We start from the raw sequence: 140,855 nt of genomic DNA on the forward strand, positions 1-140,855 counted from the left end.
GTCGGCGCCCCTTCTTCCTGGTTGGCTTTGCTTCTGGCCCCCAAGTTGCCAGCTCTCAGCTGACCGAGTGTCGGGGCGGTGAAGGGGGTCCGGGAAGCGCCCCCTCTTGGGGACAGGAGCGCGGCGGGCGCGGGGCCCGCCTCCCCCCAACCTCAGCACACCCCCCCCCCGCGAGGGCGTCGCGCCCGGGGACCGCACCCGCGCCGGGACGTGGCGCCCGCAGAGGCGTGCCCGGAGCTGGGGGACGCCGGGTCCCCGCGGCTGCTCGGCTGGTCCTTCCCGGACGTGACCGGCTCGGCGCCCCGGGCCACACGCCAGGCAGCGGGGGGGCGGGGGGAGGGGGAACGCCCGGCGGGCGCCCGGGCCGAATGGGGCCGTGCGAGCCGCGCGCCGAGCCGAGCGCCGGGAGGAACGGCGGCCGCGGCCACCCGTGGGGACCCGGAGTGCGTGCGACACGCGCCTTCTCCGCCCGGGCCCCCGCCCCCGCCGTCCGCAAAGCTGCTCTGTGTCCGCGGATCCCGGCGTCGGGGCTGCCGATTGTTTCCCTCCCAGACTGGCTGGCTCGGTGCAATTTCCAGACGCCTCTTTGGGACCGGCCCTGGGGGGCGGGGAGGGACCTGTTTCCGGGCAGCCAGACACAGAACCTGGCCTCTGCCCTCCTCTCCTTTGATCTTCGTAGGCCATCCTGGCCGACGCAGTGTGGCAGGGACAGCGACCCCATTTCGCTGGTGGCAAAACTGAGGGGAGAAGGGACTTGGCCAGCACATCACCAGAACTTAAAGGAACTGAACTAACAGGAACTAGAGAACTCCTGTCCCTCAGTGTTGTTCCCTCGGGTGAGGCTCTGGGCTCAGAAGAGGACAGGCCAATCTCCCTCTTTCTCTGTCTTCGTGGTCTGGGGAGGAAAGGACAATCTTAAGGATCACCAAGCATGAGGGAGGGAGGACCGAGGTCCTGGATCCTGTTTTGGGCTCCCAGCCCTCCTTTTGTAGGAGGACACCACCACCCCCATCTGTCCCCCAGACTCCACCTTTCCCTGCTTCACTCAATTAGGATTGGAGGCTAAGAACAAACACTTCTATTTTCTCCTTAATAAATCTTATTAAAGATGGCCTGAGCCTTGTGGACCTTAGTTTCCCATCTATGTAAGAGAGAAGCCTTCCAGCCCTGATACTCCTGAATACTTTCTCTGCAAGCAACAGCCTCCCATAGAAGTTGTGTTCTTCCTTTTCTCTGCATCACAATTATACTTGCCTGCCCAGCTCCTGTGCCCATAGGAGTACACAATAAAAAGGTTATTAAATAAGCTTAAAGGTATATCTTTGCCCGTCCCTCTCCTAACAAATTCCTAATAATGACCAAAGCAACAGGAGAAAATAACTGGGGTTATCAACCCTTTCCAAGTCTCTCCGCATCTGCTTGTGTGATAAAGAGCAGCTGGCCACCTCCCCAGGCTGGTGGGGTGGCAGAAGACCAAGATGATCCTAAAGGCGCCCCCATAAGGGGATCCGGAGCCCAGCTGGAATGGAAAAGGCCGAGTCTAAGCTGTGAGGTATTGGTGGCCAGGTGCTATGGCTGTGGCAGCACCCCTCTGCCTGGCGGGGGGCAGCGGGGAGTCTTCTCAAGCGGGTGCATCTGGGGCGCACGGGCGGAGACACACTGGAGAAGCAAAAAGCAAGACCGGGATTTTGCCTTGGAGGGATTGACATCGGAGGGTGGGACAGCCCAGCCCGAAGATTAGCACCAAGCCTGGAGGCACTTGCTATAAAGTGTCTGTCTCCAGAGCTGGGCGGGGCGGGGCGGGGCCGCCCATGCAGGTGTACTTGTTCGTGGGCTTGTGTGTTCTGCTGCTTTGACACCTCTGCCATCGTTGGCAGCTCCTTGCAGGGAAACATGCGCCACCCCTCTCACCCACCTTTTGCTTTGCCTGAGGGAGAGGTTGGTTGGGTGACTCCCCCGCCCCTTCTCTTAAGATCCCTGGGTCACTCTGTCCTCCCAGAGGCCTCGGGAACAAGTTTGCTGGCTTTCCCGGTGGTTCAGCTCCACTCTGCAGTGGTGTCGATTTCTTAACTTGTACTTGAACCACGCTTTCAGTGTTTTAAACTTGTTTTTCAAATACGCTCAGATTTTTTGGAAAGATTTTATTTATTTACTTATTTGACAGGTAGAGATCACAAGTAGGCAGAGAGGCAGGCAGAGAGAGAGAGAGAGGGAAGCAGGCTCCCCACTGAGCAGAGAGCCCGATGCGGGACTCGATCCCAGGACCCTGAGATCATGACCTGAGCCGAAGGCAGCAGCTTAACCCACTGAGCCACCCAGGTGCCCCCACTCACATTTATTTATCCATGTATGTGGTGCAACTACACAGGCACATGGTACAAAATTTGAGAATACAGTGGGAGTAACTCTTCCTGCCTGCCCCGACGTTAAGCCTCCCAGCTCCCTGCCCCAGAGCTGACCGGCCTTACTGGTTCCTTACATATCCTTCCAGAAATCATTCCCTGGTAGGAGTTTTTCTAAAAAGTAGTGTTTGTCAAGACCTGGTGTGTAGAGTCAGAATCACCAAAGTAGCTGCTCCCCAGTCACAAACATTATAGTCAGAAAATACTGCTTTGAGGGACGGGACAGCTACCGTCCTGTGGTTGGAGAAATATTTCCATATGTGCCTCCTATTTCTAGATGAGGAGGCTGAGGCCAGTCCTGGTCAGATAATGCCAGCTCTGGAGCCAAGGTTTCTTTTTTTCTTTTTTTTTAAAGATCATGTTTATTTATTGTGAGAGAGAGCACAAGTCGGGGGAGCTGCAGGCAGAGGGAGAAGCAGTGGTGTGGGGCTCCCAGGACCCTGGGATCATGACCTGAGCGAAAGGCAGACGCTTTACCCACTGAGCCACACAGGTACCCCTAGAAACAAGGTTTCTTTTTCTTTTTCTTTTTCTTTTTTTTAAGATTTTATTCATTTATTTGACAGAGAGAGAGAGAGATCACAAGTAGACAGAGAGGCAGGCAGAGATAGAGGGAGAAGCAGGCTCCCTGCTGAGCAGAGAGCCCGATACGGGGCTCCATCCCAGGACCCTGAGACCATGACCTGAGCCAAAGGCAGAGGCTTAACCCACTGAGCCACCCAGGCACCCCATAAACAAGGTTTCTATCGCTTTCAGCTATATCGATGTTTTGCAGAGTGTGTGCGCACACGTGTTGTGTGTGTGTGTGTATGTGTGCGTGTGTGTCCTTAGAAGGAAATCCTCTTTTAAAATGAAACCATCCCTGGAAACACACATGTAAAATAAATAAAAGCAAGTTCCTCCCCCTGTCGGAATGGGAGTGGGGCAGAGGGAACTCACTGAGCCTCCCCTGCCTTAAGCAGCTCCTGGGACACCTCCTTGGGACCCAGGGGTTGAAAGACCACAGTCTCATCTTGTGGGACGTCCTAGAGGTGACAGGATTTTAGCATGCAGATGGTCAAGTCCAGAGTGGGGGAAAGGGATCAGAAATTCCAGCTCAACTCTCCTAATGTGAGCCCCAGATTGCTTTCCCTCCGCCCCATGCTTGATCACCTCCAGCCCTCCTCATATCCCTCAAGCCCATGGGAGGGCTGGTGTACACAGAAGGCTGCTTGGAGCCCATGCGTCCCCAGGAAGAGAGCTGGCCCATTTTGAGCATCCACATTTGAATCAATTCAAGCGTATTTACAGAGACCTGTGTGGTGCCCAGGGCAATAAACTCTAAGCAGTTGAAAATGAGTCGAGTCCCGCCCACTGGGGCTCTCAGTCTAGCTAGAGAGAGAAGACACAGAAGAAGGTGATAAGGACGTTCAGCAGGGCTGTGCTTGGGGAGGGGTAAAGGCAGGTGCGCAGGCAAGCGAGTCTTCTTTGATGAGGGGGAGTGAGAAAGGACAGCGTGGTGTGGAGAGGCAGAGGGTAGGCTGGGGCTGCGCAGGAGCTCAGGAAACACTGCCTTCCAAGGGAAGCTCAGCCACTCTCCCTGGAGATGTGAGGTGAAGTCAGAGTCAAAGAAACAGCAAATCGGGACCTGAACCCTTAATCCAGCTTAATTAAACTAACTGGCTTGAGGGACTTGAGTTAGAATTTAGGAAAATCTGGGCACCTGGGTGGCTCCGTCAGTTGAGCATCTGCCTTTGACTCAGGTCATGATCTCCAAGTCCTGGAATAGAGCCCCATGTTGGGCTCCCTGCTCAGCGGGGAGCCTGCTTCTCCCTCTCCCTCTGCTTGCCACTCCCCGCTGCTTGTACTCTCTCTCTCTCTGTGTCAAATAAATAAATAAAATCTTTTTTTTTTTAAGATTTTTTTTATTCATCCATTTGACAGAGAAGATCACAAGTAGGCAGAGAGGCAGGTAGAGGGAGAGGAGGAAGCAGGCTCCCTACTGAGCAGAGAGCCTGATGCGGGGCTCAATCCCAGGACCCTGAGATCATGACCCGAGCCGAAGGCAGAGGCTTTAACCCACTGAACCACCCAGGAGCCGCAAATAAACAAAATCTTAAAAAAAAAAAAAAAAAAAGAATTTAGGAAAATCTTCACAGCACTCAACTTCCATCCTTCAAACCTGCTTCTCTCTGGAGAACACCTCTCTCCTTCCAGCCACTGCCCCCATTCAACCCCTGCTGCTTGTTTCCTCTGCTGGAAGGCTCTTCCCCAGCTGTCTGCACCGCTGGATCCCTCCTGGTTCCCACAGCTCATCAGTGAGGCTTCCAACTGCCCTTGATTAAGGATCACCCCTCTCTCCCTCTCAGTACCCTTCCCGCTCTATTCCCTGTAACACACATCGCCTTCTGGAACTCGGTATATTTACTTGTTGGTTGCATTAGATGTGAGCTCCATGAGGGCAAAACTGTGGCCCTGGAGCATAGAATACGCCCAGATACACGGTAGGTATGCAATAAACATTCACACAGGAACGAGTAAGTGCAGGAGGGATTCCGTCTTGGTTATTCTCCATGGAATGCTCCCTAGGATAGACCCGGTGCGCATGCTGGCCAGGAACTGTGATTTTGTGGACAGCAGTAGGAGCCAGCCACATCTGGTGCATTTCACTGAGCCATGAGCAGTCCTAACAGCTTGATCATAACCCTCACCAGTACAGCGGCCAAGTAGATGTTGAAGCTCCCAGGCCCCCGGAGGCGGGGGAGGGGAAGACCTGACCTTGGAAAGGGACTGCCCAGGGCTGGGGATGAGCTATCTGAAGGTGGAAGGTGTGGTTCTGCACTCCCTGCATGGTACTTGGGAGAAAGAGGAGGCAGTCAGGCCTGAGAGGAGCGTTGGTGAGGATGCCAGACAGGTGTCACCTCCTTTTCAGGGACTCAGTCCCCTTAACCTGCCCTTGGCTCCGCAGATGATTCAGCAAGTTCTAGTCTCTGAGGTTCCTTGTGGCACTTCCCCTGGGGCAGACCAGAGGATCTTGCACGACATTAAGTAACCCACGGGGCAGGGCAGGAGGCTCAGAAAGCCAGCAGTAGTAGCCTGGGGACAAGCGACATCCACAAACCTATGTCTCTGTATGGAGACCCCTAGCTCAGGAAACAGCTGGGAACTTGGGGGTTTGGGGGGAAGGGGATCGTCCTCAGCGTCAGCACCTTGGGTATAGCAGTAGAGGAATACAGTTTCAAGGCACCAAACCTTCACCAGTAAATACATAAATAAATAATAATACATTTTTTTAAATGCAGGTGTGCCTTGCTTTAAGCCACAACCTATAGGAAAACTGACTATCTACCAAGGATAAACAAAGGGGCGATTTCCCATTTTACTTTAATTTTTTTTAAGTTTTTATCTGTATGATCTCTGCACCCAAGGTAGGGCTTGAACTAATGACCTTGAGACCAAAAGTCACATGCTCTACCAACTGAGCTAACCAGGCAGGCATCCCTGAATCCTCATTTTAAAAGAGGATATTCCAGGGGGCACTGGGGTGGCTCAGTGCATTAAGCATCCAATTCTTGATTTCAGCTCAGGGCATAATCTCAGGGTCATGAGATCAAGCCCTGCATTGGGCTCCACGCTCAGTGTGGTGTCTGCTTGAGATTTTCTCTTCCTCTCCTTCTGCCCCTCCCTCCCAATAAATAAATAAAATCCTTTTAAAAATTAAGTAAAGGGGGGGGTGCCTGGGTGGCTCAGTGGGTTAAAGACTCTGCCTTCAGCTCAGGTCATAATCCCAGGGTCCTGGGCCCCACATAGGGTTCTCTACTCCGCGGGGAGCCTGCTTCTCCCCCACCCTGCCGACTGTGATCTCTGTCTTTCAAATAAATAATAAAATAAAATCTTTTAAAAAATTAAAAATTAAGTAAAGGGGGAGCACCTGGGTGGCTCAGTAGTTTAGCATCTGCCTTTGGCTCAGGTCACGATCCCGGGATCCTGGGACCGAGTCCCCCATCAGGCTACCTGCTCAGTGGGAAGCCTTCTTCTCCCTCTCCTACTCCCCCTGTTTGTGTTCCCCTCTCTTGCCATCTGCCTCTGTGTCAATTAAATAAAAGCTTTTAAAAAATAAAATAAAAAATTAAGCTGTTGTGAGCTCCCCTAGTGAATTGGAAATCATTGCCTTTGTAAGTACTGGGCTTTCACATCCTAATCACTTGAAATGTGGCACCTTCCAGTTTACAATCTGCCTTCAAAAATACAAATACTTTCACATGTAGATATTCTCATTAGCTTCACTGAGGACCCTCTGAGTTACCTACAATGATCCCCATTTTACAGATAAAGAAACGGAGGCGGTGGGTAGGTCACACTTCAGCCAGGCCTTCCAACCTGCAGCTCTCCCAACAATACTGTGCTGTCCCCGTGTGATCCCTACAGCTCTGGAGGCTGGTCCAGAGTAAGCCGTGATCCGTGAGAAAGAGGAGAAAACTGAGTCCAGGAGATGAAGGTTTCCAACAGCCTCCCTGACTCAGCCCAAGCTTTGAAATCAGACAAACCTGGACTTGCATCTTAAGTTTATCACTCACTAGCCCCAATTGGCCCATACTTGACCTCAATGGGCCTCAGTGTCCTCATCTATAAAGTGGGTCTCATAATACCTACGTCACGGGGAGCCATGAGGGAGACCTGATGTACACTGCTGCTCAGAGCACTGCCTAACCTAGCTGCTGTGATGATGCCTGCCATTCTTGTTATTTTTTTAAAGATTTTATTTATTTATTTGTCAGAGAGAGAGACAGAGAGACAGAGCTCAAGCAGAGGAGAAGCAGGCTCTCCACAGAGCAAGGAGCCCGAGGTGGGGCTTGATCCCAGCACCCTGAGATCATGCATGACCTGAACTGAAGGCAGATGCTTAACAGACTGAGCCACCCAGGTGTCCCCATCCTAGTTCTTTTTACAGCGTCTCTCACTCACTTGTGAAATATCCTTTCTTCCAGGGGCAGGCAAGACCCCCTCCCTTAGCCCAGCCCTGCCCTTCACTCATGGCCCTCACCCCTCCTGGAAGGTCACCCCAGGTGGGTTCTCTCTCAAACCCCAGGAGCCTCCCTGCCACCAGCCCTGGGGCCACCCCACCTCTGCCTGCGGCGGGGCCCGGAGCCCGGTCAGGCCTGGCCGGCCGCCAGTGCTTCCCTGGTACGATGCCCCGCCACTCCCTCTGGGCCCTTCTATTCCGGGAGCTGTAATTTACACAGCCTTCCCCGCCCCAGTTGCTATCTGTGGCAGCAGTCCCCGTCCCCGTGGGCTCTGCCCACCCCCTCCTAGACCGCCTTTTCATAAACAGCTCCCAGGCTGCCCTGTTATCTTGGGTTCCATGGCTCTGGGGAGGAGGCCCCACCACCCAGAAGATACAAATAACCCCTCAATCCGGGGGGCAGCCAGCCCAGTGTGGACAGCGGTGGAATGGAACCCTCACCCACAACAGCCCAATATAGCAGCCCTCAGAACCTGACCCTGAAGTCTGCTGAGGTGCGGTAGGGATGCCGAAGAGAGAAGAGCCTGCCATTATCCCCCCAGCACTCTGAGAACTGGGTTGGCCTGGCCAGCGCTCTCCCCCAAAGCCCCTGCTTGGCCACAGGGCCACGAGAAGGAGGAGGAGCAGTCAGTAACAGCAACGAGAGTGATCTCTCTAAAACACAGATGTGACTGTGTCTGTCCCAAGCTCCAAACCTTCCGCGATTTCCCCATGGCTCTTAGGGATGAAGCTCACAAGACCCTCTACCTTCTGCTCTTTCTACCACCTCTCTCGCCTCAGGACCTGTGCATAAACTCTCTCTCTCTGCCTGGATATAGTTTTCTTCTTCCTCTAACTCCTACTCATGCTGCAGGTCTTGGCTTAGAAGTCACTTCTTGGGGCACCTGGGTGGCTCCCTTGGCTAAGCGTTTGCCTTTGACTCAGGTCATGATCCCGGGGTCCTGGGATGGAGCGCTGGGTAGGGCTCCCTGCTCAGTGGGGAGCCTGCCTCTCTCTCCCTCTGCCTCTGCCCCTACCCCCACCTGTGCTCTCTGTTTCTTTCTGTCTCTTATAAATACATAAAATCTTAAAAAAAGAAGTCATTGTCACTTTTCTGGAACCTTCCCCTGACGTCAATACACCTATATACTCCTCTCTCGTCCTCCCCTTGAACTGTGATGGGTGTCCCTCCCATGTTTACCAGAATCACCAGGCCCCCGCTGATGCACCTGTCTGTCTCCCCAGGAGACTAGAAGCATCCCAGGGCAGGAACTCTGTCTTGCTTACATTGTATCTCCAGCACCAAGCCCAGTCCTGACATATGATAGGTTTAAGAAAAATTTGTTGAAAGAATGCATGAATGAATAAATGAACAGTTTCTCTGCCCCTCGGGGGATGAGTGGGTCTCTTGAAGAGCTCACTGCTACTTGTGCCCTTCATTCTCCCAGAAATCCCCATCTTCGGCTCCTGTGTTTGTGTCCTCTACCTATCACTTCAGGCTCACTGCCCTGATCTCTGGAAAATACGGTTGCTATGGCCATGGGCCTGCTTGGGAAGCCCTGAGAGGCTCTGAGGACGTACTGTAGGACAAGGCAGGCATCCCTGGGTTGAGCAGGAGGAGGGCACAGAAAGAGGCAGCCCTCGGGTCTTACCAAGCAATACATCTGTTACCAAGAGGCAAGGTGGGTGTGCGTATCAAATTGGCAGCTTTGGGCACTTCTGCTAGGACACAGAGACACCCTTCGTATCTTGCTTGCTCCAAACAGGTAAATGGCAAAGAATAACCTACAATTACAGCAACAGGATGGAGCTAGATGATTCTACCAGTTAGCCCCATATATTATTGGAGGACTTCTGAAATTGGAGTATTTCTGTGTCCCAATTGCATTTCCTCCATCACTTCTCTAGTCCTGCAGTCTCACTTGGATTTGCCCCAGATCACCTGCCCTGACTGAGGCTGGGAAGATCTGTCGCTGCAGTTACTTCCACCTCCTGAGAACATGAGACCCAGTCCTAGGAATACAGCCACAGAGCCAAGGTCGAGGGCCCAAGCCTTTTAGGGAGAGAACCAGAGAGAAGTGGGGTCCCAGCATGCCACTTCCCCACTCCTGGAGGCCATGGGATGAGATGGTCAAAGACAGGCCTGGTGAAGACAATCAATCTAGTAGCCAAACAGACAAAGTCTATGCACTGGGTAGGTGACATGATCTAAATGTGCTTCCACCCCAGGGCCTTTGCACGTGCTGTTTGTGCTGCCTGAAGTTCTTTCCCCAATCTTGAAGATTTCTACAAGGCTCACTCCCTCAGGTCTTTGCTTAACTGGCCCCTTATCAGTCAGACTTTCCCTAGCCACCCTTTTTAAAGCAAAGCAAAGCTCCCTCCCCTGCTCCCCCTACCATTTCCCTACTTTATTTGTCTCCATAGCACTTCCTGCTATCTGACATACTGGGTTCTTTCCCTCTCCCCCCACTCCCTTCCTTCCTTCCTTCCACTGGCTGCCTCCTTTAATAGAATGTGAGAACCATGGCAATTGTGTTTACAGATGTATCTCTGGTTCTCTCTTGCTGTGTAACAGATGACCCTAAAAATTCAGCAGCTTCAAACTAGTGTGTATTATCTCCACAGTGTCTGGGAGCCAAGAGTCCTGTCAAGATTATTGTCATCTCAGAGCCTGACCCGGGCTCGGGGGCTGCACCCAGACTCACTCATGTGGTTGTTGATGGGCCTCGGGTCTGCCTTGGCTGCTGGCTCGAGGTTTGAGCTCCTTGCCTTGTGAGCTTCCTCTGCAGGGCCAGGGCTGTCCACAGCAAGGCAGCTGAGGGGGAACAAGAGAGTGAGAGAATGTTCCTGGGTCTTAAACCAAGCGCAGTCTGTCATAACCCACACTGGAAGAGACCTGCCCCACGCCATGGGCCAAGCACACTCACCCTGGCACAGTATTTGGAGATGGGGGCTGCCGGAGGGTGTGGACACTAGGATGGAGGCCCCATCAGAGCCATTTTGGAGGCCGGCTACTAAGCCCCCACACATCCCCAGCATATAGAAGATGCTCAAGAAATTGTAGGAAGAGAAAGAAAGAAAGAAAGGACTCTTGCAGGATGCGTCTAGGCTTCGTTCCCAAAAGGGGCTAGTAGGAGCCCCATCCCAAAGGATCTTAAACACACTGAGCTCTCCTCGACCCCCATCCCACGTCCATGTCTGCCTCTTCCAGGCCTTGGGCAAGTTCCTCCACTCAGAGGCCTGTTGTGGGGATTTAAAAAGACTAGGAGGATGTTAACCAGCTAGAATTTAAGTACAAATTTTTTAGGGGCGCCTGGATGGCTCAGTGGGTTAAGCCACTGCCTTCGGCTCAGGTCATGATCTCAGGGTCCTGGGATCGAGTCCCGCATTGGGCTCTCTGCTCAGCAGGGAGCCTGCTTCCTCCTCTCTCTCTCTCTGCCTGCCTCTCTTCCTACTTGTGATCTCTGTCAAATAAATAAATAAAATCTTTAAAAAAAAAAAACAAATTTTTTAAAGGAGGGGGCGAGGAGGGAGGCATCACAGAGTCTGACACACTCAAGCCCTCAGCAAATGTCACCTCTGTGGGCGGTGTTGTGTGTTACTCATATTGGAGGGAAAGAACCAAAACCAAAGTAGCTTCCTGGAGTCAGGAGTTGTAGAGCTGGGGATGTTGGGTACGTGTGTGCGCACATGCGTGTGTGTTTCCGTGGGGTTCTCTCCCCAGAGCCATGGCTGAGAGCCTCTGTCCCAAGTCAGCGGGGCCAGTGGATGACTCATGTGGTCCAGACACCAGGTTCATCTCTTGGGAGCCAGAGATGGTCACGTGCTGGGGCCTCAGTCACCCGAACGGGCAGGACAGGCTGATGAGCCCGCGGACTGCTGTCCATTTATACTGAGTTAGCCTGTATGACACCAGTGGTTCTTAAACATTTCGCAGAGCGGGGAGGGAAGGTTAAGTGGTGTCAGAGAACCTTTTGAAAGTTGACATGAAAAATGCACATTTATATGTAAACACAAAAAAGTATCTCCAGCAAGCTCAGGCCTGTCACAGGGGGACCACTGTTCCAGAACGCTTGACTGGGGCCCCCGCGGAGGCACGACCAGAGCCTGCATCTCCTGAAGAAATGAGTGCATGTGTGCCTACATGGATGGACAAATAAAAAGGAACAAAAGCCCCAGGCTCTTGGCAGCTTTGCTGGTGGTCAATGCATCTTCTCCCCCCTGGTACAACACAATGGCCTCAGAAAAACTGGCTGGTTTTGAAAGACCTGCATTCAAGCGTTGCCTTAGCCACCTTGCATTTGTCCCCTGACCTCTCTCTGCTTCACCTTCCTCATCAGGAAAATAATGTGAATTACGGACAGTGTTTTGTAAATTACAAAGCCTACTGAACATACCAGGGACTCTCCCTTTGGTTGGACTCTTATTCTAAGGGTGCATTTTCTCCAGCTCCCAACAGCACAGACCTGCCTGGGGGATGGGAAGGTTCCTCCTTGGGGCGGGTTGCTCAGGAGAAGCTGAGCTGCCAGCCCTTCCTTCGTTTAGCATATCTCCAGTCAGATGGCCCAGGTTAAGGGAGGTAGCTTGTATGGAGTCATTCCCACCCTAAGGCCACCCCCCACCTAAGTAGCTGAGACTGGGTCTTATAATCATTCAGGCAATAAATGTTTTTGAGCAGCTGCTCCAGACGAGGGCCCGCGCCAGGTGCCGGGGACATCATGGGAGCAAACCTGCTCTGGTCCCCATCATCGTGGAGCTGATAGTCTGAGGGGAAAAGATTTTAATCAATCATCCAGGAAGAGCCCGGGGTGCTGTGGAGGTGTGTAGTAAGAGAGGGAGGGTGCCTGGGCAGGACAAGTTTCCTTTTAGAAGTGACAGATGAGTTGAGCCCTGAATTCAGTGGGATGGATGCAGTGGGAAGTGCTCTGGAAAGAGCCCATGGCAAGTGCAAAGGGCCGGTGGTAGCACATTTGAAAGTCTGAAAGACGTCTATTACACGGTGAGTCAGAGAGGGATGCAAGAAGTAACCAGGGACAGTCACAAGGCAGGCAGAGACCAAATTCACCTCGTCCTCTTTAATGGGACATTTGCAAAAAAGAAACGGAGAAAATGGCATGACGGATTTCAAGTTTCGGGAAGCCGTTACATAGAAGGAGGGTGCCTTAGAAGCCAAAGGAGAGGAGCTATCCCAGCAAGTGGGATCAGAGTCAGACTATAACAGGGCCCTCCTGGTGGCTCTGGTGCTGAGCCCACCTGCCCAGGTCGCCAGGTCACTGAAGGCCCTCAGCCTCTTCCAGACAGAGAAGTGCAGGCCTCCACAGTGGAGCTGATGACCGCCACTTGCTAAACAGCGGCCTTGGGCAAGGCACTTTGGTAATGTCCCCAAGCTTCTGCTTTTTTATATGTAAAAATGAGAATACTAAAATCCACTGGCCTGGACTGCTATAGGGATGATGTCCCGGCACTGAAGTCCTCCCTCCCTCCCCAAGATGCCGAGTTAGGAGGAACCAGAACATGTGCCCCTCCCCTTCCGCCACTGCCTCTCCCTCCACCAGGCCTGTTGGAGAGCCAGAGTCCCCCATCCTGATTCCAAGGCTCTATTGCCAAAACCTTAGGAGAGAGTCACACCCTCTTGTCAAGGCCAAGTAGAGAGCCCCATCCCTGGCCACCTGAATCAGGCTTTCCCTGACACTCCTGTCTCTGTCGCCTCAGATGACCCCCGTCCCCGCAAGCTCTGGGCCAGACTGACTGACGGGCGTTCTCAGGTGAACCCTGCAGGAAAGGGAGGAAGCTCTACAGCTGATGCTGGGCAGAGCCTCACCCTGCTGGGCAAGGCGAGGGGGTGAGATGGGAGGTAGGATTCCCCTTCCCTTTCTGTCCACCTCTTTAGACACACAGCTGATCATTCCAACTGTCCCACTGCCCAGCTGTGCTCATTGGCACAATGAGAGGCGCAGGTTTAAGAGATAGGACTGTGTCCAGAAACCTTGAGCGCAGAGGGAACTGGGAGTTTCCAGATTTATTCCACAGATGCACCTTGCGGAGAGCTCCTGGAGCTCTAATACCCCCAGGGCTGGGAGGCAGACGTGGCCAGTAAGGACTGGCTTTGGCCACAACAGAAAGTTACCCGCCTGCCGCACCCTCAGCCCCCGTGGTGATTTTGGAATCCGCTGAAAGGATGTTAATCTAATCATCAGGATCAGAATCTGAATCTGGTGCTGCCTTGGGGGCATGGGACTCGGGGCAAGTCACTTGATCTCTCTGAACCTGTTTCCCTACTGGAAAAGGGGGATAATCCTGGAGCGACCAGTTAGTGAGAAGATGAAATGAGGAGACACAAAGGGAGTGATAAGTCCAGCCCAACACAGCAGAAGACGTGTTTCATTCAATAACAAATATCCAAAGCCCACTGTGTGCGGCAGGACACTAATGCATAAGGCAAGCGTGGTCTCTGCCCTCCTGTTGGTGACAGGAGAGAAGGGGTGGCAGATGCTGAAGAAGGGGACCCATGTGGGGTAAAGGTTAAGGTGAGCAGGCTGGGGGACACCTGGGTGTCATGATCATGTCTCAGGTTAAGACCCCAAGGTGCTGGGATCGAGTCCCTCATCGGGCTCCCTGCTCAGTGGGGAGCCTGCTTGTCCCTCTGCCTATCACCCCCCCTGCTTGTGCAGGTGCTTTATCTCTGACAAATTTAAAAAAATAAATAAATAAAAATAAAAAGGCAACCAGGCTGGAAGCCCAGCTCTACCATTCACCGGCTGGATGACCCTGGCCAAGCTCCCCTCTTCGTGCCTTGATTTCCCATCAGCAAAAGGAGCCATGCACCATCTCACAGAGTGGTGAGGATTCCGTGAGGGGACCCACGGAAATACACCAACAACATTTCCCACGTGCTCTGGTGGCACACGGGGGATCGGTATAATCAAAGGAGCTTCAAGACCTCAACAGAGGCCAAACTCTCCCAGCAAGTGGGGCAGGTGTGTTCCTGAGGAGGGAAGTCCCTGAAAAACATCAGGGGTGCTGCAGAGCCAGAAGAGAGGGTGGGCAGTATTGACAGGGACATAAGCAGCAAGCCAGTGAAGGAGCTGGGGCGCTGGAAGTTAAGGTCAAAGGTTTTTAAGCAGCTCCAAGGCCTTCGTTCTCCTTTGTACATGCAGAAACGCAGCACACCCTTGTTCTGTCCACACTAGTGCCCCGCACAGGGTAATTCCTTATGGACCCTTGTTCCATCGCTGGTTTCCAGCGCCACCGGTGCCAGATCACACAGGGTCTTCCCACCCTCCGGCCCTCCTGGAGGAGTGGAGCAGGGGGAGATTCAGACCCAGGCCTGGGGGAGCCTGCGCTCTGCACCCACACAGCTCCTTTGTGACCCCGAGGGCCAGGCGCGCCTATGTTTGAACTCAGGCAAATAATTTCTCCGATTGTGAATATTCAACGGCAAGTGTAGCAACCTCGTACAGTGCCCTGTTCATAGTACGTTCCCAGTATATATAAGTTTCGGGTCTCTGCTGTAGAAACAGAAACTTCTCCTCAACCATCCCGCTGCAGGGCGGACGGAGCTGGGTGGGGGCGGGGACTGGGTTGGGGGAAAGGGGGACGCAGGGGAGTGTGGCTAGGCACGGGCTCTTATGAAGCAGAAGAGAAAGTGGGTTTATTTAAAACACCACTTACAAAGGGCAAACAGTTGGGTCCTTAAATCAGTGTTTACGGGGTGGGGTGTGGAAGGGCCCCTTCCCCGGCGATCCCCTGTAACCCGTAAGCGAGGAAGGGTCCCAAGAGGTGAGGTGCCGCGACTCCGCGCGGAGGGCCGAGCCAGGCGTACGTGGGGGGAGGCACTGCTTTCCCTGGTCCGGGTCCAACGGTGCCTACCGCTTGGCTTAGGAGCGAAGAAGGGAATGGGGGCTGGCGGTAGGAGTGCATTTCTGCAAATTTCAGGGCTCGGCGCCCTGAAGGCACAGCCTTGACACTTCTGGGTGTGTGGGCGGGGACTCACGCAGAGCCCCGCAGCCGCTTCAGCAAGGGTGCCCCCCACCCACGCTCCTCCGGAGGGATGCGCTCCATCTCCCCTCTCCTCCCCTCTCTCCCTGCGCGCAACCCCACCTTCGCTAGCTCTCGGGTTGCCTGCGGGGCGGCCTGGAGGCGTGTCCCGCAGGCAGCCCGCCCCTTTGATGTGAGCCGGCGCCGCTGTGATTGGACAGCCGCTTGTGACGTGAGGGGACTGCGGTGGGCCGGGGTGCTGCGGCAGCCGCAGCGCCGGCCGCGGCTCGGGCTCCGGCTCCCGGGCATTTAAAGGGGACGCGGCGGCGGCCCGGGGGGATGGGGGGCAGGTGGAGGGGACGGCCCAGACGCACATCATCCACGGCCCCTCGGAACTGGAGGGACTCGTGAGCCGGAGCCCAGAAATCCGGGGGTGGATAAGACACCGCGTCCCCTCCAATTCCCGTAAGCACCCCTTGCCCCATCCTGCGCCCAAATACCTCAGCTAGCCCCTCTCCTCACTTTACACTCCAAACTAAGCCGGGACAGACCTCTGCCGCCGCTGCTCCCCACGTGAGTCCTGGGCTCCCCGAGGTAGGGGAGGGCTGGGGTCCCAGTGTGGGGTGGGGGCTGTATGGAGTTTGAGGGCGCTCCTTCACGTGTGTCAATGGGGGAGTCCCTGGAGCGGAGAAATGAGCCTTCCTCCTTTCTCCTACCCCAGGAACGAGGTACCGGGATATCCCTCTGTCCCTGACTCAGGCAAAGCGAAGGATCTGTGCCCCCTTGGTCCCCGCCACCCACCAGTCCCCTGGGCTCCCCGAGCTGCGCACCCCCCCCCCACTGCCCCGCATTGGAGCGAAGCACCCGCCAGCTGGGGGTGTGCCAGGATGCCTGCTTTCCAGCCACCTCTAAAAATATCTCTCCCCCCAATCCACCGGCAGCTGCCACCTCCCTGTCCACGGAGGATCCCCTTCCAGCTTGTCCACCCAGGCAGGGCGGGCCCAGAGGGGACTCCTGGTGCCAGCTTCTTCACTGACACCAGGGCTTCAGGTCCTCAGGGCCAGCTTACTCACAGCCCAAGGGGGTCTCCAGGACAAGAGGGGGAGCTCTGGCTGCAACTCCACCAAGAGGCACCAGGGACTCCTAAGTTCTAATTCTGCAACTGATGTTCTGTGACCTCCGGGGATGTTAGCTTGACCTCTCTGGGCCTCCACTTTTCCTATTTGCTGCTGGTGGTGGTTAGAAGGAAGAGACCATGGTGAAGCTGGGAATACAGTCTTGGAGATGGAGAAAACTTCAGTTTAGTTGTGAGATCCAGTTCCTAGTGATTGATAGAGAAGATCTGGTCTTGGGCAGGGGCTTGTAACTATGGTATCTGCGGGGCCCTCCCTCCCCACCTCAATCCTTACCCTCCACGTTTTGTTTCCTGGGGAAAACTGTCCCCGAACTGTCCTGTGGGCTCCCCATCCCCTCATGGAGGCAGGGGAGGGGAGGAGGACTTTCAAACCGTTTTTTCCCTCCCCCAACCGCATTCCCACAAATCATCTAAAGCATTTTTGTCAAAGGCAGGAGGAAACAAGGAGGAATCCAGTGATCTGACGTGGCATCAGGGAGGCAAGCACCGCTTTTAAGTGGGACTAGAATATGGACTCCCTGCCGCCCCAGAGAAACTCCTCTCTCCTCTCTATGCTCTAGCCATCTAGAGAAGCTCAGATATCCTGTCCCCCTTTTCTCTGAGGGACTCTTTTTGGTGACCACAAAAGAATTTGGTCACTTAGGACAAAGCTGCCAGAGGTGAGTAAACTTACTGAATGTCATGAGTCCCAGATGCCGGTGGGGCCTGGGGAGCCACTAATTACTCTGGGGTGAGGGCAGGGTGGTAGCACAGCCTTCTCTTTCTGGGGGAAGAAACTCAGAATGCCAGGCTTTCTGCTCTGGGGCCTAAAAGAAACAAAGGCAACTCACTAAACAACAAATGTTGAACCGATTTCCCTCAATAGTATTATTAGATGAAAAAAAAAACCATAACTATGTCTTTTGCTCTGATGATTGAGAAATTTGGGATATGATTGAAAGTCAGTAGACAATTCCACCAAATTTTCAGAAAAGAAAAGAAAAAAAGAAACAAGGGCAAAACCAGGAGGCCCTTTTCTGTGGGATGAAAGTTGGTCTCTGGGTGGCTGCTTGAAGAGCCTGTGTATCTTTCTATCTACCACTCCCTTTCCCCGGAGCCCTGCTCTAGTCTGTGTGTGCGAGGGGCTGCTTGCTTTTATCACAGAAGTGGTGTCCGCTGGCCTTTCCCCTCAAATTCGCTGGGCCTAGGAGCAGACAGGGGCTATCAGGCAGGATCCTGGGAGTTTGGAACTCCCTCCAGATAGGGCCTGGGAAGAGCCTTCCCATCCTCCAAAACATGCCATTCCAGTGTCCCCATGCTTTCTCATCCATCGTCTCCTTGACCTCTCCCTAGCCCCCACCTTTTTCTGTCCCCTCTCCCCATTCAGCTTTGGCTGCCTTTCCCAGTTCCTGGATGAAAAGTGCTTGCTGGAAGGGCCTGAGATCCACTTCCATCCATATCAAAAGGGCACAACACACCTCCAGTTAGGGCGTGGTAGCTCCAAGGTGACAGAGGCCCGCCCGCTCACCTGTGCGGGGTTCCTGGGAGGTCCCTGAGGGTCTGGGATGGTCTGGGAAGAGTGTCACCTTGACAGTCAGGGGTTTCCAGTGTCACCTGCTATGACCACCAGAGGGCAGCAACCAGCCAGGACTTTGCTCGATTCCCCATCTAGTCTCCGATTCTCAGTGTATTTCCAGATCTGGGGAAGATCTGTCCCAGATGCTTCTAGTCTCTCATTCAACCCCAGGGTGAGGGGTAGAGATGGGGCATAGGGAGGCCCTGGGAGCTGTAGGTGGTGTCCTCTGTAGCTGAGTGGGTGAAACCCCCACAAAGGCAATCCCTGTCCCTGAAACCACATAGCAAAGCCCCGCAGAAATTTCAAACTGACTTCTGGCCGATTGCTGCTCTCTGAAATCACCAGGGGGAGGCCAGTCCCAGATCGTCTGGGATGCTCAGGGGTCCCGGCCCCCAGCTGTGGTACAGTAAGCTCTCCATTTGCCCTTTTCCCTTTAAGGGCAGAGAGCATCCAAGGCTGTGGCCAGGTGCTCATGAACCAGGTCTCCCCGGGGGACACTGTACAGCTTCCTTAACCTCTCTGGGCCCTTCTTATCTGCTGAATTCATGCGACTGTGACTGAGCAGTGGGAGAACATGCATGCTGGTGACATGTAAACCCTGACACAGGAAAGGGGCCAGGATCATACTGGAGAGAAAAAGCACTGGTCTCAGACCCTAAGTTCCAGTTTTGAGATCTGACTTTGCCACTTACCTTTGAGTAAGTCGGCTGACCTCACTGGGTCTCCAGTTACTATAACCTCTCGAATGACACAGGGGATTGGTAGGGGGATACCTCACAAGGGTTTTGCCCTCTGTGAGCCCAGTGCTTATCTGAGGGGTTTTTACTGAGTCCCTGGGAGTGGCTCCAGGGGCTCAGCTGAGGAGACAGAATCAGGTGGGCGTTAGTGATGGACACAAGGCTAGCTGCTGGCACCCTCCAACAGACCTCGTGTGGTTGTCAGGAGCTCTGGACGACGGTTGGAGGCCAACGGAGTCTTCTGCAGTTGGTGCCCAGGGTGATGCAGTGACAATGAGCGGGTGTTTTCCAGTCACTGGTCTCCGATGCCTGTCTAGGGTAAGTGGGTACTTCCAGGGGTCTCTGAGGCTAAGGCCTCAACCGCCTTCCCATCACGGGGTGGAAGGAGCCCTCTCCAGCCCCTTTTAGGCCTACCCTCATCTCTACTGGGCCTCCACTAATCTCTGGAAGCTTCCATCCCAGGTGTGGGGGCCTGATGCTTTTACAACCTCAACTCCAGGGATCCTGAGCAGCCAAGACTCCCAGATGGATGTCCATGAGACCAGAGCGTGACTCTTAGGGATGAGCTTGAAGGGACAGTGCTATTAGGGAGGCAGAGAGCTAGGTCCACACGCCGGCTCTGACACTGGGAGCTTGGACTTCATTTCACAAGCTGGGCCAGGCCACAAACCTCACAGGAGTATCGGAGAGCGAGTTAGGAAGAAGCCAGGAGGAGGAATGGTTCCGTCTGGACTGACTGAGGTGGGAGGCCGGGAGGGTGAAAGGCAGTGTGGTGGGTATTCTGGAACTGTCCGTGATTGGCTCTCTGCCTCTCTGCAAGCAAAAGGGGCCTCCACTCGCTTGCCTTTGTGCCTCGCACTTGCACTCTTGGCCTCCATCCTCTCCCATGTCCCCTATAGGTGGGACTGTGGCCCGAGGTCTCTGCTTCCTGGAGCCCTGCATCCCCACTGTGCTGTCTCCAGGCTCCCCTGGCATGGCCTTCTCCTAGCCTTCTCTTTCCCTGCCCTGAGCCCACTCTTTGCTCCCTCCTGCTCTGCCTTTTCAGCCACGCTGCTCTCTCTCCTCTCCCTCACCTGTCTCCCAGGTATGTCGCGGCTTGGCACGGGAAGCTTCTATCTCCCCAAGTCCCGCTGCTTCTGCTGCCCGCTTCCTTCGGACTCTGGCAGAAACCCCACCCGCTGATGTGTTCCTCCCAGGGAACTGGCAAGTGATTAGTGATGAGCTGTCCGCACAGGGCCCTAAAACTCCCTGGAGAAGCTGTGTCCCATCCTGGGACCCTTGCCCAGTGCCATCTGGCTGGAAGAAGCTCCCAGAGAGTCTTCCTGGGTCAACCCCGTGACCTGGTTATTCCAAGAGCTAAAACCCAGTTCTCTGGCCAGTGCAGAGGTCCAGACGCGTAACTCTCCAGGCCCAGCCCTTAGCCATGATCCAGGCCCAAGGACCTGGCTTCATGCCAACGAGTGTTCCCTGGAGCCTGGCTCCTTATTGTCCACAGTCCTATCAGCTGGGCATGGCCCAAAAAGGGAATGAGGAGGCTGCTTCATCTGGGTGAATGCCTGGTTTCCCTTGCCTACATATGTTAGGGAAGAAGGGGGTGGAGAGGGCTCCAAACCAGAATGGGGGTCACTGGAAGTCTCCAGAATGGCCTCGTCCAGAAACCTCCCTAAAGGGGTGACCCCTTGGAAGCTGCTCCTCCCCTCCATTAAGCTTACCCTGTTAAGCCCCAGTGGCCCCACAGGAGAGTTAGCAGAAATAGGTGCCAAGGAAGCCCTTCTCTTCTGGGTTCAGGAAGAGGGCGGTCTAAATCCCAGCACAGTTCACTGAGAGGTGCCAACATGGGGGTGGGCAGGGAAGGCTGGGGCTGGGGTGGCGGCGTGGGGTCCTCTGCCTACCTTAACCTGCCTTGGGTCCTCCTCAGGTCTTGGATGTGCCAGCGCCTATGGCCGTGGCCTGCTAACCAGCCTCTCCCTGGCCGGCTCGTGCCGCGCCCCCTCTCGCTTGCTCCCTCCTCCTCCTGCTCCTGCTCCTCTCCCCCCTGCTCCCAGGACGGCGGGATGGCCACGCAGGGCGCTCCGCGCTTCCTCCTGACCTTCGACTTCGATGAGACCATCGTGGACGAAAACAGCGACGACTCCATCGTGCGTGCCGCGCCGGGCCAGCGGCTCCCCGACAGCCTGCGGGCCACCTACCGCGAGGGCTTCTACAACGAGTACATGCAGCGCGTCTTCCAGTACCTGGGCGAGCAGGGCGTGCGACCGCGGGACCTGCGCGCCATCTACGAGGCCATCCCCCTGTCGCCGGGCATGAGCGACCTGCTGCAGTTTGTGGCCAAGCAAGGCTCCTGCTTCGAGGTGATCCTCATCTCGGATGCCAACACCTTCGGCGTGGAGAGCGCGCTGCGCGCCGCGGGCCACCATGGCCTGTTCCGCCGCATTCTCAGCAACCCGTCGGGGCCCGACGCGCGGGGGCTGCTGGCGCTGCGGCCCTTCCACTCGCACAGCTGCGCGCGCTGCCCCGCCAACATGTGCAAGCACAAGGTGCTCAGCGACTACCTGCGCGAGCGAGCCCAGGACGGCGTGCACTTCGAGCGCCTTTTCTACGTGGGCGACGGCGCCAACGACTTCTGCCCCATGGGGCTGCTGGCGGGCGGCGACGTGGCCTTCCCGCGCCGCGGCTACCCCATGCACCGCCTTATCCAGGAGGCGCAGAAGGCCGAACCCAGCTCCTTCCGCGCCAGCGTGGTGCCCTGGGAAACGGCCACCGACGTGCGCCTCCATCTGCAACAGGTGCTGAAGACGTGCTGAGGACGGCGGCCTGCAGGGGGCGCCCGGGCGGGGTGGGGGTGGGGGACAGCGGGAAAGACAAACCTAGTTTTATTACTCCCTTTCCCTCGCTCTCGGTTCGGTATGTCCCTCCGGAAATTCCGGGAATCCCGGGCTCGTCCACGTGGGGGCTGGGAGAGGGAGTTCGGAGCCGTCTCTGTCTATGCAGTTAACCCCAATCGGCTGCCTCTCTGCACCCCCCACCCCGTCCCCGTTTCACTACAACGTTAAATTCTGGAGTCCGGCCCCACCGAGGTGGTTGGTGCACATCCCTGGGAAGGCAGCGGTGTTTCCAAGATCCTTGTCCTCGGAACGGAGAGGAAGCGGTTCCCACGGCTTTCACTGCTCCCCTGAACTGCGGAACCTTCCCATCTCCCTTTCTTCTGTTAAGGGAACTCGCGACCCCAAAGCCTCCCCGACGCGCCGGAATCCCAGCGGAGAGAGATGAAGCTCTGCACCCACGACCTCAGGCCTAGATCTTGCTTCACCTAGCGCGTCTTCACACTACACCCTTTTTCTTCTGGCCTTCCTCCCCGCGCACAATCCCCTTCTCCCACCCCCACCAGCATCCCCAAAGGGGTGGGGGGAAGCCAGAGGGAACAGTCGCCTCCTGGTGGTGGAACGAGGTAGCACACTGTCCGGCTCGGGTCCTTCCAGCCTGGGACCTCACAGCGCGCGACGGTGTCTCCCCTCACCCCAGCCTCTTCTATGCAGCAAGAGACCAGGGACTTTACCAAAGTCGCCCCGCGGGCTGGGCCCTCTGCGCCTCCGTCCTCCCGTATGGAACAGAAAGCCATGATGTTTTAAAGCCGAGCCAGCGAAAGCCAAGCCCCTCCTCCCTCTTTGGTGTTCTAGAGCTATAAAGAAGGTGAAGGGGGAAGAGCTGACTGAGATCTCTCGCGCCTCCGATGTCTGAAGGGTGAGGGTGAGGCGATCCCTGGCCTGAGAGAGCCCCACATAAATGGGGGAGTTGGTCCCCCCGTCTGGGACACAAAAAGCAAGCAACAAGCAAAAGTACAGGTTGCAGTTGGTCGTTGCCCAGCGTCAGGGGTCTAGTGCAGGGGGCACTTAGGACCAAAATGATGGGGAGAGACAGCTGCTCTGGGCAGAGCAGAGGGGTCAATAATTAGCAGGAGCCTTTCACTCTCTCTCTGGTCCCCTAGCCCTGCAGGGCAATCACCAAGGAGGTCATCAGAGTTTTATTCAAAGTGGACATTTGCAGCTGGAGACCCGATCCTGCATGGACTGGAGAGGGGGGATCCTCTGTGGACAAGATCACCAAACTCTTTGGCTTCCAGTTCTTTCCCGTCCACAGCAGGCCTTTGGGTACATCCTCTCCCCAGAGCCCCCTTCCCACCAAAATGAGGGGAAGGGACAGACCCAGCTCCCAGGCCAAGAGGTGGGCACACCTAGTCCAGCCTTGACCATGGAACTGGCTTTGTACTGGAGCTCCAGAGGCTCGATGAGGGCCGTGCCTGGGTCGGGAGCTCAGAGAGCCGCAGGCTGTCAGCAGCTGGGCTGTACGTAGTTTCCTGGGAAGAATCCAGTCCCCTCCGAGCTGATGCCCTCACACCAGCCATCGGAGTAGCGGCGTGTGATGCAGATGATGGTCCCCTCAGTGAAGGAGAGCTCGTTGTCCTTCTGGCGGGTGTATGGGTACAGTGTCACCACTGCGGGGTGGGAGGAAGGGTTTCCATGAGATATGCCTCCCACCCTACCATGGGGATGCTGGGAAACATCTAAGGGGAATCCCGGCTGCAGGGAGTGGGGTTCCAAAGCTCTTAGGACCCCCTCTCCAGTTGGGTTTAGTAATACTCTGCCAGGTCAGCTGCCTGTCTTTCCAGCTTGATTCACCACTCCTGGATGAATATTTGGTCAGTTCATCAGAAAATAGGTGTGTGTGTAACAGGTTCATACCTTTGCAGGTTCTAGAGTAGAAGCGGGGGGGGGTATCCCTAGTCCCAGGAGTCAGCTACCTTTCTCCAGGTAGGAAGCAGGAACCCAGCTAGGCTCTTCAGGGCCGAAGTCTGGTGGGGGCAGAGGTGGCAGCCCCAATTCATCTAGATCCGGGGGCGGAGGAGGGGGCAGATCCAGGGGCGGAGGCAACTCTGGTGCTGGGAGGGAAAAGGGAGAGCCTGCAGATGTGGCACAGGGGACCCCCTCCAATGGCCCCCCCCCGAAACTTTGCTGTTCAGTCGGGGCTCCGGCATCTACCGATTTTCTGTAATCTTTCTCCAGCCCCCGCCCATCCTGACCTCCACCACGATGCTTCTAGAACTTCTCAGCAAACACACAAATGTTGAGCAATGTGGGCTAGTGAGGCACTGCCACTTAGCTGGGTGACCCTCTGGCAAGTCAATTGAACCTGCCAGCCTCTGCTTCCGGCTGTTAAATCAGTGTGTGAAGATCCTCTTAGGGTTGTTAAAGTTCAAGTGCGAAAATGGATGAGAAGCTTGAACACAGAACCTGGCAGAAAGCAGGCGCTAAGTTGTTAGCCCACTTTGGCCCCTTCCTCTCCGGTTAACCCCTACCTGGGACGAGGCGGACCGATGGGAGGGAGAGGGAGGTGAGAAGAGACCCCGCGATAGAGCCAGGAGAGGGCGGAGCTCCTTACCGGGCAAGGGCAGGGACACTTCCTCCAGCAGAGGGGGCGGCAGGAAGACCTCAGAGGCCGGTGGAGGGGGTGGGGCCGGGGGGCTGGGGAGAGGTGGGGGTGGGGGTGCTGCCTGCCCCTTGGTCGTGGAGACCCCACCGACGCCTTCGCCGCTGCTGAAGACCAGAGAAAGCGGGGCTCGGCTAGGTTGGGGACACCTTCCCTAACTCAGCATCCCCCCCACAGGCCCCGCCCCCTCAGTCGTGCGCCCCAGGCTTGTGATGAGAGTTCTCCCTACCCTAGCAGTCACCCTGACAACTGGCAGGAGGCCCCCTCATCACTTCCCCCCAACTTGGACTCTTAGGGCTCACCTTGCCGAGGCCAGGGAAGAGGCAGAGGAAGCGGCGGAGAGTTTGCCCTCGGGCACCACGGGGAGCAGCACCGGCTCGGGAATCCGGGGTGGCCTCCTGAGGAGGAAGGGGAGGAAAGGCGCGGGGGTGTCGTCATTTGGGGGAAAGAAGGCTTCGTAGAGCAGGGGTCAGGTGCGGGGAGGAGGAAGTTTGGCTTCTCTGCGTTGAGAGTGGGGGGAGGAAAGTTTCAGGATCTTGAGGTCTCACCCCAGGGTGGCGGAGGCCGGCGTGGCAGGCGCCTTGATGCTCTTTCGCGAGAGGGTCCCGGTCCGCGACAGCTGCGTGGTCAGATCCTGCAGCGGAGCAGGGGGCTAGGCTGACGTCTATGACTCCCCCCTACCCCGCTCCCCCGGGTAGCCCCCGTGGTCCCACAAAGGAAACAAGGGAGGGGCGGGAGGGGCGGCGGAGAACTGGGAGGAAGAGAGCAGGGACAGCAAGTTCCCACTTCCACTCCCCAGCCCCCTCTTCCACCCCACCCCACAGTCTCCCTCTCTGGCTGCCGCCAGGCCCCGGAGCCTCTGGTCCCCCAGCCGCAGGCGCTGCGGAAACCTGAAGCAGACACGGTCTGAGGGCCACTTCCTCTGCATGGCCTAGCAGCCGCACCTCGTCCCCAAAGCATCTCCATGGCCAGCCTGGTGATCTCTAATTCTAGGATAGACCCCAACCCCAACACGGGGCTGAGGAGGTGGGGGGATGGGGGGGATGGGGGAGAGGACCATCACACTTAGAAAGAGCCCACCTGCCATTTATTTTTTTTCCCCACCTGCCATTTTGATGGGCCTGCAGAACCGGCTCTGGACAGAGAGGGCCAGAGCTTTCCAAATGCGCAAATAGCCAGGCCAAGCCCACAGGCAAGGGAGCTCGTCTGTAACTGGTGGGGTGCCCCCAGCGTGGGGCACATGGGGAATGCTGTCCTACGCTAACCTCCACTGGGCACAAGACAAGAGGGACCCCAGCAGAGTCATAAAGAATAGAAGCTGGAGAATGAGAACTTAGTGGTGCCTGAAGGAGGGGATGGATGTTGCCGGACAGGAAGGGTTTCCAGGGATCAGTTAGACCCAGGGGAGCTTTAATCTAATCTGGAAAGTTGGCAAGGGGGAACTGAGGAAATGGGGTTGGGGGAGTGTCCTCTCCCACCTCTCAGGGAGAAGGAAATGGCAGTGTCTTGCTCCCCTGTCCTCACCAGGCCCCCTTTGAGTGGCTGCACCCCCATCTGTTCCCACACAACAGCAGGCAGCTGGGGGGGGGCGGGTGAGCGCTCAGTGCGGTGACCTCAAACCTCCAGACAGAGGAAGTTGCCCTTCTGCGGCTGGGGAGCCATTCTCATGCACACCCTGACATCGCTCCTCCCCCCTCTTCCCCTTCACATGCACCCAGCCCCCACGGAAGGGGCTGCTCAGATGCACCCTCAGCAGATCACCCGAGGACTATGGTCAAGGCCGGCTGTGGAGGGGGGAAGGGTCAGGAAGGAGCTTCAAGGAGGGAGGCTTGGAGAGAAGGGGTCCGCTTAGGGTGATGGCTTCAGGGGAGTCAGGAAAGATGAGGGCGGCAGGTTGGGACACACAGGGATATAGATGGGGAAGAGAACTGGGGACCTGGCATGAAAGGAGCCTTGAAAAGGAGACAAAGGTGGGTTGTGGGAAGGAGGAGGGCCCCTCTCCCTACCTTGATCCCATGACCAATATCATCCAGGCAGCCAAAGTTGAGGGGTCTCCTGTAGTAGGGCGTGAGGGGTGGGAGGCTGTCGGGGGCAATGACTTTCTGGCCAGGGGGCAGCCGCTGGACCGTGGCCAAAGTGCCGATCTCCCTTCGGGCCACCTTCTCCATGTGCATGTTCACCATCTGCCACGACAGGGTTTGAGGCAACAGTGGGCCAGGCTCTGTACCGCGCCCTTCCTCTGACCAGAGGAAGAGGATAGAGACTTTGGGATGGGAGATTAGGGGCCAGGGGAGGCTGTGAGGTCCAGAGAAAGAGTAAATGCTGTCCCCGGGGTCACTTGGCGTTTGGGAAAAGAATTGCCAGGGGAGGATGGGGCCACTCTGGAGCAACTTCCTCGTGGAAGAGAATGAGGGTTATTATTAGCTGAGCAGGAACCAGAGGAAAAGAGAAAACACAGCTCCCTGGGGCTGCCGGGGCTGCCGGGTTGGCTCTGAAGTGGAGGTGGATAACGTGGAGGGTGGCAGAGCCTGGTGGCCAGAGAGCCTGTCTCTCTGGCAGGGACAAAGCTGTGAATTCACCATCTCTTGGAATGTCACGTGGGGAGACTCGCAACACGGAGAGGGTGGGAACTCCCGGTCTGCTGGGGCAGAGGAAAAGGCCCCGCCCACAGTGAACACGCCAGGGATGTGTGGGCCAGGCCCCTGGGATGGGGACGTGTGCACGTGGTTGATGGGGCAAGTCCTCAGCCAAGGATCCAGGAAGGAAGGACAAGGGCGTGTGCGTGCGCTAGATGGGTGGGGAGCGAGCGGGGTGGGGGGCATGGCGCGGTGCCTTCAGGGCTGAAGATGACCTTTCCAGGCACACACACACACACGCTCTGGGACGAGGACACTGATTAAGTCACTGCCTGTGTTTAGCGGGGAACAAGATCCATTTGCCTCTTTCCTGTTCTAGCAGCCTCCGCGGTTGTTAAATTCTACTGTATCAGGCAGGATAGAATTCAGATGGAAGTCAGAAAGGAAAAGGACTGCCTTCAAGGAGTTCCTAGTCTGGTAGGGCAGCAGGGCTCAGCACAGGGACATACCACTGAGATAAGGAGGCTCAAAACCCTTGGGAAGTGCAAGCATTTGGAGGAAGGCAGGAAAGAACTTTTTGCCCGAGAACACGACCGAGAGGATCCGAAGGACGGGCGGCCAGGTCAAGAAGCCCTCTTCCAGCCCTCACCTGGCCCAGCGTGTTCACACGGGCTTCCACCTGCCGCAGCGAGGCCGCCTGCAGGTCCAGCATCCGCAGAGTGTGTCCCGCCAGACTGCCGACTTGGTAGGCCACACTGGCCAGTGCCTGGGTGGTAAAGGCCATGGTCTCCTCCAGCGCTTTCCGCTTGTCTGTGGCCTGAAATACACACAGCTCTGGTGGGAGGCCAGTCCGGCTCACTAGATCGCTGGCTGGGTGGGTAGGATGGGAGAGGGAGAGCGTGGGGGCTGAACTGGGAGAAAGCGCTAACTCCGGATGTTTGACGTGGTTTCCCTGAGAGGGACCTGGGAACATTAGGAGGGCAAATCTGTTACCCTGAGGAATGGGGGTGCCAGAGGGAAAGATCTCCCTCCTCCAAGACTCAAGCTGCAGATTGACCCCACTACCTCCAGCGGACCTTTGGGAATAAAGGGTGAATAATAGAAAGGAAAGAGGAACGCGTACTTTCAAACTTAAAAACCAACCAATCGATGGCAGCCCCCCTATCCTCCCTATCCCCCCTCTAACCAGAATCCCCTGGGGAGTGAGGTCGATGAATCTATGCCTTTAAAAGCCCCCCAGAGGACTCTTGTGCTCCTGTCTTTCTCCAGTCTGCAGAGCAGTGTTTAGGAACCAATGGTCTAGTCCATTTTACCAGATTAGGAAATTGAGGCCCAGAGAAGAGTGACTTCATTCATTCCTTCCAGTAGCTTCCCAATACGCTGAGAATATAATCCAGACTTCCAGCCATGACCTATATAGGGCTCCACAGGGCTGACTCTCCTCTACCACTCCCTCTCATTCCCCTCCAGGCACTGTGGCCATTAGATTCCTGTTGTCGGATCAAGCTAAGATTGTTTCTACCTCAGGACCTTGCACTTGCTGTACTTCTTTCTAGAAACCTTATTATTAAGTCTCAGCTCCTCAGAGACACATTTCATCACCACCCTAAGATTCTCCTAGTCTTCTTCTGTATTGACTCTCTACCATGTTTACCCTGTTCTCTTTTCCTCATAGAACTTAGCACTACCTATCGGAAATTATCTATTTACTTCATTATCTATTTCTCCCCACAGACTAACATGTAAGCACTGGGAGGGCAGAGAACCTATCTTACCCTGTATCCTACCCTGAAAGAGTGCCCAAAACACAGACAATATTTAATAAATATGCATTTGTGAGTTAATTAATTAATTGAATATGAACCCACACACTTGCTGGGCATCTCCTTACTGTACACCAGGCACTGTGCCAGATGCTGGCCAGAGTCACACTGGCAGTCAGTGGTGGAAGGGTGGGCAGGGAATGGCTGAAGACAGAAGAAGTTTTTTGTGTGTGTTTTGGTTTTTGTTTTTTCAGTTCCAGATGAAACCATGGGGCTAGAGCAAAGCTCCTCTGGTCATTTGGTTCCCCAGGCAGCTTCCTCATCTCAGGTCGGATCATGGAGGTGCTGCCTTTTAGCCTATAGCCTTCTCTAGGGGGTATAGGGGTGAGTCCAGAGCAAGTCTGGGCCAATCCCACACATGGACAGGCAGGGCTGCACCACATGTTCTCCTTGTGAAAGGCCCCTGAATTCTCCCCAAGAGCTATCCTACAGAGAGCAGACTTGGAACCTCTCAGGGCAGGGTGCCTCCGAAGGAGCCTGAGCCAGGCTGGAGTCAAAGGGCAGGCCCAGAACCTTCTGGGCAGCCCTTCCTTGCCTTTCTGCTCCAACACCTGGATGCTCATTTGCATGTGATTTACATCTCATCAGCATATGTAACCAAGAGCCTTGAAAAGGCAAAGAAATCAACCCAGGATGTTTAAACCAGAAAGGAGAGCATGTCTTGTTCTAGCTCAAGATCTTTCTTTAGTAGGCGAGGACACAAAGGCCCAGAACAGGCTAGTGACCACTCACTCCTCCTTTGGTCTGCACCCAGATTTCCCAGCTCACCTCACCATCACTGTCCCCTGTTTGGCCTGCCATGTGGAGCTGTCAGCCCAGACAGGAAAATATCTGCATGTCTGCTTGGGCCCAGCTATGGGAGGCTGGAGCTGGGTGGGTACCTACTGACCCCTGGTTTGGGGCTTGGCCCGGGGTTAGGTCCGGAGATACAAAGGTGTGAGATCCATTGTCATGGCTCCCTGCTTATTTGCCATGCAAATTACCTTGTCTGTAAACTCAATGGACTCTGACTGTGAACTCTGTGAACCCCAGCCTGCCCTCCCCCATTCCCCATGGGTTTCCTGACACCTGGTTGGGGTGGAAGGAGGGGGTAGGGGAGAGACGGAGGGCGTGGGAACCAGGCCTTGTTTAAGGGTGGTGCTGAGAAGTCATCCAAACCCTTTGTAGGCATTTGCTCTCCAGACGGGGATCCTCAGAGAGGCCGGGAAAGGTAACTAAGGTCAATTAGTTAGCGTTCCACATGAAGGAAGCAGGAGCCCGGGCACTCTGACCTGTGTGTTTTTGCAAGGGCTGCCTCGCCTCGCTAGAATTGACTTTCATTATCTCTATGTGCCTTTCATCCTTCCGACGGAAGATGATGATGGTGATGATGATGATGATGATGGCAGTAATGGTAATAGTTTCCATGCATCCCGCCCCTCCTAAGGGACAGGCACTGGGTTAAGTGCTTTAACACCTTCTTGAGTTTAACCCACGTGACGCCCCTGAGAAGGTGTAAGCATCAGAGGTGAGGTGACCCTCCTTGCCATGGGTCCTGTAGTTGCTAGGAGGCCGAGCTGGCAACCGGACTCAGGTCTTTGGGACCCCAAATCCTGCGTGCACAGAACCGCTTCTCTCCTTGTCCGTAGGAGAAGCCTGCTTTGCAGCGCCCTGAGAACCCGGCAGGCTTACAAGCCAGGTCCATCTCATCCACGAGCGGGTCACTCAACATCTACACCAACAGCAGTTATTTAACTAGAGGTTTGGGGCTGGGCTCCAGAGTCAGAGTTCTGGGTTCGAATTCCAATTCCACCACCAGCTCAGAGACGTTGGGAAAGGGAGGGGGTCTGGGTGAACTTCAGCACCCTGGCTGTGGAGTGGGAGTGGTTCTCCCCTCTCAGGACTCGGGGGAACACTACAAGAGGCCATCTGGGCAACATGCCTGCCCAAAGGAAGGGGGCAGAACATTCTCACTGGTATCATCACTGACTTTCTTTCATCTGTCATTTTCCCAGAAGCACTTGCTACTTTCATTATTTTTTTCAATGCTCTTACTGAGGCAGGAGGTCCCTGGGCATGCCGGTGCAAAGAAACTGTCCTTAAATCCTAAGGCATATCAGGGAAGGAGAAAGGTGGAGAGGAGAGAGCCTAGCTCCAGAAGTCAGCAGGCTGGGGCACCTGGGTGCCTCAGTGGGTTAAGCTCTGCCTTAGGCTCAGGTTATGATCTCAGGGTCCTGGGATCAAACCCTGTATGGGGCTCTCTGCTCAGCAGGGGGCCTGCTTCCCCCTATCTCTCTGCCTACTTGTGATCTCTCTCTCTGTGTCAAATACATAAATAAATAATCTTACCCAAAAAAATCTAGAATGGCTGACTTAGCCAGCATTTAAAAAAAAAAAAAAAGAAGAAGTCAGCAGCAGCTCTGCCAAGGCTAAGCCGTGTGACCTTGGACGAGTCATCTGGCCTCCCCGCGCTGCGGGTTCTTCATCTACAAACGAGGAATAATAATACTTGTCCTCATAAGGCGCTTATGAGGATTAATGAAAAAACAGAGGTGCTCAATCATTGCTATGTTTCCCTTTCCCCTCTTTCCTTGTTTCAGAAATCGTGTTCATGGTCCTAGAACAACTATACAACTTGGGAGACTGTTCTGGGCGCCTGGGTGGCTCGTTCAGTTGAGCATCTGCCTTCAGCCCGTATCACAATCCCAATCCCAGGCTCCCCAATCCCAGGTTCCTGGATGGAGTCCGCATGGGGCTCCCTGCTCAGCGGGGAGTCTGCTTCTCCCTCTCCCCCTGCCCCTCCTTCCCGCTTGCGCTCACTTACTTTCTCTCCCTCAAACAAATAAAACCTTAAAAAAAAAATTAGAAGACGGTTCTAAAATGCCATGGTTGCCATCGTTTGCTGGTGGACTGCTCTCAGCAGTCATGTAGTCCATCCCCCTGCCTCTGTGCCAGACCCAGCCTCGTCTGATGTCTCTCCACTGTCGCGCAAAGGTCAGGGAAACAATTCTCTCCCTGGTCCCTCTCCAGTTTGTGACATTGTTTGGGAAGTTCGCAAGTCTCACCTCGAGTCAGCCTGCAAATGGAAGGATGAGGCCAGCATTTGTGTAAGACAAATCAGGGGTCTCTGCACCCGAGCGGGACCCAGGAAGGAGATGCAGGTAGTATGAGGCCCGCTAACAGGATGGAACAGCGCTGCGTGCCTGGGTGTCTCTGAGGCTCTGGGAGAGGGAAGGGGCATGATGGGGCTCGGTAGCATGGGGTCGGGGCCGAAGTCTGTGGGGACCGGAATGAAGCCAAGTCCTGGCGTGAAGGATTTCCCAGACGGTCCCAGAATGAGCACCTGTCAGGATGGCTCCCATGGTCCTGCCTGGGAGGTGGGCTCCCAAGGGGCCAGGGTGTCACGGCGGGGGCCGCTTGGCCTACCTGCACATAGTTGTCCACGCAGTAGTCTGCGACCCGCAGCAGGGAGCTGTGGTTGCCCCGCAGGGCCTCCCGGCCCGTGGGGATCTCGAACTCCTGCAGCTGCTGCAGCTCCGCCATGGCCCCTCGCCTCTGGCTGCCTCCCCAGGGAGCCTGCCGGTTTTGTGCCTCACCCTGCTCTTGATTGGTCGCTTGGCCTCCCCCCACCCCACCCCACTGCTTTTGGTTTCCTCTCCGTGAGAGACCCAAACCTGCTTGCAAAGGGCAGGCAGGCTCATTCCGGGACAAGAGGAAGTCAGTCTCCGCTCCCTGGGCCCGGGCCTCTCTGCCCCCTGCCCAGAGGAAGGGGGAAGCCAGGGGCCCCTCTGGGGGCCCGGTCCCCCAATCCCTTCCCAGCAGAGGAAGCCAAGGTCGGGGCGCTGTGATTGCTCCCTGGGCCTGGAGAGGAAACTGTTTTGTGGGGCGGGGGCTGGGGGCGGGGGAAGGGTTGGGAGACAGGAGGAAGGGGGCTGGCCTGCTTGGGATGGGAGGGGGAGGTGGATTTTCCACTCATGGAAGGGGAGGAAAGGGCAGAGGGTGGGGGCTTCCTTGGGAAGCTCAGGGATGAGTCACCCAGGGCCAGGGGAGTGGAGGGTGGATAGGATATGGAGACCAGGGGCGCTGGGGACTGGAGGGTGGCCCAGCAACAATGGAAACCAGCCAATGCAGCAGCAAGAGGAATCGGCTCAGACACCAGGAAGACACACATCCAGAGGTCCCCTGAGAAGCGTTAGCAAACCTCCGAGGGGCTGTGCGTGGAGAAGCCCCGGTGCGCATGCTCTGTCCTGATGGAGGTAAGCCCAGCCAGAGCGTGGGGGTTTCGGATTAGACAACAGGAAGGAATTGGCTTTGAGAAGCACCAGGTTCAAGTTCCAGGTTAACTGGCCAGTCTTAGGAAACGGCGGACAGAGCACCAAACTGGCCTCTAGAGGTCTGAGCTCTCCCATCCTGCCTTTACAGGACAGCTGGACTAGGACCCTCCAGGCTCTTCAATTCTTAGCGCTTCCAGTTGTGAGTGGGACTTGGACCCTGGAGTGGGGGAGTCAGGGTGGGCTCCAGGCCTCCTCCCAGCCTCTTCCAGAGCCCCTCCTGTGAACCTAGAGACAGTACAAAAAGAGGTTCCCTTACCAACCGTATTGATCTTTTAGGCATCTGCTTCTCGGGAGGGTCCCCTTGCCATGGGGCAGCGGTCAGCCTGAGCAGGAGCTCAGTGTCTATTAGCCGGTCGGTGGTGCTGGAAGGAGACGGAGAGAGATATGAGGATATGGGCCCTGTGTTAGGTGGTTGGTGAGGGCAAGGCTTAGAAGGAGGCGTTGACGCCAAGAAGAATGGACACAGCCATTGGAGGTGGCCATGGCCCCAAGGGTTGACAGGCCCAGCATCCAAAGTGAGGAGTCCATTTTTATTGAATAAAGATTGAACTAGGAGAAGCTTGGAAGATGTAATCACGGGGTTCCAGTGGGAGACACCAGGGCTTCTTGGGTGAGGGAAGTTAGGAGCTGGTCTAGGACTTGCTTCACAGAGAACAGTCTTAGCGCAGGCTCAGAGGTAGCAGAGGGGAGGGCTTGGGAGACAAGGCACGGGTTGAGGGTGAGAACTGGCTAGAAGCCAGAGGGGTCTCAAAAGGAGCAAGCGGCAGGTATAGGGGGCAGGGTATCTGCTCCAGTGGCAGTGAGGACTTGGAGGCTCAGGCCAGCAGACGGGCTTAGAACCTTGAGCCCATGATCAGCTTAGGCATCAGAGATTTTGGCTTTTAAACCATCTGCTTTATCTGAAGACTTTCAGAAGCTGAGGAGCTGGGAAGCTCAGACATCATCTTGCCTGAGTCGGGGACCAGTGACTTGAAGTGCAAACTCTTTCTTGGCAGGTGAGAGGGGCTGAAGTTGCACTGGGTTGGGATTTAGTCTCAGAATTATTAAAATCGGGCAGCCGGCAGGCCTTCCTGATAACCTTGTCCTCATGATGATGATGATATCAGTAACTGTAACAATAAAAATAATATTATTCTTATTCATTATAAGAATACAGAAGGTTAAAATATTTTATATGCATTATTTTCTTAGGACTCACAAAAATCACACAAAGTAGGTACTGTTATTATACACATTTTACAGACAGAGACACTAAGACTCAAGGAGGCTGAGTGACTTGCCTAAGCCTCACAGCTTGGAAGGGGCCAGAACCAGGATCAGAAGTAGAATCTGATGGCTCCAGAGCCTTTCACTTAACCACTAGGGTACACTCTCCCTTGACAGGATCTGCTGTTTCCTGAAAACTTCTACCTGTGCCATTATGTGGAACAATAACCTGGCTTCCCGAATCTTATTCATTCAAAGAGACTTCTTTTCTCTTTCTTCTCCACACTGATTCCTGTTTCATCCCTAGACAGAGACTACTGTGAGGGCAGAGTCTGTGCCTCCCCCATCAGACTGGTCTCTCTGGAGCAGGATGGCCCAGGAGCTCAGCGAGAAGGAGCTCCTGAAGATGGAGGTAGAACAGCTGAGGAAGGAAGTCAAGAACCCAAGGAGCCCGGTGAGCCCCCTCTTCCCTTCCCTGACCCTGTTCTCCATCACATCCGGGTCCTCACAGAGCTGGGACCCCAAGGCGGAGGGAGGCCGCTGGAGAGAGCAGCACAAGCGGCAGGAGAGGGAAGTTTGCCTCTGGGCCAGGGGAGGCCGCAGAGGGAGGCTGGGGTTGAGCCCCGCGGGGGTGCCAGGAGCGAGCCCCACAGCGTGCCCAGCCCAGCGCCCCTCGGAGGTGAGACCTCACTCCCCACCCACCGCCTGCCTCTCTCCTCTCCAGCCTCCGTCCCCACCCAGTCCAGGACCTGTTTTCTTGCACCAAGCAAATCGTGGATGCCCACAGATGAACTGGGCTGGAACCTTTGTTTTCTCACAGATTTCCAAGACGGGAAAGGAAATCAAGGATTACGTGGAGGCTGAAGCAGGAAACGACCCTCTCCTCAAAGGCATCCCTGAGGACAAGAATCCCTTCAAGGAGAAAGGCGGCTGCACCTTAAGCTGAGGGCTCTGGAGGCCCCCCACCCCGACCGTCTGTCCCTCCTCAACCCCACTCTTCCCCAGGAACCCAGGGCTCCAGGGGCGGGGGGACACTCTTCACCCTCTCTCGGCCACATCAGGAGGAGACCCCCAGCCCGTGCACTGGGGAGCCGTTCCCCACTCCTGCCCTTAGCTCTTCACCACCACCCCTGGGTCACTGCGGGCTCCCCTTGGAGGCCCTTGACCGCTGCTCTGGCTCAGCAGCCGTGGCACATTCCATGGTGGGGTCCGAAGAGCCTGCCACGCCCTGGGACACCAGACAGCATCCTTGGAGACCTTGACCCCTCCCTACGGCCCTCCCGTCTTTCCCTCCACTCTCTTCCTAGGAAGCAGCATTCCTATTCATAGCCGTTTGCGTGGAGGGCCAGAGTAGGGGAGGCCCTTCTTCCCCATCTTATGTCTGACCCTGTGGTCCTCCTCCTAGTCACTTAGATCGCCCCAGTGGGCTGAGGACGAAAAGAGTTTGTGACGTCATGAGGTCACACTCTATTTAATGTTGTGGGGTGTCTGTTCCATGCTGGGCACTGGGCAGGGCAGAGTACCAGCGCTAACACAGCGGGAACAGAGCTGGCAGGGAGGTCAGTAAGCGCTTCTGCGCAGAAAGGACCATCAGTGGCGTGGGCCACACGGCAGACAGACACCCAGGGCCATGGGCAAGGTCCAAGGGAACTGTTGCAGGCCAGTGGGCCGTGGGGAGGAACGGGACACACGGAGGCCCAAGAGGGAGATGCGCAAAGCCTTAAAGGACCCCTGTGAACTCAGTTAAGAACTGTGTTCTCCACCCGCCGTGACAGGCATGAAGCAGCCAAGGGACAGGATTTGATGAGCAGGAGGGAGGCTGGCTCCTGGCTAAGGAGGACACGGATTCCTGGGCCTTGTCAGCAAGGAGATTATAGTCTTATGGAACCACAGAAGGCAAGCCGAGAACAGGGCATAAGCTGACACCCTGTAACCCCGGTCAGCCCTCCCCCAGGTGGGATCTGTGTGACAATCCCGCCGCTCTAAAGCAAAGGAAAGGAAAAACAAATAGTTACCTTCTTAGAGATCACAGCCGTGCAAGATAGGAGTCTCCCTTGGTTTACAAATGTCTTAACAATTTACCAAGGGGGGCAGCATTCTTACCAAAAACCTAACTTCCAGAAGGAAACTCCAACTGTCTTACTGTCAATACTTTCCTAGAGGGAAAAACAATATTCACCTGACAATGGCAAGGCCTCCCATATCTTGTAGGTCCTCTCTAGCACACAAAAATTCTTCTGAAAACCTTGTTTTTTCCTTACCCCCAGCTCCCAAGTATATAACCCGCCACCCCTCACAACCCTGGGCCAGCGGCTCTTTCTGCCCACGGGCCCTGTCCCCATGCTTTAATAAAACCACCATTTTGCACCAAAGACGTCTCAAGAGTTCTTTCTTGGTCGTTGGCTCTGGACCTCAGCCCACCAAACCTCACCTACATTCAAAAACCAAGTCAGAAGGACTTACATGATACAATGCTTTCAGGGCAAAGACGGGGCGGCGGCGGGGGTGGGGGGTGAAGAGGAAGGCGACCAACCAGATGGGTGAGTTGCATCCTGGGAGAGAGAACCAGTAAAGGCCTCTAGAAGGAGGTGATACCCAGAGCCGAATCCTAAACACTGAAGTTGTAAATGGATGGATGTGTGGTAAATCTGGTTGAAGTGGTCATATCAACAGAGGTATAGAGAGGAGAAGGGAAAGACATAGGAACCAGGGTTTGAATACAAACACCAACCAGGTTAGAGCGGACTGTCCAGGGAGAGACCTAGATCTTTGGAGGGCCAGATCTAGATCCTTGCTAGAGAAGGTGGAGTTGGAGATAAACACAAGGGTCTTCTGTCATCCCCCTTCATCTGCTGGGAGTCAGTTGGCAATGTTTGCATTCTAGAAGGAAACTGGCTTTTGAGGAGATTGAAAGGAGAAAGAATGGAGGCAGAGAGACAATTAAGGAGATGATCATTAGCTTGGGGGAGGCCATCTTAAGTCTGGATGGGGAGGTGGGGTGAGGAGTTCTTTGGGAAATGAAGTTTTCAGATGTTGACAACTCGCTGAGTGACGGGTAAGGGAGAGGGGAGTTGTCAGGGATGATGAGCGTCTGGCTTGGGAGATGACTAGATAGATGGCAAGTGTGTGAAACTAAACATAATACAGTGACCCCCCTAGAGCTGCAAACTCGCCCAGCTCAGCAGGCCCCCGCCCAAGGGCATGCCCTGAACCTGCTGGGGAGGTCATGGGCCACTAGTCAGAATCCAGGCTCTCCGGGGAAGTGTCTGCTCCTTTCCCAACTCCCTCCCAAAAATTCCATCCTGACCCCCAACTCAAATAGGTTCAGCAACCTCAAATAGGTTCAGCCAATCTTATTATACTTGAGAGGGGAAAAGAAGAGGAATGAGAAAGAGAAGATTTAAATACAGTAATTCTTATTTTTTTTTTTAAGACGGAAGGGTGGGGCACCTGGGTGACTCAGTCGCTTAAGTTTCTGCTTAGAGTTCAGGTCCTGATCTCAGGGTTTTGAAATCAAGCCCTCATCCGGCTCCCTGCTCAGCGCGGAGTCTGTCTCTCCCTCTCCGCCTGCAGCTCCCTCTGCTTGTGCTCTCTCTCTCTCTCTGTCAAATAAATAAATAAATAAAATCTTTGAAAAATAAAATAGGGAAGGGTAAACATTCCATATGGTGCTAGCTGTAAGAAAGGAAAACCAGGGAACGCCTGGGTGGCTCAGTGGGTTAAGCGTCTGCCTTATCGGCTCAGGTCATGATCCCAGGATCCTAGGATCAAGTCCTGCATGGGGCTTCTTGCCCAGCCAGGAACTGTCACTGCTGCTCCGCCTGCTTGTCCTCGTGCACTCTCTCTCTCTCTCACTCTCACAAATAAATAAAAATCTTTAAAAAAAAAAAAAAAAAAAAAGGAAAAGCAGGTGTGGGCTACAGGCCACGAGGCTATGGCTTTCTTCCTCCTCCCACTTACCCAGTCCTTGTTCTGCTCCCTCCAGGTCATATTGCGCTGTTGGGACCCCTTGGCCCTGCGGGGACTCTAACCATTATTCCTGAGGGGTCTGAACCCTGGATGGGGCTCTGCTTACAGGAACAGCTTCTGCTTGCCTTTTCTCAGTGCACGGCACCCAGAGATGCGCTGGGTGTTCTGTTGGCTCCTCTAATACCCTTTCCGTCCACCCCAAGGTGGGTAACAGTCACAGGACCCCTAAGCCTCAAAGTGAGTCATCAGCCCAACACCCTGAACTCCTCATCTGTTTCACTTGTGCCCGAAGGAGCCTCAAATGGCTGAAGGCAACCAGAGCTTCTGCCCCAAAGGAATTTCATGGCCTCAGGGGGCCGCATTCCCTCCCTGAGTGCCCAGCCCTGCGAGGGAGCCATTCAGCGGCCCCAGTGATGATGCTGAGAGCAGGTCCCAGGTGTCGTCTAAGCCACCCGGCCTCACCCCTATACCAGAGATCGGGGGTTCATATCCGACAAAGAGAAGCGCCATGTGTTGTTCCTGTTTCGCTATGAAGCACGGGCAGCAGCTTCACTTGGACAATAGCCCCTCATCTTTGCAAAGTGTTTCCTAGTCAGCACCCCACTGGGGCTTGGCCTGGCCAATCCTTCCTCCTGCAAAGCCAGCGGCTCCCAGATGATGGTCTCATGGTGAGGTCAGCAAATCCCATCAGCATTGACCCCTTGCCTTAGATTTACAGAGAAGTTGCAAAGCTAGGACAGGGGGTTCCCATATCCCCCTCACCCAGCTTCCCCCAACGTTAATGTTTCATAAAACCACATCCTTGTAGTAAGGCGAGGAAGTTAACATTGGGCTGATACCAGGAACTCAAGTCCAGACTGCAATTTGGATTTCCCTCATGTTTTCACTAGGCGTCATTGTTCTGTTCTAGGACCCACATTCCACTTAGTGTCTTACTTATTTTTCAGGGAAGGGCTTCTTTTTTATTTATTTTTTATTTATTTATTTTTTTTAAAGATTTTATTTATTTATTTGACAGACAGAGATCACAAGTAGGCAGAGAGGCAGGCAGAGAGAGAGGAGGAAGCAGGCTTCCCGCTGAGCAGAGAGCCCAATGCAGGGCTCTATCCCAGGGCACTGGGATCATGACCTGAGCCGAAGGCAGAGGCTTTAACCCACTGAGCCACCCAGGCTCCCCCAGGGCTTCTTTCTTAAAAAAAGATTTTGTTTGGGCATCTGGGTGGATCAGTCAGTTAAGCATCTGCCTTCAGCTCAGGTCATGATCTCAGGGTCCTGGGATCGAGACCCACACCAAGCTCCCTGCTCAGCAGGGAGCCTGCTTCTCCCTCTCCTTCTGCCTGCTGCTCCCCTTGCTTGTGTCTCTGTCTCTGTCAAACAAATAAATTAGATTGAAAAATAAATTTAAAAAAATAAATTTATTTTAAAAATAAATTTTTAAATTTAAAAATAATAAATACAAAATATTTAAAAATTTTAAATAATAAAAAATGCATAAAATCTTTTTAAAACATAAAATCTTTAAAAAAGATTTTATTTATTTGAGAGAGAATAAGAAGGGGGAGGGGCAGAGAGACCAGCTGAGTGGGGACTCCCGTGCTCAGAGGGGAGCCCCATGCTCAGCAGGGACCACCACACAGGGCCCAATCCCAGGACCCTGAGATCGTGACCCATGACCTGAGCCAAAGTAAGACGCTCAACTGACTGAGCCACCCAGGTGTCCCCAGGGAAGGGCTTCTACATGGAGTTAGTACGTCTAGGACACCATGGCCACCTAGAAGACATTTCATGAGTATAGACAGTAGCACTGACAGAAACATGACAAGGAATACAAATCTGATTCCTGAGTAAGTCCCTACTCCAGTGACTCTGTCCCCTCTATTGACCTGCCACCAGAGAACTGGCTGGTTGTCCTTAAGGTCTGGATTGCATGAGGGGCTCAGGGTTGTCACCATCACTGGCTCACTGACAGACCTGTCAAGAAAGACTTGACTGCTCCGCTCTTGCAGAACCTCTGTTTCTGCCTCTCTGTTGCTTTGTTTCATGACTGCCAGTCAGCCCAGGGCTCACCTTGTCCAGGTTTTATCAAGAACTTCTGCTGGGGCGGGGCACCTGGGTGGCTCAGTGGGTTAAGCCGCTGCCTTCGGCTCAGGTCATGATCTCAGGGTCCTGGGATCGAGTCCCGCGTCGGGCTCTCTGCTCAGAGGGGAGCCTGCTTCTCTCTCTCTCTGCCTACTTGTGATCTCTCTTTGTCAAATAAATAAATAAAATCTTTAAAAAAAAAAAAAAAAAGAACTTCTGCTGGGGCACCTGAGTGGCTCAGTGGGTTAAAGCCTCTGCCTTCGGCTCAGGTCACGATCCCAGGGTCCTGGGATGGAGCCCTGCATCGGGCTCTCTGCTCAGCAGGGAGCCTGCTTCCCACTCCCCCCCACTGCCTGCCTTTCTGCCTACTTGTGATCTCTGTCTGTCAAATAAATAAATAAAATCTTTAAGAAAAAAAAAAGAACTTCTTCTGCAGGGGCAGCCTTCTGGTAAACCTGTTCATGCCACTTGAATATTTTCAGTCTTTGAACTCACCCTAAGGGGACCAGTCACATAGCTCTCCCCAGATGTCCTTGTCTCTTCCAGTCCTTCGGTTGGCCTCTAAGACCTTGATCATCTGACCAGAAGCTGAATTGCTTCCCAGGATCAGAGAGGAAGGAATTCCCTTCCCTGCTGACTTTTAGGTCACCCGAGAAGGGCAGTTCCCAGAGAAAAGGGAATCACCGGGATGCAGACATTCAGACGTGATCAGGGCCTGAGTTGGGGAAGTGGAATCAGGATGGAGAGGAGGTGATGAGTTGGAGAGATAATTAAGAGGTAACATTTTCAGGGCTTAGAGATTGCTTGAACGTTGGCAGGATGGGAAGGAAATGTCACACATGACTTCAAGTTTCTGTCTGGGATGACTGAAGGAATGGTGGTGTCACTCATCAGAAGGCCTTTCTCAACAGATGATTCTAGGTGATTCCCCTTGGCTTCTCCTCCCTCCCCTTTGGCCCTGCTGAAAACCACTGGAGGTGACAGCTGGTAATATGGAAGGCGGTGAGTCCGAGGAGAATGACAGTGTGGGGCAGCACGGGAAGAGGTCAGCGATGGAGCTTGGAGAACATCAGCGACTCAGGATTAAGTGGAGAAGGATGGGCCATGGAAAGGACCAAGTAGGGAGGGTCATGGTGTGAGGAGGCTAAGCAGAGACCGGGCCATCAAAATTCTAATGATTCTGAGCAATAAAGCGATGCCAAGTCAGGAAAAGGAACTCTTGATTTCCCGGTCAACAAACAAACAGCTGAATCGTTTTTAAATTCTGTCACCTTCCTTCCATGCTCCATACTCACCAGAGTCCCTGGGTGGGATCCACAGGCCTTAAGAAGGAAAGAAGGGAAGAAGGGAACCGCTGTCTGGTTAATTCAGGGCTGAGCACCTAGGACTCGGGGCTGGCCACAGCTAGAAATCCTTCTTGGTGGATCAGGCAGCCCAGCACCCCCAACCCTCTATCCCCTCCACCCCCACCTCCCACCCCCCCAACCCCCACCACCACCCATCTTCCCGGTGTTATCCTTGCACTTGGAGGAGTTGGGGGTGGGGAGGGGAATAGGCTGCTTAGCATCTTGATGACATAGGCAGAGGATATTACCCAACCCTGATCTCAGTGCCTCTAGGAAAATCAGTCCAAGCCCCCCTGGCCTGCCCCTACTCCAATTCCCTACCTGAGCTTGGGGCCTGGAAACAAGACCAGTTTTATGGGTGCTTTCAACCTGTGCTGTCCCATAGGGCCTCCTACTGAGAAGGGCCCCGTGCTTGGTGTAACACTTTCCTTGAAAAATTTTTTTAAAGATTTTATTTATTCTTTTTTTTAAATAAGATTTTATTTTATTCTTAAATTTTTAAAAAGATTTTATTTATTCATTTGAGAGAGAGAGAAAGAGAATTGGGCACGAGCGGCGTGGGGAGAGGCAGAGAGAGAGGGAGAAGCCGACTCCCCGCTGAGCAGGGAGCCTGATGCTGGGCTTAATCCCAGGACCAGGAGATCATGACCTGAGCCGAAGGCAGAGGCTTAACCACTGAGCCACCCAGGTGCCCACTTTGCTTAAATTCTTGATTTTTGAACAGGAGCCCCACATTCTCACTTTGCTCGGGGCCCCCCATGTTCCATATCTGGTCCTGTGAAGGGAGGCAGAGGCTCCAGACTGATGGAGGAGGCAGGATGCTTACTGAGAAGCAGAGTTCAAGGAGAGGTTGAAAATAACACCCCGATCACCTACTCCCTGCCCTCCTCCCTGATCTCTGAGGGTTACAAGAGGAGGTGGGGAGGCAACTCTGAAGTGGTTTCTTAACATGCCCTTGGCCCCTCTGTCTTCCGAGTCCCTAATGTGTCCCCCGTACTCCCCGGCCTATTGATTTTCGTCTTACACCGTACTTTATTATTATTAATCCATTAACAGACAAGACCTACAAATTTATTTCTTCTTGGACACACCCACCATGCGCACCCTACTTTTTTTTTTTAAGATTTCATTCATTCATTTGACAGAGAGAGAGATCACAAGTAGGCAGGCAGAGAGAGTGGGGGAAGCAGGCCCCCCGCCGAGCAGAGAGCCCGATGTGGGGCTCCATCCCAGGACCCCGAGACCATGACCTGAGCGGAAGGCAGAGGCTTTAACCCACTGAGCCACCCAGGTGCCCCTACACCCTATTTTAGTCCTCATTTTATCAGCCCAGATTTCAAGCACCCTGAAGGCTGAAGTCGAGTCTGATTTTTGTATTTCTGGCACCTTGAGCACAGGTGCATGTTAAATGACTGTGTGTATCCCATTATTTATAGACTTTGTATGTGTCTGGCATTGTGATAAGTGTTGTATACACATTATCTCAAGCACCAACGAATACACAAAGAAGATAATAAACCGACAACTCTGCGAATCAAGCATGAGGGAGAGAGAGGCCAGGCAAGGCACAGACCTGGCTTCCCTGGTGGCTTGGCCCTCTGCCCTCTCCTGGTGACTCTGGTCAATGACAACGTAGGACAGACACTACCTTCTGGAAACTGCTGTCTTTGGGGGGACCTTCCTGGGAATAAAGGCCTTGGGAGGGGCCCCTCAGACTGTTGGAGGAGAGAGAGGTTCTTTCCTGAGCTAGCAGGGATAGAAAAAGATAGAAATGTGGAGAGGCTCTCAGAGAATCTGGACCTAGGAGGGGAAGGACGGAGTGGGCTGAGGTGGGAGTGGCAAGTTTGTAAATGTTTTCCTAACTGTGGGTTGAGACAAGAGTTATGAAATCAATGTAGTGATTTTACTGAAATTAGTGAGTTATGAAATCTATTTAGTAGATTGAGACCAAGCTTTAGAAATCGTCCCACACCTCTCAGTGACAATGACCTTCGAGCACCCCCAGAAGACTTCCACGTATGAGAAGGTCAGAATTCCTCAGCCTGTTCTGTGGATGGATAACAGGAATTGTTAGAAAGTTCTTCCTACTGCTGCTCTAACTTCCAGCCACAGGTTCTCATTCCCTGCCTCTGTTGCTACCCTTCAAGTTCTGTTTTCCTCCCCCACAAAAGCAGGTGTTTCTTTTCTCAGGAGCCTGAGCTTCTGTAGTCCTCACTATTCTGATTCTTTCTAGCAGTTACCATTATAGAGCCTGTCTTGGCTCAGGTGCAGAGAAGAAGACTTTTGCTTACGATTTTACTAGTTCCTGCTCCCACTGCTATGCAAAAGGCACAGCTGTTGTCCCTTTTCCTTTACAAATGAGGCTCCTAATATTTCTTCCCAGATTTTTTTTTAATAAACTTTTTTTTTAAATTTTACTTATTTATTTGTCAGAGACAGAGGGAGAGAGAGCGAGTGAGCACAGGCAGACAGAGAGGCAGGCAGAGGCAGAGGGAGAAACAGGCTCCCCGCCGAGCAAGGAGCCCGATGTGGGACTCGATCCCAGAACCCTGGGATCATGACCTGAGCCGAAGGCAGCGGCTTAAGCCACTGAGCCACCCAGGTGTCCCTATTTCTTCCCAGATTTATTGGGATGTAATTGACATGTACGATCATATAAGTTTATTTAAGGTGTACAACAAAGTGATGTATTTTACATGTGAATTGTGAAATGATTACCACAATAAGTTTAGTTAACCTTTCCATCACCACATAGTTACGATTTCAGAACATCCGAATTGCTTACCCAAATGCACCCAGACAGCTAGTGACAGGATGATATTCATCAGCGTTCTCCTGCAATGTCCAGGATTGAACCTGATCCTTAGAATGCCCTTGGGCTGGCTCAGGGTAGAGGATCTCTATCCTGACTCCCCAGTCTGTGGACAAACTTTTTTTTTTTTAAGATTTTATTTATTTATTTGACAGAGATCACAAGTAGGCAGAGAGGCAGGCAGAGAGAGACGGAGAAGCAGGCTCCCCGCCAAGCAGAGAGCCCGATGCGGGGCTCAATCCCAGGACCCTGGGATCATGACCCGAGCCGAAGGCAGAGGCTTTAACCCACTGAGTCACCCAGGCGCCCCACCATTATGTGCATTTTAACAAATTTTTGTCTTAAATAAGCTCCGTAACCTCCACCCAGGACAAGAAATAAAATAATACCAGTACGGGGTATCTGGCTGGCTCTGTCCATAGAGCTCATGACTCTTACTCTTGGGATCCTGAGTTCAAGCCCTGCACTGGGCATAGAGATTACTTTAAAAAATAATAATAATACCACTACCCCCAGAAGACTGTTGTTGACCCTTTTCCAGTCATGACCCTCTCTCTTCTCCAGAGATCCTGGATATTCTCACTCACATGGGTATTTTTGCTTTGCCTGATAGTTGTACCGTCTACGTTTACAGTTCTAAACAATATACAGTAGTTATTTTTGCCTGTTTAGCAATTTTATATAAATGGAGTCATATATTATTTACTCCTTTGTATCTGTCTTCTTTTGCTCAATACTTTTTAAAAAAGAAGACCCATCCATTTTGTTGCTGTATAAGATTCTTTCATATGGCCTTACAATAAATTATTTATCCATTCTACTGCTGGACATTTGAATTCTTTCCCATTTTTGGCTATCATGTTGCCAAAACCACTCTTATACATGTCCACCTTTCTGCGGATATAGGTACAAGACTGAAATTGCTAGATTATAGGATATGAGTATCTTCAGCTTCAATAGTTAACATCAAATTAGTTTCTCCAGTTTACATTCCCGTGAGAGTTCATGTTATTCTCTACTCTTAAAAGGAGTCAGCATTGTCATTCTGGTGAGTGTATAATGGTATTTCGTTGACATTTTAATTTGCATTTTGCTATGATTAATGATGCTTTACATATTTTCATATGTATATCAGGTTTTTTTTAAAGATTTTATTATTTATTTATTTATTTGACAGAGAGAGAGAGAGAGCACATGGTGGGGAAGGGCAGAGAGAAACTCAAGCAGGAACACCCCCCCCCACTCTCTGCTGAGCACAGAGCCCCTATAGGAGGTTCCATCTCAAAACCCTGAGATCCTTATGGACATTGGGGAGGGTATGTCCTATGATGAGTGCTGTGAAGTATGTAAACCTGGCGATTCACAGACCTGTACCCCTGGGGCTAATAATACATGTTTATAAAAAATTTTTTTAAATTATTTTTAAAAAAGGGGGCACCTGGGTGGCTCAGTGGGTTAAAGCTTCTGCCTTTGGCTCGGGTCACGATCCCAGGGTCCTGGGATCGAGCCCCGTGTTGGGCTCTCTGCTCAGTGGGGAGCCTGCTTCCCTTCTTCTCTCTCTGCCTGCCTCACTGCCTACTTATGATCTCTGTCTGTCAAATAAATAAATAAAATATTAAAAAAAAAAAAACCTGAGCCAAAACCAAGAGCCTGAGACTTAACCCACTAAGCCACCCAGGTGCTCCTTAAGACTTTACTTTTAAGTAATCTCTACACCCAACTTGGGACTTGAACTCACAACCTCAAGGTCAAGAGTTGCACGCTCTATCCACTGAGCCAAGTCAGGTGACCCTATGTCAGTTATTTGGGATTTCCTTTTTTTGTGCAGTGCCAGTTCAAGTATTTGCTATTTTTCTAGTAGGTTGTCTTTATTCTTACTGATTTTTTAAAAATTTTAATTTTATATTCTTACTGATTATTACAAGTTCTTTGCCGGTCATGCATTACAAATATCTTTTCTTATTCTGAGGCTTGCCTTTTCACTTTCTTACTGGGCTTTTTTTTTATATGAAGAACAGAATATCATATTAATATGTGATGTAGACTAAGCTTTTAGAACTTTTTGTGTCTTGTTTAAGAGGACTTTCCCTACCCTGAGGTCATAAAGATATTCTCTTGTGTTCTCTTCCAAAAGCTTTATTGCTTTTCCCTTCTCGTTAAGGTCTATGATTCACATGGAATGTATTTCTGTCTTTAGTGTAAGTTGGGAGGAATCTGATATCATACTTTTCCATTTGGACACTCAATTCTCCCAGAATAATTTTTTGAAAAGTAGATTCTTTCCTCTCCTGCTCTGCTGTGCTACTTTGTCCTGAATCATTTGTCCAAATACGTGTGGGGCTGTATCCGGCCCACTCCCTTATGTGCCATTGGCATGTTTGTCTCTCCTGCACCAGGACCACACTATCTTAATTGCTGTAGTTTATAGCTGATAATAACCTTTAATGTCTGGTAGGGCAAGCCCTCCCACCTCTCATGCCTACGTATTTTCGAGGCTGGGATCTTTCATACACACAAATCCATTCAAACGTATTTGTAGGGTATGGGGGCGGAGGAGGGGTGCTCAGGGGAAAGCGGAGCGAGGATCCTGTTTCCATGGCATCCTCCCAAGGGGCGGGCACGCAGAGCCACAGTGCCAATCACCCTGTGGGGAGATCACAAATGCGTCAATGGGCTCCCTCGTCACTCATCCCAGGGGGCCAGACAGCTCTCAAAAAACCCAGATACAACTCAAAAGAAGACAGCACTCCAAGCGCGCCTCTTTCCCTCCATCCCAGAGACACACCCTTGCCTGCAAATCAGGCGCGGCTGGCCAGCACCTAAAATACCAGTCCTGGACAGATTCTCCAGGAGACGTGCTCAGCCCTGTGATGAACCCCATAGAGATTCCTACCCTCTAAAGGATCAACACCCCATCCACGGGGTGAGAAACCGCGTGCGGAGATCCTCTGACCGGCTGGCACGGCCTTAAGAACCCACATGGACAACCTCACTGCCTACTGCCTGAAACAGACCCACTTCACCATCTAACCGCCTAGACTCACAGGCGGACTGGCCCCAAACACACTCTCCTCTCCCCAAACACACTGCCCTCTCCCCAGCCTCCTATGTTTCCCGCGCCCCTTGGCTCCGCCCAGCATTTCATTCCGGGTTGATAAAGGAATAACTGATCGCACTCTGCACCTCAGCCAATAGGAAGAAGGGACTCCCAGCAGCAGGAGGAGGGAGGTGTCGGAGTCCCGAAGGCCTTGGTCCCAAGCAGGCTCACCCGGTTGCTGGGCTTCCTCCGCCCTCCTTTTCAAGGTAAAGTCACTCTCCACCTACACTTTTCCGCCCGGACTCTCACGCATGCGCACTGAGACTCTCAGGCCGGACCTAAACAAGAGGAGGAGGGACCCTAAACCGCGATCCCTTAGGTCACGGGGGTAACGGCACAGCCCGAAGTGGCCGCCGCCGCCAGCAGTCCTCAAAACAGTAATTGTAGAACCAAAAGGCTTGAAGAGGTCCCACCGAGATTTGAACTCGGATCGCTGGATTCAAAGTCCAGAGTGCTAACCATTACACCATGGGACCCGCTGGCGGCTTGAGGCGGCCGAGAGGCTTCTCAAGCCACATGGCACGCTGAACAACCTTCCTAGAGAGGCGGCCGAGGAGGCCCGGTTTCCCCGGCCCGGGCTGGGCGCTGTGAGCCTGAGGCTGCTCAGGCGGGAGGAAACAGCAAGGGCTGCCGCGGCCCCGATGTGGCCAGTGCCGGGGTGTCACCTCTTGTCGCCGCTCTTCCTGCTCTTCTCCCGAGGTCCTGACCTGCGCCCGGGGAAGCCGGGAGGACGGCGGGCTGGGGGCGGAGACAGCCGGCGGCTGCCCCTGCCGGGAGCGGAAGGCGGGACGCACGCAGCCGGGCTCCGGACTCGTTTATTTATTTCCACAAAACGCTCTCTGCGTGGTCCCTGTGGCCAAGCGGGGAGGGAAGTGGGCTGGTACGTGCCAGGACAGCGGTTCAAAGCTCGGGTCTCTTTAGTGGGAGCGATTGGGTCGCGGACTTGAAACCACGGCTTTCTGCGGAAACCTAGAACATTCTGTAGAGGGACTCTTGGTGGACCTACGGTGGTGGGTGGTACATTTCAACCTTGTAGGTCTTGATGAGTGGGGGACAATCAGACCGTTTGGGGGTTTTTCCAGGTTAACTGCCTAGTTAACCTTTTATAAGATTTGACTCAGCAGTTTCACTTTTGTAACTTTATCCTAAAGGACAACGAGGACCAGTGCCAAGTGTTCAAGGATGTTCTCAGCGGGGATGTTCACAATGGTAAAGAAGAGAATATAAAAGCGAAAATCGATTTAGTAAATATTGGCAATATCTATATGATTAATACTGTGCAGGAATTTAGGGGATGAGTTTTTATTGTATTGACATTATTTTGATGTATAGGACTACATTGATTTATTGTATTGACATGAAAAGAGCGATAGGTCTACCCAGATGGAACCAACACCAAAAATCTACTTACCAGTTAGTATGCAGAATAAAGTCCCACTTTTCTACAAACAGAAAAACTTCATACATGTGTAATAGACATTTGTCATTTATTTGTCCCATCACATCTGACTGGCTGCCTTTCTTGAGGGATCCAACATGGTGTGGGTCTGGGTGACAGCATAGTGACTGTGTGTCCTTTAGCCTGGCCAGCTGGACTTGGAATCCAAAGCGACTGATGCCCAGAAATGGGGACATTTTAGAACTTGTTCTGCTCCTCGTGGTAGCTGTGATACCCAGTGTCTCAAGGGCAGTGACAGCAGCCGTGCCATCTCCACTGGCAGCAGAAGCTGGGTCCTAATCAGACTGCCCTGGATCCTGACCTTGGCTGGGTTCCTGGTTGCTTAGATCCCCTTAGTTCTTGTCCGTTTTCTTGAGTTGCTTTCCCTCATGCTATGAGCTATCCGACTTTCTTCCAAGGAGTACTGTTCCTGTTTAAATTACCCAAATCTGTTTCTTTTCTTCTGTCAAAAACCTGCTTGGGGGCGCCTGGGTGGCTCAGTGGGTTAAGCCTCAGACTTCAGCTTAGGTCATGATCTCAGGGTCTTGCGATCAAGCCCGGCATTGGGCTCTCTGCTCAGCAGGGAGCCTGCTCCTGCATGGGCACCCCCCACCCCCCGCCTACTTGTGATCTCTGTCAAACAAATAAATAAAATCTTAAAAAGAAAAAAAAAAAACCTGCTTAGCTCAAATCCAGAAAGTTCTGCTGTGGACAGATATCCTTGGGAAATACATTTATGAGGCCCCTTTCTCACAGTTTATGATTTAATGTATTGCTTGAGAAAGTATTTGATAACTCTTGTATATTGTCAGAAGAAACATTAAAGCTTTTCCATTTCGAGGAGTGAACCAAACTCCCATTGCGTTCTCATGGTGAGATAAGGATGTCTCTTCCTTAGGCTGGAGTAACAACACCGAATCGACTTGATATCAAATGGCTTTAGTCTCTCGTTTCCCATCTATATCCTTCTTACAAGCGCTCTGTACCCGTGAAGGTGTATTGAAATTAATTTTTCAGAAGCGACATAGAAATCCTAAAGAACTGTGATTATGTCCTTTGAAAGTGTACAGGAGGTGGTTCCTTCTGTCTAGTAGGAAGACTTCTCCCTCCTCCCATTCCCTAGTTCTTCTTTTCCAGTTCTCTCCATCTTCTCAGCTTGAAACATCTTACCAGCCCAAATGAGACCCTTCACTGAAATCCCCACTCGTGAATTCCTCAAGTTACGCAGAAGGATCCTCTGCCTGACAGCTCTTGTCATTACCTGCTGGAGTTATAGGTGTTTTTATTCTGTGGCTCAGTCTCTCCCCTCTCCGCTCCTTCCATGTCCCCTTTGGTTGGACTGTGAATTGCTCTGGGGTCAAGGCCCAGGACTGGCTGATTTATAAATGTGACTAGTGCCATACCAGAACTCAGGAGGGAGAAAGAACATTCTTTTTTTTTTTTTTTTTTTTTAAGATTTTATTTATTTATTTGACAGAGAGACACAGCGAGAGAAGGAACACAAGTGGGGGAGTGGAAGAGGGAGAAGCAGGCTTCCCGCTGAGCAGGGAGCCTGATGTGGGACTCGATCCCAGGACACGGGGATCACGACCTGGGCTGAAGGCAGGCGCCCAACGACTGAGTCATCCAGGTGCCCCAAGAACATTCTTTTTAACATCACATTGATTATTTTTGAGACAACAGAGAAAACAGAGACAATATGTAATCCCCCTGCCTGCCCATCACTCGTTTCTTTTAACATAAATCCATAATGCATGACACCCCAGAGATGGCATCCCATGAAGGCTCTGAGCACAGACCCTCAGCCTCCACAAGGGGGCTCCTCACGCGTGGAGAAGTCTGGGCTCTGTGGGAGGCGGGGTTCGCTGGGCTTCAGCGGTGCCACCTGGGATTGAGGGCTGAACAGAGGCAGAGAGTGGCCCAGAAAGTTTAATGAGGTCAGAGGTTAAGAAAAGACAGCTCAAGGGGCGCCTGGGTGGCTCAGTGGGTTAAAGCCTCTGCCTTCAGCTCAGGTCATGATCCCAGAGTCCTGGGATCCAGGCCCGCATCAGGCTCTCTGCTCAATGGGGAGCCCGCTTCCCCATTCCCCCCATCCCCCACCCCTCTCTGCCTGCTTGTAATCTCTGTCTGTCAAATAAATAAATAAAATCTTTAAAAAAAAAAAAAAAGACAGTTGAAGTCCGGGATTAAGGAGTTTCAAGGTATTCTCCCAAGTTTCCTGTGAGCCTGTAAATGGCTAGCGAATGGGACAATACGTACAGTAATGCTTTGCGTGAAGTGGAAAGAATTCAGGTTCACTGTCAAATCCAAGTCAGTTTCCTTTATCCATGCTGATGCTGCTCACAGCTAGCTGCAATAGAATCAAACTTGCTCTGTGTCCTTGCCACACAGGACAGATGGATGTGCCACAAATCCCCTACTTTGCCTTGGGAGCCCCAGCTATGCCAAACAAGCCATAAGCGCCACCTTGTGCCAGGTGACATGTGAGGCCTTGAGTCTCTGAGCGTCCCACCCTGCCCTTGCTCTGGAATTGGCATTACAGAGGCTCTGACAGGGCAATCTGGCTGCTTACTTTCTTTGAACAAAGCAGCATCTACATTTTATCCTATCCTTTTTTTTGAAAGTTTTCACTTTCTCCTCTTAAAATAATTATTTTATCTTTTCAGATTATAAAGGTGAAGCATTTATTATGGAAAATGTAGAAAATACAGCACAGCAGAAAGAATTTTAAATAACTACAATTCCAACAAACACTTTTTTTAAAAGTTTATTTTCTTTAGTAATCCCTCCACCCAATGTGGGGCTCGAACCCAAATACCTGAGATCAAGATTTCCATGCTCTTCTGGCTGAGCCAGCCAGGCCCTCCCCAACAAGCACCTTTGACACTTTTTTTTTTTTTCCCACTTTCTGTTTTAAAATCCATTTTTATGTAGTCTTCATTGTAAAATTTTATGTTCTGTTTTTGTGCTTAATATAACAATGATATGTTACTTAAAAACCTTGTTTCTTAAAAAAAAAACAAACACCTTGTTTCTTCTTTCCTTAAAAAGTTTAAAGTATTACAAGGGTAATACATGAGCACAATACAAAATTCAGAAGGTATAAAAGGAAATGCACAGACAAAACTTCTTGACTATAATTTTTTTTAAAGATTTTATTTATTTATTTGACAGACAGGGATCACAAGCAGGCAGAGAGGCAGGCAGAGAGAGAGGAGGAAGCAGGCTCCCCGCTGAGCAGAAAGCCCAACTGGGGCTAGATCCTAGGATCCTGGGATCATGACCTGAGCTGAGGGCAGACATCCAAAGGACAGAGCCACCCTTGACTATAATTTTCTGCTCTCAGAGGCAATTTCTGATGCTCTCCTTCTAGAGATATTTTATCCTTACACAAATATACATGAATATGCGTACTCCTTTCTTTTTCCCACCTTTTAAAAACTAAACCTTATGCCCAACGTAGGGATTGAACTCACAACCCTGAGATCAGGAGTCTTATGCTTTACTCACTGAGCCAGCCAGGCACCCCATCTTCCTTTTCTTTTAAAAAAAAAAGTAGAAACAGGGGCGCCTGGGTGGCTCAGTGGGTTAGAGCCTCTGCCTTCAGCTCAGGTCGTGGTCCCGGAGTCCTGGGATCGAGTCCTGGGATCGAGCCCTGCATCGGGCTCTCTGCTCAGCGGGGAGCCTGCTTTCCCCTCTCCCTCTCTGCCTACCTCTCTGCCTACTTGTGATCTCTGTCTGTCAAATAAATAAAAAAAAATCTTAAAAAAAAAAAAAAAGTAGAAACACTGGGGGCACCTGGGTTGGCTCAGTGGGTTAAAGCCTCTGCCTTCAGCTCAGGTCATGATCCCAGGGTCCTGGGATGGAGCCCCGCATTAGGCTCTCTGCTCAGCAGGGAGCCTGCTTCCCCCCCCCACCGCCTCCTCCTCCCCCTTACTTGTGATCTCTGTCTGTCAAATAAATAAATAAAATCTTAAAAAAAAAAAAAAGTAGAAACACTGTTCCGCACTTTGTTTTACTCACTTAGCACTGGATCTTGAAGATTGTTCCATAATAGAACAAAAATCTAATTAAATGTATTTTATTGAGATGTCATTTACATAAAGTAAGCACAAACCATTTCCCTGATAGCTAATGATGTTGAACCTCTTTTTTACATGCTCCCTAGCCATTTGGATGTCTTCTTTTCTAAGTGCTTCTTCAAGTATTTTGCCCATTTAGAACAACTGCCCTTATCTTATTGATTTATAGGAATTCTTTGTATATCTGGGATATGCATCCTTTTGCCAAATATTTGTATTACAGATCTTTTCTTTTCCCAGTCTGTAGCTTTTCTTTCTTTCTTTTTTTAACATTCTATTTATTTATTTGCCAGTGAGAACAGGATCACAAGCAGGGGGAGTGAGAGAGGGAAAGCAGGCTTCTTGCCCAGCGGGGAGTCTGATGCGGGGCTCGATCCCAGGACCATGGGAACATGACCCAAGCTGAAGGCAGATGCTTAACGACTGAACCACCCAGACGCCCCTTCTTTTCACTTTCTTAATAGTGTCCTTTGATTGGTAGAAGGCATTAGTTTAATTTCAACCAAATCAAATATATCCTTTTGTTTTCCTTTTATGAGTCATGCCTTCTGTGTCCTTGCATGCAGAGAGCTGGGATCCTTTGCCAAGCACACGGGATAGGAGAGGGACAGATTATTCAGTTACATAATTAAAACTTTGGTAATCTCTTGGTAAAATTTCAAGTGGGATAAGAGACATACATTTTGTATGGGAAACTTGTTTGAAGCCAGAGCAGGAAGGCTGAAGGGCATGAGGCCCGCTGGAGCATCTAGGCAAAGGATTAAGAAAAAGAAGAGCCGGGGCACTTGAGTGACCCAGAAAGTTAAGCCTCTCCCTTCATTCAGGTCATGATCTCAGAGTCCTGGGATCAAGCACTGCGTCTGGCTCCCAGCTTTGCGGAGAGCCTGCTTCTCCCTCTCCCTCTGTCTGCCACTCCCCCTGCTTGTGCCCTCTCTCTCTGTCAAATAAATAAATAAAATATTTAAAAATAAATTTTAGGGGCACCTGGGTGGCTCAGTGGGTTAAAGCCCCTGCCTTCGGCTCAGGTCATGATCCCAGGGTCCTGGGATGGAGCCCTGCGTCGGGCTCTCTGCTCAGCAGGGAGCTTGCTTCCCCCCTCCTCTCTGCGTGCCTCTCTGCCTACTTGTGATCTCTGTCTGTCAAATAAATAAATAAATAATCTTAAAAAAATAAATAAAAATAAATTTAAAAAAAAGAAAGAAAAAGAGTTGCATTCAGATATGACTCCTCTGTGAAAGTCATTCGATATGTGGTTGAGTGGGAGAGATGGGGTAGAGATAGCGACCAACTGGGAAACAGGTGATTCTGAAACTTGCTGGTATCCAGAACAACTATGTGCCTATCAAGACTCTAGAATATCAGGAATGAGAACTGGTAGGAAAAATCAGCGTGCTGGCATGTTAGTGATTTCCTGCAGTAGTCTTTAGGACGGTCCCATAAGGAAGACAAGCTTCAGGCTGAAGGTGCCCTGTTTGTTTTTTTGTGTTTTTTTTTTTTTTAAGATTTTATTTATTTATTTGACAGACAGAGATCACAAGTAGGCAGAGAGGCAGGCAGAGAGAGAGAGGGAAGCAGGCTCCCTGCTGAGCAGAGAGCCCAATGCGGGACTCGATCCCACGACTCTGAGATCATGACCTGAGCTGAAGGCAGCGGCTTAACCACTGAGCCACCCAGGCACCCCTGAAGGTGCCCTGTTTTAAAGCAGCTGTAATACATTTCTTTAAGAGTGGCTTGCAACCCTAACTTCCTGGAAGTCCTGTAATTTGGAGCCTTGCAGGTCCAGAAGAGCTTAATTGTCTACCCCAAGTGAAAGCACCAACAGAGACGGGAGACTTAGCAGGAGACCAGGTTAAGCAAAAGACCAGCCTATTTACATTGTGATGTTTTCATTATTTTCTGCACACAAAGTGGAAAAGCCTGGGAGCAAAGAGCCGATTACAGTCTCTTTGTCCTTCAGAGGAAGGTTTTGAACAGCCTCAAGGCAGAAGCCATTTAACTGAGTGCCAGAGGGTAAAGGAGACACCGAGGTGCATCCTGGGGTTACCAAAATGGGTTTCCCAGTCTCAAAGACTATGTCTAGGGAAGATTTCTGAAATTGGCTGGAAATGATGGAAAAACCTCTTAAGTTTTAAGGAATTGCTGACAAGATTTCATTAGCAATTCAATTCCCTTAAAAATCTCACTGATAACTTCCAGTGAGTTTTACCTCACGGCCATCCCTGGGCACGTGAAGGGCACTAACAGGAAGTGGGCAGATAAAGCTTTGACAGGCCACAGAAGGGTCACCCTTCCCCAGGACCACTCAGATGGGGATATGGACGATAATGGACAAGGTTACCCCTCCTTGAGAGAAGAACCTGGAACTGGGCTGAGCAAGGCACCCCTCCTCTTGCCAGGCTTGGAGTCCCTGATCTTCCTCATGATTTCAGCACACCTGTGGTCTGCCCCACGTCTTTACCCCACCTGACACTGTTCAACACAAGTTTAAACTTGGGTCAAGTCTCTGGTACTTGTAGGTAAAAGCATTCTAATAGATAACCTTTTCATAGCGGCTTATATATACTTTCTGTCTATGAAAAATCAAAAACAGGGGCACCTGGGTGGCACAGTTAAGCTTCTGACTCTTGGTTTCAGTTCAGGTCCTGATCTCAGGGTCGTGAGATCAAGCCCCACCTCCGGCTCTGCACTCAGCACGGAGTCTGCTTGAATTTCTTTGTCCATTTCCCTCTGCCCCTCTCCCACTCGTGTTCTCTGTCAAATAAATAAATAAATCCAGATAACTAACAGTTGGGGCAGGACCGTCCGGGGTGGAGGAGAGAATATCCAGAAGAAAGCTGATCCCGGTCCCATTTCCACTTTCGGCCACGTGAAACAGTCACACCCACACATGCCTGGTGGCCTGCAGGTCCCTCTTTGCTGAAAGTCACAGAAGCAGTTTTCCTTTCCTGAGCAGGGAATGTGGAATGAACCGGTGGAGGGGAGATAGTGAGAGCAGACTCGAGCTCCCCCTGGAGGCCTGTACAATGATTTACACCAACTTGTCCTGAAATTTGGGGTTTGGCCAAAGTCTCAGGAAGGATGACTTCACTGTCCTTTATTGTCACTTTCCTGTAAGGGATACTTCACTGTCCTGCAGTGTCCTGGAAGGAAACCTCTGTCGTCGGTCTGGTCCGGGCTGCTGGGTTTGTGTCTGAAATGCAAGACTGGAGGGAGGTCCGTGTGGCTCTTATCGTCTGTTTCCTGATTTTTGCTTCCCAAACCACCCAAGGAGAAAACTTTTTAGTTACGCTTTTCTGTTTTGAAAACAGGCAAACACACAGAATGGTCGTATTATTCGGAACACTGTGGTTATAAGTAACAGGAGCCAACTCAAATTAGGTTAAGCAAAAAGGAAGAATTATAAGGGTATAGTGTTTCACAAAATCCCAGGGCAGGACTGTAGCCAGACCTCAGGAAAGAACCAGAAGGCTGTTAGGAGGCTCTTGTTTCAGCTCCTCTTTGTGCATATGTTGCTTTTTTCTTTTCCTTTTTTTTTTTTTTTTTTTTCTTGGCTGAAGGCTGGCTGTCTCAGCTCCTGTCACATGGTGCAAGGGACACGTCGTCAGCTCCTGAGTGTGACGTCTGAAGTCCAGCCATCCACAGAGACTTGCTTTGCAGACCCAATTCAAAAAAATTTTTTCCAAGATTTTATTTATTTGTTTGACAGAGAGACACAGTGAGAGAGGAAACACAAGCAGGGGGAGTGGGAGAGGGAGAAGCAGGCTTCTAGCTGAGCAGGGAGCCCGATATGGGGCTCGATCCCAGGACCCTGGGATCATGACCTGAGCCGAAGGCAGAGGCTTTAACCCACTGAGCCACCCAGGTGCCCCAGAGAGGATATTTCTGAGTACAATTATCATTTCTCCCAAATAACCCTCAAAAACCCCAAAGCCATTCCTAAGGAATGACTACGGAAGCCAACCCATACTCTACTCTTTTGCAGGAGATCCAACGGGATGTGCAGGTGTTCCATAAACGGTACGGCATCATACAAATAACGATTGTTATTGATGGGCTTCTGTCGCCCTTCTCGGGGACTGGTCTGTTTCTTTTTTATTTTTTTTAATTTCTTTTTTAAAGATTTTATTTATTTGACAGAGAGAGAGAAATCACAAGTAGGCAGAGAGGCAGGCAGAGAGACAGAGGGGAGGAAGCAGGCTCCCTGCGGAGCAGAGAGCCCGAGGCACGAGGCAGGATCCCAGGATCCTGGGATCATGACCTGAGCCGAAAAGGCAGAGGCTTTAACCCACTGAGCCACCCAGGCACCCTGGAACTATTCCATTTCTAAAGAACCTCTGATGGGTATTTGTAGTAACTGAGCCCCACCCCCTGCCCCACCCACTAGCTTGTCCTCCTTTGTCTCTTCAGGTGGCCCACCCCCAGTTCCACTGTCTTAGGTACCCAACCCCGGTAAGCCTAGAGCTTTTCTGATGCCCAGGCGCCTTCATGAAGAGCACAGGAGATGGTTCTTGAAGTAGTGGAGTGCCAGCTTGAACTGGACCTGTTCCTTGGTGTTGGTCCGGAATGCGCTGTAGGTCTTCTCCAGTGCAGCCAGCTCTGGGTCGGTCACCGGAGACCGGGCCTGGTGACCTATGATCACTTCCGGACATGACCCCACGAGCAAGCTCCCGAGCCCGTCGATAAAGAACTCTGCCAAGAGAGGGAGAGCGTAAGCTTCAGCCAGAGACCCCGGGGCCATATTCCAGGTCTAGGGGAGAGGCAGGTGGGGAAGGGTGCGGTGTGTACCCATGGGGGAAGTTGAGCGTCAGGCAAAGCCCCCTGCCCAGGCTGATGAGTTGGAAGGAAGTAAGTAAGCACATTTCTCTAAGGTGTGGCCAGAGAGGCAGAGAGACCCAGAATAGCAAACTCTAGAACTGAAGGAATCAGAGGGGAGTGAGGGAGGGGACAGAGCTACAGGGGAAGCAAGCAGCAGATAGGAGATAAGAAATCACGGAAGATCTGTGCTTTTCTACATGTGAGCCCCAGCACAACAGGGGAACAGCACAGAGGAAGGAGGGAGGGAAGAAGAAAGACCCTGAGCTCCCTTGTTGAGGGAAAGGGAGACGAGTCCACTGTTGCCGGCAACGACCACGATCAGTGACTCGTGGTTCCTGGAAAGGACAAACTCCTGAGGTTAGTCCACGGGCCAGCACCTTCCCCACTCAGCTTGTCCCCACCTGAGTGAGCCACCCGCTGTAGGCGGGGGTCGAAGCCAACTCTCTGGAGTCGCTCCGTGTGGGCCAGGAAGAAGTTGACAACGCCACTGGTCACCACACAGCGGGGGAAACCATCCAGGGGTCTGAAAGAGCCTGGCCTCCGGTGAAGACAGTCCCCATTCTGACTCTTCTCCAGCAACAGCTTAAACTGGAACACATTTCCAAGTACACTGCCACCTACCTAACCGGTGGGCAGAGAAACGCATGTTAGAGCACATAGAATTGAGATCCACGTTGCCTCTGCCAGGAAGCCTTCCTGGACTGAACCTGAGTTACAACAAGAATCACACCTGTTCTGTATCTACTCTCCATACCAGTCCTTGGGTACTCTCTTGTTGCTGTTGCAGCCACCATCTTCCAAACACCATGGCTGGGTCTCTTGATCTTTTCATCCTGCTCACAGCAGAAAATCTCCTTGGTAGGAGCAGAAAGCGCCAAGTCCAAAGGGCACACGACTCTGCTCCACTCACCCAACAGCAAGTTCACTTTTTCCAGAAGGTAGGTCACTCCCTTCCATGAGGAGGAGCAGTGTTTGCGTGCAGACAAGCAGCAGCCTGCATGCACACGGGTCCTTTTGTGGAGTCCCCATGGCCGGGCTTCTTGCAACAAGCCATGTGCCGTGTGTCTCAAGCTTGCCTTCCTCCCACTCCTCTGCTCCTGGCTCTCCTCCCTGAGCTGTCTGTCCACGCACTCACGGAAGATCTGTGCATTTCTACATGTGAGCCCCAGCACAACAGGATGAGTCCTGAACCTTCATAATCCTCTAAGGTGGCTCTTAGTCCCCCCGTCACTAGTTCCTTCCTTCTTTCTTTAGCAAAGAGACCCTCCGAGTTGTTAAGTGGACTAAATGAAGAGAGCCAGCTATACCAGGAAAGACGGACTCTTTCCCATTTTCCATGTGAGGTCTGACCATGTGTCTAAGTCCTGGCTGAAGGGATGTGAATTAGAAGGGATGTCTGCAACTTCTCGCACATTCTACAAAGACAAATGCTTGTCCTTCATGTTCTCTCCCTCTTTCTTCTGGCCACGCAGCCGAGGACTATGAGGACGGCGTAGCACTAAGGGAAGGAGGCTGGTCCAGGAGGATCCTGGAAGCAAAGTCAAGGGCCAGCTTGGATTTTCACACGACGGGAGTTCTGCTTTCTACCCCACTGATGTACTGTGATCTGTTCTCTGGAAGAGTAGCTAGGAGATACCCTGGTCTTTTCTTTTTGTATGTTTTTTTTTAAGGTTTTATTTGACAGAGACAGTGAGAAAGGGAACACAAGCAGGGGGAGTGGGAGAGGGAAAAGTAGGCTTCCCGCTGAGCAAGGAGCCCAGTGTGGGGCTCAATGCAGGGTTCGATCCCAGGACCCTGGGATCACAACCTGAGCCAAAGGCAGACTTTTAACGATTGAGCCACCCAGGCACCCCTAGCCAGGAGATATCTTAGTCAATACAGATGCCTTGGGGACTGTCCTCCTGGAAGAGAGAACTATGATCTCAATGCCACTGATTTTCTTATCTATTTCCTGTTTTTCTTTTCTTTTTTTTTTTTTTTAGAAACAGCTTTTATTGAGCTATCTTTAACACATTAAAATTGTACATATATTTTTAATCCTACATATTTAAGGTGTAGGGCTTGATGTTTTGATATGTGTAGACATTGTGAAACCACCGCAATCAAGCTAATTACCATATCCATCACCTGCATTGTAACCATTGTGCCCTTGGCCAGAAGACTGAAGATCTGTTCTCTTCACAGATTTCAAGAATACAATACACTATTATTAACTGTAGCTGCCTTTTTCTTTTCTATGTAGCAAATGACTTTGGATGTTCTCATTCTTTTCTTCTTTTTTAAATGTCATGAGGGCTATGTGTGCTTTTTAGAACTTTGTACCATTTGCATATAAGGGCCTATTCAGCCAGAGCAGCCCCACCCCGGGGGAATTGCCATTTTGCTGTAAAGCTTAAATTGACCCTGCGCCCCACCCCCAGGGGAACTTATTTAAAAGCAAGTCCGGGAAACCAGTCCCAGGTAACAAAGTCCAAATACAAGGGTGGGTCAGGCCCGGTGGAGGTATTCAGTCAGTGGGGGGGCATACTGTCTCCCAGCTACCAAGGAGTATGGGCCCCCGCCCTTTGGGAGCTTTTTGGCACCAATGCTAACCAAGGTGTGATAGGCTGGTTCAAGTGTCTACTAGGGTAAATTGTAATTCAGTTGGTCACCTAGCATCGCTGTGGAGTTTCCTGTGTGTGTTACAATCTCATTGGCCACCTGTGTGTGGCCAGGCCCAACCACATGGCCTTTGCTCTATAAAAGTTAGTCTGGAAAGCAGGGAGGGGTCGTCCTCTCTGGGGGGCGGCCCAACCAGTCTGTTTGATGGTTGGTATGATTCCTGATGCTTGGCGTGAAATAAAGCTTTGCTTGACCTTCGCTTTGTATCAGTCTCGCTCCTTTAATCACGGACCCATTATTGGGGTACCCAATTTGGGGGGACCCAACATGCATTTTTTTTTTTTTACATCAACACAGCATTTTAAAGACAGAACGAGGGTTAATATGGGTGGGGGGATGTAATTTGCCCAGAGAAAAGAAAATTTGGAGGTAGAAGCCGAAACCACACAGCTCCGGATTCCCACCAAGCTTATTCCTCTCCTGCCCCAGCCCCTCTCCCCGCCCTTCCCCGACTTCTCCTTTCCTCCCCTCTCCCCCTCCTCTTCCCCTTCCCTCTCCTGGCCAGCTGTACAGGTTGCAACTGGGGTGAAACTGGCCACTCTCCCTTACCACGTCCAATTCTGTTTTCTCGAGGACATCCACCAGCACCTCAATCTTGGTGTCGTTGTTGAAGAGGAAATCGTCGTCCACCCAGAGAACGTATTTGGTGGTGACCTGAGAGATGGCCAGGTTCCTACCAGCAAACCAACCCTGCGGGTGTAATGAGGTCAGATCAGCGGTTGCCATCCCCTGCCACATTTTAGAATCACCTGGGAGCTTTCTAGAGGGGGGGCGCCTGGGTGGCTCAGTGGGTTAAGCCTCTGCCTTCAGCTCAGGTCATGATCTAAGGGTCCTGGGATCGAGCCCCACATTGGGCTCTCTGCTCATCAGGGAGCCTGCTTCCCCCTCTCTTCTCTGCCTGCCTCTCTGCCTACTTGTGAGCTCTCTCTCTCTTCTCTCTGTCAAATAAATAAAATCTTTAAAGAAAAAAATAAAATAAATTCCCCACCGCCAGGCTGCACCGCAAACAGCAGTTGAAAACCACTGAGTTCAAGGGAGCTCGTGTCTCAGAGACACAGGAGGAACGACAGTGACTCCCTAAATCAAAGGCTGAGGCGGGGAAGGGCTAGGACGTTCTCCCTTGGTCCTAGGACCAGTGTGGAAGGATGGAAGTCCTTTTTCACCCGAGTCTCTGTGGCTCTCCTTCCATTTCCCCTGATGGTGCCTGGAAGGTGATGGAGGGTGGGGAGCTACAGTTTGTATCATATCCATTTCCTTGTGTGTCCTGGAGAAAGGAGGGTGTGTGTTCCAGGGGGGAGAAAGAGAGAGAGAGCAAGCAAGCCTCTAGCCTGGGAGGAATCCTAGGGATCACAAGTTTCTCTGCATGTGAGGAATCCCTAGAATGTCAGATACTTCAAGTCATGTAGAAGGACCTCAATTAATGTCCATACCAAAGACAGATTAACAACTTCACCCATGCAAAAACATGAGGGTGGTCCGATTTCCCTGTGAACTTGGAGTCGGCGAAGGGACACAGAGGAAAGTCGCATCCCCTCTGCTCTGGCATCATGCCGTCCTGGGAAAGCCACTCAAGCATCCCCATCCGGGGCGGAACCTGACTCCAGGGCCCTCTTTCTGGGGACCCAGACACCTCCCCATGTGGGCGGGACGTACCTTCCCGAAGGGCATCTGGTAATACTCCACATGGTTGTCATTAATCTTCAGGGGCTCCTTGCTGTCATCGGCCACGATCACTGTCAAGTCTGGGTAGTACTCACGAAGGCTCCGGAGCATGGTCATGAGCTTGTGGGGACGGAGGAAGGTTTTGGTGGCAATGGTCACCAGGTCTCTGAGCTTCCTCTCTGGGTGAGAAAGGGTGGGGTATCAGAGCGCTGCCTTTTGGGAAGCCTCACTGACTTGACTTGAGCTGTTCTGGTGATTTCTTTATGCCACACCCTTGTGCTCCTCGTATACAGCACTTGGTAAGAGTTTGTTAGTCGGAGCAGAAAATAAATGTATTTAAAACACAGCCAGCATGTTGAAATTGCATGTGTCTTCTAGAATTTCTTTCCCTGGTTCTGTTGGCTTGACTGTGCCACCTCCTGCCATCAGTGTGAATGCTCTGTCTTACCGAAACTATTTGGATCCTGCTGTCGTGTTAATACTAGGAATCGAGGGACGCCTGGGTGGCTCAGTTGGTTGGACGACTGCCTTCGGCTCAGGTCATGATCCCGGAGTCCCGGGATCGAGTCCCGCATCGGGCTCTCAGCTCCACGGGAGTCTGCTTCTCTCTCTGACCTCCTCGCTCATGCTCTCTCTCACTGTCTCTCTCTCAAATAAATAAATAAAATCTTTAAAAAAAAAAAATACTAGGAATCGAGATGCACAGAGCTCTGCCCATTAAGGGGTTCAAGATCAGGGTCGGGGGAGGGGAGAAAAGCTCTAAAGGACTTGAGACCTACACCCCATCATCAGCTGCACTCCTAGAGAGAAGCACACTTAGTCTCCCTGCTCAGGAAGACATCAGTGGAAGTAGGTCTACTTGGAGAGTGGAAGGTCTGGACCAGACGGTCCAGCTCAAGGCATGTGATCAATATAAAAATTTGGAAAAGGAAAAGCTATTCTGCAGAAAAGGCTTCATATGAATCAGCTGGAGCTGTGGTGTGTTTTTGGGGTTTAGTCACCAAACGTGGAGGCACGCCCGCTGACCGAGGCTATGGGATATCTGGGAGGGGTGGGCTCTGTTGGAGTTAATGCCGGCCGAAAGTCACAATCCTACCAGTGGCTTGTGGGCGAGTGCTCCAGAACACCACTGCAGAGCTCCTTCTCAGAATGACAGAAGTCAGACGTCCTTCCAGAATCCTCTTTTTAATACCTGTTGTACCATTATAGCAGCTCCCCCGGGGGGCTGAGGGCATGAGGGAAAAATGACCGGTGGGAAGAGTCAAGTAAATTGTGTTCAAGGGCACGCCAAGTGAATTATGTCCTCCCTTTTCTTGGGCCACGTGCCAAGTTGGGTTCTTTTGTTCCAGTAAAGAGAGAACCAGGAGCGTGAATTACTAGAGGATGTAGTCAAGATTAGGGGGCTCCTGGCTAAGTTGGTCGTGTAGCTTTCTGTTTGAGAGTCTCTATTTTTTCCAAATATACAGCAACAATAAAAATACAAAGATAGAACGATGCACAAAAATGTACATTACTTCCAAGGAATAAAAATAAAGATCAGTGAGCAGAGCTGGGACCTCCTGCATTCTGGGATCAGAAGTAACAGAGGAGGCTGATTCTGAAGGGTAATGGAATTAAGATATCTCACGGGATGTGTGGGTCCAGAACCAGGCTTTTTGCTCGAAGTCATGGACTAGAGCTAGGTGGCACACCCTCCACCCCTCACCACTACCTGCCAGGCAAGGAACCCCAGAACAGCCATCACCCCTGCACACACCTCCAGGTGCAAACAGAAATGACATCACTTCACAGCCATGACCTGTGCCAAGCCATCCTCAGGCTCAGCAACGGGCTCTTTCATAACTCCGATATCACCATGAGACAGGAATCCCGAGCCTCCAGGATCAGAAAGTAGACCAGAAGGCTGAGGAGACAGGGATCAGATCCAAGGCTAAAGCTGTGAGACGGGAAGGAGCCAGGAGAGAGAAAGGGAAGAGAAGAAAACAAACAAGCACAGCCTCCTACTCACGATGAGCTCACCCACAAAAATTACAGAGCACTTAAAGGAAATTAGCATGAACGACAGCCAATGAATCTCCCGTATACAGATGTACCCACTCCAGACAGACAGAAAATAACAGAGAACTCCAAAACTGATTTAAAATAAGAATGTTCAAGCAATGGCATATATATCTTCTTCCCCCCTCTTCCTTTTTACGGAAACAACAGCTTCCTCTTCCCTCTCTCATTTTGTATCAGTATTAAAAAAAAGGCTTCCAGGCTTCCTCTGTTTTCTCCTCCCTCCTTCTGAATGCCTCTGCACAGAATTTCATCTTTTTATCTTCCTTTATCAATACAGTTGTCTCATGTGACTTCTTGAATCATCATCTCTGCACCCTTTATTTGGAAAGCTACCTTTCTCACAGATACTCCAGGGTATCTGTTTCTGGGTTTCCTTTTTTTTTTTTTTATTTTTTTTATTTTTTAAAGATTTTATTTATTTATTTGACAGAGAGAGATTACAAGTAGACAGAGAGGCAGGCAGAGAGAGAGAGAGGGAAGCAGGCTCCCTGCTGAGCAGAGAGCCCGATGCGGGACTCGATCCCAGGACCCCGAGATCATGACCTGAGCCGAAGGCAGCGGCTTAACCCACTGAGCCACCCAGGCGCCCCTGTTTCTGGGTTTCCAATTCAACCCCAACGATATTATCTAGCCATGGTCCAATACCACTCTGTGTTTATTACTATTACTTATTAAGATGTTATAATTGTTGGTTTTTTTTTCCAGAATAAGCACAACCACATAATAAGTTAAATACAATTAAGCAACATGAGAATATTAGAATTTTTTTCTCATTTATCAGGAATCATACCAGAGTGGTTATTTTCATCAACTCTCCTCCTTGGCCTCAAGAGCTGATCTCTTCTGAGTTTCACCAACTAGCTCGACAAGACCCCACCCTGCACCCCCCAGGAGCCAGGGCCTTACCTGGTCCGGGGTCGTATAACTTGGGGATGACAGGATAGCGGATGGTCACTGGAAACTTGACCACCGAGGACTCGGACTCCAGACTCACTGGAGGGAGAAATAAGGTCAAGGAGGGCAGCACGGAGTCTAGGTCACTCTCCACACTGCCCCAGGTAGACGATCTGCAGCACGGGAGTGAAGGTTCAGGAAAGAAATGTCCTGCTTGGAATGAGACCCCACTAAGTTGACAGCATTCTGGCTCCCGACTTATTGTGTGTCCCTGGGGTAACTGGCTGGGTGCTTTTTTTTTAATTAAATAATCTCCATGCCCAACGTGAGATTTGAACTCACAACACTGAGAACAAGAGTTGCCTGCTGACTCTTGACTGAGGCATCAGGTGCCTCCTGCTGAATGCCCCTTAATTCGCATTTCTTCCACTGTGAGAGTCTGGTGGGGTAGAGTAAGCTTCAAATCAGAGGGCCTGGAATAAGTTTTACTTTGCCATTTATTATCTGAACTACTTGGGTAAATCAGTGCTTGCTTCGGCAGCACAAATACTCAAATTGGAAAGATACAGAGATCACCATGGCCCCTGAGCAGGGATTCCACACAAATTCGAAATGCCTTGGGTAAATCACTTACTCTCCTTCTCCAGCTACAAAACCAGGATACCACCACCCGCCCTGTTTTATCTCACAGGGTCATTTGGTGAAGGGAGATGTTTGGGAATCTGTAGGTAGAGAGGGTGCTCTCTTTAGTTCATTGGTCATGCATAATCTATCCTGTGTTTCATTTTTCTGCTGGTGTCCTGGGAATGCATCCTAGGTAGCTAGTCAAAAGAGAAAAGAATGACTTTAATTCCCCACATCCCTCTTTTTCTGTTAATGCCCAGGACGAGATATTGATGCGCAGACTGGGTCCCTCCTCTCTCACAGCTGAAGTCTTCAGCTCTGAGAGCTACGGATAATGGGGAACAGAGCCAGCTGGTTTCCAGGTGCAGAGCACAAAGGATCTGCCCTCATAGGGAAATGCATTTTCTTCTAGTCACGCTATAGGGTCAGTGGCAGCATGGGAGTAATGTTGGGGACGGTAATTGAGAAGTTGGATGTCTACAGTTGGAAACAAGAGTAAGTGAAGAATCCTAAATGCTGGCAGGCTTCCTGGAGGAGGAAGACTTTGAGAGGGCCCAGTGGTGTTTTCCCACTCCCTAAGCATTTTGCTTAGGACAGGCTCTCACCCACATCCACCCTGCGGTGCTGGTACACCGTGCTGGTGTAAGTCACGTGCTGGAGGATGAAATTCAAAAGCTTCCGGTCACTGGTCGAAATGGTCAGCCGCTTCTGGCCTCTGCCCTGCACCACACTGTCTGGGATGTCAGCGAGGGTGTTCAGTGTCCCCAGAGAAGCGGTCAGGGTGACCTAAGGCCGGTGAGGCAGAAAGACGCTAAATGCGAGGGAAGGCACATGCCCAGGATGGCCAGCAGGGGGCAGAGGGGAGGCGCCTCCTAGCGTCCCTGGGAGCTGGAGTCTGGCGCCAAAGCCGTTTGCTGCTCTGTCCCCAGAGAAGGACAACTAAGTCCTGGGGACTCGTGTGTTCAAAGGTCACTGGTCTCTTAGGTCTTGGCTTACAGGATCCCATTCTTCTAGATTTCTCCTTACTCCTGCTGGCTGCTCCTTTTGATTTCTGACTTCCTCCTCTGCCTCTGTCTAACCTCCCAAAACAGTTTTTCTGGGTTTGGCTTCGTGCCCTTTTTCTCTTCCTATTCAACACGTTCTCACTAGAGGTGGCGGCTTGAAATACCATTCATATGCTAATGACTTAAATGTGTGTCTCCAGCTCTCCTCTGAAGATCCAACTGCCTGGAGTGCCGCTAGGAGTACCACAGGCACCTGAAATCTTCACAACCGAGCCACTGATTTTTCTCTATACAGCTGTTTGTCACCCTCTTCCTGGTTCCCCCTGCCTTGTGAATGGTACCTTCATCCATTCAACTGTTGCAGTCCCTAATGGAGGTCATTCCCGCTCTGCATGAGTCCCGTTGCGTCTACCTTCAACATGTAGCTACAACTGGTCCCCTCTCTCCATCCCACTGCTACTCCCTAAAGCCCATCTCCTCTCCTGCCTTCTCGTCCTCTGGGCAGCCGGATATTTTTATGAAAAGTACAGTGGGTTCCCCCACACCTGCTGAAAACACTTCGGTCAGCCAACAGGTGTTTTCTGTGATGCAAATTATAGGTCCTGGGAAAAAAGTAGTGAATAAAATCAACTCCCCACCTTCAAGAGGCTTATATTCTAGTTGGGGAGAACGGCGGTTAAGTATATCTTGATGCATATAAAATAATTCAGGTACAGACTCATCACCCACTCCAACCTCTGGTGTGCAGAGTGGGAAAACTAAAACTACATTTCCCAGACTCCTTTTTAGATTAGGGTTCTAGTTGCACTTTGCCTTCCCCCACCCCATCAGCTCTACTACGCACAAGGGCTGGATTTGGAGATACATTAAGCAGGAACGAAAGGCAGGGCACAGAGTCCCCGTGTTGCTGGCTGGTGCTAAACCCGATGGAGGCAACAGGCACCCGAGCCAGGGCTGTGGTGACAGCTTCTTCCTGCAGCAAAAGCAGAAGCCTCTGCACTGACCTGGGTTTCTGGAAGTCCTCCTTGGAGCTCCGGCCACTCAGACGGCTGGAAAAATCATGACTTCTGGAGGCATCCCTACCCCGTCTCCCCACCTCGGACTCATGGCAGATATTGAATCTGCATGAGCACTCTGTCAAAATCTGAGACCGGCCACCACTGCGGACGGGGCTTGGGCAGTTATGCCAAGTGCAAAAGGGGGCTGGGAAGGGGACTTGCCTCATAGATGGGGGCCTCTGGTCCTTCAAACTGGAGACCTGGAGGACACAGGAGAAAAGGATAAAAAACACCATTTGAGAGAATGCCAAGGGCTCCCTGATGCTCACTACTTTCCTGATGACTCCCTTACATCCTTCCAGAATCCCTTCCAAGCTCATCTCCCGTGCAGAGTGTTTGCTGACCACTCCCCGCTCCCTGGGGTCCTGCTGGTGGTGTCCCATGGTCCTTCTCAAATTCCAGTGGATCTAAAGCCTCCGATGCCCATCCTTAGCCCTGGACGGGTACTGTGAATTAATCCCTCCCCTTCCAGATATCTCTGTTATGGAACGGAAGGCAGCAATGGATAAGTAATGAAACATCTTTATATGAGATTACTAGAATAGTCAATCTGGTAGAGACGAGATAAGACATTCTACAGAACGGTCGTTGCCAGAGGCAGGAGCGGGGAAGGAAGGCAGAGCTAAATGGGTACAGAGTTTCAGTTGGGGAAGATAAAAAATTTCTGGAGATGGATGATGGTCACAGTTGCAGAACACTGAGAAGATACTTAATGCCACAAAACTGTGTGCTTAAAAATGATTAATATAGTAAATTTTATGTTATGCATATTTTACAACCAAAAAAAAGGGACTCATCCAAAATGGTGAATTACTTTTTAAATGACTATTCAATTCATTTAAATGACTAAAGCAATTCATCCAAATGTATGTACTTTAGAATCTATCTCTGTGCTCATAATACGTTAATTCAAGTTCTACTTCAAATAGAGCCTTCCTATGGGGGCCTTAGATAACTTACATCATCTGTGAAATTGGCAAAATAACATTTACCTCTCAGGAATGTGGTGCTGAACTAGAGAAGTGTGTAGAAATCCCTTGTGGAGGGGAGTTTTAACCAACATTAAATATTCTTTTCAATATGCTCTCCCAGGAGATGGGCACATCTTTGCCTGATCTCATGATGCTGGAGGACACCAAAAAACCAATCATGTGCTAAGATTCCTTGAGGCACACAGATTTCTGTCCTCTTCTGTGTGATTCCGGATCCCCGGGGACATCATAGCACCTAAGGGTGATCCCCAATGGTGGAAACTTTGAGACTAACCACTAAGTGAAATCATGTCAGGCTTCCCGCATTGTGCTGAGTACACAGCAGGTACTCAATAAATGACTGTTCCCTTCCACTCCCCCATTTTGCTTAAGAAGAGTTAAGAAGGTTGTCTGGCTTTTCTCCACATGGAGAGCTACGTACCTGGGATGGGAACTGTATGCAGGGGTATCACCTCTACCCCATGGACTGGGTATCCAAAGGGGAGGTTGGGCTGAGCCAGCAGCGGCGGTGGATGGGGCAACCCTTCTCTGCAGGAAACAGAACCAGAACTATCAGCAGCTGCTCTCACGCGCCTCCCTGGTTAGTTCTGAAAGTGGTATCTGTACCCGGAGCTCTGTGCTGCCAATAGGGAGAAATTGAAAATAGACTGCCTCATTCACCCCTCTATTCCTTCCCTCCTTTATTCACCCTTGAATTCCCTCCAGCCTTGAATTCCACAAGAGTCCAGGCCCTTTACAACAAAGCACATACAAAATTAAAAACATAACCAGCAGGGGAAGAAGAAACAAAGTAAAAGACCATCTGGGCGCAGTTGCATCGGATGAATGCCAGGGTCACAGGTGAACTTCCTGGTAGTCAGGGTGTAAAGCTATGGGCGGTCAATATTCCGGTCTTATCAACAGGACAAAGCAAACAACTTCAGAGGCAAATAAACCTTTTCCTGGCGCTGAACTCAAAAAGAAAATACATCACAAGAAATGTGATTTGTTGCCTCAGTATTTTCAGAGCAAACACCGTGATGATTTTCATATGGTTTTGTGGTTATAACAACCTCAGTCAAGGGTAAGCACATCACAAGCCAGTGAGATTGATTCTTTGGCGGACTAAGGTAATATGGTTGAAATGCAGCCCTTGGCGATCCAGTGTAGCCAAAGGTATCATTTAGATCCCCTGGAAGAATTATTAGACTACTGTAGTGAATATTTATGGGAATACAAAAGAGATGAAATTTTAAAATGGGAAATGATGTAAATAGGCAATTAAAAGAAGGAGACCACATGGCTAATGCATAAATGAAACAAGCTCAGCTTCAGAATTAACCTGGGAAATACAACTTTAAAGACAATGAACTGGGGACAGCTGGGGTGGCTCAGTCGGTTAAGCGTCTGCCTTTGACTCAGGTCACGATCCCAGAATCCTGGGATCGAGTTCTGCATCAGGCTCCTGGCTCAGTGGGGAGCCTGCTTCTCCCACTGCCTGCCACTCCTCCTGCTTGTATGGTCTCTCTCTCTTGCTCTTTGACAATAAATAAATAAATAAAATTTTAAAATAATAAAAATACAAATACAAATAAATTACAAAATAAAAACAATGAACTGGAGGTGCCTGGCTAGCGACTCCTAATTGTAGGTTCAAGCTCCACGATGGGTGTAGAGATTGCTTAAAATAAAATAAAATCTTTAAAAAAAAAAAAAGGAAATACTTTTTTCATTAATGTTTCAAAATGTAATGATAAGGAGTATTGGTTAGGTAGTGGGTATTCCTCATGAGAATGTGAATTAATGTAGACACTCTTGAATGCTATTTGCCCTTATTTATTAAAAGCAGAAATAAGCACCTCTCATGAATGAGGGATTCAGGTGCTAGTTAAGGGGGAAAACACCTGCCTGTGTAAGCAACAACATGTATAAGGAGGTTCATTTCAGTTCATTTGAAATGAACATCTTTATACACATCTGAAGGAAATAAGGAAAGAATGTAAATATAACACAAGATGATTATTACAAATTATGTAAATGTAATAATGAAAATTCCCCCCAAATTTGAATATCATTCAATAGGAGAATGGCTTAATAAAATTCATTGTATTTATAGCTGTATAGCAATTAAAAGGAAAGAACTAGGGTGCCTAGGTGGCCTAGTGGGTTAAAGCCTCTGCCTTTGGCTCAGGTCATGATCTCAGGGTCCTGGGATCGAGCCCCGCATTGGGCTCTCTGCTTGGCGGGGAGTCTGCTTCCCCACCACACCCCCCACCCCAGCCTGCCTCTCTACCTACTTGTGATATCTCTCTATACATCAAATAAATAAAATCTTTTTAAAAAAATTTATTTATTCGACAGAAACCACAAGCAAGTAGAGAGGCAGGCAGAGAGAGGGGAGGAAGCAGGCCTCCCGGTGAGCAGAGAGCCCATCTGAGAGCCCCTGAGATCATGACCTGAGTCGAAGGCAGAGGCCCAGCACACTGAGCCACCCAGGTGCCCCTAAATAAATAAAATCTTAAAAAAAAAAAAAAAAAAAGTAAAAGGAAAGTGTCAGGGATCGCCTCCATCTGGGAAAGTCCCCCCCACTAAAAGATGGCACTTGGCTCACTGCCAGCAAAATAGGCTGCAAGTAAACAACAAACGTTCTGGTGAAGCCCGCCTAAAGGAGGACATAGTCATTGGCTGTTTCAAATTTAATCAGCATAGTAACAGGACTCTCATTGGCTCTCCCCATTGCTTGGCCCCTTATTGGTCACCCTGCCACATATAAGCTAAGGAAGTTGACGAAATAAAGGGATAAAGCATTAACACCATACCCAGGCTGGTTGTCGTTCTTGCGGCCGAGGGCGACAGAAAGAACTAGACATATAAGCAGCTCTTAAAAATGTACTTAACCGGGGACTCCTGGGTGGCTCACTCGGTAAAGCATTCAACTCCTGGTGTCGTCTCAGGTAATGATCTTAGCGGCATGGGTTTGAGCCCCCTATCCGGCTCCAAGCTCTTAGTGGAGCCTGCTTAAGATTCTCTCTCTCCCTCCCCTTCTGCCTCCTTCCCTTGCTCAAGCAGTCTCTAAAACAAACCAAAAAAAAAAAAAAAAAAAACTTAAAAAAAAAAACCAAATTGAATGAAAAAAGCAAATTCTAGAGTGATTTGTTCTTATGATGTCAATTACATTAAAGCCATACACGCAGATGGGTGAAACAGGATAAGGGGATGAAGCAGGGAGTTGTGTATAAAGTTGCTGAAGCGCTGTATTGTATTGTACGCCTGAAACTAAAAGAACACTGTGTGTCAACTACACTGGAATTAACATGAAATTTAACAATACACACAAAACCCCAAGAGTATATGTTTATGTGGCTATAGCTACACTCACATATGTATGTGATTATGTGTGTTTATCCGTGTGTGTTGCTGTGTAAAACAGTGTGGGGTAATCGATACCAAACTCCCAAGGGCAGACTGGGTTGGCAAGGGAGCCTATCATATAAGGCAGGGGAGCAAGGAGAGTTGAGGGGGTCAGTTCAAGTGGACTTTTTTTAAAGGAGCATTATCTGGGGTGCCTGGGTGGCTCAGTAGGTTAAGTGTCTGCCTTTGACTTGGGTCATGGTCTCAGGGTCCTGGGATCGAGCCCCGCCTCAGGCTCCCTGCTCAGCGGGGAGCCTGCCTCTCCCTCTCCCTTTGCTCCACCCCTGACCCGTGTATGCTAGCTTGCTCTCTTTCTCCCAAATATATAAATAGAAAAGCATTATCTGTGTACTACTCTTTTTTAAAAATATATTTTATTAATTTATTTGAGAGAGTGAGCATGAGAGGGGGGGACGGTCAGAGGGAGAAGCAGACTCCCCACTGAGCAGGGAGCCCCATGCGGGACAAGATTCTGGGATTCCAGGATTATGATCTGAGCCCCAGGCAGTCCCTTAACCAACTGACCACCCAGTTGTGCCCCTGTACTACTTTTTAAGTGAAGTAGCAAATGGAGCTTCTCAGACTCAAATGAACCAGAGATCTGACCCAGCATCAAGCGAGCTCATGATTTCAAGGGTACAAACAGGTGGCGGAGACCAAGCACGTAGGAGTGGTGCATGCACCAGGGTGGTTCCCATGCCCGCTTTCCCTCATCAGACCTGCGCTCCCCAGTCAAGGATAATAGGCGTGATCTCCAAATAGGGTTTTGCCGGGTTCCCGCACACAGCAGAGAGCATGTAAGTCATGAATCATCTCCGTTTTACACTCGCAGAGAGTTGTCAGCTTACGTGACATTTGCCAGGGGCCAAAGATTCTGCGTTATTTATTCTATGTGATCCCTTTGCCCCTGTGCTAAAGTGGGCACAAAGAGACTAAGAAAATCCCATTCCTGGAGGGGGGGACAACCCAGTCCAAGACACCAAGAACTAGAATACTACGTCACCCGTTCAGGAACAGGAATGAGGCAGCTCTGAATCCTACCTTCTGGAACATTCCTTTTGTAAAATTCTCAGAACTGGAAACTGCTCTCCCTCCTAAGACCCACCACAGCACTTCCCCTGACTACTATCACAACACTGAGCTTTGGACAGAGTTCCTGGGTTCCACACCGTTGGCTGAACACACCCTGGGGGCCACGGAGTGGCCAGGACCCTGGGATCATAGACCTGAGCTGAAGGCAGAGGCTTTAAACCACTGAGCCACCCAGGTGCTCCAAGAAGAGCAATAATTTTAATAGCAAACCACAACAATAGCAGCAGGTGATATTTTTGTAGTGCTTGTATATTTCAGGCCCTTCATGAGTTACTAGCTAGTTGTATGTTAATACAGTGCACACTACAAAGCCTTCAAAGGTTATGAAAGAAGTATCTTTATTATAATTTTCCATATGAGAATAGTCAAGTACTAGGAGGTGAAGTCACTTGCCATCCAGCCTATTCTAGAGTTCAAGTCCCTAATCATGGTGCTCTTATTTTTACTTTTATTTATTTTTATTTTTTATTTTTTTAAAGATTTTATTTATTTATTGACAGAGAGATCACAAGCAGGCAGAGAAGTAGGTAGAGAGAGAGGGGGAAGCAGGCTCCCTGCTGAGCAGAGAGCCCGATTTGGGGCTCAATCCCAGGATGCTGGGATCATAACCTGAGCCGAAGGCAGAGTCTTAACCCACTGAGCCATCCAGGCGCCCCTTTTTTTATTTTTTATTATGGCATACCTTCTGCTATAACTCATAATGATTGCTGGAAGGAAGGAAGGGAGGAAGGGAGGAAGGAGTGAAGGAGAGGGAGGGGAGGGAGCAAGGGTGGGCCTGTCCAGCCCTTCTGTGCTCCTTGGTTCTTGATTTCTTAGCCTGGTCATCCTATCACCTATGGTTTTGAGGAGGTTCCAACATCCTTCTGACAAACACCCTTTTTTGTTTGTTTGTTTGTTTTAAAGATTTTATTTATTTGACAGAGAGAAATCACAAGTAGACGAAGAGGCAGGCAGAGAGAGAGAGAGGGAAGCAGGCTCCCTGCTGAGCAGAGAGCCGGATGCGGGACTCGATCCCAGGACCCTGAGATCATGACCTAAGCCGAAGGCAGCTGCTTAACCCACTGAGCCACCCAGGCTCCCCCAAACACCCTTTTGATATAAGCCCGTCAGAGCCGATCATCGCTCTTTTCAATCAACAGCCCTGGCCTATACACTCCAGGTGTGTCATTCTAGTCCCTGCATATAGCACGGGGACATATGTTCCCAACATAAATGAATTAGAGGTGCACCTTGCTGCAAAGTCACCTGCTGTGAAGGCCTGGATGCCGGAGTTATACCACCAACACCACATGGACATCCCAGACTATTTTCATTCCTTTGTTCTGTTCTTACTATAAAATGTTCTAGACATCCAAAGTTTGGTAAATCTTCATTTATGGGCCATTTTTCTCTATTCTCTCTCCTTGCTTTATTCCTAACAGTGTCCCCCAGGGACTCCTGCAAGCGAGGAGTTCCTCCCTGTTTTCTTGGGACCCACACCCTCAGGACACAGTAGAGAGAGCTTTTGCTCTACCCCAGGACCGAAGAGCCCTCACAGTCTGCATTACCTCCTCTGGAAGTGTTCAAATTCTGCCTGTCTCCTTGCTTTCACCGCTGGGAGCTCAGTCTGGTCATAGGCATCCTGAAAGTTGTAGCTTCCCGGCTGTGAGGTAGCATCGCATTTGCACTGGTTTTTCGGGAAGAGCCTAAAACCAGAAAAGGACTGTGACCATGGAGTAGGTGGGTGGGCTGGTGGGTGAGAGACCCCGGGGGTCTAATCAGTGTGAGTTTCACCCTGAGAATCTCCTTTCCGTATACTCACCTGCTCTACTGGAATCCCAGCAGCGGCCCCTCCCAGAGATACAGGGGTCGGGTGGAGGAAGGGGAAGGGGAAGAAAGCCGGCTCTCTAGAATTATCCCTAGCACCAAATGGCTTTGAACTTGAGTCATGTGAATGCCCATGGCATCTGGGCCTCATCAGAAGAGGAGGCCAGCGGGACAGAAAGGCAGCATCTTTCTTACAATTTTAGCCAAATAGACCCTTTGTAGTTTTAAGGGACTTTGCTCGGTGCTGTAGAGAGCACACAGCACCCTGCAGACCAGCCCTTCTCCAGGTCCCCCAGTTTGTTTCACTTGAACAACAAGCACAGGTTCGGGAAGGCGGGGAACTGGCAATAAATTGAGCACAGTAAACTGTCAGAGGAACAAGGGAGACATCAGACCAATGTGGAATAAACTGACTCTCACCAGATTCCTTCGTAGGTAAAGAGGTTCTTGAGTCGTTCCTCAGGTAGAAGCTTCGGGATCTGGTCGGGCAGAGCAGAATGAGGGAGCTCTGGCGTGGGGCTACTGAACTCCACACTTCTGAGTAGAAATACAACAGTGCCAAGTCCTAAGAGCAACACTGAGATCTTGAGAAGCCAAGGAAACTCAGACCTGTTAGAAGACAAAAAGAACAAATTCCGTTAACATCTTTTTTTTTCTTGACCACCTAATAAATGACTCGACTGTGTAATGTTCGTGGGAATAATAACTTGAGGAAAAACGTAAGTGAAATACCTTATACTGCTTACCAAAAGTGATTTCTCATTTTAAAAAGAGAGTAAAGAATCAAGCCACAACAAAGAGACTTGGAAAAATCACAAAGCAAAGAATGGGCAAAAACATCCCAAGAAGGACAAAAAAGAAAGTAAGGTTTGCAATATTTATGTCAGCATAGTTGAATTCAAGGCCAAAAAAAAAAAAGTATTAAATAGGACAAAAAAGATCACTTACAATGACCAAATACATGACCCACAAAACAGATGTAGTGGTCATGAACTTTATCCACTAAACAATAGCATTAAAGTACAGATAGCAGGGCACCTGGGGGGCTGAGTCAGTTAAGCATCTGACTCTTGATCACAGCTCAGGTCTTGATCTCAGTGGGTTCAAGCCCCGTGTTGGGCTCCACGCTGGGTGCGGAGCCTACATTAAAAAAAAAAGAAAGAAAGAAAGAAAGAAAAAAAAAAAAGGCAGAAGGATTACAAATACAAAGATAGTCTTAGACTCCAACATTCTCACATCTAACACCTAACACTCTTGCAGCTCAGTGCTTCACAAATCAAGTCTCCAAAATATATAAAATAGTACAGCAACTAAATGATATAATTCATATTCTGTCAAAGAGCTCTTACAACACTTACAAAAATTGGCTATGCAAAGAAAACTGTAATCAAGTAGAAATAGTTCAGATCATGTACTCTGACAGCACAATCAAAAATGTAACCTCACGAAAAGCCCGCTTCCCCAACAGCATGGAGATTTTAAAAAGGTCTTCCAAAGCAACCCTTGAATCATGGACCTCAGAATGAAAATATAAAGATAATAAAGACATTACCTTCCAGAACTATGGAACACACTCAAACTGTCCTGAGAGGAAAAATTGAAGTTTTAGATGCCAATTTCTAACTCTGAGACACAAAATTAATAAATTAAGCAATCAAATAAGAAGCTTGAATAAAAGGAGCCCCCCTGGGTGGCTCAGTGGGTTAAGCCTCTGCCTTCGGCTCAGGTCATGATCCCGGTATCCTGGGATCGAGCCCCACATCGGGCTCTCTGCTTGGCGGGGAGCCTGCTTTCCCCTCCCCTCCCTCTGCCTAATTGCTATCTCTGTCTGTCAAATAAATAAATAAAAATCTTAAAAAAAAAAAAAAGAGCTTGAAAAAAGGACAAAGGAACAAAGCTAAGAAAAGCAGAAAGAGGAACTTAAGAACAACGCAAGGAGAAGGTTGTGAATTAGAGAAACCTAAAATGGAGTCATTGCTAACTCTAAGCCCTGAGCAGACAGCTTTTGTGGTATCTGCCCAGTTTATAATCTCTCTTCTGTAAGACTTTTCTCCTGACCCACACCGGGGACACCAAAGATCCCAGCTCATTACACATTACTCCCCGGCCATGGTGGATTAGACCAAGGGTGAACACCTGGTCTGAGCTGGGCCAGTCAACCACAATTTCTTCCCCAGGAATTAGAAATGAGGTCAGATTATTCTGGTCCCCTGAACCAAGAAAAGAAGGAGGAATAGAAAACAAGAGACACAAAGTGAAACCTGGATCTTGAACACCCCAATGAAGGGATGACTTTCCAGAAAAACACAAATGACCTCAACAGACCTGTGATAAAGCCTTTGAGAAAATTATCAAAGGCGTATCTATTCTCCCTTTCAACAAAGTCTCAGATCCATGTTTCACCAGTAAACAATTCCACCCCAGTTTATAAATAAAAGCTTTACAGTGGTACAGACATGAGTCCTCATGAATAGCTATATACCTATGCGAAATACATATTAGCAACTAGAATACAATGGTAGGTTACACGAATGATTCATCATCAACAAATGGGAGTTCTTTCTAGGAGTTCAAGGAGGATTCAATATTATGCAATTTATTAATAAATTTCACCAGGTGAAAATTCAGAATATGGTTATATTGACAGATGATCTTAAAAGCATTTAATATGGGGCGCCTGGGTGGCTCAGTGGGTTAAGCCTCTGTCTTCAGCACAGGTCGTGATCTCAGGGTCCTGGAATCAGCGTTGCATCGGGCTCTCTGCTCAGCAGGGAGACTTCTTCCCCCTCCCTCTGTGCCTACTTGTGATCTCTCTCTATCAAATAAATAAAATCTAAATTAAAAAAAAGCATTTAATAAAATCCAACATCCATTCTTCATTTGTTAAACATTTAAGAAAGGATCCAGTAGAAATGACACCTCACTAATAATCACTAGCACATCTAACACCTAACACCTGTATTTTGGTCTCTAAACACTCTTCCCCTCTAAAGGAAACCAGAGCACCTGGGAGAACTGGCCCAGTTCTGGGTCAAGGAGTATGTAAAGTGAGTCAAGGAGTGCCATAGTGCCAGAAAGGACAGGAGCTATCTAAGAAGACCACAGTCATCTTCAAAGAAATACGAGCCAGTTTATGGGGCGCCTGGGTGGCTCAGTGGGTTAAGCCTCTGCCTTTGGCTCAGGTCATGATCTCAGGGCCCTGGGATCGAGCCCTGAATCAGGCTCTCTGCTCAGCGGGGAGCCTGCTTCCCCCTGCCCTCTCTCTGCCTGCTGCTCTGCCTACTTGTGATCTCTCTCTCTGTTAAATAAATAAATAAAATAAAATAAAAAATAGGAGCCAGTTTAGTCTTCCACCAGCCATATTAGGGACAACTGAAGCATACACAAGAACAATGGCTACAATGAGCTACACCAAATTGAATAAAATAAAATCTGGGGGTGCCTGGGTGGCTCAGTGGGTTAAGCCTCTGCCTTTGGCTCAGGTCATGATGCCAGGGTCCTGGGATCAAGCCCTGAATCAGGCTCTCTGCTCACCAAGGAGCCTGCTTCCCCCTCTCTCTCTCTGCCTGCCTCTCTGCCTACTTGTGATTTCTCTGTGTTAAATAAATAAATAAATAAATAACATCTTAAAAAAAAAATCTATGAGTCTATTGATACTTCAAGGGGAAAAATGCAAGAGGTGTACTTTTTTTTAAAAGATTTTATTTATTTATTTGACAGACAGAGATCACAAGTAGGCAGAGAGTGGGGGAAGCAGGCTCCCCGCTGAGCAGAGAGCCCTATGTGGGACTCGATCCCAGGACCCTGGGATCATGACCCTAGCGGAAGGCAGAGGCTCTAACCCACTGAGCCACTGGGGCGCCCCGAGGTGTACTTTATAAAAGATTTTTATTTATTTATTTGGGAGCGAGAGCACGTGGGAGAGAGGCAGAGGGAGAGAATCTCAAGCAGACTGCCCACTGAGCACAGAGCCTGACACAGGACTCCACCTCATGACCCAGAGATCATAACCTGAGCAGAAATCAAGAGTCCAACGCTTAACCGACTGAGCCACCCAGGCACCCCAAGAGTGCACTTTTAATTAACTTTTTAATTAGAGGAAAATTCCAAGCAGACACAGAAAGAACATCAAGAGAATAGTCAAGCAAAGTTCCAGGTAACCATCACCCATCTTCTGCTCATGGGCAAAATGGAGCTGTCTATTTCTTCCTATTCCCCTTCCTTCCCAAACCATTTTGAAGCAAATCTTGACACCATATGATTGCATGGGTGAGAATTCTTGTAGATATCTCTGAAGGGTAATGGCGTAGCTATGTACTTCACGCATGACTGAGCCAGAACCACATTTCCAGAACTCCTTTCCCTGTGTGATTCCAGGTGAGGGACAGCCACGAGAGAAATTTGCATACAATTTGGGAGGCGGAAGTGAAACTGTAGCCATTGTGCTCTGAAGGGAGTCCTGTCCTGTCCTTCCTTAGAGGCTGTGAGGGATAGCCGAGGCACTGGCAAGTTCCATCTACTTGGTCTGCTTTCCCCCACTCCTCATCCAGTCCTCCTTCCCACTGACTGGACCTGCTGACCAACGACCCCCAGTTCACTACCAGAACTTCCTCTGTGAGCTCATGGTAGCAGCAGCCACAAAGAACAAGATTTAAATCTTGTTCTTTAAATCCACAAGATTTAAATCTCTCCATCGTCTCTCTCTCTCTCTCTCTTTTTATTAAGGATCGAATCAGGATGCAAAGAAGGTCCATACCTCAACTAATAGGTCCCCTAAGTTTCTTTTTATTTTTTTTTCTTAAGATTTTATTTATTTATTTGACAGAGAGAGAAAGAGGTCACAAGTAGACAGAGAGGCAGGCAGAGAGAGAGGGGAAGCACGCTCCCCGCTGAGCAGAGATCCCGATGTGGGGCTCGATCCCAGGACCCTGAGATCACAATCTGAGTTGAAGGCAGAGACCTAACCCACTGAGCCACCCAGGCACTCCGCCCTATTACAATTTAATTTTTATTTTATTTTAAAAGGTTTTATTTGGGCGCCTGGGTGGTTCAGTGGGTTAAAGCCTCTGCCTTCGGCTCGGGTCATGGTCTCGGGGTCCTGGGATCAAGTCCCGGATCCGGCTCTCCACTCAGCCAGGAGCCTGCTTCTCTCTCTCTCTCTGCCTGCCTCTCTGCCTACTGGTGATCTCTCTCTCTCTCTCTGTCAAATAAATAAATAAATCTTAAAAAAAAAAAATAAAAGGTTTTATTTATTTTATTGAGAGAGAGAGAGCACGAGTTGGGGGAGAGGGAGAAAGAGAATCCCAAGCAGATACCACACTGAGGGCAGAGTCTGAAGCAGGGCTCCATCTTGCCAGCCTGAGATCACAACCTGAGCCAAAGTCAAGTCAGACACTCGGCTGACTGAGCCACCCAGATGCCCCGACTTCACAATTTTAAAAATTACTGAGGACCCCAAAGAGTCTTTGTTTTGTGGATTTCACCTATCAATGCCTACCACCCTGGACATTAAATTGGAGGAATTTTTAAAGTATTTATTCATTTAACAATAGAAAACTAAACCCCACACACTTTAACACAAGTAACATATTTTTGTGAAAAATAACTACCTGTTTCAGAACAAAAAGTAGTGATAAGAACAGCATCACTTTGACATGTTTTCATATCTCTTTAACACCTAACTTAATAGAAGACGAAGGAATTCTCATATTTGTTCCTGCATTCAATGTTACATGTTGTCGGTTGACATATATGAAGGAAATATGGCCTCGCGCAGATATGTTGTTGGAAAAGGGAGAGATATTTTACTTTTTCAGATAATTGTGGCTATTTATCCAGATACCACACAAAAAAAATCAAGACCAAAAATCCAGATGTTTCTTAAAAGGTTCATAGTCATTAAAAGGAATGCAAAACCATATCAATGATTTTTTTTTGTGCTGTTACATTAAAATCCACTAATCTACCCTGTACTTTGATCTCTTACCCCTGTATGACTTTACAGCATCATTCATTGGTCATATGGAAAATATCGTTGCCCTGAGTTATGCTGGTCTTCCAGATGTTAATGCATCTCATTATGCAATATTGAAAGTCCACATTCACTGATAACCAACACCACCCTCATCAGAGACGTCTCTACAAACCGAGAAGCTGTCAAGCTTGTTGCAGGGGACAGAAGTTGTACAAAGCTCTAATTGTTTGCTTAAATTTTATATATTGGCAACAAATACTACCAGTTGTTCTTCTGAGGGAGGTAACAAGAACACTTCCATTTTTTGAGATGACACCTACCAAACACCATGGTTGATTAGTCATACTTTTAAGTTAAAAACTCTCTATTAAAAACAAAAAAACACCTAGTTCATCTCGCAGCTCGAATTGCACAAATGTTTTTTCTCTCTCTCTCTCTTTTTAAAAAGATTTTATTTATTTATCTGACAGACAGAGATCACAAGTAGGCAGAGAGAGAGAGAGAGAGAGAGGAGGAAGCAGGCTCCTCACCAAGCAGAGAGCATGATGCAGGGCCCAATCCCAGGACCCTGGGATCATGATCTGAGCCAGAGGCAGAGGTTTTAACCCACTGAGCCACCCAGGCACCCCACAGATGTTTTCTCTCGCGACAACTACCACTGTACCTCAGTATACACCAGGAGGGTTTTATGGGTATATTTCATCAAAAAGATATATTTAGCAGTGCCTGGCTGGCTCAGTCGGTAGAGCATATGACTCCTGATCTTTGGGTCATGAGTTCATGCCCCACGCTGAGTGTAGACATTACTTAAAAATAAAATCTTGGGGGGCGCCTGAGTGGCTCAGTGGGTTAAGCCACTGCCTTCGGCTCAGGTCATGATCTCAGGGTCCTGGGATCGAGTCCCGCATCGGGCTCTCTGCTCAGCAGGGAGACTGCTTCCCTCTCTCTCTCTCTGCCTGCCTCTCTGTCTACTTGTGATCTCTGTCTGTCAAATAAACAAATAAAATCTTTAAAATAAAATAAAATAAAATAAAATCTTGGGGCGCATGGGTGGCTCAGTGGGTTAAGCATCTGCCTCCGGCTCAAGTCATGATCTCAGGGTCCTGGGGTCAAGCCCCAACCCCCCCACTCCTCTGCTCAGCAGGGAGCCTGCTTTCCCCTCTCTCTCTGCCTGCCTCTCTGCCTACTTGTGATCTTTCTCGTTCTGTCAAATAAGTAAATAAAATCATTAAAAAAATTTTTTTAATAAATAAAATCTTTTGGGGGTGCCTGGGTGGCTCAGAGGGTTAAGTGTCTGCCTTCGGCTCAGGTCATGGTCCCCCGGTCCTAGGATCAAGTCCCACATCTGGCTCCCTGCTCAGCAGGCAGCCTGCTTCTCCTTCTCCCTCTGTAGCTCTACCTGCTTGTGCTCTCTCTCTCTTTCTCTCAAATAAATTTTTAAAATCTTGAAAAAATAAGATAAAAAAAAAAAAAAAGAAAACCTCCGTTTGGAAGGAAGCACAACCATAAAGTCTTAAGACAAAAGCCATACAGTTCACTAATGTTTGCATGTGTTATGCAATTTTGCAGGGAAAGCCTGAAAAACAATGAGAGGGCTATTCATGCTTTTAATAAAAGATTGCCTTTGTCTTGCGCAGAACATGTAGAATACATATTTTAATTTAGTAACTATTTTTTAAAAGGCGGTGATGCTTTGTTACTGAAAAATGAATTTTAGTCATAAAATCTCTGATCTCATGATTTTATAAGTTGTTTACCACTTTTATTTTCGTTTGAAGTGCGATTTTTTCTTTTCATCCCAACCTCTCCTTCAAAAAAAAAAAAGGAAGTGAATTTCTGGCAAGGAACTTAGCAGAAGTCTAATATATGACAGGTTTGCCCCATTCTTTGAAACTAGAGCAAGCGACCATATATGAGACCTTTTGTAAGGCAAAACGGTGCAAAGAAGTAATCATCATGAATTTATATAGAAAATTTTTTAGTGTTGCCAGACCTCCAAACTGACCACACTTAGACTTTTCTGATATCTTATAAACCTCTTGCTAAAGGACGCACAAAATAAAATTGAGATAAGTCAGTTGGTCACAGACACTGTGCAAAGGTCTGGTGCCTTTGATGTTGAGATGCTGAGTGTAGTTCCCGGGAAAGGTGCTTGGTGGCGCCACTGAGACAGCTCGGGGCGCACGCCGCCTCTATACAGAGGAATTGGAAAACAGACCTGGAACGCTGTTTTTGCTTTTCACCTTTTTCCGCTTTTCATCTTTTTTCACAAAAGCAAAAATTCTCTTTGGATTTCTTTTGGCTAACAAAAGCAAGTACAATGTCGGTCTTTCGTATAAGTGAAGTGGTGTTACATGAACGTGCAGAAAGCAGCAGACGAGTTTTGAGCTGTGTCACCTCATTTTTGGATACTTGAGAATTTGCTTTATTGTAAGAGTTTTTGTTTTATTACTTGATAATCCGTTTATAAAAAAGTCATATACGTTGATACTAGTTGAAATTATATATTTCTGTTGTCTGGGAATGTATGTTAACAGTTCTCTGGGAGAAAGAATTTGCCAAATGTTCACCGGCTTGCAAAACCCCAGTGTGAGAATTCAAATATCTAAATAAATATTGAAATGCATTTTGTTTTTTTTTTTAAAGATTTTATTTATTCAACAGACAGAGATCACAAGTAGGCAGAAAGGCAGGCAGAGAGAAGAGAGGAAGGGAAGCAGGCTCCCTGCTGAGCAGAGAGCCCCGATGCAGGGCTCGATCCCAGGACCTGATCATGACCTGATCATGACCTGATCAGGATCATGAGCTGAGCTGAAGTTAGAGGCTTTAACCTACTGAGACACCCAGGCGCTCAAAATGCATTTTTTTTTTAAAACAAATTACTGAATAGACATAGTATAAAGCCTTTAAAAAACTAGGACCTTATTGGATTGGATACAAGACTACATGTCTATTTAAAGTGTGTTGTGGGGACGCCTGGGTGGCTCAGTTGGTTGGACGACTGCCTTCGGCTCAGGGCGTGATCCTGGAGTCCCGGGATCGAGTCCCGCATCAGGCTCCCAGCTCCATGGGGAGTCTGCTTCGCTCTCTGACCTTCTCCTCGCTCGTGCTCTCTCTCACTGTCTCTCTCTCTCAAATAAATAAATAAAATCTTAAAAAAAAAATAAATAAATAAATAAAGTGTGTTGTGGTCACAGAAGAAATATCTGAAATGAGGGGCACCGGGGTGGCTCGGTCATTTGGGCGTCTGCCTTTGGCTCAGGTCATGGTCCTGGGGGTCCTGGGATCGAGCCCCACATCGGGCTACCTGCTCAGTGGAGAGCTTGCTTCTCCCTCTCCCACTCCCCCTGCTTGTGTTCCCTCTCTCACGGTCTCTCTGTTAAATAAATACATAAAAAAAATTTTTTAAATCTGAAATGACATACACCAAGTTGTTAATTATAGTCAGTGCTAGGAATCGGATTGCAGTGAAAAATTTTTCAATCAGCGTGTTCCTCTATCAATATATTCCTATACTCTCTCTTACTTTTTGCAGTGATCAAGAATTACTTTTGGGACATGGGTGTAGCTCGGTTAGTTAAGCCGCTGCCTTCCACTCAGGTCATGATTCCAGGGTCCTTGGATCCAATCCCACATCGGGCTTCTTGCTTAGTGGGGAGCTTGCTTCTCTCTTTGCCTCTGCCTGCTTGGGCTCTCTCTCTCTCTGACAAATTAATAAATAAAATCTTTTTTAAAAATTACTTTTGTCATTGAAAAAATCAAGAATTAAGAATTAAGGGATGCCTGGGTGGCTCAGTTGGTTGGACGACTGCCTTCGGCTCAGGTCATGATCCCGGAGTCCTGAGATCGAGTCCCGCATCGGGCTCCCAGCTCCATGGGGAGTCTGCTTCTCCCTCTGACCTTCTCCTCGCTCATGCTCTCTCTCACTGTCTCTCTCTCAAATAAATAAATAAAATCTTTTTTTAAAAAAAGAATTAAGAATTAAGAAAAGTACTAGGATATTAGGGAAATACAAATAAATGGACATAAATTCTTTATACTTTTTTTGTGTGCTTATGAGTAAAGTGGTGGAAGTTTATTAAGTGAAGATACAGAAAAAGCTCTCAAGAGTGAGACGGGTCCCAAGAGGGTTGCCCTAAATTCCTTATTCTTAACTACAATAACTCCATATTTCAGAGATGTAACTTCACTTTCTATTAATCTATAAATTCAACAGAACAACCACACCAGTGAATCTGCAACAAGATTTGTTGTTGTGGGGCACCTGGGTGGCTCAGTGGGTTAAAGCCTCTGCCTTCGGCTCTGGTCCTGATCTCAAGGTCCTGGGATCGAGTCCCGCATCAGGCTCTCTGCTCAGTGGGGAGCCTGCATCCCCCCCCCCACCACCTGCCTCTCTGCCTACTTGTGATCTCTGTCAGATAAATAAATAAAATCTTAAAAAAAAAAGATTTGTCCTTGTTGTTGTTAAAATGACTCTAATGGAACATGAGAATAGCAAGGAATATGTTACAAATAAGAGGGATGGCTGCTATACTCTTACTGAAGAATAAATTATTAGAAAGCTACAGTTATTAAAAGCATGATACTTATTCCAGAATAAACAAGTAAGTAAAGGGAATAAACCAAAGCCCAGAAATAGGAGTATGTATAAAAATTTTATATGGAGGGACACCTGGGTGGCTCAGTGGGTTAGGCCGTTGCCTTCGGCTCAGGTCATGATCTCAGGGTCCTAGGATCGAGTCCTGCATCGGGCTCTCTGCTCAGCGGGGGGCCTGCTTCCCTCTATCTCTCTGCCTGCCTCTCTGTCTACTTGTGATCTCTCTCTGTCAAATAAATAAATAAAATATTAAAAAAAATTTTTATATGGAATTTTCACTACTTTGTAACTTCTGCATTTTCTAAAATGACCTTCAGACAAGGAGGGACACACTTCAAATAGTCAAGTTATAGAAACCCATGCAGAAAATAGGAGTTCACTTCCTCTTACTCACGTTTGGACCACGTGATTGGACGTTTCTCAGCCTTGGGGTTCCCATTTACAAAACCTGTTTCCAGCTAGTGATAGCATTTGGGATGCAGTCATGAAGGGGAATTGTTTGGTAGGAGATTACCAATAAGATACGAAGCAGTTGAACTTTTATCAATTTTTTTGATAATTGATAAAAATTCTGATATTTGATTTTTTGGATAATTGATAATTTTTGATAATTGATAAAAAAATTTTTCAATTTTTATTTTAGAAGTACAAGTGTTTGTTCTACAATGTTCAGTCTGCGCTGTTTGTGTCCTGCTGTGGGGACTGGTTAAAATTATCACATGAGTTTGCTATCCTGGTTGGACCCTGTTTGAGAAACATTCAAGAAAAGGCCAACGTGCAATTTCTAAAGTTGGTGAGAAATAAGAACAGGAGCCAGTCGTCCATATTAGGTGGTGTCAGCCTGTCCCTTCAGGGTCAAGGTGAAGCCACTTAACCCCGACAAGCAGTTCTCACATTCTAGGTACAGAACTTTCGGACCAGGGGGAAACTGCAGGAGCAGCCTGAGTCCCAGGTCAGAAGATGGGGATACTCATTTCCCTGAGAGGCTCTTGTACCCTAGCAGGTTTGGTCCAGATGCCTGCCTCTCAGCAGACAATAGAAGCTGGTTAGGCAGGATTTTCCTGTTGCCTATGAAAGCAATCTCATAATATCTGTTTGTTTGTTGTGAACCACAATACTTTACAGCCTAGAAACATCTACAAGGGTAAAGATCAAAATGCTTAAGTATGCATCCAACTTTTTAAAATACGTACACAGTGTTGGGGTGCCTGGGTGGCTCAGTCGGTTAAGCATCTGCCTTCAGCTCAAGTCATGATCCTAGGGGTCCTGGGATCGAGTCCTGTATTGGGCTCCTTGCTCAGCGGGGAGCCTGCTTCTCCCTCTGCCTGCCGCTCCCCCTGCTTGTGCTCTCTCTCTGACAAATAAATAAAATCTTTAAAAAATATATTTAAAATACCTATACAGTGAAAAACACCCCTGAAATAAAAATAGGACTATTGGACTATTGAAATGGTTCCTAACAAATATGGGAGCAGAGGTTTAATCTCAATTCACTTACATAAAAGACATCAAGATACCAATGAATAAGTGGGCACAGAAGATGGAAAAAAAGGACTAACCCAAGGATAGATATATTTACTGTCAAACACATAGGAAAATATTTGTTCTCACTTGAAAGTTAAAGTACTGAAATTAAAAGTAACTTTGAAATAGCCTTTTATTAAATTAACAACCAAAAAGTTCTGGGGAGATTTTAGGTAAAAGTGGTACATACACACTGCTTCTGCGTACTATAGTTAGGAATTTGGGGTTGCCAGTATCAGAAACCCATTCAAATTATATACATAATAACTATGAATTATTACACACAACTGACCCTAGAACAACACAGGTTTGAACTGTGTGGGTCCACTTATATGCAGATTTCTCTCAGTAAGGATATTGGAAATATTCGGGAGATTTGCCACAATATGAAAAACTCACAGACAAACCATATAGCCTAGAAATACCAAAAAAGAAAAAAGAAAAAGTTAGGTATTCTCTAAGAATACATTATATAACACATATACATATAACTGTGTATGCATTGGGAAGGCGTCCAGTCAACAGTAGACTACTAGTAGTTAAGTTTTGGGGGGAGTCAAAAGTGCTATGTGGATTTTTCACTATGCAGAAGTTGGAGGTGGGGGGGCAGTGCCCCTAACCCCCACTTTGTTCCAGGATCAACTGTAATTCTATAATAATAACTATTAATTGTTTTGCCATATTAGAAGTACAAATAATATCATCTTTATTTTCTTGGACTCAATTAAAATTAGCTATACCCCACCTTTGCTATAAGACTCCAAAATCAGTCTCATGGAGCTTTTACCTCCCCTGCTGGCTCATCCTAGAAACTTTTTTTTTTTAAAGATTTAATTTATTTATTTGACAGAGAGATCACAAGTAGGCAGAGAGGCAGGCAGAGAGAGAGAGAGGAAGGGAAGCAGGCTCCCCACTGAGCAGAGAGCCTGATGCAGAGCTCGATCCCAGGACCTTGGAATCATGACCCGAGCCGAAGGCAGAGGCTCAACCCACTGCGCCACGCAGGCACCCCTCATCCTAATGCCTTAGGGGCAAAGGACTTTGCTTCCAGCAAGAGAGGACAGAGCAATTTGGACCAACTTTCCTACTGCTGATAACTGGAAAAGTTGAACCAAAACCCAAACCAAAAACATATCTGCCTGAAGCACTCAGATGGCTACCAAGGTAATGAATTACAGGGGCAGGACTGGGTGGGTAACGGAAGCTAAAGAATGAGGTTCGTTTTCCCTCTGGTTGTGTTTACTGATTCCTAAGGGGGCAGCTGAAAGGCTGGGCATGCTGTTCTCAGCCTTTCAGAATTAGAAGACGAGATATTAGAGTCCAAGATCCACTATGGGTAGAGGTCCGGATGGGGGTTCCAAGTGAAGCCCGTCGCTTTGTGCGGGAACTTCCAGGGACTCCTCCAGGAAAAGTGGATTCAGGCGTGGCTGGCTGGGCTGCCCACCGTCTCGCAGAAGCTGAACTGAGGCAACCACACATTGCCCCTGCTCCCAGTGCCTAGCAGAGCCAAACACGAATCCTCGATTCTGGCAGCAGCCTACATCTCAGATGATTTCTGCAAATCATTTGTAAAGATGATATTTAGCACATATGGAGATAACATTGTCTAATGAGGCAAGTAAGGCAAAAATCAAACCAAATCACAAGGTCTCTTCAGAGACTGAAGTTCTCAGACACACTGTAAAATAAATAGACTAAGGACACTGAAGAATTATAAGTTAGTGATTTGGGAATTTCAACACAGAATTGAAGAATATAAAAAAGAACCAGATGGAATTTTTAGAAGCAAAAAAATAACAAGTATTGACAGCTCGATGGTTGCACTAAACAATTAGGCAAGACTAAAGACAGAGCAGGAGACAACCACCAACACGAGAGGCAGAAGAACAGAGGACTTTAAATACTGGAAAGGGGCACCTGGCTGGCTCAGTTGGTAGAGTGTAAGACTCTTGATCTCAGGGTCGTAGGTTCAAGCCCCACGTTGGATGTAGAGATTACTTAAAAAAATAAAATCTTGGGGGCACCTGGGTGGCTCAGTGGGTTAAAGCCGCTGCCTTCCACTCAGGTCATGGTCCCAGGGTCCTGGGATCGAGCCCCACATCAGGCTCTCTGCTCAGCAGGGAGCCTGCTTCCCTTCCTCTCTCTGCTTGCCTCTCTGCCTACTTGTGATGTCTGTCTGTCAAATAAATAAATAAATAATCTTTTAAAAAAAAATCTTGAAGAAAAATAAATTAATGTAAATAAATTACACTAAAGAAATAAGGATATAAAGGATACAGTGAGTAAGGGTGGGATAGACTAATATTCGAAGGAAAAAAATGGTTAAAAACTTTCAAAACTAATGAAAGACCTCACTGCGTGCCTTCCAAAAGCTCTACAAGCCACAGGGAGGAAAATGTTAAAATAAATATGCACCAAAGGACATCAAAACAAAAATGCCAAAAACTAAAGGAAACAATCTTTTAAAAGCAGACTGAGAAGAAAAAGATTACCTTCAAAAGAGGTTGTAAACTGGGGCACCTGGGTGGCTCAGTGGGTTAAGCTGCTGCCTTCGGCTCAGGTCATGATCTCAGGGTCCTGGGATCGAGTCCCGCATCGGGCTCTCTGCTCAGCAGGGAGCCTGCTTCCTCCTCTCTCTCTCTGCCTACTTGTGATCTCTCTCTGTCAAATAAATAAATAAAATCTTTAAAAAAAAAAAAAAAAAGAGGTTGTAAACTGACTTTCCCACAGGATACATGGGAAGCCAGAGACAGAAATATTTTCTGTACCAGAAAAAAATATTCAAAAATGAAGGTGAGGGACCCCTCTGTGGCTCGGTGGGTTAAAGCTTCTGCTGTCAGTTCAGGTCATGATCCCAGGGTCCTGGGATCGAGCCCCGCATTGGGCTCTCTGCTCGGCAGGGAGCCTGCTTCCTCCTCTCTCTCTGCCTGCCTCTCTGCCTACTTGTGATCTCTGTCTGTCAAATAAATAAATAAAATCTTCAAAAAAAAAAAAAAACATTTTCAGACGAATTGCAGTTTGAGGAATTTGCCACTAGCGTACTTGCACTAAAGGAACTACGAGAGGCACGTTATCCCCGACAGAAGGTCATAAGGAAAAGAATGAAGAGAAATCAAAATGGCAAGTAAGTGGGGGAAATGTAGGTAACTACTATCTACATAAAGCAGTAATACCATTTTGTATGTCATAGAACAACAACCCACAAAAAGTAAAATAAGTCAGGAAAGGCAGAAAAGTGTTGTGAAGTCTTTGCGTTGCCCAGGAAGATAAAAAATACCATGTAATTTTAGACTCTGATAGGTCAAGAATACGTTACAACCTATAGTGTAAATACCATGGAAACAGTACAAACAGTGAATAACTTTTAAGCTAATACACAGGAAAATGGAATGATAAAAAAGAAGCAATACAAAGAAGTGCAAGAAAAGGGAGAAGAACATAGATCAGGTGGAACAAATAGAAAGTTAGATTTAAACCAAAGTAAATGAGTTAAATGTTTCAGCTAAAATACAAAGATAGGCTGGATGGAAAAAAGAAGCCCAGTTAATATGAGGTGTTGCAAGAGACACATCTAAAACACATGGATATAGAGATGTTGAGAATTAAAAAAGGAACATAAATAAACTAAGTACACAAGATAAAGTTGGTATCTCTATATTAATATCAAATGAGGTAGATTTTAAAGACAAAAAGCCAAATCACAGATACCTCAAAGTTGTAAAATATTTGGTTCGCAAGAAGAAGTTCCCTTTTTTGGGGTGCCTGGGTGGTTCACTCATTTAGCGTCTGGCTTTGGCTCAGGTCATGATCCCAAGGTCCTGGGATCGAGGCCGCATTGGGCTCCCTGCTCAGCGGGGAGTCTGCTTCTCCTTCTCCCTCTGCCTCTTCCCCTCCCCACTGCTTGTATGTGTACTCACTGTCTCTCTCTCTCTCTCTGTGTCAAATAAATAAATAAATTTTTTTTAAAAAAGAAAAATATCAGCATGGATATGTGTTATGGTGGCAAATGTTAACATTCAAAACAAGTCTGGTTTCATCCCGGGGATGCAGTATTGAATTTTGATGAAGCCTGTCATTGGCTGTCACATAGGAAGGGAACCAAATTTGGAAGGTTTGGCTACTGCACAGTTTTAAACAATCGTTTTTAGAAGTGAATTATTTCCTTGCTTGTGTTTTCAACCAACCGCGGGGAGCACCTTTTCTCATCTTTGTTGAACCTGCAAAGGGTTTAGTTTGTTTGATCTTGTCAAGGTTGAAGGCTGCTCAGTCAGGCAGGCCTCCTAAAAATGCCTCTGAACACATGAAAAAAGGATCCGTTCCCCTCTCCAGGACACTCCCGAAAAGCAGAGACAACTTCACGGGAGTAGATGCCTGCTGGGACCAGCCCTTTCCTGTGAGCATGCAAATCTACTGACACAGAACTTTCCTGGACACAATTACCTGAGGCTGCCAAGTTTAACCAAAGTTCACACAGAGAAACAATAGAAGGGGGCGCCTGGGTGGCTCAATGGGTTAAAGCCTCTGCCTTCGGCTCAGGTCATGATCCCAGGGTCTTGGGATCCAGCCCCGCATCGCATCGGGCTCTCTGCTCAGCAGGGAGCCTGCTTCCTCCACTCTCTCTCTCTCCCTGCCTGCCTCTCTGCCTACTTGTGATCTCTGTCTGTCAAACAAATAAATAAATCTTTAAGAAAGAAAGAAAGAAAGAAAGAAACAATAGAAGGAGGTTGAGAATCTTGGCTTGTCAAACCACACAACAACTAGATATAATTAGACATAAATGTCTAGACAGACAGACACATAGACATATAGAGGTAAAGAGATATAGACAACCGTATGTTCCCTGCGTCATTACTTAACACTGAAAAACCAGAGGGGTGCCTGAGTGGCTCAGTGGGTTAAGCCTCTGCCTTCGGTTCAGGCCATGATCTCAGGGTCCTGGGATTGGGTCCCGCATCGGGCTCTCTGCTCAGCAGAGAGCTTGCTTCCCCCTCTCTCTCCGCCTGTCTCTCTGCCTACTTGGGATCTTTTTCTGTCAACTGGCAGACGATTTTCTGCCAATACACTTGAAAATGCAAAGGAATTAAGAAAACTCTTACACCTATTCAGCCGGAGCGACCCCACCCTGGTTGTACTGCCATTTTGTTGTAAAACTTAAACTGGCCCTCCCCACCCCAACCAGGGGAACTTACTTGAAAGCAAGTCCAGGAAACCAGTCCCACGTAACAAAGTCCAGATACAAGGGTGGGTCAGGCCAGGTGGAGGTATTCAATCAGTGGGGGACGTGTACTGTCTCCTAGATACCAAGGAGTATGGGCCCCGCCCTTTGGGCACCTTTTGGGGCCAATTCTGAACTAGGTGATAGGCTGGTTCAAATGTCTACTAGGATAAATTGTAATTCAATTGGTCGCCTAGCATCACTGTGGAGTTTCCTGTGTGTGTTACAGTCTCACTGGCCACCTGTGTGTGGCCAGGCCCAACCACATGTCCTTTGTTCTATAAAAGTTAGTCTGGAAAGCAGGGAGGGGTCGTCCTCTCTATAAGGGGCGGCCCCAACCTGTCTGATGGTCGGTCTGATTCCTGATGCTTGGCTTTGCTTGACCTTCACTTTGTATCAGTCTCACTCCTTTAATCACAGACCCATTATTGGGGTACCCAATTTTGGGGGACCCAACAGTAACAACTTCTTGGATCTGTATTTGAGGATGTAGAAGAAAAAGGACTGATAATGAACTTTGTTGGGATTGATTCTTGGAGCTGTTTAAAGAATGTGGTTTGGGGGCCCCTCGGGTGACGCAGTTAGTTAACTCTTGATTTCGACTCAGGTCATGATCTCAGGGTCGTGGAAGCAAGCTCTGCATCAGGCTCCACAGTTGCTTGAGTTTCTCTCCCTCTGCCCCTCCCACTGCTCAGGCTCCCTCATGCTCGCTTGGTCTCTCTCTCTCTCTCAAATAAATATTTAAAAAAAGAAAGAAAACTTTTACAGAATACAACTTACAAAAATGGACACAGCCAAAAAAGAAAAAAGTCTGAATAATCCTATATTTGCCAATTTTTAATGTACCAAAGGGGCACTCTAACTAAGATAAACTTTTTAATGAATGACTTAAATAGAGAATGGCAAAGTAATTTATGGTAAAATCACTTATTGTTGGGGCGCCTATGTGGCTCAGTCATTAAGCGTCTGCCTTCGACTCAGGTCATGATCCCAGAGTCCTGGGATCAAGCCCCACATCGGGCTCCCTGCTCAGCCTGGACTCTTCTTCTCCCTCTTCTTCTGCTCCTCACCCTGCTCGAGCTCATGCCCCCCCACCCCCAAATAAATAAATAAAATCTAAAAAAGAAAAAAAAAAGGAAATATACACTATAAAGAATCATCAAAGCCAAAAATTGTTTTATTTTTAAAAACTAATAAAATAACCTCATCATGGATCAACCTCATCTAGGATCAAGAAAAAGCAAGAGTAGGCACAAATCGCCAGTGGCAGGAACATGGAGAGCATCACTAGAAACTTACGGCCATTAACGAAGTAATAAGAGAATATAAATTAACAATTTGTACCAATAAACTTGAAAAAGTAGAGGAAATAAAATTCTTGGAGAAGAATACAACTTATAAAAACTAACACGGGCAAAAAGAGAAAATTCTGAATAATCCTATAGTTCCAAATTTTCCTTTTTATTTCATTTTCTGTTCTTCTAAAGAACAGGAAGAGAGGGAACCCTCCCCAACTTGTTTTGTGGAAAAGCATAAACAGTTTATCAAAACCTGAGAAGGATGTGATAAGAAAGAAAAATCAGAGCGGGGCAGTGGGGGGGTGTCTGGCTGGCTCAGCGGATGGAGCATTGGACTCCTGATCTTAGGGTTGTGAGTATGAACCCTGCATTGGGTATAGATTACTTAAAAAATCAAAATAAAATCTTGAAAAAAAAAAAAAAAAAGGAAAACCACAGCCAATCTCATTCATAAAAATAGATGCAAAAGTCCTGTGGTCGCCAGTCTCCACTGTGGCCCCCAATGATCTCTACCTCTTAAGTAGTCATACCTTAGTGTAGTCCTTTCCCACAGTGGCCAGGGTGACTGATATGCAAAAAGCATAGGTCACCTCTAAGGTAGGTAATAAAAGACACCATGGCTTTCATCTTGATGGCACACCCCCTCTCAAGTCATCAGCTCTGGCGAAGCCAGCTGCCCTGTTGTGAGTTGCCCACAAAGTGCCCCGTAGAGGCAAACCAAAGTCTCCAGCCAGTAACAGCTAGCAAACACATCAACCAGTCCCGGTCAAGCCTTCAAATAATTAATTTTTCATTAAAATGCATGATGCATGGGCACCTGGGTGACTCAGTGGGTTAAAGCCTTTGCCTTTGGCTCAGGTCATGGTCCCGGGGTCCTGGGATGGAGTCTCACATCGGGCTCTCTGCTCAGCAGGGAGCCTGCTTCCCTCTCTCTCTCTGCCTGCTTCTCTGCCTACTTGTGATCTCTCTGTCAAATAAATAAATAAAAATCTTTAAAAAAAAAGTTATAAAATGCACGATGCTAACATCTGGTAGGTTGAGAATTGTTATTTTTAATGCCTTAACAAATACTTTTTTTTTTTTTAACTTTCTCAGCTTCGGGGTACCTGGGTGGCTTAGTCAGTTAAGCGTCTGCCTTCAGCTCAGATCATGATCCCAGGGTCCTGGGATCCAGCCCTGCATCAGGCTCCGGGCTCAGCAGAGAGCCTGCTTCTCCCTCTCTCGCTCCCCCTGCTTGTGTTCTCTCTCTCTCTCTATCCAATAAATAAATAAAATCTTTCAAAAAATAAAAATAAACTTTCTCAGCTTTAATGTCTCATGTCATAGTGGGAATAAATACAACTCATATCCATGAAAGCTCCTGGGGTACCTGGGTGGCTCAGTCTGTTAACATCTGGACATGTGACTTTGGCTCAGGTCATTTTTCTCAGGGTTTCCAGATCGAGCCCCATATTGGGATTCTCTCTCTTCCTCTCCTTCTGCCCCTCCCTTGCCTCTCGTACTCTTTTTTTTTTTTTTTTAATTTTAAGCTCCTGGAGGTCCTCCATCATTTCTAAGAGTGTAAAATTTTCTGAAACAAAAATGGTTGAGAACTGCTGTTTTATGTCTACATCACTTACTGTGACAGTTTAATAATATACATGAACTTCAAAACAGCACCTTATCCTTTAGAAAAATCATATTTCTCATGGAATTTGATCTAAACAACTCAACTACATAGTTAGCTCCCAACACACACCCAGCTCAGCTCCATACGTTCCTTTCAAAGGTATGCTTGCAACCGTGGTAAATGGAGAAATAGTTCAAGCTGGCTTAGGGCACAGCTTGGGTGTAAACCATGTGGTCTTACCTATTCCTCCATTTAAGCAGCAGATGTGAAACACACATGAATAGCACACTTTTTTTTTAAAGCCCCTAGGGGGTGGACCCGGAGGTACCACAATACCAGGTCCATACGTGGAATGAATGAAGCAAATCCCTCCTCTATCTCCCTGTCATCTATTTTATTGTATTTTTTTAAAAGATTTTATTTATTTATTTGACAGAGAGAGACACAGCGAGAGAAGGAACACAAGCAAGAGGAGTGGGAGAGGGAAAAGCAGGCTTCCTGCTGAGCGGGGAGCTCAATGCGGGACTCGATCCCAGGACCCTGAGATCATGACCTGAGCCAAAGGTAGACGCTTAACCACTGAGCCACCCAGCAGGAACCCCTCCCTGTCATCTAATTTAAAGATGAGTAAATCAAACTTCAGTCACCTCATTCTGTCATTATGTGTGTGTGCCCACTGATTTTTCATTAGTGTTTAAGATTTAAAGCAGCCAAACGGCACAAACTGCCAAGTGTAATATTTTGTTCGGTAAGCACCCATTTTAATTCATACCTAAAATAGTTTGTCCAATTTTGGTATCTTTAGGAATTACAGTTTACTTCAATTGTCTTTAAATAGAAGAAGCAAGAGAATATTATTATTACATGATTATTATTGCAAATAATTCTGTCCTGTAGAGGAAGGGGATGTTAAAAATAAATAACTAAGAGGAGCAGGTGGGTGGCTCTGTCCATTATTCATTTGACTCTTAAGCATCGGACTCTTGATCTCAGGGTTGTGAGTTCAAGCCCCACGTTGGGCTCCATGCTTAGGGTGAAGGCTACTTTAAAAAAAAAGAAGAAGAAGAACAGCTGGGAATGAAATATGCTGAAGTTACCACTTCTCCAAGAGGTGAGGACAGCTGTGTTCCTAGTACCCAGCACAATGCCTAGCAAAGAGCAGATTATCAAACATTTGTTGAGTGAAATATTACAAATAAAATGTCCCAAGCAATTGAAAAGCATCAGCTTTAGTCTCAAATGGAGCTGAATTCCAATCTGCTCCTTCCGATGCATTCCTTGGGCGACTTCTTTCCTCAATTTCCACAACTGTAGAGTGGACATAATAAGAGAATATTCTCCACAGGGAGAATCTAGAGTCAATCTAGAACAGGGTCTACACCTAATCAAAAAGTGATCCACAGGGGCGCCTCAGTGGCTCAGTGGGTTAAGCCTCTGGCTTCGACTCAGGTTATGGTCTCAGGGTCCTGGGATCGAGCCCCCACATCGAGCCCCGCATCAGGCTCTCTGCTCAGCAGGAAGCCTGCCCCCCCACCCCTGTCTTGAAAAAAAAAAAAAAAAAAGTGATCCACAGTGTATGAAATGAGATGAATTCACCAATTTACTGAGTTTAGCACCTGACACTGTAACAATCGTTTCTGGGGTTGGCAGCATGTGTCAAGTGGACTAGCCTGTTCTAGAGGACAAAAACAAAAATACCCATTCCAAAATCAGACTTTTTTTTTTTTTTTAAGTAGGCTCCACGCCCAACAGGGCTCAGCTCACTCTGAGATCACCACCTGAGCTGAGATTAAGTCTGGGGTGCCTAACCCACTGAGCTACCCTGGTGCCCCCAAATCTCACATTTTTTAATTTTAAAAAGAAAGGAAGAAAAAAAGAGAGAGAAAGAAGGAAGGAAGGAAGGAAGGAAGGAAGGAACAAGGCAGAGAAAGAAAGAAAGAAACAGACAGACCAACTAGAGGCATCTAGCTGGTTCCGTAAGTGGAGCACTGGGACTCTTGCTCTCTGGGTCCTGAGTTTGAGCCTCAGGTTGGGTGTAGAGAGTACTTTTTAGAAGAATCATAAAGGAGAGCCTGGCTGGCTCAGTGGTTATGCCTCTGCCTTCAGCTCAGGTCACGATCTCAGGCTCAGCTCATGATCTCAGGGTCAGAGGATAGAGCCAGGGTCACCTGTTTCCCCCTCTCTCTCTGCCTGCCTCTCTGCCTACTTGTGATCTCTCTCTGTCAAAATAAAATCTTAAAAAAAAAAGGGGGGGGGAGTCGTAAAAAGGCAAGCGAAAGTTTAAAAGAATTCGTTGAAAGAAAGGTTAGCTCCCCCCATGGCCGCGCAGGCCAGCAGCCTTAAGATCAGGGCTATAACCACAGCAAACAATGTCAGTTAAAACCAAGACCTCTTGGGCCTTCCAGCTGTCCATGTGTGAAGGAAAAGTCAAACCTGCCAAGGCCTTGCCAGTTTTAAATTCGTTGGCACCCAGCCTGACGCCGGGACTGCTCAGTCACACATTAAGAAACGAGGGGTGGGGAATGCCGGGGAGGGAGAGGGAACATAGAATAGAAGCCGGAACACTCCTGCACGCGGGGCTGCCTCCCTTCCCCTCGCCACATCCTCCGTAGAACCCCGGCTTCGTGTGAATGCTTATAAAGCATTCATCATCGCACGAACACTCTTTTGCAAGATTCGCAAGATGATTTCCTTGTCAGTGTTTAATAACGGCTCTAATATTGAAAAATACAAAGAAAATAAGCTTTGGGAGTAAAAAGGCACAGAATGTATTTTGATCCTTTTTTGTAGGCTGTAAAAATTAAAGCAGATTTCCACGTCTCCTTGCCCGCCACACCACCACCCCCTCCTCCCCCATGACTGTTCCTCTAGTCCTCGGGCTCCTTCGCTCCCGGGTTACGGAACAGACAGACGCCCACTCTGCCTCGAGGCTGCGCGCCCCGGGCGTCTGAAATCCGACTTTCTAAACTCCCCGACTGCTCCGGCTGTTTTCTGAGCGACCTCAGCTTCCCGTCCGCCGGTAGCCCACGGTCCCCTGGTGGAGCGCCCGCGTCCCAAGCCGCGCCCCGCGGACCGAGTCCCACGTTTGGGACACCCGAGCGACACCTTCCCCGGGACCAGAGGCAACCTCCATGTCCAATTTTCCGACTGTAAAATCAGGGTTCCCTGGGATGCGGCGATCGAGAAAGAGCAGGGGCTCGAAACGGCGTCCCGTCCCCTTCCCGCCGCCCTACGTGAGAGGACAGGTCCGGCTCAGTCCCGAGACGCGCGCCCATCGCCCAGGGCCCACGGCCCACTTTTCTCTGCGCCCCGGAAACTCACCTGCACCAAGTCATCCCAAAACCGCCGCCCGGCGCTAGCCCGGCCACCCCGCCGACTGCTCCAGGCAAATTCCTGGGAACTGGGCAGGTGGAGGAAACGAGGAGAGTCCCGGTCGGTCCCCTCCCACGTCACCGCCAACCCCCGCCAACCACCTGCTCCCGCCGTGCGCCCAGCCGGATGCCCGTCTGCCAGAGCGTCGGTGTCGTCGTTTGGGGACCCCCCGAATCCTACACGGGCCCACGCCCTGGGGATCTGGAGAAGGTGGGGAGAAGGCCCACAGCCCCCCCTGGTGATACTTGTTAGGGACTTTCTGGGCGCTACACGCTTTATTTGCGTTGTGCCACTTATTTGTCACAACGGCCCTAAGAGGAGAGTGAGTACAGTCATTAACCCCACTTTTAGGACGGGGAAACTGACGCAAAGTGGGGTGACCAGCCAGGAGGTGGAGGGGCTGGAGGGGGAACCGCATCGGGGCGACTGGGCAGCGCCCCCACCTCCCCAGCGAGTGGAGCATTTTCTGTCCCGAGCCGGCCAGTCTCCGCCGCGTCGGGGGACCAAGTGGACAGAGGGGCCCTCTCTGCCGGGGACCGCGTACCCCGAACCCCGAATAGGCAGGGGCTGGAGGAGACGGGACAGGAGCGCTGTCACAGCGTTGCTCGCTCCTCCCTCCTCCCGGGGCTGCCGGGGCGGGTCCTCTTTGCGCATCCCGAGGACGAGCGCTCCGGCTCCAGGCTGCAGCGCCGCTCCCTCCGCCCCCCCGCGCCCTTCTCCGGCCATCTTCCAGCCTGTATCTGGGACCTCTTCTCCTCCTCGGCTGGTAAAGGGACTTCTGTCTCCGCTTCACATAGCGACACAATCCGTGCGGTCTCCTAGTCCAGCCTCCCGACCACCGCAGCCCCCCCCTTCCTTTGGTGGAAGCTGGGTGCAGGCGAACCCCGAGTCTCGGGGCCCCGCCGACAGCTCACACATCCGTTCGCCGGGTTTTGCCTCTGCCCCGCCTTCATCCCTCCCCCACCCCCACAGGGACTGTTCTGGCAGGAGACGCGGGGGTGGACAGCTGGAGTGGGTTGAATCCCCCTAACACACCTGTGTGGCCACCAGTGCCCGGTGCATTTCAGATGAAAATATGGCAGGACCCTTTTCACGACCCACGCGCAGTGCTGGGCACTGTGGTTCAGCTCCAGTGGGCTTGTATTGTGTTTTTACCATGACCTAGACTGCATTGCAAAACCTACCTTTTTTAAGTAAACAAAACAATAGCAGGCAAAGTCTTGCCAAAGGACTGGTGTTTCTATTTTGATATAGGATATACTTCATTACACCCTGTTGTGTCCCAAAAGGGATTTAAGACAGATGTATACAATACAAGGCCTTGCAAATTTAAAAAAAAAAAGGTACTCCAATCAGTCAAACCAGGTAAGTCCAGAAAGAGTAGAAAGAAATGCCAAAGGGAGTTACAATCTCGGTACAGGTGAGTCCCAAGTTCAGTTCCCAGCTTCTCCCCAGCCCGCAGAAAAGACAACCTTGCCTGAGGGGAGTACTGAGGTAGCAATACAGATGACTGCTTTCTAGAAACAGCTGGGAAAGAGATGTTCTGCTTTCCTGGACAAGACTAATCAGTAAAGCAATTCTACTTAACCCTGTGCGGGTAGTACAGAGACCTCATTGCTTACAAAAGACTGTCACATACATTATCCTCCTTAATTCAACCCTTGTGATAATGCCATGTGCTGCCTTTCGGATGTGAAACCCAGCCCAAGAAAGATTTCATGATTTGTTCAAACTTTTGTGGCCCATGATGGAGCTAGGGCCTGCTCCCAGGAGCTGGGTCTCTAAAGGGGGATCCGGGCTGGCTTTGCTGTACCCCGCTGCCTCACCAGCTTCGCCTAAACAGGAGGACTTTTTTTTAAAGATTTTATTTATTTATTTGATACAGAGAGAGAGAGCACAAGTAGGGGGAGCAGCAGGCAGAGGGAGAGGGAGCAGCAGGCTTCCTGGATCCTGCTGGTCCTGGGATCAAGGTCCAGGTCCTGAGCTTAAGGCAGACGCTTAACAGACTGAGGCACCCCTAAACAGGAGGACTTTTCTCAGGATTCAGAGTGGGGTTCATTCAACTATAACTTCTGCCTGGCAAGTTAGCTAAGTGAGATCGTGTTTGCTGGGTTTCAGCCCGACCAGCCAGGACTCTAACACCAGGCTTTCTGTGGCGGAGGCAGGTTGTGGTCCCTGGTTGGTGTTCGCTGCTGCCCTGAGGGGGAGAGGAGAGATGGCCCCTGACCACCACTTGGAGCACGGCTGGGTGGGTGGTCGGGCTGGTGTGCATCTCACTCCAGATGCTGCCTGGGGTTGATCTGGGGATAGCCTCTCCCTGCGGGTGACCTCAGGCTTCGTCACAGTGGCCGGTTACTATTTACCAGCAGGATGTGACCTCCACGTCTCCCTGGCTGTGAGCCCGGAGCAGGCTACCACTTGAACAAACTGGTAGGTTGTTAAGTAATTAAGTCACCTCTGTGCTTGGTCATTCCAGCCACTCCCAGGGCCCAGGACAAACATCTCTGCCACTGGTGTCACTTGGCCAATGGCCAAACTCTTTATCTTTGATAATCAGGCTCTTTTCTGCTTGTCTCTTGGGGAAGAAGCTTGGAGTGGCCGGCAAGGACCTCACCTGCGTCTGGCAGATCCTGGTGTCCTATGCAAGCCTTCTCAAAGGTGTTCTGTGAAAGACTGATTCAGCCAGCTCTACATCCTGGTCCAATTAAAACAGTGCTCTTGGCCAAGAGGAGTGGAGCTTAGCGAGGAAGGAAGTCAGATGATTTCTGACACCCTCCCAGAGTGTTGGTGATTGATAGCCACTACTTAGCTCCAGGGGAAGGTGACTGGGTCCTATTCATTTTGGAACTCCCAGAGCTCCACACGGGGCAGGGTGGCTCAGAATAAGTCTACTGAGTGAATGATTGCCTGGAGCCCGGAACTGTTTTCTTACCCGAAGGCACTCCTGGCCCTCCTCCCCAAATCCAGCCCTTGCTCATGCTCAGTAAATGGGTGTTGGAAGAAAAAGAAGTTCAGGTGTTCAGGGGACAGAAGGGGTAGGGACGAAACACTCTGATCTTCATTCCCAAACTTCATGTCCCCCGAACATGGGAGACAAGGAGAGATGGAAGAAAAAGCGGACCATTCCAGAAGGGTGGGTGGCAGTTCTAAAAAGAGGGAACTTGCAGAACACAGTCCACTGCAGGCAAGAAGCTCTGCGCTTCTCCTCCCCAGGCTGGTAAAGTTTATATGCAGGAGTGGGCGGGGCGGGGGCTGCTGGCCTGGGTGGCTCAGTCGTTAAGCTTCTACCTTCTGCTCAGGTCATGATCTCAGGGTCCTGGGATGGAGCCCCTGCATCCCACTGGGCTCCCTGCTCAGCAGGAAGCCTGCTTCTCGCTGTGCCCTTCCCCCTGCTTGTGTTCCCTTTCAAGCTGTCTGTCAAATAAATAAATAAAATCTTTAAAAAAAAGTTTATACCACAGGGGCCTTAAACTGGGTTTGGTCGCCTGCACTGTTCAGGTGGTCTTTGGAACAGCCCTCGCTGTGGAGGCAGTGCACAGAACATACATTCCAGGGCCAGGAGAAGGGAGAAGGAACCCCTAATTGCTCAGGTTCAGCCTGAAGGTCAACCAAAGGTCACATCCTCTTGGTCACCTACCTTCTCCAACACGTACTTGTCATGATCCCACAGGAAAAGGAAGTGGTATCATTTGCTTGAGACTAAGAATTAAGTTATGAGGGCACGAAGTTAGACCCTCCAAGGGGGAAGGTCCTCCACAGACTGAGCTAGGATTTCAAGGAGCTGTGAAGGCTGTTCCAGGGCTCACATGCCTTTCCCTCTCCCCCAGAGACTCTGCCACACCCCCCATGCTTCTGTTGCCTGGCTTTTCCTTTCAGCCTCTGGTTAAATGTCACTTCCTCAGAGAGGCCTGTTCCAGACCCGGTCAGGTTCCTCTTTTGGTGTTTCTGTAGCACCCAGGACTTTCTCATGCCTGTGTAGTCACGTGTGAGTACGTGCACGCGTGTATGTGTGTCTGCTGCCTGGTTCCCACGTTCCCTGAAAAACAGCACCCCTTCTGTTTTGCTCACTGTTGTATCCCCTTGCACAAGGGCTGGTTCGTAGTTAATACTCAAAAACTGTCTGCCAGAGAAAGGAAGGAAGGGATCTTACCAGATCCTGCGATGCTCAGGACAACAGTAGGCTTTGGGTGTTGGTCTGTCTCACTCTCACATGAAGAAGGTGAAACTCGGGCGCCTGGGTGGCTCAGTGGGTTGAGCCGCTGCCTTCGGCTCAGGTCATGATCTCAGGGTCCTGAGATCAAGGCCCGCATCGGGCTCTCTGTTCAGCAGGGAGCCTGCTTCCTCCTCTCTCTGCCTGCCTCTCTGCCTGCTTGTGATCTCTCTCTGTCAAATAAATAAATAAAATCTTTAAAAAAAAAAAAAAGAAGGTGAAACTCAGAGCCCTGCTGGGGGACCCAGAGGGACTGGTGCCTCCTCTGTCAGCCAGGAAGTCCCCCACCTGCCGTGCTGCCTGGTGTCCTGTGAGAGACAGAAAGAAAGTCAGGAAGAAGCAGAGCCACATCTGGAACAGTGAAGCCAGGACAGGATGCTGCCCTATTGGCTTCAGCTTGACCTTGACCTTGACTTATGTGGACCAGGGCAAAAGGGAACACAGACTTGAGAGGCTGCAGATTGCTTCTCAGATGTCTTCTGAATGGTCTGGATGCCTTCAAGAGCCAGTATGGCATACTGGTTAGAAGACAAACTCTAGAAAAAATAATTTTTAAAAAATTTAAAAATATGAACTCTAGAGCCTAGCTCTGCTCCTGCCCCCTACCTGTTCTGTGACCTTGGACAAGTTACTGAACATCTCTGCGCCTCAGTACTTAAGTGCTGTAAAAATGTAGATGATAATAGCACCTATCTTGAGAGGTTGCTTTAAGAATCAAGCGAGTCGATGGGGCATCTGGGTGGCTTAGTTGGTTGAGCATCTGACTCTTGCGTTTGGCTCAGGTCATGATTTCAGGGTTGTGGAATTGAGCCCCGGGTTGAGCTTGGTGCTCAAGAAGGAGTCTGTTGCTCTCTTCTTTCTCTCCCTCTGCATCTGTCCACCTCCTCCAACACCTCCACCACCCCCCAGCCTGTTCACCCCCTCTCTCTTTCTCTAAAATAAATAAATAAATCCTTTTTTTTAAAAAAAAGAATTAAGTGAGTTGATACATGTAAAGTACTTCAAATAGTGTCCAGGAAGTAATATTTCCACAGTAAGTGTTAGCGATTTTTATTTGAAGGGAAGCTTTTGTGCTTTGAGAAGTCTCTTTGCGATTGCTAGGGTTTAAATTAATATTGCATTTAGTGAAGTCTCAAGTGCAAGCTCTGTTTTCAATGAACAGGTCTTATTATTTGCTGACTGATCACTTCTGAGGCTTTGTTCCCCTGTAAGAGTTACACATCACACCCTTGCCCTGCCTCCTGGTGGGCCCCAGCTACCACCATAACACCTGTTTTGGCCAAATGGATGTTAGCAAAGGCTGCACTATGTTTGTGTGAATCTGCTTTATCTCCTGAGTTCCGGCAATCTGCCGTTAGAAGAGACTGTCCCAGACAGATATTGTCCCTTCAGCTGTAGCTCCAGAAGAAAACCCAGGAAGCAGAGCCTGGAACCCATGACCAGCAGCCGAAAGCAGAGTTCCCCAGCTGAGCCCAGCCTAGATCTGCTGAACCACAGTTGGTCTTTCAACCAAAGAGCCTGAGACTTAAGGCTTGTTATATGGCACTATTGGGACAAAAGTCAACATATTGCTAACATATTGCTAACAAGACATATTGCTAACAAAAATCCAGTAAATTTGGGACGCCTGGGTGGGTCAGTGGGTTAGGCTGTTGCCTTCAGCTCGGGTCATGATCCTGGGGTCCTGGGATAGAGTCCCACATCGGGCTCCTTGCTCGGCGGGAAGCCTGCCTCTCTCTCCACCTCTCTCTCCACCTCTGCCTGCCTCTCTGTCTGCTTGTGTGCTTTCTCTCTCTCTGACAAATAAATAAAATCTTAAAAAAAAAAATCGAGTAAATTTTAATCCTGAGTTTCAAGGGAAACTTTGATTAATATTTAAACTTCCTTCAACAATGCTATATGTCCGTCAATGTCAATTTCACAGGCAAAGATATGACTCACTCAAATGGCCGAAGGGAATTTGAGTAAGGAATGACTGCCAGAGCTGTGGGTGGGGTGAAGCCCTCAGCCATTAGCACCAGCAGGGAACTGGACCACCTTGAGCTGAGGGGCTAAGGGTGGAGAGTGAGAAATCGGAAGCAGTCGACTGGTGGCCTTGGGAACCACAGCCCTTCCCAACCACAGGGAGGAAGCTAGAGGAATAAATACTCCCACGCTCTACCCTCTTGCTAGTTTCTCTCATTGGCTGAACCCAATTGGAAGCAGGAAGACAAGGGAGCACAAGTTGTATAGACTATGTCTTCCTGGAACACTGGACCAGGCAGTGAAGGGTGGCAGATAGATCTGGAAGAAGAGAATAGCTAGCATACAGTCCCATTTACAACTGGATCAATCAGTGTACCAGCATAGCTGTTAAGAAACCACCCCAAATCATGAGACTTCTGGGTGGCTCAGTCAGTTAAGTGTCTGTCTGACTTCAGCTTGGGCCCTGATCTCAGGGTCATTGGGATCGGGACCTGCATCTGGCTCCACACTCAGCAGGAATCTGACATCCCTTTCCCTCTACTCGTGCTCTCTCTGTCATTCTCTCAAATAAATAAATAAATAAAATCTTTTTTAAAAATGGAAGGAAGAAAGAAAGAGGGGGAAGAAAGAACCCCCATATCTTGACGGCTTAATGCAGTGGAAGTTTATTCTTTGCTCATGTAAAGACCGTTGTGGATGTTCCTGGTTGGGTCATTCTGTTGAGTGACAGAGTGATTCAGAGATTTGGGTTCTTTCCAACTTTGAAAGCATCTATCCCCAACAGGTGGGTTCTAAAGTCACCACACCATAGAAGAAACTCGTGGAAAAGGTAAGCCAGATAAATGTCCTCTTTGTTCCGAAAGGGACACATAACTTCTACTCCCTTCCACTGATCACAGCTGGCTCCTGGGCCACCTAATCAGAGGAGCCTGGGGAATCTGGACCCCGGCTGGGCAGTCAGTTCCTGGCAACAACCCTAGCAACAAGCTATCGGGGGACTTCCCACCATAGGAGGGAAGCCCAGCTCTCTGGATGGTTGGATAGTCTTCTTTTCCACAACAATCTTATTTAATTAAATTCCCTAAAACATTTCTACAGATTTTCCTCAGCATACAGTGGGGTTCCATCCAGTAAGCCCATCATAAACTGACAATATCCTAAGTCAAAAATGCATGTAATAGGGGTGCCTGGGTGGCTCAGTGGGTTAAAGCTTCTGCCTTTGGCTCAGGTCATTTTCCCAGGGACCTGGGATCGAGCCCCGCATCAGGCTCTCTGCATGGCGGGGAGCCTGCTTCCCTTCCTCTCTCTCTGCCTGCCTCTCTGCCTGCTTGTGATCTCTGTATGTCAAATAAATAAATAAAATCTTTTTAAAAATGCACGTAATATATCTCACCTACTGAACATCATAGCTCAGCCTAGGTGACATGTCCTCAGAGCACTTCCGTCAGCCTGCAGCTGGGCAAAATCATCTAACACAAACCCTCTTTTATAACAAAGTGTTGAATGTCTCCTGTAATTTATGAAATACTGTACTGAAAATGCAACCCACAATAGCCATATAGGTACAGAATGATTACAGGTTCTCAGTCGTTTGCCCTGACAATCAGGTAGCGGACGGGGAGCTACCGCCACCCAGCATCATGAGAGAACATTGGGTTATGTATTGCTGGCCGGGGCAAAGAACAAAATTCAAAATTTGGAGCACAGTTTCTACTGAATGCATATTGCCTTCATACCACCATAAAGTCAAAAAAATTGTAAGTCAAACCATTGGACTGCCTGTACTTGCGTTTTTTTTTTTTTCTTCAAAGATTCTATTTATTGATTTGATAGAGAGAGAGAGAATAAGCAAGGGGAGCTTCAGAGGGAGAGGGAGAAGCAGGCTCCCCACCAAGCAGGGAAACGGATGCAGGACTCAATCCCAGGACCCTGGGACCATAACCCAAACCAAAAGCAAAGGCTCAACCATCTGAGCCCCTCCCCCAGGCGCCCTTGTACTTGCGTTCTTAAGGGGAACATATTTCTATTAACTTTTTTCTCTCTTTCAAGCGCTTCTGATCAGACAAGCAAAATGTCTCTAAGTGCTTATCTACCCAGGAAACCCTAATCAATTAAACAGGATAAAATGTAGTAAATCTCAAGTTCTTTTTTAAAACATCCCATCGGGGCGCCTGGGTGGCTCAGTGGGTTAAAGCTTCTGCCTTTGGCTCAGGTCATGATCTCAGGGTCCTGGGATTGAGCCCCGCATCGGGCTCTCTGCTCAGTGGGGAGCCTGCTTCCCTTCCTCTCTCTGCCTGCCTCTCTGCCTACTTGTGATCTCTGTCTGTCAAATAAATAAATAAAATATTTTTAAAAAATAAGAATTAAAAAAAATCCCATCACTTTATAAACTTAATCTAGGGTCATACATTTCTCTTAAATAAATCTCACAATTCTTAGGAGCACCTGGGTAGCTTGGTCAGTTAAGCCTCTGCCTTGAGCTCAGATCCTAATCCCCAGTTCTTCGAGCCTTGGATCGGGCTCCCTGCTCAGCAGAGAGCCTGCTTTTCCCTCTCCCCTCCTCCTGCTCGTGCTCTATAAATAAGTAAATAAATATATAACTAAACAAGTCATCAATAATCAATAACCCCATTACTTAGTAAAACACAAATTATTCCTGAGTATGGCCCCAACAATATAATATAAATACAATGGGTTTGATTTATTTTATTATTTCATCTTTATATTTATCTCTGAACTATCAAGGAATTAAACTTCATTACTAAGAAAACTAGTTCACTCTACCCAGAAATAACTAGAGTTACCATCTCAGCAGGCTGAGTTGTTTACCGGCTGGAAAGTTTTCACTGGGATCTGACACTTCACCACTCCCTGATTTAAATAAACACTCAGCCAGCTGAGATTGCAAATCCGTATCCTATCATTAGAGAGCCCTCATAGGACCTATCCCTTTAAGTCCACACTACACCATTATCTAATCTTTCATTCAACTGGAGTATGCCAAAGAAAAATTAAGAATTGAAAAATTTTTAAAAAATAAACTAGAAAAAAACTTGCATATACTGAAGTCTTCACTCTCACCAAGATTGCATCTAATTTTTTTTCTTTTACTTAAGGTGTAATTGACACACAATGTTGCGTCAGTCTCAGGTGTATGACACAGTGACTCCACAAGTCTCTACCTCATGCGCTGCTCACTGCGAGGGCATGAGTATAACCTGTCACCATGCAAGGCAACTGTATTCCCTGTGCTGTGCCGTTCATCCTCAAAGATTTCATCTAATTTCCTCCCTTCTTGGGAGGAATTTGCATTTCTTTCACTTTATTAAGGAGCAGTCAATTAAGGTAGTCAAGGGGATAAAAGCATAGATTCTGGAGCCAAATTCCGGGTGTACCTTGTAGCTGTGCGACCTTGGGCAAGTCCTTTAACTTCTCTGTGCTTCAGGGGTTTTATCCGTTATCTGTGATCACATGATCACAGATCATGTGATCAAGTGATCATGGTAATGGGACCTCATTCACAAAGCTGTTAAGAATATGAAAAGTTGGGGCACCTGGGTGGCTCAGTGGGTTAAAGCCTCTGCCTTCAGCTCAGGTCATGATCTCAGGGTCCTGGGATCGAGCCCTGCATAGGGCTCTCTGCTCAGCAGGGAGCCTGCTTCCCTTCCTCTCTCTGCCTGCCTCTCTGTCTACTTGTAATTTCTGTCTGTCAAATAAGTAATAAATAAAATCTTAAAAAAAAAAAAGAATATGAAAAGTTTGTACAAGTAAAGCACCTTCTATGCTTGACACATGAGTAAATACTATCCCCTTATCCATACTTATTTGCTAACATCTGTAAGCTTCTAAAGTCTCTTTAATGCCATTTCATCCACTCCTTCACTCTTCTGAAATTCCATCAGAACATCTTTCCATGCCGTCTTCTGTGCACTTTCTCACTCTCTCTCCAGGCATAATTGCGCCTGAATATGCCTCTCCAGGCTGTGTATGCCCTTACACGACACACAGAAAAAACACACCCTTGTGCTGAGCTCGCTGAGCTGCAAAGCACAGGAGCTCAGTGGCCCTGATCTTGATAACATCATTCTAGACTTCCCACTGATATTCATTTCTCGAGTAAACAAGAAATGAGGTCTTCCTCAGAAACAAAGAAAGACGTGTAGGGAGACCGACTCCAGAATCCCCACAACATCATTTCCCCTTGAAAGCAAGCACCGCCAGTTCTAACCTTGGCTCTGAATGCCCGGATTGTTTGGAATCTGCGCTGACTTACTTTCCTGTGTCAGCTCCATGGGGGCCCCTGGGTGTTCGGATACTTGTGTCTGGTGGGCTGTTTCCGTGTGAGATTCCCAGTTCAATCTGTGGACTGAGGGAAGCAGAGGTGGGCGGACCTCAATCTGCTGAAGGCCTGAAGAGAACAAAAAGGCTAAGTGAGAGAGAATGTCCCCTCTCGGACTGGCTTCAGGAGAAACAAAGATGTCTAGATGTCCTATGGTTTTCTAGTTCTGTTTTTCCAGGAATCCTGACGGACACGGAGTCCCAGCTTGGAACATCCACTCTTAGGAAGGGGATTTGAAACATCAGGTCCTTCTCTCTCTGCACCACACACTTCTACAGCTTGCCCTGGAGCTGGCGCTGGGAAGGAACTTGGAGAATGTGTGCTCCGGGAGCTGTGAGAAAGGTAAGAGGAAGAGGGCCTGCCCCACTCTCCCCATGAGAGGAGCTGCTGCCCACATCTTTCCACAGTAGAGAGGACAGAGGAAAAGGAAAACAGCATGAGCTTGGATCGTCTGCGACACCTGTGAGCCAGACTCCCCTCCCCGGGCTTCTGGTAGTTTCTCCCTCTCTCCTGGACCCCTTCAGGCAATATTTAAACACGTTCATGCCTCATGAAGAAAAGAAAATTTCTCCCCAGTTTTTTCTTCAGCCACTATTCTCCTTCCTCCCTCTGCAGCCAGATTGGCCTCATTGGCCTCATCCCTCCCCCAGCCACACCTGCCTCAATGTCTCTGTCAAGGACGCCCCTCCAGAGTGTCACAAGAACGGCGTCTGCTAAGATCCCCATGACCTTTGTATTACTAAATCAAATGTACACTTTCAGTCTTCAACTTTTGTGTATTCTCGGCAGTGTCCTAAATCTAGAGAGTGGGGTCATATGGACCTCCTTAGGTCCAGCTGCGGAGGGACAGACCACATAGAGTCGACGGCACGATAGTTCTCAGTGATTCACCCTTCCATGGATGGGTGCCCTCCATGACGGGACCCTGTGGGTCCTCCTGCTGGACGTGGAGTATCCTTCTCTACTCTGCTGGTGTTGGGATTGGCCCAGGGGAGTAGGGGCAGAAGGGAGAGCATGCCAGAATGAGCCCAGGACTTCTGACGCATTGCATGGGTCTACTCATATTCCTGGACTGCTACCATTGTCAAGAGAAAAAGATGCTCTGGTTCCAGAAATACGAGAAACATGTGAGCAGAGCTGCTCCAGGTGCCCCACTGACCTGTGAACATGGGAGCGATCATTAATGCATGTTAGGGTCCATAATCAAAGGAGCGAGGCTGATACAAAGAGAAGGTCAAGCAAAGCTTTATTTCGCACCAAGCATCAAGAATCAACTGACCTTCTCTTGCAAAGAGGCGACCCCTCCCAGCCTCACAGACTTTTATAGAGGTAGTTTAGCCGGGCTATACACAGGTGGCCAATGAGATTGCAATACACAGAGAAAACTGCACAGTCATGCTAGGTCTGCCACACACAGAAAAAACTGCTAGGTAACACACAGGTGGCCAATTGAATTTCAATTTACCCTAGTAGATATATGCGCGCCCTACTGATTGGATGTCTTCACCTGGCCTGACCCGCCCTTGTATCTAGGCTTTGCAAGTAAGTTCCTCTGGGAAGGGCAGGGTCAATCTAAGTTCACTACATAAACACAAAATGACCCCCTCTGGCCAACCAGGCCCTTACAATGCTTACTGGTTTTTTTTTTTTTAAGATGTATTTATTTAGGGATGCTTGGGTGGCTCAGTGGATTAAGCCTCTGCCTGCAGCTCAGGTCATGCATGATCCCAGGGTCCTGGGATCAAGCCCCACCCCAGGCTCCCAGAGAGCCTGCTTCCCCCAATCTCTCTGCCTGCCTCTCTGCCTACTTGTGATCTCTGTCTGTCAAATAAATAAATAAAATCTTTAAAAAAAAAAAAAACAAAAAACCAAAGATGAATTTATTTATTTGAGAGAGAGATAGTGAGCATGGGCGGGGGTAGAGGAAGAGGGAAAAGCAGACTCCCTGTGAGCCTGATGCAGGACTCGATCCCAGGACCCTGAGTTCCTGACCTTAGCCAAAGGTAGGTCCTTAGCCAACTGAGCCTCCCCCGGTGCCCCAGTGCTTACTGTTTTATGCCACTGAGTGTGGGGCTATTTGTTACACAGCACTTTTTGTAGCAATGGTACCCTGATCCACTGTGTCCTCCCCACAAAGCAGTCATAAGCCTCAAAATTGGTCAGTGTAGAGATCAAAGCTATTCACCAATCACCGTCTTCAGACTCTTCTTGCATTTCTCCTCTTCTTATATCTTACCAATGGAAGAAAAATGGAAGGTTCTAGGAATAAGCCATGTCAGCCCTGGAAATTTTATGAGGATCTGACATTTCCACATCAGAATTTGGAATCTAAGAATCTATGGGTTTGGACCTCAGGGGAGGTGACCAAATAATATCACAGAATTCTGGTCCAGGGACCACTATCTGGAAATTAACCAAATTTCATTTCAGTTTTCTACCAATAGGTAGAAAAAATTATTTTCTTGGTTAGTAGTTATGATCATAAATTTTTTTACCATAAATATGAACAGAGTTTCCTCACTTCTGAAAACAATAAAATGCTCTTTGTTAAAGTCTGAAACCCCTTCCACAATTTCTATTGTTTTCTAAATCATGAACCTGCCACTGGCCCTAGAGCTTCATCAACGGGAGTAGTTTTCGCCATATTTCATAGCTAAGTGACCTCTAAAAATTTTATTTGTAAAATTATCCCATGTCTACATTGCCATGCTAATGCAGTTTCTTAGCGATCTTTCTCTAATCAGTGTGGTTTATCCATGAGAAAGTGTGAGGGAGAATTGAACTTTCTCCATAAATAAGTACACTTTGTATATATGAACTTGAACTGTCTGGCTTTAATAAAGGGGACTGCTTTGCAACAACACAAGAAACAACAGGGTGCACCTGGGTGACTCAGTGGGTTAAGCCTCTGTCCAGCTCAGGTCATGATCTCAGAGTCATGGGATCCAGCCCTGCATTGGGCTCTCTGCTCAGGGGAGAGCCTGCTTCCCCCACTCTCTCTGCCTACTTGTGATCTCTCTCTCCCTCTGTCAAATAAATAAATAAAATCTTAAAAAAAAAAAAAAAGAAGGAAAAAGAAAACAACAGGTATCAGTGAGGATTTGGAGAAAAAGGAACTCCCTTGCACTGTTGGTGGGAATGCAAACTGGGGGAAAGAGTTGGGAGGGTCTTCAAAAAGTTAAAAATAGAACTACCCTATGATTAACTAATCGCGCCACTAGGTATTTACCCAAGGAAGACGAAAACATTAATTCAGAGGGATACATGCACCCCTATGTCCATAGCAGCATTATCTACAATAGCCAAGATATAGAAGCAGCCCAAGTCCATCAACTGATGAATGGATAAAGATGACGTGGTATAGATCTACAATGGAATATTATTCAGCCATAAAAAAGAATGAAATCTTGGGACGCCTGGGTGGCTCAGTCGGTTAAGCTGCTGCCTTCGGCTCAGGTCATGATCCCAGAATTATGGGATCGAGTCCAACATGGGACTCCTTGCTCAGAAGGGAGCCTGCTTCTCTCTCCGCCTCTGCCTGCTTGTGTGCTCAGTCTCATTCTCTCTGACAAATAAATAAATAAAATCTTAAAAAATAAAAGAACAAAATCTTGCCATTTGCAATGACATGGGTGGGCCTGGAGGGGATTAGGTCAAGCAAAATAAGTCGAACAGAGGAAGACAGATGCCATATGATTTCACTCATACGTGGAACTTAAGAAACAAAACAAATGAGCAAAGGGAACACAAAGGGGGAGAGAGATAAATCGAGAAATAGACTCTCAGGGCACCTAGTGCCACATCCATTTTGAAATGGGATTAGCCTTGTGCCCTCTACTGTGTAGCCTTACATTACCCAGGGAACCAGATCTCACTCCCAACCAGTGTCTGCAGCTCTCAACCCACCTCCTGTTCTGGGCTGTGGGGACCCACAGTCTTGATACCATTGTGCCCATGAATTTCAGGTCCTTGCCTGGACTGGGAATACTTACGAAGCACCCAGTCAATTCATAAATCCTGAGCTGTCCATGTACCAGTGCTTCCCGGTTCTACTCCCATCCCTCAGACAACTTAAGAAAATCTCCTGGTTTCTCAGAGCCCAGACTCACTTAAATAGCTCTTTTTTGCCCTGTGCCACAGGCCCAGACAGAAACCAAGGGCAGGGATGGTGTAGATGTAGGTTTTGTTTTGTTTTGTTTTGTTTTAATTTTTATCCCCCGGACCTTCCAGAACAAATACAGGTGGGATGAAGTTAACCAGTACAATTATCAGCAAAGCTGCATAGGACGCTCCCATCTGTGCTTAGAGCCATCCATCATTTACCCTGGGCACCCCCACCGGCTCCCAACTTCTCTAGAGCTGCTGTGCCAAGGAACAGAATGACCTCCTGCTCCAAGGACACCCTCATGGCATTGTTGGCCTGTAACCTGACTCCCCGGAGAGTACTACCAGTTGTGTTGACCCAGTAGCTAATTCAGAGGCTCCATAAAGACCGAGGTAGCTGGACGATCAGTCTGTAGAGTTTGTTTGCATTTCACTGTGTACTTTCAACCTTTGCATTTTATAAAGGTGCTTCCTTCAGCCAGCTGGCATCATGCAAACATCGGTAACCTGATACCATACGGTTTAGTTGGCTATTTGGTGGCAGTGTTGTAAGGTCCCAGGCCTGGGAGCAGCAGAACAGAGTTGCTGAACCCAAGTGGGGCTCTGCCTTGGTCTTCAGATTTAAGCACAGGTAAAGCTCTGGGAGCTTCTGACCACACTCTATCTATGATAGATTATGGGAATGAGGGCTAAGCTGCCCATTATTCAGCATTGTGTATACCTGGTCTTGGCTTTGGTACATGACCTCAGGAGCCTAAGCTACTTCCAGCCTTTGGGCACTTTCACTTACAAGAAAGCAACTGAAGCCCCAGCCAAGCTGTTCATATACTGGATAACAGGAAGGAGATACAGTGAATAGCTGTTAGGAATTGAAATCTCCAAGAAACAGAGTCTCTCAGAAATGCGGCATGAATAATTTAGAAATCTTAGAAATTTTGAAATCTAGAGGAGGGTAATTCAGAGCTGGGCTGGCAGCTTTACAATATGAGGGCCCCAGGCTCCTCTAGCTCCCCGCTCTCTAGTGTCCCTAGGATGAGGCTTGATCCTCATGTTTACAGAATGACTGCTGAAGTTGGAGCCATCAACTCCACATTCCTAGGGTGGGGGGTGATGGGAAAGGACCAAGTATAAAAAGCTGAGAGGGCTGGTTGCATCTGCCCTCCTTACCAAGTGATGGCCATTGACATCTCCTTGGCCAGAATTATGTCACGTGACTACCCCAACTTCTAAGATCATCTGGGAAATGTGGCCTTGTGGCTGAACTTATTGACACCCTGAATATATTGAGAGTCTATTATGAAAAAAGAAAGGGAGGGGTGCCTGGGTGGCTCGATCAATAGAGCATGTGACTCTTGATTTGGGGGTTGTGAGTTTGAGCCCCAGGTTGGGTGTAGAGTTTACTAAAAATAAATAAATAAACTTAAGAGATTAAAATTTTTAAAAAATTAAAAGTCACCACTATAATATGACATATTCACAAGCCAGGATAATAATTAGGCTCCCCCAAGAAGGAATGCCCAAAGAGATACTCTTCCAGAAACATACTCCTAGATAAATACTATAAAGTGTATAAGGAAACCCAGCACCGTGAGAGATAGCTAGCAGATGCAACAAATAATTGTGAACTAAAAATGGTAAGACAGGGGTGCCTGTGTGGCTCAGTGGGTTAAAGCCTCTGCCTTTGGCTCATGCCCTCATGTCGTGACCCTGGGGTCCTGGGATTGAGTCCCAAATCAGGCTCTCTGCTCGGCAGGAAGCCTGCTCCCTGCCCCCCACCCGCCGCTTGCCTCTCTGCCCACCTGCGATCCCTGTCTGTCAAATAAATAAATAAAATATATTTTTTTAAGATTATTTATTAGACAGAGTGGGCAGAGAGGCAGGCAGAGAGAGGAAGGGAAGCAGGCTCCCTGCCAAGCTGAGAGCCCAATGCGGGACTCAATTGCAGGACCCTGGGATCACCACCTAAGCCGAAGGCAGAGGCCTTAACCCAATGAGCCACCCAGGCACCCCATAAATAAAATCTTAAAAAAAAAAAAAAAAAAAAGAAATGGTAAGACAATTGGAAACAGACTTTAAAATGAGTATGGATAAGATCCACGTACAAAAATCAGTATCATTTCAGTAACACTGTAATACCCAATTAAAACATAACTTTCGGGTTGTCTGGCTGGCTCGGAACTCTGTGAGTTCGAGTCCCATGTTGAGCATAGAGATTACTGATTATTTAAAAATCAGACTAGGGGTGCCTGGGTGGCTCAGGAAATTAAGCGTCTGCCCTCGACTCAGGTCATGATCCCAGGGTCCTGGGATTCAGTCTGGTGTCAGGCTCCCGGCTCGGTGGAGAACCTTCTTCTCCCTCTCCTCCCAGCTGGCGCTCTCTCACTATCTCTGCCTCTCTCTCTTTCTCAAATAAATAAGATCTTTAAAAATAAAAAATAAACAATAAAGTAAAATAAATAATAAAATGAGTATGCTTGCATATTCCAAAGATAATAAAGACACATTCAATCCTTAAAACAAAGCCAGAACATTATAGAAAAAAACAACAGGCAGATGTGACAAAGATTCCAATGGAAAGCCTATAAAGTGGGAAAAAAGCATTAAAACAAAAGCTAGTTGAGAAATGAAAACAATTTGGATTTCACTGAAAAGAGATTCCATGAACACAGAAGACAGTTCTGAAGAAATTCCCCAAAATGCTGTATAGAGAGTTCAAGAACTAGGGGCAAAAATGACAAGTAGAGGGACGCCTGGGTGGCTCAGTTGGTTGAGCAGCTGCCTTCGGCTCAGGTCATGATCCCAGCGTCCTGGGATCGAGTCCTGCATGCGGCTCCTTGCTCGCTGGGGAGCCTGCTTCTCCCTCTGCCTCTGCCTGCCTCTCTGTCTGCCTGTGCTCGCTCGCTCTCTCTCTTCCTCTGTCTCTGACAAAAAAATAAATAAAATCTTTAAAAAAAAAAATGACAAGTAGGTTAAGGGGCATGAAGGTTAAGTGAGAAAGTCCAGAAGGCATCAAATGGGAATTCTATCAGAAAAGCAGAGCAGAAGTGAGTTGGAATATTCAAAGCGTTAATGGCTAAGAATTTCCCAGGACTGAAGAAAGGAGGATGCATCCTCCCTTTGAAAAGCACACATCAGCGGGCACCTGGATGGCTCATTCAGTTAAGTGTCCTCTTGATTTTGGCTCAGGTCATGATCTCAGAGTCATGAGATCGAGCCCTGAGGTTGGACTCCATGCTCAGTGAGGAATCTGCTTGCGTCTCTCTCTCTCTCCCTCTCCCTACTCCTCCCCACCCCTCTCTCTCTAAATAAATAAATAAATAAAATGCTGTTGTGGGTTTTTTGTGTTTTGTTTTTTGTTTTTAAGGACACACCACGTTCTGAGCAGGAAAAATAAAAACAAATCAACCTATTGTGGTGAGGCTGGGAAAGATCAAAGGTTCAAGTGGAAAATGTAAAAATACCAGGAAAGGAGACAAACACTATGGGATTTCTAATAAGAGAATGTTGTCCAGACTGGAAGCAGCTTGTGTATTAGCAACAAGAGAGGTCAGAAGGTTCTGCAAGTGTACCTTGGAAACCCCTGGAGACCCAAGGAGCACCACAGGGAAATGACTGTCAATTTAGAATCCTACATGTAACTTTAGAAGTGAGGTGAGGGGCGCCTGGGTGGCTCAGTGGGTTAAAGCCTCTGTCTTCGGCTCAGGTCATGATCCCGGGGTCCTTCCATGGAGTCCCATGTCTGGCTCCTGCTTCTCTCTCCGCCTGCCACTTCCCTCGCTTGTGGTCTCTTTATCTTTCAGTCTCACTCTCTGACAAATAAATAAAGTCTTTTAAAAAGTCAATAAAATAAACTGGTGTGTCTAAATTGTTGTTATAAACACTACTGAATGATATGTAAATATTTGTAAATTTAAATATCAGAAAGCAAGAGCGTAAGATATGGAGAGGGAATGTTTAGAATATAGTAAAAAAAAAAAAAAAAAAAAAGCCAAGAATCTTATCTACTCAGAAAAGGACAAAAGGTGTTTTGACCAGTCACCATTAGATTTTGATGGGAAAAATATAGGGATAAGTATGTGTGTTAAGAATGTAAGAGTATGGGGGCACCTGGGGGGCTCAGTGGGTTAAAGCTTCTGCCTTCGGCTCAGGTCATGATCCCAGGATCCTGGGATTGAGCCCTGCATAGGGCTCTCTGCTCAGCGGGGAGCCTGCTTCCCTTCCTCTCTCTCTGCCTGCTTCTCTGCTTGCTTGTACTCTCTCTCTCTGTCAAATAAATAAATAAAATCTTTAAAAAAAAAAAGAATGTAAGAGTATGGACGGAACTGGAGGGTATTGTGCTAAGCAAATAAGTCAGTCAGAGAAGACAAATATCATATGATTTCATATGTGGAATTTAAGAAACAAAACAGATGACCATAGGGGAAAGAAAGGAAAAATCCAATAAGGCAAAACAGAGATGGAGACAAACCATAATAGACTCTTAACTATAGGGAACAAACTGAGGGTTGCTGGAGGGGAGGTGGGGGGGGACGGTGTCACTGGGTGATGGGCAGTTTGGAAGGCAAGTGATGTAATAGGCACTGGATATTGTGTGCAATGAATCACTAAATTCCACCTCTGAAACTAATAAAAATATGTAAGGGTAATAATTAAAAACATAGGGGCACCTGGGTGGCTCAGTGGGGTAAAGCCTCTGCCTTTGGCTCAGGTCATGATCCCAGGATCCTTGGATCGAGCCCCACATTGGACTCTCTGCTCAGCAGGGAGATTGCTTCCCACTCTCCCTCTGCCCGCTTCTCTGGTCACTTGTGATCTCTCTCTCTCTGTCAAATAAATAAATAAAATCTTTAAATAAATAAATAAATAAAATATATAGGAAATATTCTGCTTTGAGAGAGCTATGCTGGCATACTGCTCCCCACCTGGACTGAAAGGGTCTGGAGATATAAAATGTCCTTTCTGCCCCCAACTTTCTGTAGCTAGGAAGAAGGCTAAGAAAGCTGCTTTGCCTGCACAGAGGGCATAATTTCAATGTCCTCTTCCGCTGTGACCAAGGAGGAAGGTGAGAAAGGAAGGACCTTGTGAATATTGAAGGAGATCTAAGAGGAAAGATGATTAGGAGGTAAATACTCCACTGAGAAGGTCATATTACCAAATACAGTTGGTCCCTTTCCTGCACTCCCTCTCTTTACCTTCTTACTTTTAAGACAGTTGACCGTTCCATCTTCGTAGGAATCCATTCCTCTTTTGGCTTCTACCCTATCACATCCTTCAAGTTTCCCTCCTCCCCCTGCCAGGCACTTTCCAGTCTCTTTTACTGGCTGTTTTTCTGCTCAAACTCAAAATGTTGGCCCGTCCCAAGGTCATTCCTGGGACTCCTCTCTCCAACTGTACACTCCTCCTAGGAAATCTCCCACAGACCAAGGCATTAAAGACCATCTCCATGCCAAGGACTATCAGATCTCTACCTCTGCCTTGTCTCTAAACTCCTGTAAGACTGCGATCCAATTCTAACACTCACCACCCCGTGTTAGCACAGACTTCAGAGATTTAAGGGCACGGTCCTCAAAACTACCTTCACTGCACCTGCCAAGTTCAAGGGTATCCAAACGACCCACACTTTTCACCAATGAGTTACAAATTCAGGGCTTACAATGCCCCTCCTCCCCTGAATTGATAATTTCCTAGAATGACTCAGAAAATTCAGGAAACTCTACTTATCACAGTTTTGTTAGAATATATAAATCAGGGGCACCTGGGTGGCTCAGTGGGTTAAGGCTCTGCCTTTGGCTCAGGTCATGATCTCAGGGTCCTGGGATCGGGCATCGGGCTCTCTGCTTGGCAGGAAGCCTGCTTCCTCCTCTCTCTCTCTGCCAGCCTCTCTGCCTGCTTGTGATTTCTCTCTGTCAAATAAATAAAATAAAATCTTGAAAAAAAGAAAAAGAATATACAAATCAGGATCAGCCAAATGGAAACACCCCTAGGGCCAGGCCTGGACAGGTTTTCAATGCAAAGCTTCTGTGTCCACTCCCCCACAGGATCAGGACATGACCCTCCCAGCACATTAATCTGTTCACCAACCAGGAAGCCAACTCAATGAGCCTTGAGTTTGCAGAATTTTCATTGTCTTATTACACGGGCATAACTGACTGACTCACTGATCTCGTAGTTGAACTCATGATTCAGCCTCCCCCGCCTGGAGGTCAGGCAGGCCCAAAGGTCCAACCCCTCTGATCACGTGGTTGGTCTTTCCAGCCAGTCCCCATCTGAGTCAGCTGTCACTTAACTCAGGACTGGTTCCTATTTCCTTCAGAAATTTCAAGGATTTAGGGACAACCTCCCAGGAACCAGGGCCAAAGACCAACCACATGCTTTATTATATAACACTTGCCCATTCAGTCGGCTTCTTGACACAGCTGATTGTCTACCTGACATCTGAGAGACTAAAGGCATCATGAGCTTGGTATATGGAAATCTTCCGAATTTTCCCCAAATGGGACCATCCCCCAGTCTTCCTGGATTCAGTAAAGGATGCGATCTCCCTCCACGAGGGTCTCAAGGCAAAATTTCTTAAGACAAAAATCTAGGGATCATGCTTTTTCCTTCTCCCTAGTCCCCCGTGTCCAACCCAGCTGCGAGTCCCAGTCCAGAGGACACATCTGTTCCCATCTCTTCACTGTCACAGGTGCCATTCTCGCCACAATCACCAGCATTTGCTTACTGTCTTGTTTACAAAAGTTCCCTAGCTGATCTCTTTGCTTTTGCTCCTACCCTACAAGCCATTCTTCAAATCCCGAGGTGAATCAGATGATCAGACTTGCTTGCTTAAAAAACCATCCAGTATCGCTCACTGACTCGGAATCAGGTTAAGACGTCTTACTGTGATATCTGGTCTCTGGCTGTTTCTCAGACTTCAACTTCTTTTTTTATTTCAAATCTTTTTTTTAAATATGTATTTATTTATTTTGGAGAGAGATAGAGTATGCCTTTGCAAGCAGGGGGAGGAGCAGAGGAAGAGGGAGAGAAGCAGACTCCCCGCTGAGATAGACCCTGACTGACGGGAGGGGGGCGGTGGTGCTCCATCCCTCCCAGGACCCTGACACCATGACCTGAGCCAAAATCAAGAGTGAGATGACTAAGTGACTGAGCTACCAGGAGCCCCCCAGACTACTTCAATTTCTATTTTCCCTCCATCCTCACTCCACTCCAGCCCACAGGCCTTATCTAATTTTTTTCAAGGACATTGAGTTCCTTTCCCTAAGAAGCCTTTATACCAGCTCTTTCCTGGCCTGGAATATTCTTCTTCTTTTCTTCTTCTTCTTCTTCTTCTTCTTCTTCTTCTTCTTCTTCTTCTTTATTTATTTATTTGACAGACAGAGATCACAAGTAGGCAGAGAGGCAAGCTGAGACAGAGAGGGGAAGCAGGCTCCCCGCCGAGCAGAGAGCCTGATCCTAGGACCCTGAGATCATGACCAGAGCCAAAGGCAGAGGCTTTAACCCACTGAGCCACCCAGGTGCGCCCCCTCCTTTTTTTTTAAAGATTTTATTTATTTACTTGATAGACAGAGATCACAAGTAGGCAGAGAAGCTCCCTGCTGAGCAGAGAGCCTGATGCGGGATTCAATCCCAGGACCCTGAGATCATGACCTGAGCTGAAGGCAGAGGCTTAACCCACTGAGCCACCCAGGCTCCCTGGAATATTCTTCTTCCAGGTCACTTGGTTGTCCTTTTCTTGTCATTCAGACTTCAATTTAATGTCACTTCCCAGAATGTGGACGTAGTTTTCCAGACTATTGTGCTCCCTTAATCATACCCTATTTATTTTTGGACAGCACTTACCACTACCTGATTTGTACCTGTGAATCACTTTCTTGGCTTATCGCTTCCTCACCTCCTGCAGAGCGTAAGCATAAGGAAAGTGGAGATTGCATTTATTTTATTCAATGCTATATCTTCAGTACTGATGTGGGAAACAGAGGCAGAGGAAAAATTAGGGGCACAAGGGTGGCTCAATCAGTTAAGCGTCTGCCTTCTGTTTACATCATGGGATCAAGTCCCTCGTGTGGGTCTCCCAGCTCAGTGGGGAGTCTGCTTCTCCCTCTCCCTCTGCTTGCTGCTCTCCCAAATTGTACCCTCTCTCTCTCTCTCCCTTTCTCTGTCAAATAAATAAATAAAATCTTTAAAAGAAAAATTAAATGTCCTAGGGTGTTTGGTAGCTCAGTCTGTTAAATGTTGACTCTTGGTTTCGGCTCAGGTCATGAACCAAGGGTCTGGGATTGAGCCCCGAGTCAGGCTTCATGTTCAGCAGGGAGTCTGCTTGAGGATTTCTCTCCCTCTCCTGCTGCCCCTCCCCTTCCCCTCTCTCTCTAAAATAAAATATAAAGTAAAGTAAATAAATTGAATTTTCTTACTACTTACAGCCCATTGACAAGTCCTTGAAACAGACAGGGTGGCTTTCCTTCGGGAGTTCAGTGGCCTCGATGTTGACACGTTGCTAAAAGCAAAAGGCAGTCTTAGCCCAACCCCCCAGGATCCTTGTGAGTCCACTAAACAAATAAAAATTCCTTTGGAAACTTCCTTTACCTCTACCCTCCAAGAAACATGTTAACAATTATTCCCCAATCATATGACCCACAGATACATATCTGAAAGGTCTCATGACTCAGCTTAAAAAGTCTCATGACTCAGGATTTACTAAACAGTAATAAATGACCCTTTCACAGGGTACCTGTATAGTTCAATTGTTTAAGCGGCTGCCTTTGGCTCAGGTCATGATCCTGGAGTCCTGGGATCGAGCCCTGCGTCAGGCTTCCCGCTCAGCAGGGAGTCTGTTTCTCCCTCTCCCTTTGCGCCTCTTGTGCTCTCTCACTCTCTCTTGCAAATAAATAAATAAAACCTTTTTTTAAAGTTTTTTAAATAAATAAATAAATAAATAACCCTTTCCCGACAATAGCTAGCCTCCTCAAGGTCCTGTAAACCTCGCTTCCAAAATTCCTTAGAGACGCTATCCTTAACCCCCTCCCAACTTGAAAGTATAAAATCGGCCACTCCTCATGACCCCAGCACAGCTCCTTCTGTCCACAGGTCCTGCCCCCCATGCTTTAATAAAACCACCTTTTGGCACCTTTGGCAAGACATCCCAAGAATTCTTTCTTGGCCTTTGGCTCTGAACCTCAACATTTTTTACATCAGTACCAACATAGTAGATATTTGGTGAGTGAATGAAAGTAGATGAGTTACTCTCATCCAGCTTAAGGCTGGACTAGTTTGCCCTGTAAAAGGGTCTTTTTTTTTTCTAGAACATACATTATGGAACATTTATTATGGTTACATATATTAATCAGCTAAGGCCATTATAATTAAAACCTACCATAAACTGAGTGTCTTTATTTTAAATTTTTTTTGTTTTAATTCAGAGAGAGAGAGAGCACAAGCAGAGGGAGAAGCAGACTCCCCGCTGAGCAAGGAACCTGATACAGAACTCAATCCCAGGACCTTAGGATCATGACCTAAGCCGAAGGCAGATGCTTATGTGGCTGAGCCACCCAGGTGCCCCGAAACTGGGTGTCTTAGAGGAAGCTCTTTTCTGGGGCGCCTGGGTGACTCAGTAGGTTAAGCATTTGACTCTTGGTTTCAGCTCAGGTCATGATCTCAGGGTCGTGAGATGCAGCCCCACATTGGGCTCTGCACTCAGCATGGAGTCTGCTTAAGATTCTCTTCTCCCGGGACGCCGGGAGGCTCAGTTGGTTGAGCCGCTGCCTTTGACTCAGGTCATGAACCTGGGGTCCTGGGATTGAGTCCCGCATCGTGCTCCTTGCTCGGCAGGGAGCCTGCTTCTTCCTCTGCGTCTGCCTGTGCTCACTCGCTCTCGCTCGCTCTCTCTCTCTGTCTCTGACCAATAAATAAATAAAATCTTAAAAAAAAAAAAAAAGATTCTCTTCTCCCTCTGCCCCTCCCCATCACCATGGTCACACTCTCTCTCCCTGTCTCTAAAATAAATAAATAAAATCTTTAAAAAAGAGAGAAAGAAAGGCAGTTCTTTTCCCATAGTTCTGGAGCCCAGGAGTCTGAGATCAGGGGACCAGCAAAAACTCCCCTTTTTTTTTTTTTTTTAAAGATTTTATTTATTTACTCGACAGAGAGATCACAAGTACACAGAGAGAGGCAGGCAGAGAGAGAGGAGGAAGCAGGCTCCCTGTTGAGCAGAGAGTCCAATGCAGGGCTTGATCTCAGGACCCCGAGATCATGACCTGAGCTGAAGGCAGAGGCCTAATCCACTGAGCCACCCAGGTGCCCCCCAAAAAAGCTCCTCTTTTTTGCATGTGCTCACACAGTAGAGAGAGAGCTTGCTCTCCAGGGTCTCATCTTTTATATATATACATATTTTTTTAAACTTGTTTATTTGACACACAGAGAGAGAGAGCACAAGCAAAGGGAGAAGCCGGCTCCCCACTGAATGAGAAAGTCCGATGCAAGGCTCGATCCCAGGACCCTGGGACCATGACCTGAGCTGAAGGCAGATGCTTAACCCACTGAGCCACCCAGGCGCCCCACCCTGTGTCCAGTTCTGTGCTCAGTTCGGAGTCTGCTTGAGATTCTCTCAAGATTCAGTCCATAGCTTCGCGTTTCTCTGTCATCTTATTTTTCTGTAAAACCTGTGTATGTCACAGATATCTTGGTAGTTTGTGATCCCCCCCCAAAAAAAAAAGCTTGTTCTAGGTAACTGAGGAAGGACCTGGGTGTCTTGGATTTCTTTGATATTTACTTGGGTTTTCTTTCCTCTGCTGCATCGTCTCCTTGGTCATTCTTACACTAGCTCATGTAAGTGTATCAAACCCTGTGTAACTGCTGCAGCCCCTTTCTGCTGAGCCACCTGTTTGGCTTCCACCGCTCTGGGAACTTCTTCCCCAAGGTCAGATGCGTCTAAGGGGAGAGAGCGCGCGCGCGCGCGAGATGAGGCTGTGTAATTGCTCCGGCAGCGCCACCGTGAGGCCCCCCGACCCCCGGCCATGGGAAAGAAGAGGCCGGGAATGACTCTACCAGCTGGAGGCCTCTGGAGGCCAGAACACCCTTCCACCTCCACATCCGTGTCCAGACTGAGCTCACACCCAAGATGCCTGGTCTGCCTCCACAGTGCCTGCATGTCACTCTGTCGCCCGCAGCGTGGAGTGCTCAGGCAGAAAATGGCCCGTGGGCCCCAGAAGGTACCTGCTCAACTGACCACCTCCCCTGGGGAGGAGAATGTGGGTTCTTGGACCCCCACCTCCAACTAGGGCTCATCCAAGGTCCTTTAATGGCCTGTTCTGAGCCCCCGGAGAGGCCAGATGGAAAACTGAGCCCCTGAGAGGGAAGGATGCAGCTGGTTCTCAGGGATTCGAGGGCATGATGTTCTCTGCTTATGGCTTAACCAGTCCACTCCCTTCTCACGGCAGCACCACCGTGAAACAGGAAGAAAATGTGAGAAAGGATTTCCAAATCATGATTTTGCTAACTTTGCAAATCATGGGATTCCTATGTGTGAGTGGTTCTGGTGAAGAATTTAAAAAGAAAGAGAAAGTAGGTAGAGCTATTGTTTAGGGTGAGGATTTCAATTTCTGATTATTCCCCAGGCCTCCCCTAACAACATGCCTAACTGAGGTTTCGCTGAAATAAACAGCCCCAAAGATAGTGCCAACAGTGGGAATAGATCTGATAACTCCTGTCACATAGTTAACAGCAAGGAAGAAGTAAAGGGGAAAATAGTATTTATTTTTCTATCAAATTCTGTTTAATTCCTTCTTCCACTCTCCTAACGTCCCCCATTTTAAATATAAGCTGTTCATGACTTCCATTAAAGATTAATCTTGGCCCCTCTTCTAGAATCTTTGATACCTTTAGCCCCCAAACTATGCCTGTTTTGTTCTGTCTGCTGCTTCTAGACTGCTGTTCAAAGTCTGAGGAAGAGAGGTGCCAGGGAGACTCAGTCAGTTAAGCCTCCAGCTCATCTCAGCTCAGGTCTTGAGCTCAGGGTCCTGAGTTCAAACCTTACACTGGTCTCCATGCTAAGTGTGGAACCTACTTAAAAAAAAGAAGTCTGAGGAAAAAAATCTAATCCTGAGAAGTGAAAAGTGAGATATATTATTAAACAATAAAAATTCTCTCTGTAAGAGCTGGCAGAGGAAAGCAAGTTTCCCATAAAACCTAATTTTATTTTCATGCTTCTTAGATAGAGTTTTCTGTGGTCAGCCCAGATTTCCCTATACAGAATGAAGAGAGCTTGGCAAACAATCTGAACTCCTCTAGGAGTAAAGCTACCCACTCTCTAGGGATAAGAGCAAAACTGAAGTAGACACATTGTAACAAAGCCTAAAAGCAAGCCTCAACAAGACATGGTTATCTATTAGTAATTTAACTGCCTGCCAGAATAAAACATAATATTTTTATGGAAAGATAAAATAATCCAGAACCTCTACAACATATTATAGCAATGTCCAACATATAACAAAAATTACTGGACACAAGAAGAAGAATGTAACCAATAATCTGTGAATAAAACAATCAATAACAAAACTTCTTCTTTTTTTTTATTTGTAGCTACTTCAGACAATTACTTTTTTTTTAATAATTTATTTATTTGGGGTGCCTGGGTGGCTCAGTGGGTTAAAGCCTCTGCCTTGGGCTCAGGTCATGATCCCAGGGTCCTGGGATTGAACCCCGCATTGGGCTCTCTGCTCAGCGGGAAGCCTGCTTCCTCCTCTCTCTCTGCCTGCTTCTCTGCCTAGTTGCGGTCTCTGTCTCAAATAAATAAATAAAATCTTTTTTTTTAAGAATTTATCTAATTATTTATTTGAGAGAAATAGAGATCACAAGCAGGATCAAGCCCCGTGTTGGGCTCTCTGCTCAGCAGAGAGCCTGCTTCCCCCTCTCTCGCTGCCTGCCTCTGCCTACTTGTGATCTCTCTCTGTCAAATAAATAAATAAAATCTTTTTTAAAAAGGTGGAGGAGGAGAAGAAGGAGAAGAAGAAGAAGAAGTAGGAGGAGGAGGAGGAAGAGAAACCGTTGTAGTAGTAGTACAGGTAAACCTCAGAGATATTATGGATTTGGCTCCAGACCATCGTGATAAAGTAGATATTGTGATAAAATGAGTTAAATGAATTTTGGGGTCTCCCAGTCCATATAAAGTTATGTTTACAGCTTGCTGTGGTCTAGTAAATGTGCAAGAACATTATGTGTAAAAAGAGGTACAGTGGCACCTGGATGGCTCAGTGGGTTAAGCCTCTGCCTTCGGCTCAGGTCATGATCTCAGGGTCCTGGGATCGAGCCCTTTGTTGGGCTTTCTGCTCAACAGGGACCCTACTTTCCCCCTCCTCTCTCTCTCTGCCTGCCTCTCTGCCTACTTGTGATCTTTCTCTCTGTGTCAAATAAATAAATAAATAAAATCTTTAAAAAATAAAAAACAAAAAGAGGTACACACCCTAATTTTGAAATACTTCAATGCTAAAAAATGCTAACCATTATCTGAGCTTTCTACAAGTTGTCATCTTTTCTGGGTGGAGGGTCTTGCTTTGATGTTGACAGCTGCTGATTGATGAAGGTTCACCTGGCCGTGGCAATTTCTTAAAATAAGACAACAGTGAAGTTCCGACTGCATCAGTGGACCCTTCGTGTCACCAGTGACTCCTCCGTAGTGTGCGATGCTGTTTGACAGCATGACCTAAAACAGAATTTCTTTCAAAACTGGAGCCAATCTTTTCAAACCCCGCTTTATCAACTAAGCTTATGCAATATTCAAAACCCTTTGTGGTCATTTTTCTAATCTTCTCAGCATCTTCACCAGGAGTAGATCCCATCTCAAGAACCATCTTTGTTCATCCTTGGGAAACAGCTCCTCATCTGTTCAAGTTATCGTGAGATCACAGCAATTCAGTCCCATTGGTGGGCTCCACTTCCAACTCTCGTTCTCTTGCTATTCCCACCACATCTGCGGTGACTTCCTCCACCAAAGTCTTAAGTCTCTCAGAGTCATCCATGAGGGTTGGAATCAACTTCCTCCAATATCATGTTGATATTCTGACCTCTTGCCATGAATCACGAATGTTCTTAATGGCATTTAAATGGTGAATCCTGGGGCGCCTGGGTGGCTTAGTGAGTTAAAGTCTCTGCCTTCAGCTCAGGTCATGATCTCAGGGTCCTGGAATCAAGCTCCACATCAGGCTCTCTACTCAACAGGGAGCCTGCTTTCCCCCTTCTCTCTCCACCTGCCTCTCTGCCTACTTTTGATCTATGTCTATCAACTAAATAAACAAAAAATTTTTTTAAATGGTGAATCCTTTCCAGAAGGTTTGCAATTTACTTTGCCCAGATCCATCAGAGGAACCTCTGTCCATGACAGCCAAAGCTTTACAGAATGTATTTCTTAAATAATAAGGCTTAAGAGTCAAAATGACTCCTTCATTCATGGGCTTCAGAGTGGATGATGTGTTAGCAGGCATGAAAACCACATGAATCTCATTGGACGTCTCTACCAGAGCTCTTGGGTGACCAGAAGCCTCATCAATGAGCAGTAACATCTTGAAAGGAATCTTTTTTTCTGAGCAATAGATCTCAACAGCAGGCTTAAAATATTCAGTAAACCATGCTGTAAACAGGTATGCTGTCATTCTAGCTTCATTCCATTTACACAGCACAGGCTGAGTAGACATAACACATCCCTTAAGGGCACTAGGATTTTCAGGATGATCAATGAGCATGGGCTTCGACTCAAAGTCACCAGCTGCATGAGCCCCTAACAAGAGAGTGAGCCTATCCTTTGAAGCTTTGAAGCCAAGCATGGACTTCTCTCTAGCTCTGAAAGTCCTAGATGGCATCTCCTCCTCCCCAAATAAGGCTGTTCAAAAAAATAATAACAATAAGACTTTTTTGACTGCATTGAAAAACTATGGTTGACTGTAGCCCCCTCCAGGAATTATCCTAGCTGGACCTTCTGGAGAAGTCACTGCAGCTTCTTTATCAGCACTCACTGTCACCTTGCACTTGAATATGATGGAGACGTCTCCTTTCCCATGAGCCAGCCTCGGCCAGCCCTCTGTTCGTCTTCTGAATCTTCCTCACCTCTCTCAGCCTTCATGGAGCTGAAGGCATTTAGGGCCTCGCTCTGGATTTGGCTTAGGCTTAAGGGACTGTCATGGCTGGTTTGATCTTCTCTCCAGACTGCTAACACTCTCTCCATATCAGCAATAAGGTTGTTTCAGTCTTTATGCCTGTGTGCACTGGAGTAGCACTTTTCATTTCCTTCAAGAGCTTTTCCTTTGCGTTCACAGCTTGGCTGACTGACACGAGGCACATGGCTTTCAGCGGTTCTCAGCTTTTTCTCAGCCGGTCTCATGCCTTCCTCGCTAAGCTTTGTCATTTCTAGTGTTTTGATTTCAAGTGAGAGAGAGGCGACTCTGCCTTTCGCTTAAACACTGAGAGGCCATGTAGGGTTTTTTTTAATGGGCCTGATTTCAATATTGATGTGTCTGAGGGACTAGGGGGGCCCAAGGAGAGGGAGAGAGATGGGGACCCTCTGGTTGGCGGAGCAGCCAGAAGACACACAGTGTTTATGGTTAAGTTTGCCATCTCAGGTGGGTGCAGTTCATGACGCCCCAAAACACGTACAAGAGGAACATTCAGGGTCACTGATCACACATCACCATAACAAATGTACTAACGCAAAAGTTTGAAACTGGGCAAGAATTAGAAAAAAGTGACACAGAAACACAAAGCGAGCAAATGCTGTTGGGAAAATGGCACCATTGACGTGCTCAATCCAGGGTTGCCACAAGCCTTCAGTGTGAACCTCTGATGTCTACGGGGCACCTGGAGGCTCAGTCAGTTAAATGTGTGGCTCTTGATTTCAGCTCAGTCATGAGCTCAGGGTCCTGGGACCAAGCCCTGAGTAGGAGTCTGCGCTCAGCAGGGAGTCTCCTTAAGGATTCTCTCTCCCTCTACTCCTCCCCCTGCTCATGATTTTTTTTTTCTCTCTCTCTCTCTCTCAAATAAATAAATATATTTTAAAATGTGATATCTACAAAGTGCAATAAAACGAGGTTTGCCTGTGCTGGTTTATCTACAACATGAGCAAACCTTGAAAACACGATGTTAAGTGAGAGAAGCCAGTTACCAAAGGCTACATAGGATATGATTCCATTTATATGGAATGTCCAGAACAAGCAAATCTATGGAGACAGGAAGAAAATTAATGGTTACCAGGGGCTGGAGGAAGGGGGCAATGGGGAGTGACAACTAATGGGGTTTCTTTTCTTTTTTTGAAGATTTTATTTATTTATTTGACACAGAGACAGAGACAGGGAGGGAGGGAATACAAGCAGGGGGGAGTGGGAGAGGGAGAAGCAGGCTTCCTGCAGGTGGGGAGCCCAATCCGGTGCTTGATCACGGGACCCTGGGATCTTGACCTGAGCCAGAGGCAGACACTTAACAACTGAGCCACCCAGGTCCCCACTAATGGGGTTTCTTTGTGGGGAGGGATGAAAATGTCCTAAAATTAGGTTGTCGTGGGGCGCCTGGGTGGCTCAGTGGGTTAAGCCGCTGCCTTCGGCTCAGGTCATGATTTCAGGGTCCTGGGATCGAGTCCCGCATTGGGCTCTCTGCTCAGCAGGGAGCCTGCTTCCTCCTCTCTCTCTCTCTGCCTGCCTCTCTGCCTACTTGTGATCTCTCTCTGTCAAATAAATAAATAAAATCTTTTAAAAAAAAATAAATAAAAAATAAAATTAGGTTGTCGTGATAGACACTCAACTCTGAATATACAAAAACCATGGGATTACACATTTCAAATGGGTGAATTGCATGGTATGAAATGATAAGGCTATGTAGTATGAAATGAGAACACCATATTTCAATAGTGTTACCCCCCCCAAAAAAAAAGGTCAAAAAACAGCAAGGATGGCATTTTTCCTTTCATGATAATATAGGAAACAATGATGCATGTAACAACTGATGTCATCTTAGCGTGGACTAAACATGGTGTTTGGGTTCTTAATTATCAAAGCAATCCTGGTACTTAAGTATTAATATCCCTATCCTGTAGACGAGTGAACAGTCATTTTCCTGGATCTGAGGTCAGGTCTGTATGTCGGGCTCCCACACTCTGCCTGTGATTACAAACGCAGGGTCAGTGCCCGGCAGTCAGAGGATCGTGGTCAGAGGAACTGAGGTCAAGGCTGAGCTGACAGGGAAAGCAGAGCTGATCTTGACCCCAGGAATTCAGGTGGCAGAAAATTAGGCAGGTGCTGATTTTTCCTAGCTACAAGCATAGCTCCTGGTTATGGTACGTGGGGAAAATGGGGCTGGCAACAGAGCTTGATTATCCTAAACTCAGTCCTTGGCTCAGGAACCTGCCCTGGGCTAACTCCTCTAGCAGGTCAAGAGCGTGGAATCTGCCCCCACACCCCCCTTACCCTGGGGGCAAAACCCCTAGCTCTGACTGTCCCTAGGAAGGTTTCACTCTCCTGTTGGAACACTGCAGCCAGAAAGTTTCTTCCCTCTTCTTGGCCGCAGGGGCTCTTTCTCTTAGGCTGGGCCTGGGTTCTATCTCAGGGAGAAGCCTAGGGGATGTCCTCACAGGCCAGAAGTGCCTGGCAAACTACTGCGTAGACGGTTTCTGGACCCTCGTTTTAAGAGTTGGCTTGACACTGAGTTAGAATTTTGGCTTTAGGAGCACCTGGGTGGCTCAGTCAGTTAAGCATCTGACTTCGTTTCAACTCAGGTTGTAATCTCGTGGTCGTGGGCTCAAGCCCTGCATCAGGCCCCATGCCCAGCATGGAGTCGGCTTGAGATTCTCTCTACTCCCCCTGCACCTACTCCTCCAAATAAATAAATAAAATCTGAAAAAAAGGGGGCGCCTGGGTGGCTTAGTGGGTTAAGCCTCTGCCTTTGGCTCAGGTCATGGACTCAGGGTCTTGAGATCAAGCCCAAGGCTCTCGGTTCAGTGGGGAGTCTGCTTCCTCCTCTCTCTCTCTCTCTGCCTGCCTCTCTGTCTACTGGTGATCTCTGTCAAATAAATAAATAAAATATTTTTTTTTAATCTGAAAAAAAAAAATTGGCTTTAGACTCAAGTAGCAAACAAGCCACAAAATCCATGAGGGCAAAAAGGAGAGAAGAGAAAGTAGAAGAGTTCTGTATTCACCGGTGAATATATGGTTTCCTCCACAGATGATGTCCAGAAGACGAAGACCCTCTGGGCAAGACCCTTATTCCTGGAGACTATATGGAAACCCTTCCCAAGTCCCCTCTCTTTCCTGCCTTCTCTGGATTAGGTTTCCAGCCTTGACCAGTTTTCCCGTCTTGTCCCCCACTCTCAACTCCCCCCTCCCAGATTTTCTGTATCATCTTGTTTTCCCTTCCTGAGGCTCACCAAGGGTAGATCCATCTGGGCTCCTAAACAAGGAAGAGCTGGCAGGGATAACCAGCTGGATAGTTGAGGCTCAGCTTCCAGCAGAACAAACTACAGACTGTCTCTGAATGTGGCAATTCCTGAGCAAGGACCTCCCATTAAAATAAGCTGTTTAGAGGCACCTGGGTGGCTCAGTGGGTTAAAGCCTCTGCCTTTAGCTCAGATCATGGTCTCAAGGCCCTGGGATCAAGCCCCACATTGGGCTCTCTGCTCAGCGGGGAGCCTGTTTCCTCTTTTCTCTCTGCCTGCCTCTCTGCCTACCTGTGATCTTTTTGTCAAATAAATAAAATCTTTTTTAAAATAAATAAAGTTCCTCACCAGCTGAATTTGGGATAAAGAAATTATCCCAGATCATCGTCCAAAAACTTGGAAAAGGTTTGGTAACCTTTGTTGCCATCAAGTCCCCAGAACACCTTGACCAGTGCAGAAGGCCTCTAGCCCTCCTTAGGGAAGAAGGGACCTTGGCTTGTACCCTACTCCTGTGTTTCCTTTTTTGTTTTTAAGTAGACTCCTTGCCCAGTGGGGAGCCCAATGTGGGGCCTGAACTCATAACCCTGAGATCAAGACCTGAGTTGAGATCAAGAGTTGGACGCTCGACTGAGCTACCCTGGGGCCCCACCCTAGTCCAGTCCTCTTTGTTATTAAAGAGGGTAATGTCTGGGTTGAGGGGTGCTGTGAATGCATTGGAACAAATCCAACCTGAACAGCACAGACCTTCATAGTGGTTCTTAGCCCACTTGGTCCTCCTGTTCGTCCACAGTTAATGCCAAAGTTGGCCGGGTGTCTTTGCCTGCAACAGGCCATATCTTCTTCTTCTTCTTTTTTTTTTTTTTAAGATTTTATTTATTTATTTGACAGAGAGAAATCACAAGTAGATGGAGAGGCAGGCAGAGAGAGAGGGAAGCAGGCTCCCTGCTGAGCAGAGAGCCCGACGCGGTACTCGATCCCAGGACCCTGAGATCATGACCTGAGCGGAAGGCAGCGGCTTAACCCACTGAGCCATCCAGGCGCCACCAGATCTTCTTCTAATTCAAATATTTCTTTAAGATTTTCTTTTTAGGTAATCTCTCTACCCAACCCGGGGCTTGAACTCACAATCCCGAGCACAAGAGTTGTGTGCTCTACCAACCGAGCCAGCCATACACCCCAACAGCCCAGATCTTTAAATTCTGTGGCCTTTTCATGGCCTGATAGTGAATTTCTCTTGTGGAAAAACCATCAGTCTCCTCTTTGGGAACTTCTTGGCATAAATGTCAGGTCCACGTTGCCCTCCAGCCTAGACCTTCAATTTGTTTCTTTTTCTCCTCTTTAGCCTGAAGGGTCTTTTTTTTTTTTTAAGATTTTATTATTTATTTGACAGAGAGAGATCACAAGTAGGCAGAGAGGCAGGCAGAGAGAGAGGAGGAAGCAGGCTCCCTGCTGAGCAGAGAGCCCAATGCGGGGCTCGATCCCAGGACCCTGAGATCATGACCTGAGCTGAAGGCAGCAGCTTAACCCACTGAGCCACCCAGGCGCCCCTAGCCTGAAGGGTCTTTACTTCGACCTGTATCTGGGCTTCTATTTTGGGGAGTTGGTTGTCCAGTAGATGAAGATTTCTGGATTTAATGGTCCCTGACAATTGTTGCCAATTGAACAAACCAGTCACCCCGACCCTGAACGACTATCTTACCATCTGGGCACTTGTGGTTTCCATTATAAATCCAGGCTGAAGTTACAGTGACTCTAAGGGAAGTTATAGCTTCCCTTAACATCATTGCCCATGGGTACTTAGCAGAGAGCTCCTCTTGGGCAGGCCATTATTTCACTGTTGAGGTAAAGACTCACTGGAGATCAGTGCCCTTCTAAGAGATGCAAGAAAGCTCCCTCACCCTCCTGCCACGTGAGGACATCTAGAAGACAGGTGTCACCAGACACCAAACCTTCAGGTGACTTGATCTGTGACTTCCCAGCCTCCAGGACTGTGAATAATAAATCTATGTGGTTTATGAGCCTCACAGTCTATGATAAATTCTGTTACAGCAGTCCAGGTAGACAAAGACATTCAATTTTTCCCCAAAACCCTCCCCAGTGTTCCTCCTCCCCAACTCACTGTAAGAGCAGACCTTAGTACATCTCTGTGCAAATGACTGTCCTTGACCCCCGGGGAGTTTCTCCTGTGGTCACAGCCTCAAGTGGGAGGGAAGTTTTGCTCTCCCAGTGGTACAAAAGGGTGAATAACCACCATGCTGTTTTTCTTAGCTTTCAGAATCCTTTCATTCCTCTGTAACTCTAGCCACCAACCCAAAATACTGGGGTCTTGGGGCAACAACCGAGTACCACTTGTCCCCCTTGTCACCAGATGCTTTAGCAACCAGGTTCACTATCATCTCAGCATCCTAATCCGCAGCCACAGGGTCACACTGACCTTCTTCCAAAAGGGCACCATGTTCTCATCAACCTCCAGAAGAAGCAGTGTTAAAATCCATTATGACCAACTTGTCAGGGGCTGGTGGGCCAAGCCCCACATAGTATGGCCTCTGTATGGGTTGAATGGCATCACCCAAAAGATACACCCACCCTGGGCCTTAGAATGTGACCTTATTGAAATCAACAATCTTCGCAGTTGTCCGAGAGGATCTCAAGACGAGATCATCCTGGATGAGGAAGGTCCAGTAACAACGGTCTTCACTGGAGACGGCGAAACGGAGAAAGAGACACAGAGAAGAGCATGTGAACATGGAGGCAGAGATTTGCCGTAAACTTGTCTGCAAGCTAAGGAAGGCCAAGGACGGCTGTCGGCCACCAGAAGCTAGAAGAAAGGTATAGGTCTAGGGGCCTTTAGAAGGAACTGAACTGCTGACACCTTGATTTCAGACTTCTGGCCCTCGGAACTGTTGCTTTAAGCCACCAGCTTTGGGACAATTGTTTTAGCAGCCAGAGGAAACTCATGTAGCCTCTTTTACGGCAAGATGAATAGGGCCAGCTTTGATGAACTCTTGTCAAGAGTTACAAGTTTTGGGGCACCTGGGTGGTTCAGTCGGTTAAGCATCTGCCTTCGGCTCAGGTTGTGATCCCCAGGTTGTGGGATTGAGTCCTACATCAGGCTCTCTGCTCTCTGCTCCCTCTACCTCTGCCGCTCCCCCTGCTCATGCTCTCTTCCCCACCCCCCTGCCGTTAAATAAATAAATAAGCAAATAAATAAATAAAATCTTTAAAAAAAAAGAGTTACAAATTCTGAATTAGGAAATAGAATTTTTTACTTTGTTAAAACACAGCAGTTTTCCTTGGCTGTCAGAGAAATTCATTGTTTCAAGACACTCCACTTGGCAAGCCCGCCCTGGGTCTTGAGTCGGGGCTTATTGGTTGTGGTTTCTCCCGCTGGCAGGCAGCCAAGGCCACTAAGAATGAGATCTTTAACTTGCCAAACAACAAGACATCATTATAAAGACAAGAAATAACAAGTGATGGGGAGGATGTGGAAAAAGAGGAACCCTCACACGCTGCTGGTGGAAACGTACACTGGGGCTGTCACTATGGAAAACAATGCGGAGTTTCCTCCGAAAATTAAAAATAGATCTATCATATGACCCAGCAATTCCAATTCCACTTCTGGAAATAAAAATGCTAACTGAAAAAGACCCATGCACCCGTATGTTCATTGCAACCTTATTTACACTAGGCAAGAGATGGAAGCAACCAACATGTTCATTGATAGAGGAACAAATAAAGATGTGGTCTCTAGATATAATGGAATATTATGCCGCCATAAAAAAAAAGAGAGAATGAGATCTTGCCTTTTGTGACAACATGGACAGACCATGAGGAGGATATTATGCTAAGGGAAATAAGTCAGACAGAGAAAGACACATACTGTATGATTTCACTTGTATGTGGAATCCAAAAAGCAAAGCAAACAAACAGACAAAACGCACAGACACAGAACAGGCTGGCGTTTATCAGAGAGGAAGGAGGTTGGGGGCAGGCAGAAAGGGGTCTCGGGTCAATTGTGTGGTGAGGAAGGGTAACTAGACATATCGTGGAGACTGCTTTGCCGTGTGTGCACAAGTATCAATCCACTATATGTATGAGACACCTGAAATTAACACAATACTCGATGAAAAATAAAGATTGCATAACTACGTGTGCTTTTCATAGATAATCATATATAACGTAAAATGAAAAAAATTAAAAACCTTCCAACGCAGAGATTTAAAAAAAGGTATCATCACAGACCGAAAGCTGTGGACCCTAGAGGAATTTTCTAGCACTTTGTACACACTCAGAATTCAAGCACGTAAAAGATTTCAGTGCCAATTACAACAGTTCATACAAGAAATGGGCTGGACCCTTCATTTGCCAAGTTACTTCATCTTTATCTTCTGCACCAGCAGGCCCCCTACCCCTGTCCTGCCCACGGCTTCCTGGCAAGGTTTTTGCCCAAGCTCTATTAGGTGCTTTTCTTTTTCTTTTTAAATACAGAAACACAAACCAAGAAGTTTTAGCAAAGGCACTACAGGAGGTCTGTGTAGTAGCTGGATGGAAGGGGAGCAACTTACACCAGTAAGTACAGCTTTAAACTGCATTTTGGTTTTAAATGGCCATAAATGCAGCCTCAAACTCACTTTTTTTCTTTTTAAGATTTTATTTATTTATTTAAAGAGAGGGAGAGAAAGAGAGCAGGAGGAAGGGTAGAGGGAGAGAGAGAATCTCAATCAGACTCTACACTGAGCACGGATCTCAACTCAGGATTCGATCCCATAATCCTGAGATCACAACCTGAGGCAAAATCAAGAGTCAGATGCTAAACGGACTGGGCTACCCAGGTGCCCCTCAAACTCACTTTTAACACCTGAAGTCACCAATCTTACCTCTAGCCACTTGACCTCCAAACGTTTATCAACAGGTGGCAGCAACTATGAGGTTCCAGAAAATTCTACATGCTAACCTGACCCATGACCCTCACAGTTCCCAAATAGGTAGGATGCCTGCCTCTGGCCCACTATTCAGGTGAGGCCTGCACTACCAGATCCTGGGGCATGTATATCATAAGGGCACTGTACCTTTACAGTCCCCACACGGGGCACCAAAATTTGTTAAGCTCACTCACACACGACAAGCCAAGGCCAAAGCCAGTTCTGATCTGACCAGCGAAGATACCAAGAGCTGCTTGTGAATTTACCGTCAATTACTTACATGGATGGTGAAAAGCAGAACAAGGGTGTTCTGGCCAACTGTCCGTGGAAACATCTTGCATCTTGTTTCATAGGTAGCAGTGAAGATTTCTCTTGCAGAGATGGTAACTGGTTAGCTGTATTGCTAAAATCACAGGTACTAGGATCACACTTTGTGGCTTTAGTAACATAACCTCTCTGATCTTCGGAGATTATCTTCATCTATAAAATGGGAGTCACATTCATTTTAGGGTTGTTGTGAGGGTTAAACATTCCATCACGTAAGGCTTTTATGCCTTTGGTGTGGGTAAGAAGCACAAAATTTATCTTGACACTGACCATATAAGCAAAGTATTCACACAGGGTTTCATTCCACGTGTAAACCACCTTCACGACTTTTGAAATAAGGCAGGGAACAAATAAATATTCATCTCCTGTATAAAGCTTCCACCAAGACTGGGAAATCCTGTCCCAGCATGTACCCCGTTATTTGGGAAGATGCAGTAACAGCAGCACTGAAGGTAGCCTAATGGCTTTACCCCGAGACCCAGGTTAAAGCTATCTCAAACGAGATTGTACTAAGTAGCGGCGCCTGCATTGTTCAGTCGGTTAAGTGGCTGCCTCCGGCTCAGGTCATGATCCCAAAGTCCTGGGATGGAGCCCCGTGTCGGGCTCCTTGCTCAGCAGAGAGCCTGCCTCTTCCTCTCCCTCTGCCTACTTGTGCGCTCTCTCTCCGTCAAGTAAAGAAATAAAATCTCTTTTAAAAAATTGGGTTAAGTAGGGAAGAAGACAAAAGATGTGGCAGGAGAGGTTAAAGAGTGGAAGGAGAAAAGATAAAGACCGGCATTAACTATTCTTAGCACATACTCCCCACTGGGTCCGGTGGAAGTGAAGGAAGGCTTCACTGATCTGCTCAAGACCCAGGGCAGACAGACTACCTCAGCGGGAGGGACGGGTCCCGTGTCTACACGAGACTTCTCAAGACCGTAAGCGGTGCTAGACCCATCTATGTACTCAACAGATAACCTAGAATGTTTCTTCAAGCATGGTGTTGCCCAGGACCGCCATGTGGTCTTTGAAAGACGTGTCAGAGAGGAAAGGGCTGGACCAAGAAATCAGGAGACCCAAGCTGGGAGAGTAGGCTGCGTCCCATGAGGTTATCTGCTCACCGACCTGCCATTCAAAATAGAACAGGCAAGGGAAGGATCACAGTGGTAGGAAGAAGCCACTTGCTTCGTTTTTTTCAGGGCAGGTGTCAGGAAGGACAGCCCCTCTCCCCCACGTCCCCAACCGTGGCTGCTCTGCACTGGGATTTCGCAGCATTTTTTCACAGTGGAGGCCTTATTCCGGCCTGCAAAGGAACTGAACAGCAAGGGACCATCTCAAAGCCACTCCTGCTGGCTGTTGGCTAATTGAAGAAAAACACCTAGTTTGTATTTGAGCGACTCTGGTGCCTGCGAACCAGGCCTCACACTGAAGTCAGCCGCCGAAAGTCTCAACACCGCAGTCACCTGACCCCCCAAAGTCCCCCCAGAGACACACAGACACACGCACGCATGCGCGCGCAGCTTTCAATAAAAGTTTCCTTTTATTTTGGAATTGAAACAGCAGAATGAAGTGGTACGTAGCTGAAACACACTTCGCGGGGAAAGCTGGAGCGCTCACCCAGCAAAAGCACAAATTCGCCAAGTCTGAGCCAGCGGCCCACCACCCGGGGGCAGAGCAAAGAACGCGGAGGGGGTGGGGCGGGGAAGGGTACAACCAAAATCCGGTGGTGATGATGGCTGGCAGGTGCCCAGAAAGTACAATATTCCAAGCGGCCGCAATTACAGACCAGGCAAGCAGTCACATGCGGGAGCCCCCTCCGGCCCCGACCGGGATTCGCGGCCATAAAAACACATCTTCCACTCTCCCGAGTGAGTGACGTCTCAGGACGGGATACCCACGCACCTTGCCTCGGGGAAGGGAGCTCCTCTGACTTAAGTGTGGTTTCCAGGACCTGGACGAAGATGCTGGAGAAAGGGGAGACTCCAAGTGGTGGGAGAGGATGTTCATTCATTGCGCTAACTCGTCATCTGCTGAAATTCATTTTGAACAGCTTTACACGGCAGTGGGTTACATAAAATTTACACAGAAGCGTTACAAGTGTTACAAGCGCCCCCCCCAACCCCCACAGGGGGGAAACGGTGAGTCGAGAAGCACCCCAACACACACAGTCTGTATTCTTGGCTGGGGAGGGGGGACTGAAGTCACCTGGCTGGGAGGGTCTTGGGGTGAGCACAGGTAGACTCACCAAGGGAAGGGGGGGTGTAATGGGGGAGACCGCAAGCCAGGGGGCTCTGTGAAAGCTGTACCTGTTAGATTAGCACGTTATCTTAAGCAAGTGGAGAAACTCACCAGAGTGAAACTTATTTACGGGGGAAAAAAAGAAAAGTTTGGGGGATTAAAACAATCCAGTGGTCACTGGAAAATGTCTCCCTTTTTTTTTTTTTTTTAAATTTTAATTTTTTTTTTTTTTGGTTTTTTACAATTTTTTGGAAAGTATTTTTAAGGTAATATTTTTTTTTCCTTTGGAAAAAGAAATCTTTTTCCCCCCCTAACCTAAGCAAGTGGAGTTGCCACTACCTAATTTCTATTGTCTTGCTAAGAGGTAGATAAAACAAAAGTGAAATGGGGCTTCTATGAGGAGGTCCATTAGAGGATGGGGAGGGGCTGGGACCGCCCAGTGGGCTCCCCAACTACAAAGACGCCTGAGCGACCAGAGGACGGGGGGCCTTGGACTCTCTCAGGACAAAGGATCCTGCACTGCCTATTCCAGAGCCAACCGTCCCCAGGACATCGAAGAAGGGGGTACAGTGGAAGCAGAACCTCTCAGAAAAAGCCTGAAGGGGTCTGAGCTCTGCTTTCCCAGGCCTCCTGACTTGAGGGCTGGGTGATGGGCTCCAGGCCTAAGCCCCCACATCACGTCCAGCCAGCCCCTCTGGCCCAACAAGACAGAGCAAGTAAGGCAGAAAGGGGGGCACCTCATTGCCAGACCTCCCAGCCCCGTCGACAGGAACGGGGGGAATCCTGGCAGGCCTGCCTGTCCCTCCAGAACAAACCTTTCGTGGCACAAGCCTCTCAACTCACTTCTCCTGGCTGGGATTCATACCCCCATGCACGAGTCCCCGCCCTTGGTTCCAATCTTACTGTTAAGGATTGAGGTAGTTAATCCATTTCTACTCGTAGCGTCCATCACCTGTGGTTACTCAAAACTCGTGCTCCGGAGGAGCTTCCTGCTAGTTCATTTCAGAAAACAAAACAAAACAAAACAAAACAAAACCACAATTCTTTCATGTCTTGTCAGTCCGGATTCAACCATACTAAGGCACCCTACTAATGGGGCCATCACCAGGCTGTGCCCCAAGCAGGTGCACTGGGCCCAAGGGTCAAGGTTGGGATCTGGCCCTCATCCTCTACCTCCACCTTCGGTCACGAGGCCGCCTCCCTGCCCTGGACCCCGATAGAGAAGCCTGATGTATCCAAAGGAAAGAAACCGAAGCTTTCAGCTGGTGTTACTCTAAGTCTGAATACAAGAGAAATGTTCTGCATCTAAGTCATCGAGCGTTCGGAAGGGAAATGGCTTTATGTCCCCTGGCACTGAGGATTTGTCTTCCATCTTCCTGCGATTACTTTTTCTTAGGCTGTGCTGTCTTCCTTCTACCAGTTTTCAACAGGCAAAACAGCTGCATGGTTTGAATGTCAAAGCCCCCCACCCCTGGCTCAGAGGTGGGACGAAAGGGGGGACGAGAGGTGCCAGGTTCTCCGCGAACCGGAAGCTTGGACGGTCCCTCCGGGGCTCGGTGAGGTAGTTAACAGCGCACTGCTGGTTCCCAGTTTGGCAGAGGGTATGTCTGGGGTGGGAGGAGGGGAAGGCACCCTTGAGAGCTAACTGAGGCCCCTCCTCGCTGCCAGTCTGCCAGGCCTGAAGGGAACTCGCCGTGCCATCTCTGCAGTG

The 140,855-nt window shown here is 48.7% G+C and overlaps 4 protein-coding genes and 2 non-coding genes across 22 annotated transcripts; 3 read left to right on the forward strand and 3 right to left on the reverse strand.

Moving 5' to 3' along the window:
* Window positions 1-15,653: 15,653 nt before the first annotated feature.
* PHOSPHO1 (phosphoethanolamine/phosphocholine phosphatase 1) lies at window positions 15,654-22,489 on the forward strand. 14 transcript variants are annotated; one of them, XM_044248745.1, is made up of 4 exons: window positions 15,655-15,933; window positions 16,926-17,154; window positions 18,975-19,105; window positions 20,706-22,489. In XM_044248745.1, exon 4 carries the CDS (start codon window positions 20,713-20,715, stop codon window positions 21,589-21,591), a length of 879 nt encoding a protein of 292 aa, XP_044104680.1. In that variant the 5' UTR covers window positions 15,655-15,933; window positions 16,926-17,154; window positions 18,975-19,105; window positions 20,706-20,712; the 3' UTR covers window positions 21,592-22,489. The 14 variants fall into 14 exon arrangements, 13 of the variants coding, with proteins under 13 accessions (XP_044104680.1, XP_044104681.1, XP_044104685.1 ...); XM_044248746.1 differs by having other exon boundaries at window positions 16,930-17,154; XM_044248750.1 differs by having other exon boundaries at window positions 17,056-17,154.
* A 443-nt stretch (window positions 22,490-22,932) lies between these two features.
* Window positions 22,933-32,219, reverse strand: ABI3 (ABI family member 3). Its single transcript, XM_044248743.1, has 8 exons — window positions 32,076-32,219; window positions 27,497-27,664; window positions 26,278-26,454; window positions 24,820-24,905; window positions 24,574-24,669; window positions 24,224-24,378; window positions 23,586-23,723; window positions 22,933-23,279 (listed from the first exon to the last, which is right to left on the reverse strand). The coding sequence occupies exons 1-8, from the start codon at window positions 32,190-32,192 to the stop codon at window positions 23,116-23,118; spliced, it is 1,101 nt and encodes a 366-aa protein (XP_044104678.1). The 5' UTR covers window positions 32,193-32,219; the 3' UTR covers window positions 22,933-23,115.
* A 140-nt stretch (window positions 32,220-32,359) lies between these two features.
* GNGT2 (G protein subunit gamma transducin 2) lies at window positions 32,360-36,547 on the forward strand. Of its 4 annotated transcripts, XM_044248759.1 has the most exons (5): window positions 32,360-32,482; window positions 32,781-32,905; window positions 33,889-33,978; window positions 34,497-34,643; window positions 35,010-36,547. In XM_044248759.1, exons 4-5 carry the CDS (start codon window positions 34,560-34,562, stop codon window positions 35,133-35,135), a joined length of 210 nt encoding a protein of 69 aa, XP_044104694.1. In that variant the 5' UTR covers window positions 32,360-32,482; window positions 32,781-32,905; window positions 33,889-33,978; window positions 34,497-34,559; the 3' UTR covers window positions 35,136-36,547. The 4 variants fall into 4 exon arrangements, with proteins under 4 accessions (XP_044104694.1, XP_044104693.1, XP_044104695.1 ...); XM_044248758.1 differs by having other exon boundaries at window positions 32,360-32,905; XM_044248760.1 differs by having other exon boundaries at window positions 32,360-32,905; window positions 34,501-34,643.
* Window positions 36,548-47,896: 11,349 nt separating this feature from the next.
* Window positions 47,897-47,968, reverse strand: TRNAQ-UUG. The gene has a single exon. It is a non-coding gene; the product is annotated as a tRNA-Gln (tRNA).
* Window positions 47,969-57,249: 9,281 nt separating this feature from the next.
* Window positions 57,250-99,251, reverse strand: B4GALNT2 (beta-1,4-N-acetyl-galactosaminyltransferase 2). The gene is made up of 12 exons (XM_044248762.1): window positions 99,205-99,251; window positions 98,610-98,688; window positions 75,492-75,680; window positions 74,813-74,950; window positions 69,205-69,311; window positions 67,954-67,991; window positions 66,335-66,515; window positions 65,118-65,204; window positions 62,142-62,329; window positions 61,038-61,178; window positions 58,229-58,448; window positions 57,250-57,701 (listed from the first exon to the last, which is right to left on the reverse strand). Exons 2-12 carry the CDS (start codon window positions 98,621-98,623, stop codon window positions 57,496-57,498), a joined length of 1,509 nt encoding a protein of 502 aa, XP_044104697.1. The 5' UTR covers window positions 98,624-98,688; window positions 99,205-99,251; the 3' UTR covers window positions 57,250-57,495.
* LOC122908092 lies at window positions 65,631-65,734 on the forward strand. Its single transcript, XR_006384882.1, has one exon. It is a non-coding gene; the product is annotated as a U6 spliceosomal RNA (small nuclear RNA).
* Window positions 99,252-140,855: the final 41,604 nt, after the last annotated feature.

The sequence above is a fragment of the Neovison vison genome, chromosome 5 (genome assembly GCF_020171115.1).
Source record: "Neovison vison isolate M4711 chromosome 5, ASM_NN_V1, whole genome shotgun sequence".
In the NCBI taxonomy this organism is placed as follows: domain Eukaryota; kingdom Metazoa; phylum Chordata; class Mammalia; order Carnivora; family Mustelidae; genus Neogale; species Neogale vison.

Bases quoted from the DNA above. Each gene is read 5' to 3' on its own strand.
- PHOSPHO1 (XM_044248745.1), top strand. From the start codon at position 20,713: ATGTGCCAGCGCCTATGGCCGTGGCCTGCTAACCAGCCTCTCCCTGGC.
- ABI3 (XM_044248743.1), bottom strand. From the start codon at position 32,192: ATGGCGGAGCTGCAGCAGCTGCAGGAGTTCGAGATCCCCACGGGCCGG. The intron at 27,665-32,075 runs GTAGGCCAAGCG...TGTGTATTTCAG, and splicing joins GCGTGGACAACTATGTGCAG to GCCACAGACAAGCGGAAAGC. The intron at 24,670-24,819 runs GTGAGACCTCAA...CTTCCTCCTCAG, and splicing joins CCGGCCTCCGCCACCCTGGG to GAGGCCACCCCGGATTCCCG.
- GNGT2 (XM_044248758.1), top strand. From the start codon at position 34,560: ATGGCCCAGGAGCTCAGCGAGAAGGAGCTCCTGAAGATGGAGGTAGAA. The intron at 34,644-35,009 runs GTGAGCCCCCTC...GTTTTCTCACAG, and splicing joins TCAAGAACCCAAGGAGCCCG to ATTTCCAAGACGGGAAAGGA.
- B4GALNT2 (XM_044248762.1), bottom strand. The intron at 62,330-65,117 runs GTAAGGCCCTGG...TTTCTCACCCAG, and splicing joins GTTATACGACCCCGGACCAG to AGAGGAAGCTCAGAGACCTG. The intron at 58,449-61,037 runs GTAAGGGAGAGT...CCCACCGGTTAG, and splicing joins AGAAAACAGAATTGGACGTG to GTAGGTGGCAGTGTACTTGG.